The sequence below is a fragment of the Mesoplodon bidens genome (assembly GCF_964165515.1).
Source record: "Mesoplodon bidens genome assembly, chromosome: 12".
NCBI lineage: Eukaryota > Metazoa > Chordata > Mammalia > Artiodactyla > Ziphiidae > Mesoplodon > Mesoplodon bidens.
Window position 1 is genome coordinate 55,145,922 of NC_138168.1, and position 144,179 is coordinate 55,290,100.

The following is a 144,179-nucleotide window of genomic DNA, read 5'->3' on the forward strand; positions in this document are numbered from 1 at the left end:
AACGGGAGAGGCCACAACAGTGAGAGGCCCGCATACTGCAAAAAAAAAAAAAAAAAAAAAAAAAGCAGACAAAATACATGGAACAAGGTTTTTCAGATATTGAACATCAGGCACCACAGGATAGTGATCCCTGAGAAAGAGGAAACAAATAAGGTAGGCACTATGATTCCCTGAAGAGAGATTCCAGGTGATAGTGCAGGGAGGGGGAACTCATGCTGAGTCTCGTTATCTCTTAGAGTTGAAGAAACAGAACTGACCATCTCGGGAGCCAGAGCACCTAAAGTTGCAAGGCAGAGTTCCTGTGCATAGACATCTTCACAGAGAAAACTCCTGAAATCTCCAGAAGATCCCCTCATGTCTTCAGCTGGGTACAAATCAGTTTACTCATGTAAGGAAACAAGAACCACCTGCAGGAGTAGAATGACCAATCACCAAAGGTCACACCGAGCTGAGAGTAGTTCATGTTCCTAAGCATGGGATTTTAGTCATAATTCAAGAGACATTCAATAGACCCCAAAAGTTATTACTTCAGCAGTAGAGCACAGTAAGCCCTAGACTAATGGCTTCTCTTTAATCCTAACTTATAAAACTTAATGGAAAGCCTCAAAAGGATAAACTCTTTCCAAGTAACTTAACTATGGCCAAGAACAAAGTTCAAGAATACTAATAGGAATACAAAAATATCCATCACCCATCCTACAAGGCAAAATCATAATGTCTGACATCCAATTAAAAATTACCAGGCATGTACAGAAGCACGGAAATATAGTGAAGAGAAAACACAATCAATAGAAACAATCCAAAATTAACACAGGCAATGGAATTAGTATGTGATGACATTATAAAACTCATTGTAGTTATATCCCATATGCTTATGAAAGTAGAGGAAAGATTGAGCATATTAATGTGGAAGACATGAAAAAGACTGAGATCATACTTATTGAGATGAAAAATCTAATATCTTGAGATGAAACACTGATTAGAATTAACAAATTAAACACTACAGAGCAAAACAAATAAGTGAGCTTGAAGGCATAGCAACAGAACTATTAAAACAAACAAACAAACAAACAAACAGAGACATAAAGACCAAAAACAAACGAACATCAATGATATGTGGGACAACTTCAAGCAGCTTAAGCATATGAGTTAATTGGAATCCTCAAGAAGGCGTGAGCAGAAAAATTATTTGAAGAAATAAATGAAATGTTTCTAGCCCAAGAAGTGCAATGGACCTGAAGTGCACAAAACATGAGAGAAACTATACCAAAAACATCATAATAAAATTACTTAAAATCACTGGTAAAGGGCTTCCCTGGTGGCGCAGTGGTTAAGAAGTCGCCTGCCAATGCAGGGGACACGGGTTCGAGCCCTGGTCCGGGAAGATCCCACATGCTGCGGAGCAACTAGGCCTGTGCGCCACAACTACTGAAGCCCACGCGCCTAGAGCCCGTGCTCCGCAACAAGAGAAGCCACTGCAATGAGAAGCGGGCGCACCGCAACGAAGAGTAGCCCACATTCGCCGCAACTAGAGAAAGCCGCATGCAGCAACGAAGACCCAATGCAGCCAATAATAAAATAAATTTTAAAAAATCACTGGTAAAGAGAAACTCTTAAAAACAGAAAATAAAAGACATATTTTATACATAGGATGAAACACAGCAAGTCCTTTAAACTATGGGGAAAAAAAATTCTGTCAACCCAGAATTCTATATCAAAGTCTTCCTTTTTACTTAAGGAAAGGAATCTTCATTAAATAGATTGAAATCAGGAAAGCATGGGTCTTGTCTGGTAAATCTTTAACATGACTGATTGCAGTCACTCCTTCTTTCCAGAAGTTAAGGAGAGGGTCAGTGTGTTTAGAAAATCTACTCACTCCTCACAGGAGAACCTCAAATGGTTGGAAAAGAAGAAAAAGATGCAGAAAGGGGATAGGCTTTATTTATTTTAAAATTTTATCTGGCACTGCATCTAATAAGGAGAATCATGGCTAAGATGCACTAATCCAAGATACCCAGTGAAATGTTAATGCTAAAGATTATATTTCAACTCTTAAAATACTTTAAATTAAGGAATACATTTTTTTGTTGTGATCTGCCTTAGATTTATGGGCTAATGCTAATTTTTATAGCTTTTCTAACTCCTGTACAGTGTAAGGAAAATTACCAAAAAAAGTGTCCCAGTTGGGTTAAGTTTAAATTCTCAGTTCTCAAGGAAATTTTTAAGAGGCTAGCCTTCAAATCCAAATACCCCAGGAACATCTCAGAAGCTTCCGTTTTTAGAAGATTCCACCCACCCTAAATTCTTTCAGTGATGTTAAATTAGAGTTTTCCCCATATCAAAAAAGACCCAACTTGTAAGACAGCTTAGCATTCATTATATTTATCCATAGTTATTGAATAATTCAGGACCATAATAAATATCTACTATGAATAATATAATAGATATTATGAAAATTTTACTGGAGTTCTGATAAAATGTATATTTTCTAATATACTAAGAGACAAATTTAGAGACACCAAGATCCCCTATGTTAGAAGTTATGAGTTAATTTTTTAATTTTTATGATCATCTAATCTTAAATCGTGCATCTCTGATTTTATGAATCTGTGCATGGAAGCAACTCATATAAAAATATATTAAAATGTTTTCAGCTATTTCTTATATATGTTGTTAAAAATAAAGCTTATTTGGGCAAATAAATTACCACATACTGGTGAATCACAAAGGTATCTTTGTTAACTTTTAGACTTCTTTAACTTTTTATTCTTTTGCCAAGTGTTAAATTCATTATATTGAACAAAGGAGGGAGAACGGTTGGTGGTTTTGTGTGTAATTATATAACTATGAGCAGAAAGGTGAGAATTTACTTATATATTCATGCAAAAATAGTTACTGAATGCTTACCCTGGACCAACCACCTGTCGATGCTGTACCATTGCTCAATAGCTAGCAATTTTTAAAACTAATCTTAAAGCATTCAGGATTGTCTCAATTATTGGAAGAAATTAGAAAGTACTATTATGGAATATAAGAGCTTCATGCTAAGAAACATACAGTATGACTAGGAGGAATTAATACACATGAAAAGGTTTTAAGGATGTGGCAAAAACTAAAGAGAATAATATATTATTTTAATTTAAAATTGCTGTACTCCTCAAACACATGGAAGAAAGGCTATAACATTTAGATAGTAACTTGGCACATGTTTGAATGAATTGATCAGGGGTGGAAAAAAATTTCATCAGTAGCTCTCCATCAGTAGGTTATTTGTGAAGAGGAGTTTGAAGAAATTAAGTGACACTGCTGAAGAGTGGAAGATAGTAAAAAACACATCCTCCTGCACCAGTTATGAATGTTGGAATGAGAAAGTCACAAGGAGTGGCAAGTTGATTAGCTTATCTGGAAAACAGGATTTGTACTGGAAAATGATAAGAACAGAAATGAGATAGAGATGGGTGGGTAAAGTGTTCTAAATGTTGGGCTGAGGAGTTTGAATTTAATAAGGAAGCAAATTCAGAGACTTAAGAGAATTTTAGAGCAGGGCAATCCTTTAGTCCTAACCTTCCCTTCAGAGAAAACTGCCTTTACCGAAATTTCACACCATCAGTGGCATTGCCACTTGGGATTAGAACCCAAGATTCTCAGTGGTCTTTTCATATACCGTGACACTCTGCAAAGCGATGCCCCATTGACCAGGAACAGGAGAGATGTGTGGGTACGATAATTTGGAATACTTTCCTAGGAAATTTCTACTTTAAATACTAAAAGGAAAGCAGTCTCTTCCTCTTCCTCTGCCTCTCAAGCTACAGCCTCTGATCTCCTGAAAGCCAATGGTGTCCCATTCTTTTCAATGCCCAACCTCTCCCTTGGTGGATGTGGGTCTGTGGCATCATTTCTGTCACACAACAGGAGCAGGGTCAACAGCGGGCAGCTCAGGCTCCACTCCCTTCTGCCATCTGCCAGTATATTACCCAAGCTTGATCTCAGGGCAACTTCCTTAGTTGGGATGGGATGTTGCTCTTATGGGCTCCAAACTTCAATGTAGCTGTGCTGCTGCTCCACTGCCACAGTCTAGGATCTTCTCACTGTCAACACTTAGAAAATAATGGATGGAACTTATGGTTCCTCTTCTGTCATGAGCAGAAGGGAGCAAGGCCCAATGAGTGTGATGCTTTTTAAGGAGAGCTCCATTTGGCTCCAGCTATTCAACTAACTCTCAGAGTGCCTGCCAGCTGGAGGAGAATAAACTTAACAGCACAGTTAGCACAGTAACACAGTTTCAACATTTCTTCCTCTCCCCACCCCCACCCCCAGGGTTAAGATTGTCCTCCACAAGGCATGGCTTGGGAAGCTAGCTGGGTCTCTGCCACAGAGGCACAAGGTCACTCCTCCTGTTCTTCTAAAGCTCATATTTATGGAGAGGGATGAAATGTGGTCATCCGGTAAGCTATCCTTTTGTATCAGGGAAGTACATGTGTCCTCTGGAATGGAGAGTGGCTGAAGAGGAGGAGTGGAGAATCTCATTTCCTCAATTCCCTATAACCAGACTTGGCACGATCCAAGGTACACGACTTCTCTCCTCAGTCTCATTTTGTCCCCAAGGACAGATAGCTGCCTCTAGGGATATGAAGTCTCTCTGGGCAGTGTTAATCTTCTAGATTTTGTATGTATTAAATTTCACAGCTGGAAAGCTTTAGAAACACTGGTAAGCTTCATATTATTATAAATATCTTGGTTTGCCAAACAGACCTGAAAAGTTATCAGCTGCCAGTGTCATCCAGCCTGGCTCTTCCTGTGGCCTCAGCCAACCTTGCTGTAGTGGACTGAATGCTGGTCTCAGACCAGCATTCAAAAGGTATGTCCAAGTCCTAACCCCAGTACCTGTGAATGTAGCCTTACTTGGAAAAGGGTCTCTGAAGATGGTATTAAGGTAAGGAGCTCCAGATGAGATCATCCTGGATTAACCTGGGTGGACCCTGATCCTAAAGTGTCCTTGTAAGGAGAGGAGAATACAGACAGTAGGGAAGAAACACAGAGGATCTGTGAAGATGAAGGCAAAGATTGGAGTTATGCAGTCACAAACCAAGGAATACCAAAGATTACCTACAGCCACCAAAAGCTAAAGAGGCAAAATAGGATTATCCCCTAAGGCCTTCAGAGGGGGCACTGCTCTGCCAGCACCTTGATTCTGAACTCCTGGTTTCCAGAACGGTGAGAGAATAAAATTATGCTGGCTCAAATCACAAAATCTGTGGTAATTTGTTACAGCAAACCGTAGCAAACGAATACACTACACAGACCTGGAAGAGGCTGATGGGGACTGCTGACTGCCTCTCCCACCCAGGTCTCAGCTAGCCTGCCCTAAAGAGAGGGAACCTAGATGTTATTGGAACCTTGCAGCCACACCCCTTCTCCCACCATTCTTGGTCTCTCCTCAAAACACAACCTCCTGCATTTAATCTCTCCCATAATTTCTTCCTCAGAAGGTTGGTGCTACTTCTTGCTTCACCTACGCTCCCATTTCTCCACTTCTTCTAAACAGGACTGGCTACATAATTTGTGGGGACCAATGCAAAATGCACATGTGGGGTCACTTGTTTAAAACTTATTAAGAATTTCAAGGCAGGGACAGCAGAACACTAAGACAAGCACAGGGCTTTCTTAGAAGTAGAGCCATGTCCTACTGCACAGATTCTAGTGCCATGAAGCTGGCCCTACCTCCTGAAATCCATCCTTTGTGACCTTGTGGAATCCTTGTTCAATATTGAGAAAATCCCTTCACCTTCATAACTTAGTCACACAATGCTTCCTCCATTGTCTTGCTTTAGGTAAAAATCAGCTTTCTTCTGAGAATAGTTTCCTCTGGATCTCCCTCCAATGTAGACTGCTCATTATCTCACACCCTAGGACCATGAGAGCCAGCGCTGGCATCCTTGTAGCTCCCCAGTATTGCTTTTGAACCGTGCACCCCCTCTTACACCGGCCCTTGATCCATTTAGGCTCTTGTTCCCTGGATATGTACCTTCTATCCCAATCCTGTACAGTCATCCACTCAGTTCCTGATCATTCCACCACAGTCATGAAAGCCTTTGGTGTCTGACTCATTCCTTCTCCACCCCATGGCATCACCATTGGTGGCTTCAATGTCCATGTGGATAGCCTCTCCAATACCTTAGTCTCCAATTGCTTGATCTTCATTCTAAGGAGAGCAGCTAACCCCAGCCACAGCTCTTCCACAACCCTGCCATTATTCTGCTACTAAATCCTTCAAAAAAACCATCCCCCCTCCTGACTACAACTTCTTATTTTTCCATCTCTCTTATTTGATTGAGATTTGTACTTCTTTGCCTGCTTTTTCTCTCCCCTTTTATGTCTTCACTTATTTTCCCATGTAGTATCAAGTGAACCTCACAGCTCTGTCCTTCAACCATTCACTTAAAAATAGCATCCAAGCTTTCTCCTTGCCTTTCCATCAAATCACTTGGCAAAATCCCCAAGTGGGATTAGTGAAACTTTCTGCATTTACAGTCATATATTTTACACAAATTCACAGTTGTGTGGAACTACTGCTATCACCAATTCCTGACTCAAAAGATTTTTTTTTTTGTACTTATAGTCAGGTTTTTGCTACCATTCCCAACAGCAGCTACTACAAACCTTCAGGCTCTTTACCCGATTCCTTCATCTTCCTTACTTTCGTAGTAGAAATGAGAAGCTATCAAAAATCTTCAATCTACTATAAATAGACAAAAGCAAACTAAAAGTAGTGTTTTCTTAAGTCATTATTTTGTCTTAACTGAAGAAAATGAGGTTCTATTTATTCATTTAAAAACTGCTTATTAAGCAGCTATTTTGTACAGGTACTATTCTAGCTACCGAAGATATAGCTTTCATGGAGTGTACATTCAAGTGGCTCAGATGATTTCAAATACGTAACTTTAAAGTGCATCAGCGAGGGCTAACAGTTTTATCAAACCTGCCCCAAAATACAGGTTTTACAAGAAAAATTTTGTGAGTATAAGGAGTACAGTTTCAGAATTATAAAAATCCAATCATTGCACTGTAACTCTTAAATCCAAACATTTTAGCATCTCTAACACAGGCTCTCTAAAATAAATAGGCTTTAGAATAATTTGCCTTAAATAATAATATATTTTATTATACACTTGAAATTAAGCTAAAGATATAAATAACTCTCAATCTCTTTAATTACTATTTGTATGACCATACAAATAACCACGTTTTTATAAAACAAAGTGTACCAGTGTTGGCATTTAGAAAAATCATAAGTTTTACTAACAAGGTATAATTTAAAGAATGTCAACCTTAAAGGCACGAAGACTTGAGCTCAGAAACTGACTTGAAGATTTCCTAGCGATTTCACTTTATTCAAATTATTTAACCTTGCTGAGCCTCACTTTATTTATCTGAAAACAGAGGTGTTATTACCACATTGTGGGGGTAGGAATATTAAATAAGTTAAAGAGCCTAAGGGTAGCACCACTGGCAGATACATTAAATAAAACATTTTTCCATATCACATAGCCTATGAAAATATTGGAAGTAGTCAGTAGGGAAATGGCCGGTGTCATAGACTTGGGTAGGAAGCCAGAGCACAGTATCTGTGAACATACTGGTGTTAAGCAGATTTTGTACACTAATAATGTCTTTCAGGAAACCAGAGGGGATCTCAGGACTTCAGTGAGGAGAAACCACCTTCTCAGGAAGCAGAGAAGAGCATCTTAATTTTAAGAGCAGTATCATCATCTCTCTATTATGCTTTCTAAAAGACACAATGAGACCTTAATAGTAAGGACTTCATTTTTCTTAGTGAGAACCTTTTAGTGAAACTCGATAGACGTTGATTTCTGCTTTTCTTTGTCCAAAAGTTGTCTACATTGCACATGGCTTCTCAATCTGTTAAAATGATGCGTTAAGAAAACACGAATACCCACATTCCGGGTGCAGATAGGAAAACCATGCACATTCCTACCTTCTCCAATGAGCCACGAGTAAAGTGCAACCGTAGGACACTTGGAGCACAAACGCTCAGGGGCGCGCACAAATGGGTCAGAGGAAGCCTCCGGGAGCAGGGAGGGACGCGAAATTCCATCAGTCACATCAGGTAAATTCTTAGTAGAACCTTAACCCTGCCCCAGGGGAACTGAGAGTGGTAGGCGAGGAGGGCACGGGTTCTGTGATGATCTCTGATGATTAATTGTTAACGCGCACGCAGGAAAAAGAACGCTGCCCAGGGAGCCAAAGGACTAGAACCACCGTCGCGCCGGCCCAGAGAGCCCCTTGGCGGCAGTGGCTGCACAGAGAGCAAGACCCGGGTTGGGGGAGAGGGGAGGGACACTTCAAGCTCGGGGGCGGGTCCCGGCAGCCGCTCTCTCCGCCCCCGGAGTCGCTGCCACTTCCTGGCTGCGCCCCAGCCCAGCAGCTCAGACGCGGTCGCACCCTCGTGGACGGTAGAGGCGGCAGCGAGCTAGAGCCCGCGTCGCAGTTCGCGGCCACGTAGAGGCCGGGCGAGCCCGGGCACCGGGACCTGGCCCAGGCTCGGCGAGCAGCTCTGCGCGCGGCTGGTACGTACGTAGTGGAGGGGAGTCGGGAGTGGTGGGGGTCTCTGGAGCGAAGGTGGAGGGAAAGGACTTGGGCAGTCAGGGGAGACTGAGAGAGCGAAGATGTGGTTATAGCAACTTTCCTATTTTCCGGCCAGTCCGCACGAGCATGGGGGGAATTCAAAGTGGAAGCCTCTTTGGCCAGAGCGACCACATCATTTAACATGCAGAGGTACTTGCAGAGTGGAAGGGGACGCTCAGGCCAACAGGCGTAACCAGGGAGGTCTGGTCACCTCTTTTTGCCCACTCTGCCCTGAAGCTGGACATTGGTGATCTCCTCTCATAAGTTGCTGAGCCTTCGCCTCTCGCACGGGCAATGCCACGTCGTTTCCCATGGGCTGCGCGTTCCCAGCCCCTGGCAGCCGCTCGCGGCCGCCGGGTCAGCAGAGACCAGTGTTCTAGCCGGCTCTGCCCGCGTCGAGCTGTGTGGCTTTAGCCCAGTCACCTCATCTCACCAGTCTCCATCCATTATTTGATAAAACATGGGAATGATTAGATCGGGTCAAATCAAGAGTTCTCTGCAACTACTGGGTTTTCACTGAGCCTAGGACACCGGCCGGCAGCCAGGGAGGGACGGGAGTGCAGTGTGGTCGCAGGAGCTCAGGAGATGGAGGGCATGGGTCCTGACTGCTGATGCCGTAGCAACTCGTTGCCTTCAGGGGGAGATGACCCCGATTTACCAGCTGTCCTGACCGGCAGCCCCTGACGAGTGAGGCTGAGATGAACGGGCCAGTTTCATCTTCGTCGAGCTCATCCCAGGGAACACATCCGAACACGGTTCCTTTGGAAGAGCGCTTGGTACAAGTGGGGCACACAGGAAACACTAAGAAAACAAAAACCAAAAAAAAAAAAAAAAAAACGGCAGGTGAAATTATTAGAGTCTGTGCAGGACTGTAAGATGGAGATTCGATGCCGATGACCACTTAAACATTCAACTAGAAAAACTAAATACTAAAACACTCATATTAATGGTTTGGATACTGAAAAAGTATGGATTAGAACTACTGTTGAGTATTGCATTTCTCTTGGTGTACATGTAGATTCAAAATCCATCTGTCCACTTTATCTCTTCACAAGATGCCTTTCTTATTGCCAATGCTACACATAAAAAAATTCCTTCTGGGATTTAATATTCAGAAAGCTCAGAATTTGGATTGTTAAAATGAGATCTGATGGCCATAAATCTCACAGGAAGTGCTGTAATGGCGTAGGTTCTGGATCAAGGTTAGTTAGACCAGCAATTTGAAAACCTTGTTTTCCTGTTAGTATGTCAGGTGCTGGTCAATATCCCTCTGCTGACACTATGTTAAGGGATTTCATTTTCTAAAACAGTGTTTTGGAAGATCAAATGATTTAATTTTGAAGCAAAGTATATATTGGAAAAGAGTTTTCAAAAAGTTTTTAGTAATTGACTTTTTAGTTTTATCTTTACCACAACTTTCTTCAACAAAATATCAAAGACTAATGGAATACCTTATGCAGGATATTTTAAATTGTGTCAAATTTCATTCTTTGTTAAAGATTTTTCTCTCCTCTTTAGTTAATTTTAAACTAGAAGTTTAAATTTTTAGAAATTTACCCCTTTCAATGATTTTTAAAGAAATTTTGCCAAGTTGTAAAACCATCACCATAATTCAGTTTTAGAACATTTTCATCACCCCAATAAGATCCCTCATGCCCATTTATAATTAATCTCTGCTCAGCTTCAGGCAACCACTAATCTAATTTCAGTATCTATAGATTTGCCTTCTCTGGACATTTTATATAAATGGAATCATAAAGTATGTGATCTTTTGTTTATGGCGTTTTTCACTTAACATAATGTTTTTGAGATTCATCTATATTGTAGCGTGTATCAGTATTTCATTCCTCTTTATTGTTGAAGTTTTCCATTGTATGGATATACCACATTTTGTCTATCCATTCGCCAGTGGATGGACATTTGGGTTGTTTTCAGCTTGAGGCTATTGTGAATCATGATGCTAAGAACATTCACATGCAAGTCTTTGTGAGTACATGTTTTCATTTCTCTTGGATAGATATTTAGCAGTGCAATTGCTGGGTTGTATGATAAAGGTATGTCTAACTTTTTAAGAGCATTACAGAGTGAATTTTATGTAGAAGTTATGTATTTACAAAATGTAGAAAATTCTGGACAAATAAATATTTCTTACTAGATCATATATGATTTGATATATACATAGAGAGAAGGTTGGACAGGAAACACTGCTTCCTTTCAAATTTAGAGCTCAGATATAGCAAACAAATTTGCAAAAAAGTGGAACATTTCTCAAAAATAAAATATTTCTAAAGACAGTTTTTTTTGGAGCAGTTTTAGATTCACAGCAAAATTGAAAGGAAGGTACAGATTTCCCAAATACCCCCTACCCCTACACACGCATAGCCTCCCTCACTCACCAGACTGGTATGTTTGCTACAATAGATGAACCTACATTGACATATCATAGTCACCCAAAGTCCGTAGTTTATCTTAGGGTTCACTCTTGTTGTTGTACATTATATGGCTTTGGACAAACACATAATGACATGTATTCATCTATCATAGGGAGTATTTTCACTGCCCTAAAAATCCTCTGTTCTCTGCCTATTCATCCCTTCCCCCAGTATCTTTTTTTTTTAATGCGAAATGAGAGTAAATCAGGCTTAATTAAGACTAAATTTCCAGCAGTCTCCATTGAGAATGGGAAATAAAGCAATTTGAAAAACGTATTTTAGGACGTTGATGAGACTCAGACCTGAATGGCTTGATAGTAAATTCAGTGGTTTTCCATTCCTTAAACACAAGATTTTAATTGAGTTAGAAAAAAAAAATTCCGTTCTGAATATCAGAAAAACCCTATAAATCCTATGATGAAATAAGCATCCGTAATTATGATGCCACATAATTCTTCTAAGTACTAATTAAACATATTTTATTACATATAGAGATCTAAGGCCCAAGTTTAAGTGATTGACATGTGCAAAAATCATGTATTAGGGATAAATCCAGGGCTCCTATCTTACTGTTTTAAAACTTCTGTGGTTAGTACATGCTCTCTGAAACCTGTTGGTCTCAGTAATTTTTATATTAATAGGCTCAATGTACTTTTTATAAGTCATTATCAGTTAGTGACATTACATAAAGAGAATACTTGAACATACCCAGAAAACCAAAGTGGTTATTATTATTTTTCTTTTTATTGGAAGTACAAATGACTTTGAGAAATCAAATAGGTAGTCTACTTTATACTCAAGTGGGATATATTTTTCATTCATGCTCTCAAAGGCAAATAGCAGTTTTATGCATCTGTCCAGGTATAAAGCATGCTACGGACTTTATAAATCAGAGTAGATTTGTGTTCTCCAATAACTCCTATTCTTAAAAAGTGATGGTGTCCAAGAGTTGGGTGCTTGGTTGGAAAAAAAGTTCAGAACTGTCTATATAAGAATAAAGCAATTCACATTTGTACATGTTCCTGAATAGGAGGAAGTAATCTCACCTAGGATCCTGGATCAGTTAGAATAGGATTTCTGAGACTGGAAAGTGGGCCAAGGGAATAGAAATACTTTAAGACTGTGTAGTCTGGAGCCAACACAGCCTGAACACTTGTTTGGGGGAGCAACAGCAGAAGCGTTTATAGACAATATAAATGGAGCTAAATGCCTTCCTTTGTCTCCTGGATTCCGCCTCCTTATAGCCCCTATTTCCTGCTAAGCCCTAAAATCTACTGTGCTGATGAAAAAGAATCCCCTTTAGGAGTGTGGAAATTAGCATGGTTAACTGTAAGTTTTCACTTTTTGGGTGAAGGAAAGGAAGAAACTGAGGTTCAGTGTGATAGCTTCAGGAATAAATTTGTGGAAGACAGGAAGGAGTTAAGCTGTCTTCCCAAACATGCTTATATCAAATGACTATGAAGTGATTTATTTCTGCATTAATCTTTATGGGCTGGGTTAATATGTCTCAGAAGAAAACACTGTTCTTAAAATCAGTTGTGTACGTGTGTGTGTGTGTGTGTGTGTGTGTGTGTGTAAACAAGGATGGCTTATAACTCATGCAATTACATTCGATTATTATTTTTGTTTATTTAAAAAATGAGAATAAGTACTATTATCATGGGGCTTCTGGAGCCAGGTATAATATTAAATCTCAAAACACTGAAATAAGCCCCTCTTGTCTGTCTTTCCCAAATCTAATAAAATCTATAAAAAGCTAGATTATAGATATAATGGATTTTGTTGCGTTCTGAAGGTTTGTAAAGAATCTGTCAAGTCAGGAGAAGATGTTACAAAGAACAGGGCTTGCACACAAACCACTCTGCCTCTCGGTTTCGGTATCCCTGAAGAAGGATGTCTATCATAATTATGCTCATTGCAGTAAAGAAGCAGAAGTTTTCACGGTAGTGAAAAATTAGAAAAACAAACCAAAAAAAGCAACTGTACATCTTTCTAACATGCCATGAAGCTGTATGTATATATCTATATATACTCTTGTAGCTTGGAGAAGATTGGGTTTGAGGAGTATTGGACAGACTGTTGTTGCCCAAGCAAGAGGTGCTAGAGAGTGATTCAGGGATTAGGGATAAACAGGAGTATCAGAGTCTAGAAATATTAGGAGTGGAAAATGATCAGGCTTGATGATAACTGGGATATGAATTTAAAGGGAGGTGGGAATGAAGGGTGGGTCTCAGCTTCTTGGCTTGAGGTTGAGGACTAGCACTATATACAGAGATGTCAATAGAAGAATGAAGGCAGGTTTGGTGGGTTTACTGGGTCGGATAATGTCTCCCTAAAATTCATGTACTTCCTGGAACCTCAGAATGAGACCTTATTTAGAAATAGGGTCATTGCAGTTGTAATTGGTTAATATGAGGTCATACGGGAGTAGGGTGGGCCCTTAACCCAGTATGACTGGTGTCCTTATAAGAAGAAGAGAAGAGACACAGAGACAGAGACTCATAGAGGGAAGGCAAGCTTGTGACAGTGGAAGTGGAGATTGGAGTTATGCAGATGTAAGGGATTCCAAGACTTGCCAGCCACCACCAGAAGCTAGGAGAGAGGCATGGAACAGATTCTCCTGAGTTCCCAAGAAGAAACCAACCTTGCTGATACCTGGATTTTGGATTGCTAGCCACTTGAAACGTGTCCATCTTCAGTATCAGTTGTAAAGATGGTTACAAAATAAGCAGTGTGATAACTTGGGCAGTGCATCCATGGTCCCTCTGCCACCAACCCAGCCATAGATATAAATGAGGTCATTTCAGGTTTTCCATTCATTCTGCACCATATGGGTTTGACAGCATGGGTATGGGACCAGTTTGCAACATGGGGGACATAGTTTGTATTTGTTTGCCTCAGGGAGGAGTGGGAGAACGTTTTCAGGGGAAGTGGGGAATACTTTCTTCACAGGGTAGACCTGGGTCAGCTCCCTGAGATGTTTGTGGATTTTTGCCAAAGGATATTAAGCTTCAAGTAAAACCCGGCATAGGTTGTTCCAACTCTGAGAAGTCCATGTTTGGGTTCTAGGTTTGAATGCTTGAAAGGAAATATAAACTTTTCGGGTGTAACTGCAAAATGGGAGGAAACAAAGCATTTTTTTTTTTTACTCATAGATGCTTATTTTTACCAACTCTTTCAAAAAGTACCTTAATTTACCTAATTTGTTGAAAACTTTTCATATTACCTGTCAATAATTATTATTGGTCCTAATAGCAAATTGGTTCAGTTCTTCACTTTGTGGGTTTTGTCTCAATGTAATCCACTTAAAATATGGATTAATGAAATATGATTCTGACTAAGGACAGCAGTTTCAGTTATATCTAAGGACATCTCAAATTATCTTATAAAAGCATTGTTAAAAGTTTACTTTATTAGTTAGCTTCTTTCTTTCAGATATTTTTTATCATAAAACCATCACACTATTAAGAACACTGAAAGATTTTAAAATTCCAATTCTAATATTCAAACATAATTGCTTCAGTATTGAGTATCTTCCAGTCTTTGTCCATTTGTAAGAATGTTTTTATATTAATGTAATAATGGTATACAGTTTGTAAATTATTTTTTTCTTCTTAAAATTATTATTACCAGAATACAAATGAATAGGAAGAGCAAATTTTAAAAAAATAACGTTTTTCAGGCTTCCCTGGTGGCACAGTGGTTGAGAGTCCGCCTGCCGATGCAGGGGACACGGGTTCGTGCCCCGGTCCGGGAGGATCCAACATGCCGCGGAGCGGCTGTGCCCGTGAGCCATGGCCGCTGAGCCTGCGCGTTCGGAGCCTGTGCTCCGCAACGGGAGAGGCCACAACAGTGAGAGGCCCGCATATCGCAAAAAAAAAAAAAAAAAATTAAAAAAATAACGTTTTTCTTATTATTCAAAGTGACCCATGAAATAGTTTTTGGCTAGATAAAATTTAAGCTCTTAAGGGTATGAAACAGAATTTTCCAGTTAGGCCACATTTTAAGTTTGCTGCACCCTGTGGTAATCATCAGTTTAACACAGAAATAAGAAAAGGAAAACAAATCATTAAAATGCATTGCTTTAAATATTGGCAATGTTCAAATGTAGAATTCAGTTTTTCCAAGGACAATATATGCTTGCTATTATAAATTATTCACCAAGAATCACAGATGTGAAAATATAATCAGGTGATTTTTTTCTTTCAGTCTCATCCTTTTGTCAACTCCCTATTATTACCTTATAACGGGTTATTCCACATGTAACTTTTCTGAGCAAGTTATGTTTGCCACTTAAAATACCACTAAGTTTTAAACTTTAAAATTTTGAAATAGTGTTTCTGAGACCATACACATTGCAGTGAAAATCAGAAATATTCAGAATTGTATTAAGAGGAAAATAATGTCCACCTAAATTTCACCATTAGTTATAAAATTCTTTGCATATATGTAGATTTTAAAAAGAAAAGTGATATATCATATTCCCTTAATATTTCAGCTTACTATATCTTGTCAAGGTGCTAAATCATATTTTTAATGGCTACATAGTGTTCTATTAAAATTTTAACTAACCCCTATTGGTAAATATGCAGAATGTTCCCAAATTTGGTTTTATAAGCAATACCATAGTAGATAACTCTGTTTGTGATCTTTATACACTGTACATGGCTGTTTTATTAATCTCTTTGAATAAACTTCTGGACATGGACTTGCTAGGTCATTGGATATTCACTTGTTAACCATTTTTGACACATTTTGCAAAATTTCTTTCCAGGAAGCCTGCAGCAATTTATACTCAAAATTTTTACCAACATACTAATACTGTTTAAAAATTTTAAATTTAGAAATCAGTAGGAAAAGATACCTCATATTTGTATTTCTTTGATTGCTAATGAGGCTGAATATTTTTAGTTAGTATATTTATTGGATGTTTTGGGTTTATTTTTACGAATTGCTTTTTAGTATTCTTTGCCTGTTTTTAATCCTTTTTTGTTTGTCTCAAGAGCTTTTTATTCATTAGGATATTAACTCTTTGTATGTCTGTTATGTTGCAATTTTTTAATCAGTTTCGTTTGTTTGCCATTAACTATTTTAGGGAGCATTGCTTTGTAAAATCCTTAAATTTTGTAGATGTGAAAGCTGTCAATTTCTTCTCGCATGGTTTCTGAGAAGGACTTTCCCCTTTAAACATATTCATCTACGTTTTTAATAGTACTGTTGATGTCTTTTTTAATTTAAAGTTTTAATCCTTAAGAAGTTACTTTAGTAGGGGATGAAGTAGGTAATCTAATTTTATTATTAACATTTTTTAATCACTAGTCTTGTCTCAAATTCGTTTGTTCTGTCATTGATTCCTTCACCACTGATTTGAAATAGCATCCCATGCCCCTGCACCTCCTTGGAGCCCACCTCGTTATAACTGGCCCTATCATCCTGAAGTCCCACAGAATTCCCTCTCACATGCCTTGCTGGCCACCATTCCTACACATGACTGCAGGCTCTTTGATTGCCTCCCTAAACTGCCTTGACCCACGTTTGTCATTCACCACCTCATCCCAGGAGGAAAAGGAATTCCACATCCCACATCATAGCTGCTAGCTCTTCCTAAATTCCCACGTTACCAGTTTTGGAACATGTAATTGTGTTAGCCTTGCAAAACAGTTAATTTTCTAATGCTTCAAATCTCTGTTTTTATCGTTTGTCTACTCCTTTCTCCTCTCTGCCTTGAAACTTTATTATGCTTTGGCTGCCTCTCCCTGACCTAATCTCTGCTTTTTATTCTTCCTTCAAAACCATTTTGTCATGCCCTCTGGAATACCTGCTCAGTCCCAGTAAACTCCTCTTAACCTCCACTTCTTTCTCTAGCCCTGAATCTTGACTCTCCCATGGGTATCCCACTTCCCCGTGAGTCCTTCCTGTTGGAGACTGCTGATTACTCCATAGTTCATGAATCTCAGGGTAGGGAGGTGGGACACATGCCCTCCATACACCCTCCCACCTGTAGACCATTGTTTCTCTACACCCTTATACTCATTCCTGTTCCTCTGAGCCAGCTGGCTATGCTATCAACTACCATTGCTCATTCCTGTGATCTACTCACCACCTGAACAAACCCCTCCTTCACTGAACACTCCAGCAACAGGTGTACAGTCATCTTCTCCCACCTGTCTCCTGTCCTCAATCTGGATGACTTCATGTCTACACCCAACACCACAGCCTCTCAGTGTGTGACCCCTACAGTTTCAAGCAGTAGTCTTCTCTTTTACTTCTTTTCACCCAGCCCCTTCCGTAGTCACAACCTGGACTTATCATATGAAATTGTTCCTTCCTAAAATCTCAAATTCTGAAACTCTCTGGACATAGCATCCTATATTCGTTTTGTTTTTTTTTACACCAATCCAAAGGTTCACACCTACACTTGTCCTTTGGCTTCATTGGGATGGCCGCTTCTTTGATCCATCTATTTTTTACTCTCCATGCTCTGATTGCTTGGAGTAAGATGTTTCTCAGTGGATTGCACATTTCCAATTAGTACAAGTCAATGGAGAACCTAAGAATTCTGTGTGCTTACCACACTCTCCCCTACAAGTACAGCAACCTCAGAGCCTCACCACCACCTGCCTTGAGTCCTCTGTGACCTAATGACCCCTTATCTTCTTGTTTATGCAAATCACTGCAAGAATCTCTGTGCTCCCAAATAGCATGGCAACTATCCTGGTTTTTCTGGGACTGAGAGGTTTCCCAGGATGCTATGTGGAGTAAGTCCTTGACTAAAAGACTCCACATTTTTGAAATTCCTTATTTTCTATTTTTACATATTACCTGTCTTCATCATCACTTTCAAACCGTAAGCTGCTACTTCATCTGCTGTATGTAATAGCTCTTACTGTTCACTCTCTTTATGACCTTTTGAATCTGTTGTGGGTTGAGAAAGTCAGATACCTGAGTGCATTAGTTAGGAATGTTACAGTTGCTCACGATAGCAAATCCACTTCAAACTGGCTTAAGGAGAATGGGAGAATTTATCAGATTAATGTAACCCAGCTTTCAGTCACAGCTTGATCTAGAGCTCACATTATTTTGTAAGGACCCTATTCCCTTCTACTTCTTGGCTCTACTCTCTTTCAACTTGGCTTCATTCTCAGGCTCTGCTTGGTGACAAAATTGCTATCAACAGCTCCAGGCCTAACTCCTCAAGTTTAAATTCAAAGAGAAAAAAGTGTCTTCACTTAGTAGCTTTGGCACCAGTCCTAAGGTGGACTAACTTGCACCACAAACCCAGTCTTTCAGCATTTGCTGGGTTGGAAAAACGTAATAATAAGCCTGTTGAGGCAGGTTTGTGTCACGTATCACTTCTGAGCCAGTCACTGTGGCTCAGGGCACTTGGAGCTTGGATATGTCAGGTCGGAGTCTCAACTTCATTCTCGGAAACAACGAATCACATGCAGTGACTATAGGAGGAAAGGCTCCTCAAGGGGAAACGGATGTTGGGCAGGCAGAATTTTTACTATCCTCTAAACTGGTGACAAGAGGTTAAAAACAAACCAGAGGCATAAACAGACTCTGATTAAATCTGTAGGACTGGCTTATAAGTAAAGACCGTGAATATTATTAGCGTATAGGTTTTACGACATAGGTTTTATGACATTTATTTTGACTGAACAACATTTGTTAATATCCTGACTCTTGACTGTTGTCTTTGTAGTTAAGTTGCAAAATAAGTAAGATTTTTATAAATAAACTTTGTGTATTATAATCCTCTTTAATCATCATTAATGAATTTTATTTTAAATTCTACCTGTACAAATAATAATTTGAAGATTATTAATATATAAGAAAGAAGAGTATACTTCCCTCGTACATAAATATTTTTACAGCTATTATTTATGAAAACGTATCGACACATGATTTGGATGATAATAGTAGAGAAAAATAACTAAGCTAGAAATTAGAAAGCTTTGTTGTAAGGCCAACTCAGCTTTTAATTAGTCATGTGACCCTGAAGAAGTCTCTTAATCTCTTGAGATTTCAGTTTTTGTCAACATGATTACACCAATATGAATGATGCGATTTCAGTTCATCATGAGATCAGTACAGTGAAAAAAGTACCTGTATTATTCTAAACAGAGCCTATAATTCCATATTTTAGTGCTATATGTACCCATTGATATTCAGGTTCTTTTCTGTGGTTGGTTATAGATATTCTTTATTTAAATTTTTAATGAATTTTGGAACTCAGTACATGCATCTCTGAGATGAATAGTTAACTAAATTCAAATAAACATCTATTAAAAAGCACCCTCCTGGATTCAGCTACTGTGTTTAGTGATATATTGCAAAGTGGAATGAGACTCCATCTTTTTTAAAGAAATTTAGGATTCTATCTGTTTGGGGGAGGTAAGGGAAAATAATATACATACCTTTCCTGTGAGGCAGACTGTAATAAGTACTACGAAAGAACTAAAAAAAAGCTGTGGGGTTTCAAAGAAGAAGATAAACTTTGAAATTAATCAGAAAGAGTTTAAAGGCAATGTAGTAGTTGGGATGGTCCTTGAAGGACTGATAAAATTTCAATGAGTGGGCAAAGCATTCTTGATTGCGAGGACAGCATGAATAAAGGTACAAATACAGAAAAGAGTGAGACAGAGCTGTGTAGAATTTTAGGGGCTGGGTGGAGATTTTAGGGGCTGGGTGGAAAGATACATTGAGGCTGTAGTGAAGAATCTTAAGTGTTGGGATGAAAACTTTGGACTTAAATTTGTAGCTAATTTTTTTTTTTTTTTTTTTTTTTTTTTTGCGGTACACGGGCCTCTCACTGTTGTGGTCTCTCCCGTTGAGGAGCACAGGCTCCGGACGCGCAGGCTCAGTGGCCATGGCTCACGGGCCCAGCCGCTCCGCGGCATGTGGGATCTTCCCGGACCGGGGCACGAACCCGTGTCCCCTGCATCGGCAGGCGGACTCTCAACCACTGCGCCACCAGGGAAGCCCCTGTAGCTAATTTTTATCCTTGAAAGTAGTAGAGAGTCATATAATCTATGACTCTATGAATAAAAATTTATTTTGACAGGTTGTTTATATGTAGGTAAATACAAGAGTTGTATACATTTTAAAAAAGAAACCAGTTAGAGAAGAAATGGTTATTAGCAGAATCTGTTAAAACAATACTAAAGAATTTTGGTTTATGGCCAGTTCAATATAATGTCAAGTGGTTGTCCAACATAGGTAGCATATTTTTAAGTTGTATCAATAGCAGTATCTTATCCAGAGCAAAGGAAGTGACGGCCCCACTCTGTTCTTCCACGGCCAAATTGTTCTGGATATTTTACTCCTACCAATAAATACACACACATGTACATTGATCAGGGTGGTCTGTTATTGCAGAAGTGATGGAAGGAATAGTTGTAAAATGGAGATATTTCGCTAGGAGAAATGAACACCTGGCAAAGTGGGCATGGAAATGTAGTATAACATGATGTATAAAGAAAGAGAAAAACAAGCACAAGCTTTGGAGTTAGCTCAGCTCTGCTCCTAATGAGCTGTGCTATTTTGGGAAAGTTGCTTTTCCTTTTGTAAGCTGTTTCCTTTCCCACTCTCCTTCCCCTTACCCCCTCCCCCTTTCTCCTCCTCTTCATCTACTTCTTTTTTTGTAGAATAAAGATGATACTATTTACCTGCAGTTTTATTTTTGGATTAATGATTGGCAAGTACCCAGCACATTTCCTGGCATCCAGTACGCCTCCATTACTTGTGACTATTATGTTTATTTGAAGGACGGTCTTACATATATAGGAGTTTAGACTGGTCCTGTGAGGTACCTGCAGAAAGATTTAGGACTGTTGGAGAGAGAAATGTTTTTGCTTCAAAATAAAAAAGATGTCATAAAGGTTAAGTTCCAATAAAAAAAAGTAATGGTATGTCTAAGTATGGTAGCACTTTTTGAGTTCAGTGGTCATGGTATGCTAGAGCCAAGGTGATATGTATTTTTTACATGAAAGTAATGTTTTCCTCAACATCTAGGAGGGAATCCCCTAGAGTAGGGCTTCTCATGCTTTTCCACCAAAGAACTCCCAGAAATCTAGAGGCATAACTCAAAGTGCTCCATAGAAAAGTACAAAGTTTCTTTGACATTTCATATTCATCTTACATATTTGTATACATTATGCACTCTATAATGTGTTCATTTTGTTTTAGTATAAAAACATGCTTTAAATATATACTGTCAAGTAAGACTCCTTTGATAAACAAAATTTATCATGTGGTTGTGAGTACATTCTGGGATTTCCAAGGGTGCAGGTTTCCTAGTTTTGAGGAAGCACAGACTTGGGGGTATTTATAACCACAAGCTTGTAATAGACTAAGAATTCCCTCTCAGCTTAACACAGATAAGCTAAAAATTTAGATGTCCGTTGATTAGAATTTGGATTGCATGGATTATTTTAGACAATCACATTACTGCTAATATCAAAAATTTGGCAGTATCTTAGATAAACACATATGTGAACCTAAGAAGCTGTAGAAAAAGCATAAAAGCATTGTTATATTTGAAAATGGAGGCCTATATCTTTAGCTACTGAAGTGCTGAAGTAAGAGGTTGAATGGCTTCATGCTGTTACTCTTGGCTGCTGCATTTGTGGGCTTTTGTGTGTTGTTTGCTCATGTTCCTTTTTTTTTTTTTTTAAATTAGTGCTTTGCAGGAGACAGATGTTGAGTAAATACTGTTTTGTGAAATATTTTTTAGGAGGTTTTTAAAATTAGAAGAGCTTTTTCTTGCTTTCTATTTAGCTCTAATTTTTTTGGTTTCTTTTCTACTCTCTTCCCTACTTTACTTGCACCAAGTTTCCTGCAAAAACTGCTTTAAGAGTTGCTAATCTGAATGGGAAATTATCTTCCCTGAGACCAGCTCCAGACCACCTTTTAGTGATTTGGTTACCTGAACATGTAGCTCCCTTGAATTTCATGTTATTATGATTATAATAAAGGGGACACAGGAAATCTGATTATTTTAGCCATATTACTGGATGGATTGGATCACTGCAGAGGTACCTACTTATTTGCCCTCAATGATTCATCATAATTTAGGAAGAGGACCAGCCCAGAAGTCAGGAGATTAAGTTTTTGTTTTGATTTGAATTGCTTTATTACCCATCCCTGATTAATTAAGAGGTTAAAAATGCCCACTCCTCATCTATTTTACAATTTTGCCTAGGAGTTTTGTTCTCTAATCATTAATAAAGGCATAGTGTAAACAACTTCTTAATGCAAAGGAATATGCCAGGCACCAAGGAGACCAAGTTGAACAGAACAAGGTCCTGGCCCTTGAAGGACATGGGATTAATGTTGAGTAAGTAAATTACTGTGAAACAGTGTGACTAATGCCGCTATAGCAGTGTGAATCAGGTAGAAGATGCTCAGAGATGGTTATAAGAAATTCTAAAACCAGGGACAGTGTCTCAGAGGAGGTGATGTTATTGCTAGGTCTTGAAAGATAACCACTAGTTTGCCAGGCAGAGAGGAATATGTCCTAGGAAGAGGAAAGGGGCTTAAAATGTGTCATGTATTTAGGGAACTATAATTAAATCAGTATATTGGACAGCTGCGGATATGGGTGGAAGTTCAAAGGGAAGTAGATTCAGAAGTGCCTTGCATTTCACGATAAATTGCTTGGACTTGACTGAAGGTTTTGACTAAGTGGAGCAGTAGAATTGTATTTGTACTGTGGTAGACTGGCTGTGAGTCCATATTTCTTGGAGCACACATCTCTTTTTCCACAACAAAGAGGTAAGTGACAGTAGAGGAGATGGGAGCAAGACTGGACTCATGTTTCCATGTGTGGGTAAGTTTTTAGGTTGGTTGACTGGGTTGTTGCCCTTGTCCTAAAAGGTAGGTCAGCTAACGGATGGAAAAATATGCCTAATTTCTATTTGTTAAAAGTCTAGAACTAAGAAGACATAAATGTGGGTTAAACTATAGATAAGAATTGAAGATCTTTCCTAGAAATTGCTATACTTAGAGTTATGTGTTAAGCTATTTAAGGAACAGTCTTACCACAAAAGTAAGTGGTTTAATATGTTTTCCCCATTTTGGGGGGTCTGTTAACAGAAAGTATGTAAATAGTAAAATTCTTTGAAATTAAGAAAGGTTTGAAAGTCATATTTTAAATGTGATTAAAAAAAGAATGGCCTCCTTGATGTATGTGAGTGGTTTTTTTTTAATAGACTGTTTTTGGCCACAGATTTTGACTCTGATGCATTAGTTTTCTGTCAGCTTCTCTAAAGATTTAAGGGTAGAGTTTAAATTAAGGATACGGTCAAGGGTACCCTTCAGGATAGGAACTAACTCTGCTCTGATTTTTTAGTTGGAGAGCATCCTGAGAAATGTGTTAGATTATGTAACTAGTCACTTAGGGCCCTTGGCCTCCTGTTAACCTGGCCCTCTTGAGAGGCAGTGCCTGGGAGCAGCTGGGTCAGGCTCAGTGCTGTTGCCTAGTAGTCCAAGAGGAGCAGTCATAAGGGGTTGTTGCTGAGCAACCAGGGGGCTGCTGGTGTCGCATTGTCCCCCATGGAGTTGTATAGTCGTGGTGGGCCCATCCCCATGGGAGAAGCAGTACAGTCTGGCAGAGGACCAAGCCTCCCTCAGAGGCACAAGGGTTGTTAGCAGTAAGTATCTGACCTTAGAATCAAAGATGATAACTTAAGTTCTATGAACATGCAAGCAATTTATGGAATTACTGATGTAAATTTAATTAAACATGAACTTAGAGCAAGGTAGGTAGCTGTGGCAGCCAGAGTTCTCTTTTCAAATACTCTCATTCCAGTTCCTTTCTCCTTCAGGCATAGTTGCAAGGTAAGTTTCCTGGGTCAATGGAAAGTAATTTTTCCTTATGCCTCATGGAATATGTAACTTTCCCTATTAACAAAGCAAATATTTATATTTGAGAAAAACTAGCAAGCTAACTCCAACCTGGTCAAGTGGGCCTGCATGGCAGAGTATTTGACTCAATATCAATGCAAGAACTTGCTACTAATATTTGAGATACTGCTTTGAGTTTTCTCTGTGTTGTAGAAGATTCACCAGGACCACATCTTACTTTATTTTTTAGTATTTAACACAGCCCATAAATGACTCTTCAGGAGAGTGGATAAAATGTCAAAACTAATCAGCTCTTGTAAGAAGGGTAAGTTCTCCTTTTAGGATTTAAAGTTGCCCATATTAAGTAAACCTTTTCCTGGAGATCCAGAAACATATTTTAACAGCCAAAACTGAGCTCTTTCAATATTTTGGAATAACACACAGCTGCATGAAAGGCTAAAGTGTGAAGAAGAGGAATGAACATCCATCACAGAGAAATAATTAACACTGGCCAGCTAGAGAGAAGTGACGTAAACTTTTCTTATCTCCCTCTCTCCCTATTTTTTCATTCAGTATTTCTGGCCTTGTGCTGTAACTGTTTGCCTGTTAAGGTTTCAGGAAGCAGGGCTTTGGGCACAAAGTGAGAGGTTTCTCTGTTGGCATTGGGGTCTGCGCTCTTTGAGGGACCTATATTCTTTTTGAAAAAAATACTTAAAAACTTAAAAATTCCTCATAAGAATTGCACACAGATTTTTGTTTTACACATGTACATGCACACACACTAATATGTCTAAGCCATTCAATAAGAATACAACTGAGGTAGTATATCAACAGTAAGAAAATTTAAGTGTTTTTTAAGATGCCTTATTTTTTTATTTTATTATTTTTTTTTTTGCGGTACGCGGGCCTCTCACTGTTGTGGCCTCTCGCGTTGCAGAGCACAGGCTCCGGACGCGCAGGCTCAGTGGCCATGGCTCAGGGGCCTAGCTGCTCCGCGTCATGTGGGATCTTCCCAGACCGGGGCACGAACCCGTGTCCCCTGCATCGGCAGGCGGACTCTCAACCACTGCGCCACCAGGGAAGCCCAAGATGCCTTATTTTTAAAGCTACTTAATTAACATTTAAATATGAACTTTTTATTGTTTTTATCATATGTATCATTCATATCATAAGCATTCTATTTATCTTTGTTATATAAGAGTATTAATAAATCTAAAGCATATTAAGCACAGTATGTGCCAGGTACTGTTCTGTACAAATTAAATTTAGTATGTCATTTAACTCCTCAACAACTGTATATGAGAGGTACTATTATTATGGATATTTTACATGTGGAGAAGTCTAGGCCTGCCCAGAAAGGTCAAGTAACCAGGCCAAATGTATACACTAAAGATTTATAATCAGAAAGTCTGTCTTCAGAATCTCTGCTTCTCAATCATTATGCTATACTTTGAGCACCATATTATTTCATGAGGGCAACATGAAATGGTATTCACAACAAACGTGTTTTTAGGTTATAATGATATAATGAGAGAATGCAAGAGAGTGAAAACTATGAAATCTTTTACTAAACAAAGTCTGTTTAATTTATTCTTTGGGTCTGTAGTCCACAGCCAGAAGCCTTTTAAATCAAAGTTTTTTATATCCATCCAAATTCTATGAATTTGCAAAATAAATTCAGTAGGCATTTAGCACTGAAGTAGTTTCTCTTCAGGATGAGATGTGAGGTATATTTTCTTTGGTATATGAGATGTGAAGGAAGAGGAAATGGTTAAAAGAAAAAATAGAGGAAATGAATAAGTGAATTTTGATCAATTCTCCAAAAAAGTCATGTTTCTTAGAGCTCTGAGATACAAGGCATCAAGGAATTGCCATTTAGTCATGAGAAAAATAATACAGGTGAAAAGTTGTATGTAAAACTAGGTCAACAGTCCAGGAATATTGTGAAGCAATGATGCATAGTGGATCACGCAGGCTTTCCAGTCAGACAGAGCTGAATTTGAACCCTGCCTCTGTGACTTATTAGCTGTGTGACTTTAGGGAGGTAACTTACCATCTTTAAGCTTTGAAAAAAGTCCATTTTTCTTTTTTAAAAAAAAAGAATGATTAATTGTGATTAAGTGGAATAAAATGCAAAGTGTCTAGCAAGGCTCATGATACAGAACAGGTGTTCATTAAATGCTAAAATCTTTTTTTCTCCTCTCCCAGCAGCAGCAAAAATAAAGTAAAAAGAGGGTTATCCTAGGGACCTAAAGGGTCAAGGGAGTTTCATAGTGGGATTGTGGGGTCAAAGCTGATCAACGTTTTAAAGACTCTTGGTCAACTTTGCCAAGTTGTTATGTAAAAGCAATATTAAAATTCAGGCATTACATTTTTTTTTTTGACATAGAACAAGAACTTTTATATTATGCCCACAAATTCTGTGACTAGAAATCAGAAAGGGCTGAACGGGGATGGCCTCTCTCTCCTCCATGGATCAACATTGGGCATTAACAACTTTGAGTCAAAAGTGTTTCAAAAACTCAGGCTGTGAATGTAAAAATTTTTAGAAATACTTTAACCCATTTAGTTTGTTTTCTTTTGTATGCACAAAAGAAGAGTGATATATGCTAAAAGTCATTTGTAATAAGTCTAAAATAGATCTTTCAATATGTATAATGAAAATACAAAAATGGTCAAATGCACTGTGTTGGTGATTTTCGAAGTTCTTGTTGTTTGAGTGATATTTTAAATAATGGAATATCTTAAATAAATGATATTTGGAATTGATGAAATCTGGTATACTTCTCCCTAGAGCCTATTAGGTTTTCCTTGCTTCACATCCTTCATGATACTTGCTATTGTCATATTTTTATATATTTTTCTATTGATTCAACGTCTGTTTTGGTCTTAATTTGCATTCCCCTCATTACTGATGGGATTGGTCTTCTATTCAACAGATTTCAGGTAATTCATTTTCCCTCCTTTGTGAAATGCCTGTATCCATTCTCCAATTCAGTTGTTTTTCTTTCATATTGATTCCTTAGAATTCCTTGTATATTTAGGATATTAATCTTTTGTCAGTTGTTGCAAAGATCTTCTTCAGTGTGTGGCTCTTTTTTCACTCTATTTAATGCCTTTTAATAAAACAGAAGTTCTTAATTTTTTTATTGAAGTATAGTTGATTTACAGTGTTGTGTCAGTTTCAGGTGTACAGCAGAGTGATTCAGGAATACATATATTTACATATATGTATTTACATATATGTATTCCTGAATATGTATATATATATATATATATATATATATATATATATATATATATATATATATGTTCTTGTATTCTATGTATATATATGTATTCTTTTACAAGTTCTTAATTTTAATGACAAATGTTGAATTTGTCACTTTTAAGTGAAACTGTTAAGATTTGCACTCTTTGTATCTTATTTAAGAAATCCTTCCCTGTTAAGCTGAAACAGATTTTATATTAAAAGTTTTAAAGATTTAAAAGATTTAAAGATTTTATCTTAAAAGTTTTTTTTTTTAATTTTTTGCTTTATAACAAATTTAATCAGTTATACATATACATATGTTTCCATATCCCCTCCCTTTTGCGTCTCCCTCCCACCCTCCCTATCCCACCCCTCCAGGCGGTCGGTCACAAAGCACCGAGCTGATCTCCCTGTGCTATGCGGCTGCTTCCCACTAGCTATTTACCTTACATTTGGTAGTGTATATATGTCCATGCCGCTCTTTCACTTTGTCACAGCTTACCCTTTCCCCTCCCCGTATCCTCAAGTCCATTCTCTAGTAGGTCTGTGTCTTTATTCCTGTCTTGCCCCTAGGTTCTTTATGACCATTTTCTTTCTTTTTTTTTTAGATTCCATATACATGTGTTAGCATACGGTATTTGTTTTTCTCTTTCTGACTTACTTCACTCTGTATGACAGACTCTAAGTCCATCCACCTCACTACATATAACTGAACTTCATTTCTTTTTATGGCTGAGTAATATTCCATTGTATATATGTGTCACATCTTCTTATCCATTCATCTGTTGATGGACACTTAGGTTGCTTCCATGTCCTGGCTATTGTAAATAGAGCTGCAATGAACATTTTGGTACATGACTCTTTTTGAATTATGGTTTTCTCAGGGTATATGCCCAATAGTGGGATTGCTGGGTCGTGTGGTAGTTCTATTTTTTAGTTTTTTAAGGAAACTCCATACTATTCTCCATAGTGGCTGTATCAATTTACATTCCCACCAACAGTGCAAGAGGGTTCCCTTTTCTCCACACCCTCTCCAGTATTTATTGTTTGTAGATTTTTTGATGATGGCCATTCTGACTGGTGTGAGATGATATCTCATTGTAGTTTTGATTTACATTTCTTGAATGATTAATGGTGTTGAGCATTCTTTCATGTGTTTGTTGCCAATCTGTATATCTTCTTTGGAGAAATGTCTGTTTAGGTCTTCTGTCCATTTTTGGAAGAGGGAATTTTCCTCAACATAATAAAGGCCATATATGACAAACCCACAGCCAACATCATCCTCAATGGTGAAAAACTGAAACCATTTCCACTAAGATCAGGAACAAGACAAGGTTGCCCACTCTTGCCACTGTTATTCAACATAGTTTTAGAAGTTTTAACCACAGCAATCAGAGAAGAAAAAGAAATAAAAGGAATCCAAATGGGAAAAGATGAAGTAAAGCTGTCACTGTTTGCAGATGACATGATACTATACATAGAGAATCCTAAAGATGCTACCAGAAAACTACTAGAGCTAATCAATGAATTTGGTAAAGTTGCAGGATACAAAATTAATACACAGAAATCTCTTGCATTCCTATGCACTAATGATAAAAAAATCTGAAAGTGAAATTAAGAAAACACTCCCATTTACCATTGCAACAAAAAGAATAAAATATCTAGGAACAAACCTACCTAAGGAGACAAAAGACCTGTATGCAGAAAATTATAAGACACTGATGAAAGAAATTAAAGATGATACAAATAGATGGAGAGATATACCATGTTCTTGGATTGGAAGAATCAACATTGTGAAAATGACTCTACTACCCAAAGCAATCTGCAGATTCAGTGCAATCCCTATCAAATGACCACTGGCATTTTTCACAGAACTAGAACAAAAAGTTTCACAATTTGTATGGAAACACAAAAGACCCCGAATAGCCAAAGCAATCTTGACAAAGAAAAACGGAGCTGGTGGAATCAGGCTCCCTGACTTCAGACTATACTACAAAGCTACAGTAACCAAGACGGTATGGTACTGGCACAAAAACAGAAATATATGTCATTGGAACAGGATAGAAAGCCCAGAGATAAACCCACACACATATGGTCACCTTATCTTTGATAAAGGAGGCAAGAATATACAGTGGGGAAAAGACAGCCTCTTCAATAAGTGGTGCTGGGAAAGCTGGACGGCTACATGTAAATGAATGAAATTAGAACACTCCCTAACACCATACACAAAAATAAACTCAAAATGGATTAAAGACCTAAATGTAAGGCCAGACACTATAAAACTCTTAGAGGAAAACAGGCAGAACACTCTATGACATAATCACAGCAAGATCCTTTTTGACCCACCTCCTAGAGAAATGGAAATAAAAAGAAAAATAAACAAATGGGACCTATTGAAACTTAAAAGCTTTTGCACATCAAAGGAAACCATAAACAAGATGAAAAGGCAACCATCAGAATGGGAGAAAATATTTGCCAATGAAGCAACTGACAAAGGATTAATCTCCAAAATTTGCAAGCAGCTCACGCAGCTCAATATCAAAAAACAAGAAAACCTGATTTTACTTTGCCTGTGGTTATGGTATTGACTTGAATCTTAGGAGACAGACAGGATGTTTAACTATTAGTATTAAATGAATATGAAGCATGATTGTATTTCTGATTCTTAGTCATTTTCATCAGTTCCTCTCAATTCATCTTCAGCTACTGAGGCTTCATTCAAAAAAATTTTTTAATTAATAATTTTAGATAAATTAGAGATATGGCACTTAGATTTCTGATTTTGGTCATTTGTGTATATTTCTTATCACCTGCTTTAGCTGTAACTCTCTGTCCCCTGAAAGAGGGTCTTTGTTTTCTCTGTGGCATCTACCACATGGTAGGTAATAATATTTGCTGAATGGTGGAATGGATAAAACAGGTTATTTGCAATTTTATGTACACAATAGCTATTAAAGCTTTTGAAAATGTAGCAGTTGCCAAGGATCTGGTTAGTAGGTTAGTTTTAAAACTATCACAATTGTAGAAATCAAGCATATACAAATCAATCAATATTTGTATAGGAAAAAATAGAGGATACTAATCTAAGGTCAGAAGAGGGAAACTTAAGAATAAGTAAATAAAGGAATTTGAAGAGAATAATGCTAATTTGGTTGTGACGACTTTTATAAATACATGAATTTTCCATATTTTCACAAAGGTATAAGTTCATGGTATAAATTCATCTTTTTAGAGCTACATGTAGCAAGAATAAGTGTAAAATATTTGCAACTCTTCATTTTAAAGTTATGCTATACCTTTTGCTCATGCAAGTAAAGATGTATGAATTTTCCATTCAATAATCACTAACTAAGTACCTACAATATATTGTGCCAAGTGCTGTAGATGGATGAATAAAAAATTGCCATTCAAGATGTTCACAGCCTTCTAGGGGAGACTGACACACACAGAGCTGTCATGTGAAGTCAACCGTGATAAGTGCATCAGAGAGTTATGAACAAAGTGATTTAGGGGCAGGGGTTATGACTCATAACATACTTGTGCAGTTCCAAAGAGCTTTACAAAAGCAGCAACCTTTGAGTTGGGCTTTTAAGGATGGCCCAGAGCCTACTTGTGAGGGCACAGGGGGATGATATGTATTCTGGTTGGAAGAAACAGGAAGTTTTTAATATGGCCTATTTGTGCAATTCTTTTGGTATTTGTTGCTAGCGCCATGTGGCCAAGGGGTTCAAACCAGCACATTTTATCACATCTTGTACAAAGTCTAATCAGTACGTATTATTTTTTGAATATCTGGATGAATGCATGAACAAACTTACCTTCTTAATATGGGACAATAATTTCAAATAAAAAGTTCATACTTCAGTGAGGGTTGTGTTTCTTTACTTGATTATACCTATGCAGTTCAAAGGAAAATTTAAACTTTGTGAACTTTGATTAACATTCCTCTCACCGGATTTTAAGAAAACACAGCTGTGGACTTTATTCCTACCATTCTCTGCTTCCCCTTCTGCACTTAATTTCTACACTTTCATTGGTCTGTTTAGATGCATGAGTTCAAATATATGCCTTTGGTGTTTTTTTTAGTCTAAAATAAAACCTACTTAAACGGAGGCTACAGTCCTGCTTATATGTGAAGTGATATTCAGGTTGATATTTTTTATTTCCTCTTCAGAAGCAAAATGAACTCATCCTATTGTACACATTATACATTCTCCAATTAAAAACCTACAATACAGTGATAGGGAATGGGCATGTATTTCCTATTGCAAAGTGTCCAGTGATATCTGGAGGATTCAGCTGGGTTTTAAAGAGATTGTATTAACATTTGTGCCATAAGTGACAGTTGAGTTATTTTAATTAAATGGCAGTTTCAGCCAATTAAGATTTGTCATTGTTTTGAGTCCCTTTTGTTTTCTTCCTCTTTTCAATTTCAATATGTCTTGGGAATTCAAATATGTTAGAGTATGATTCCTTTGGTATTTTATTTTTCCTTTGGAAGCCAAAACAAAACTCATTAGACCATCACAATCCCAAAAGGAAGCTGTAAGTCTTGGGAGTGTGATCACAGCTACCTTTCTAGGACCCCCAAACTGAATCTAGTGTTAAACACAAGAAACACATTTTTTGCTTTTGTAGTACTTCAGGAAGAGTAATAAAATAACATTGCATATGTGTATTTTATTGTATGTGATCTTTCTTGATTCCCAAAACAACTTGGAGACATAAGCAGGGTAAATATTTCCATCCCATTTGATAAGCAAGGCTCTGTCATTTACCCACAAAAAAGATGATTCCTCAAAGTCAACAGCTGATACAGGGATGAGCTGGAACTAGAACTGAGTTCAGTGCTTCTCCCTATGTGTTACAAGCCCTGAGGACTTTCTTTTACTGGCTTACTTGTAAGCTATAAGAAAATGTGGGAAACAGAAGAAAGAAGAGTAATGAAATTATTTACAGATGAACTTGAAAGATGGCTAACAGGATGCTGTTGGCATTTGGAGAAAAAGACTTTGAGAATCATGGTGAAATACTTCTACCACGTATAATTCCTGGGTTTTATACCAATCACAAGTTCAGTTATTATCCCAATGTGAGTGGTGGGCTGTGGAATATGGACTGGAAGGGGCGTTTCTCAAACCAGGGAGACTAGTGAGAGATGTCATAATCTCTGTAAGAATTGATGGGATGGGCGACTTCCGGGTAAGATGGCGGAAGAGTAAGACGCGGAGATCATCTTCCTCCTTACGGATACACCAGAAATACAGCTACACGTGGAACAACTCCTACAGAACACCTACTGAATGCTGGCAGAAGACCCCAGACCTCCCAAAAGGCAAGAAACTCCCCACATACCTGGGTAGGGCAAAGCAGAGAGATTCCTGCACAGAGGATCGGTGCCGAGCGGCACTCACCAGCCCGAGAGGCTTGTCTGCTCGCCCACCAGGGCGGGCGGTGCTGGAAGCTGAGGCTCGGGCTATGGTCAGAGCGCAGGGAGAGGACTGGGGCTGGCGGCGAGAACTCAGCCTGAAGGGGGCTAATGTGCCACAGCTAGCCGGCAGGGAGTCCAGGAAAACTCTGGAGCTGCCGAAGAGGCAAGAGACTTTTTCTTCCCTCTTGGTCTCCTGGTGCGCGAGGAGAGGGGATTAAGAGCGCTGCTTAAAGGGGCTCCACAGACGGGCGCGAGTCACGACTGAAAGCGTGGAGCCCAGTGACGGGCGTGGGACACTGGGGCTGCTGCTGCCGCCGCCAAGAAGCCTGTGTGCGAGCGCAGGTCACTGTCCACACAGCCCTTCCGGGAGCCTGTGCAGCCCACCACTGCCGGGGTCCCGGGATCCAGGGGCGGCTTCCCTGGGAGAACGCACGGCGCGCCTCGGGCTGGTGCAACGTCACGCCGACCTCTGCCGCTGCAGGCTCGCCCCGCACTCCGTGCCCCTCCCTCCCGCCCGGCCTGAGTGAGCCAGAGTCCGCGAAGCGGCTGCTCCTTTAACCCTGTCTTGTCTGAGCGAAGAACAGACGCCCTCCGGCGACCTACACGCAGAGGCGGGGCCAAATCCAAAGCTGAGACCCAGGAGCTGTGAGAACAAAGAAGAGAAAGGGAAACCTCTCCCAGCAGCCTCAGAAGCAGCGGATTAAAGCTCCACAATCAACTTGATGTACCCTGCATCTGTGGAATACATGAATAGACAACAAATCATCCCAAATTGAGGAGCCAGGAGTCAGTGCTGTGCCTCTGAGGTGGGAGAGCCAACTTCAGGACACTGGTCCACAAGAGACCTCCCAGCTCCACATAATATCAAATGGCGAAAATCTTCCAGAGATCTCCATCTCAACACCAGCACCCAGCTTCACTCAACGACCAGCAAGCTACAGTGCTGGACACCCTATGCCAAACAACTAGCAAGACAGGAAAACAACGCCACCCATTAGCAGAGAAGCGGCCTAAAATCATAAAAAGTCCGCAGACACCCCAAAACACACCACCAGACGTGGACCTGCCCACCAGAAAGACAAGATCCAGCCTCACCCACCAGAACACAGGCACTAGTCCCCTCCACCAGGAAGCCGACACAACCCACTAAACCAACCTTAGCCACTGGGGACAGACACCAAAAACAACGGGAACTACGAACCTGCAGCCTGCAAAAAGGAGACCCCAAACACAGTAACATAAGCAAAATGAGAAGACAGAAAAACACATAGCAGGAGAAGGAGCAAGATAAAAACCCACCAGACCTAACAAATGAAGAGGTAATAGGCAGTCTACCTGAAAAAGAATTCAGAATAATGATGGTAAAGATGATCCAAGATTCTATTTCCCAGATCCAAAATCTTGGAAATAGAATAGACAAAATGCAAGAAACAGTTAACAAGGATCTAGAAGAACTAAAGATGAATCAAGCATCGATTAAAAACACAATACATGAAATAAAAAATACTCTAGATGGGATCAATAGCAGAATAACTGAGGCAGAAGAACGGATAAGTGAGGTGGAAGATAAAATAGTGGAAATAACTGCTGCAGAGGAAAATAAAGAAAAAAGAATGAAAAGAACAGAGGACAGTCTCAGAGACCTCTGGGACAACATTAAACGCACCAACATTCGAATTATAGGGGTTCCAGAAGAAGAAGAGAAAAAGAAAGGGACTGAGAAAATATTTGAAGAGATTATAGTTGAAAACTTCCCTAATATGGGAAGGAAATAGTTAATCAAGTCCAGGAGGCACAGAGAGTCCCATACAGAATAAATCCAAGGAGAAATACGCCAAGACACATATTAATCAAACTGTCAAAAATTAAACACAAAGAAATCATATTAAAAGCAGCAAGGCAAAAACAACAAATAACACACAAGGGAATCCCCATCAGGATAACAGCTGATCTCTCAGCAGAAACTCTACAAGCCAGAAGGGAGTGGCAGGACATAATTAAAGTGATGAAAGAGAAAAACCTGCAACCAAGATTACTCTACCCAGCAAGGATCTCATTCAGTTTTGATGGAGAAATTAAAACGTTTACAGACAAGCAAAAGCTGAGAGAGTTCAGCACCACCAAACCAGCTTTACAACAAATGCTAAAGGAACTTCTCTAGGCAAGAAACACAACGAAGGTAAAGACCTACAATAACGAACCCAAAACAATTAAGAAAATGGGAATAGGAACATACATATCGATAATTACCTTAAATGTAAATGGACTAAATGCTCCCACCAAAAGACACAGATTGGCTGAATGGATACAAAAACAAGACCCATATATATGCTGTCTACAAGAGACCCACTTCAGACCTAGAGACACATACAGACTGAAAGTAAGGGGATGGAAAAAGATATTCCATGCAAATGGAAACCAAAAGAAAGCTGGAGTAGCAATTCTCATATCAGACAAAATAGACCTTAAAATAAAGACTACTAGAAGAGACAAAGAAGGACACTACATAATGACCAAGGGATCGATCCAAGAAGAAGATATAACAATTGTAAATATTTACGCACCAAACATAGGAGCACCTCAATACATAAGGCAAATACTAACAGCCATAAAAGGAGAAATCGACAGTAACACAATCATAGTAGGGGACTTTAACACCCCACTTTCACCAATGGACAGATCTTCCAAAATGAAAATAAATAAAGAAACACAAGCTTTAAATGATACATTAAACAAGATGGACTTAGTTGATATTTATAGGACATTCCATCCAAAAACAAGAGAATACACATTTTTCTCAAGTGCTCATGGAACATTCTCCAGGATAGATCATATCTTGGGTCACAAATCAAGCCTTGGTAAATTTAAGAAAATTGAAATTGTATCAAGTATCTTTTCTGACCACAATGCTATGAGACTAGATATCAATTACAGGAAAAGAGCTGTAAAAAATACAAACACATGGAGGCTAAACAATACACTACTTAATAACGAAGTGATCACTGAAGAAATCAAAGAGGAAATTAAAAAATACCTAGAAACAAATGACAATGGAGACACGACGACCCAAAACCTATGGGATGCAGCAAAAGCAGTTTTAAGAGGGAGGTTTATAGCAATACAATCCCACCTTAAGAAACAGGAAACATCTCGAATAAACAACCTAACCTTGCACCTAAAGCAATTAGAGAAAGAAGAACAAAAACATCCCAAAGTTAGCAGAAGGAAAGAAATCATAAAAATCAGATCAGAAATAAATGAAAAAGAAATGAAGGAAACGATAGCAAAGATCAATATAACTAAAAGCTGGTTCTTTAAGAAGATAAACAAAATTGATAAACCATTAGCCAGACTCATCAAGAAAAGAAGGGAGAAGACTCAAATCAATAGAATTAGAAATGAAAAAGGAGAAGTAACAACTGACACTGCAGAAATACAAAAGATCATGAGAGATTACTATAAGCAACTCTATGCCCATAAAATGGACAACCTGGAAGAGATGGACAAATTCTTAGAAATGCACAACCTGCCAAGACTGACTCAGGAAGAAATAGAAAATATGAATAGACCTATCACAAGCACTGAAATTGAAACTGTGATTAAAAATCTTCCATCAAACAAAAGCCCAGGACCAGATGGCTTCACAGGCGAATTCTATCAAACATTTAGAGAAGAGCTAACACCCATCCTTCTCAAACTCATCCAAACAATATCAGAGGAAGGAACACTCCCAAACTCATTCTACGAGGCCACCATCACCTTGATACCAAAACCAGGCAAGGATGACACAAAGAAAGAAAACTACAGGCCAATATCACTGATGAACATAGATGCAAAAATCCTCAACAAAATACTAGCAAACAGAATCCAACAGCACATTAAAAGGATCATACACCATGATCAAGTGGGGTTTATTCCAGGGAATGCAAGGATTCTTCAATATACGCAAATCAATCAATGTGATACACCATATTAACAAGTTGAAGGAGAAAAACCATATGATCATCTCAATAGATGCAGAGAAAGCTTTCGACAAAATTCAACACCCATTTATGATAAAAACCCTGCAGAAAGTAGGCATAGAGGGAACTTTCCTCAACATAATAAAGGCCATATATGACAAACCCACAGCCAACACTGTCCTCAATGGTGAACAACTGAAACCATTTCCACTAAGATCAGGAACAAGACAAGGCTGCCCACTCTCACCACTCTTATTCAACATAGTTTTGGAAGTTTTAGCCACAGCAATCAGAGAAGAAAAGGAAATAAAGGGAATCCAAATTGGAAAAGAAGAAGTAAAGCTGTCACTGTTTGCAGATGACATGATACTATACATAGAGAATCCTAAAGATGCTACCAAAAAACTACTAGAGCTAATCAATGAATTTGGTAAAGTAGCAGGATACAAAATTAATGTACAGAAATCTCTGGCATTCCTGTACACTAATGATGAAAAATCTGAAAATGAAATCAAGAAAACACTCCCATTTACCACTGCAACAAAAAGAATAAAGTATCTAGGAATAAACCTACCTAAGGAGACAAAAGACCTGTATGCAGAAAATTATAAGACACTGATGAAAGAAATTAAAGATGATACAAATAGATGGAGAGAGATACCATGCTCCTGGATTGGAAGAATCAATATTGTGAAAATGACTCTACTACCCAAAGCAATCTACAGATTCAATGCAATCCCTATCAAACTACCACTGGCATTTTTCACAGAACTAGAACAAAAAATTTCAAAATTTGTTTGGAAAAACAAAAGACCCCGAATAGCCAAAGCAATCTTGAGAACGAAAAATGGAGCTGGAGGAATCAGGCTCCCTGACTTCAGACTATACTACAAAGCTACAGTAATCAAGACAGTGTGGTACTGGCATAAAAACAGAAAGATAGATCAGTGGATCAGGATAGAAAGCCCAGAGATAAACCCACGCACATATGGCCAACTTATCTTTGATAAAGGAGGCAGGAATGTACAGTGGAGAAAGGACAGCCTCTTCAATAAGTGGTGCTGGGAAAACTGGACAGGGACATGTAAAAGTTTGAGATTAGATCATTCCCTAACACCATACACAAAAATAAGCTCAAAATGGATTAAAGACTTAAATGTAAGGCCAGAAACTATCAAACTCTTAGAGGAAAACATAGGTAGAACACTCTATGACATAAATCACAGCAAGATCCTTTTGGACCCACCTCCTAGAGAAATGGAAATAAAAAGAAAGATAAACACATGGGACCTAATGAAACTTCAAAGCTTTTGCACAGCAAAGGAAACCATAAAGAAGACCAAAAGACAACCCTCAGAATGGGAGAAAATATTTGCAAATGAAGCAACTGACAAAGGATTAATCTCCAAAATTTATAAGCAGCTCATGCAGCTCAATAGCAAAAAAACAAACAACCCAATCCAAAAATGGGCAGAAGACTTAAATAGGCATTTCTCCAAAGAAGATATACAGACTGCCAACAAACACATGAAAGAATGCTCAACATCATTAATCATTAGAGAAATGCAAATCAAAACTACAATGAGATATCATCTCACACCAGTCAGAATGGCCATCATCAAGAAATCTAGAAACAATAAATGCTGGAGAGGGTGTGGAGAAAAGGGAACACTCTTGCACTGCTGGTGGGAATGTGAATTGGTACAGCCACTATGGAGAACAGTATGGAGGTTCCTTAAAAAACTAAAAATAGAACTACCATATGACCCAGCAATCCCACTACTAGGCATATACCCTGAGAAAACCATAATTCCAAAAGAGACATGTACCAAAATGTTCATCACAGCTCTATTCACAATAGCCCGGAGCTGGAAACAACCTAAGTGTCCATCATCGGATGAATGGATAAAGAAGATGTGGCACATATATACAATGGAATATTACTCAGCCATAAAAAGAAACGAAACTGAGCTATTCGTAATGAGATGGATAGACCTAGAGTCTGTCATACAGAGTGAAGTAAGTCAGAAAGAGAAAGACAAATACCGTATGCTAACACATATATACGGAATTTAAAAAAAAAATGTCATGAAGAACCTAGGGGTAAAACGGGAATAAAGACACAGACCTACTTGAGAATGGACTTGTGGATATGGGGAGGGGGAAGCGTAAGCTGTGACAAAGCGAAAGAGAGGCATGGACATATGTACACTACCAAACGTAAGGTAGATAGATAGTGGGAAGCAGCCGCAGAGCACAGGGAGATCAGCTCGGTGCTTTGTGACCGCCTGGAGGGGTGGGATGGGGAGGGTGGGAGGGAGGGAGATGCATTAGGGAAGGGATGTGGGAACAGATGTATATGTATGACTGATTCACTTTGTTATAAAGCAGAAACTAATAAAAAAAAAAAAAGAATTGATGGGATGGAGGCAGGTGTGGATGAGGAGGGTGGAATTAGATGGTGCCTGTGGGAATGGAATTGGAAGGAAGAGTGAGTTCAAAGACAATTTGGAGCCTGGAATAGACAGAGTTTGGTGGTTTATTAGAAAGGAGAGAAGAAAACAGCAAACAGCACTAGACTCTCTCCTGCTCTGAATAACCCTAGTAAAGTTAGCATATACAAGCATAGGAATATTGACATTCCTGGCTTCACGCTTTATAGAAAAAGGAACAGATGATTTCCATAACAGGGAAGAAACATGGCTCTCTCATCTAGGACAACTAAGCATTTGTTATGTGTCTGCTCAAATATGTAGACTGCCTGAGTTAAAGGGAGCCTGGTTTACCCAGCGATTGGTTGTAGCCACCTCTTCAGGAGTATATATGGGAATGAAAATGACTCAGTTGGTTTCTGTGTTACTAGTTTTAAAATGGGGGCTTTTGATATAGAAATATCTAAAAGAATAGGAACAGGAAAACTATGCAAGTGCATCAGATGCCTATTCATAGCAAAATTTCAAGTTACCTTTTGATGCTGAGGCATTATGTGTGGGCCAGGTTTTATTGGGTGGATTTTCTCTTCCAGAGTTCCAATCTCCATATTATATAATTGAGGAAAACAATGTCCTTGCTCCTTGGCATTGAAATTCAAAAGCAGGGGTTTATGGCTTTTAAAGTCACACATCTGAGAAAGGCTGTCACTCAGCTAGTGAAACTATTTTCAATGGAAAGTTGAAAAGCTGAAGAAAAATATTTTGCTATACTATTGATTTTACTATTTAGTAGGTATGTCTCTGACTGCCTATGTTACATAGTCTTGGGGGCAAAACACAAGAAAGATTGATCAGAATACAATTGGTGGGTTTGAAAAGGGAACAAAATAATAAGAAACACACTCATTTATGAGACTGCTGAGCTGCTTACTCAAGGAAATTTATCGTGCTCCTGTTATAAATCAGAGACGTATGAAAGAAATCAGGATGAGGAATGAAAAAATAACAATGAACGTTGTTTTAAAATTGTGTGTCATTTTGTCACTAAATTGGATGTTGCTGCTCAAGGAACCATTTGTTCTTTCCCGAAAGAGACAAGGAATGAGGATGTTTATCTTAATACATCTTTTTTTCCCTTTGTTTCCTTCAGGGGTCATGGTATACTGAAAAAGCACTCAAGAGAAATCTGGGGGGAGCTGGAAACTATCAAGTTATTGAGGCCACACAGGGGGCAGAAAAGATAGAGGTGGGTACACTTTTGATCCATCAGTCCTGCTATTGAGGATGTCCCTGAAAATATCTTTGTTGTTATAAAGCCAGAGGACAGCAAGGAAAAGGTATAACGTGGGAGATCTTTATTTTAGAAAACAGATCAATATGGTTAAATGGAAGCTTGATAGAGTCTATTGTTAATGTCAAATTAATAGCATGCATGCCGAGAACTTGAGCTACACACTTCCATTCTGTGTCTGCCAGGGGCCAGTGAGTAGTACAGAGACTGAGCTTGGTTTGATATTTACATTCTTAGCTGAGCTTATTTAAATTGTTCTCAACAGAGGCAGCTAGCCCACCAAAATAATGTTTTAAATTTATATCCTTTAAAACAGAAGAAAAGCTTATAGTATTACCGATCAGATCCTATAAACTTACTACTCTCCTAATACTGATCTCCTTAGAGACCATAGTGACAGCTTTATTATCAATACATACAAGTAAATAGTCTTGATGACACTGACTGGTGGACATAAATCTCCAATGCTTTTTGAGAAGCAGTTTTCTGTGTGCTGCTGATGTATTTGAGGCCCCTCCAATCCCTCAGGGCTGTGTTTTCCCACTCGGAGTGAGAGATTTGCTCCCCTGTTGCAGTGAAGGTGGCAGGTCAGAGACCGTGGAGTAAACCTCAGCCTGCGGAAGCTTCCTCCCACTCTTGAATTCCCATGAGAACAAAGCTCCAAGGGAACAGGAAAGAGTGGAAGACTGTTACATTTGGTTTAGGCTCATTGCCTGGTTTTCTGAAAACCAGTACAGTTTTACTATTAACCCATTGCGATTTCATTTAGACAGTGGCAGTGGGTTCATTTTCTTGTGTTATCTGAGCATTTTACTACTTTCTTGTCAACTTTTTAAGTTTGCGTCAGTGGAGAATAACATGTTTTAATTGAAATCTACCTTTTATTATGAACTAATGTCATGAAAAAATTGTATCAAAAAGCATTTATATTTCTATATAAACAATTGAAATCTCCATACTAAGAAAAAACAGCAAGTACATTTGTAAACATTAATTTTGTATTTAAAGAAAATTAAGACTAACATAAAATAGAGTCTTTATTGTGAGTGGGGTGGATAGTGCAATCGCATGTAATCCTCACGATAACTGTGTGGGAAAACTAAGCAAGGCATAGTTATTCCCTGTGACAAAAGTGTACCTTGCCAAGTGCACACATTTAGCTAGTGGGTGGTGAAATTAGGATTTGAGCCAGATTTTGTCTGATGCTTAAGCCTATGTCCTTGACCAGCTTGGATAGGGAGATTGGGCAGGAGCTAAAATACTCTGTTTAGATGAGCAAAGTATCTTGTTTGCATCAGGTATTTATAATCGATGGTTGAAAATACACATTTTTGAGGAACATATTATCCCATACTCTGTGAACTTTACAAAAGAGGTGAAACATTTTTCTGATTCATTTAATGAAAAGCACTTAACTAAAAAAACAGTTAACTAAACAAAAAAATTAAAAACACTAAAAAAAGTAGCACAAAAAAGAAAACCACAAAAATTCACTGAAATACTAAATACAGGAATGTAGAAATCAACAAAATAGAATAATACAAGAAAATCGTGTTTATTCTAGAAATGTACATGTAGTTCAATATTGAGAAATTTATTATAATTTCATAGTCATAGACTAAAGGATAAAACTGCTATTTTTACCTCCTAATAGATTTCAAATGACATTTGATAAAATGTAACTATATTTCTTTTAAGAACATGCATATATACAACATAGTAATTTAGGTATAGAGAGAGATTTTTAAATTGTGAAAAAGCAGAAAAAACAGAAAAACCGTAGACACTTAGTACATGCCCTATTTCATAACTTATAGTTAACATCATTCTATAAATTCTAGCCAATGCAATAAAATTTTTTAAATGACTAACATTTTAAAAGTTCTTAATATATATACTAGAAACTGTTCTAAATACTTTACAAATATTAATTCATTTAATCTTCATAACAATCCTAGGGAATATTGACTACTATAATTCTCATTTTACAAATGAGGAAGTTGAGGCCCAGAGAAGCTAAGTAACTTGGCCAAGGTCACACAGCTAATAAGTGGTAGAGATGAATAAGCACTCAAGTGGCTTAACTCATGAATCTTTAATTTTATATCCTATCATATGCTGTCTCTCAAAGTTTACAATTATTAGAAAAGAGATGACATCTTTTTTCCTTAAAAAAGTATATATATATATACACACACATATATGTGTGTGTGTGTATATGAATTTACTACAAATCCCAAGAAAATCAACTGGAGAACTATTAGAATAAGAGATTTCAGTTAAGTGGTCATACAAAAGATAAATGTGTATAAATCAATCGACTTTTCTATAAGAGCTACAAATAGAAAACATGATGAAAAAAATCCCATTTATAATAATGAAATATCATATATCTATGAGTAAGCTATAATAGAAATGTACAAGACTTAAATGAAGAAAATAACATTTTGTTTAGAAACACAAAATAAGATTAGCAGTAATGGAGATTGATACTGTATTCCTGGATGAGAATAATAAATATTGTAATGATGTTAGCTTCCCCAAATTAATTTATAAAGTTAATGCATTTTCATATAGAACCACAAAGAGATTTTTAGGGAGAGGTTCGCAAAATGATTATTAAAATTCATCTGGAGGAATGAACAGACTGGGAAAAGCAAATTTTTGAAAAAGAAGAATAATGAAGAAAGAACTTCTAATTCCAACTATTAAAACATATTATAAAATTACTATTACCTAGGCAGGATGTTACTTTTTACTAAAATAGAGACTTAGGAGAGGCTAAATCATCTTGAAAATTCCCCAAATAGACTTAAGCATATAAGGGTAACATAATAAACACAGAATTTCATGTTGGTGGAGAAGGTATTGATTATTACAAGAACACAATTCAAATAATTAGTTATTGTTAGGAAAAATTGTAAAGTTGAATCTTTTATTTATACAAAATACAGATAAATATCTGATTAATTGAAAAAGAATAATGAGATATAACTGAAAATAGGTGAATAATTTATAATCTTGTCTAATATGACATCAAAGGCAAAAACCATAATTAAAGATTGATAGACTTGACTATGAGACATATTAAAACTTTTTTACATACAAATAGAAAGGAGACTCAAGCAGCATGCCTAGCACTGTGTTTGAAAATTCTTTTCTTGATTTTTTGGGGGTTAGAATTAATAAATCAGCAAGTTCTGACTAATATTCCAAATACACTACTGTTTGAAGGCTTAAAAAAGGGAAGCCCATTCTGGGATATTGTGCTATAGACACAGAGCAAATTTCAAAGATGGAATTCTAGAGAAGACCAAATAATGACATGGAAGTCAGGATTGTTCCATCTAAAAAGGTCGGCTGAATTTGAATTATAGCATCCAAGAGAGTAAAGGATTTCAACTAGATAGTTTTATAATTCATACAAGTATATATAAAGAAATATAAACATATATATAAAGAAAGGAGGTGGTCATTGACAGTTTAGCACTAATTGTTAGTGATCGAAATAGCTGCCATTTAATGTTCATAGTGTTTGCAAAACTCATTTTCTCATTCCTTCATTCAGTATTTATTGAGCACTTGCCCCATTTACTCTGTGCCAGTTGTGAGCACTGAGGATGCAGAGCTGAGGATACTTTGCGATTCCCCGGGGTTGGTAAACTGCAGGATCTAGAGATACAGAGAAAAATTGACTACAGGACCATGAGGAGACCCAGAGAGGGTCACATCAAGAGTGGCTGACGTTTAATGCTTTGGGAAGGTCCTCAGGGATGACATGCTAACTTTCTTCAATTATATGAGGAATATCATCTGTATGATTGAAAAGGCAAAACTAGATTGAGTGGATGGGAATCAGAGAAAGACATATTTTTATTTAATTAAAGGAACGGCTGTCTGAAATTATAACAGGCTACCTCTGGTACCTGAGATGGTTCCAGAAGCTTGGTACCACTAGGAAGGAAAGTAGCACAAGGAATTCATACATGAAATGGTGAGGGGCTGCGGATGGAGAGTTGGTGATTAACTCATCTCTGAAGACAAAATGTTCTTGGATCTGTTATTGAGATCGTTGATGTGGGAAGGGCTCCCTTGAAGACAATACAATGAGGGGCTCTAGGGAGTCAGGCCCACCAGCTTTACACTTAACTCTTAGACTCAAAGTTTTAGTAATCCATGTTCTATGTTTTATTAGTATAATTTATATATTGAGGCATTTAAACAATGCTAAGAAGAACAAAGAATAAAATCAACTCCCACCTCTCAGAATTAACACATTTCATTTTATAATATTTGCTTAGTCTTCTGTTTTAAAGAAATAAAATGGCACAGCGAGTTAAGTCTCCTTTCAGAAGCATCTGTGAATTAATGTGTATTGTTCCCGTCCATTTTATGCTTTTACCCACATATTTAGGCAACCATTCCAATATTTAGTCCTGGTTTGTGTTTTTAAAATTTACAAAAATAATATCACTGCTTTTCACAACACGGTGTTTTTGAGATCTATATAGTTATATATATATATAGTTCTAGCTCTGTTCTCCTAGGTGAAATTTGTGGGGTTTTTTGTTTTTTTGTTTTTGTTGCAGTACGCGGGCCTCTCACTGTTGTGGCCTCTCCCGTTGCGGAGCACAGGCTCCGGACGTGCAGGCTCAGTGGCCATGGCTCACGGGCCTAGCCGTTCCGTGGCATGTGGGATCTTCCCGGACCGGGGCACGAACCCGTGTCCCCTGCATCGGCAGGCGGACTCTCAATCACTGCGCCACCAGGGAAGCCCTGTGGGGTTTTTTTGATAAGACATTTACTATTCACGTTTAGTGGCCTTCCTCACTCCGAAATTTGGCCTGTGGATGACAGGATGTTATTGCTGGAAGATTTAGGAGAAAACGTTATTTTCATTTATGTCTTTATATATTGTCAACACCGAGACTTTTTGAAAATGACAAAAGCTAAGCCAGAGGGGAAGTCAGGACAATGTAAATAAACTAGGCAAACCAGAATGGAGGATTAGCCTGCATATGAAGAAAACAAGGCTGCAGGAGGAGAAATGACTTCCTGGGCTACACAGCTTGTTAGTGACAGTCCTCTAAATACCAGCCCAAATCTCAGAATCAAGCAGTTGCATGGGATAAGATATATGTAGAATGCTTTCCAGTTCATTGTTCTTTTCATCATGGCATTTCTTATGTTTAATAAAGATGTAGAGAAGTAAGATAATGGATTCCTAGGGCCAAATTGCCTGATATCCTGCCTTCAGAATGGCTGGTTACAGTCTAGATTTAATCCATCAAATTTTTTTCTTATGATTGCTCTCTCCTTGCCCAGGTAAATATAATTATCACCTCTTTCCACTGGATAAAGTATCCTGTCCCATTTGTCCCACTAAGTAGCAGAATGTGGCCAGGTAAATCAGTTTTCACTGGTGATTAGAAGTCAGCCCTTCCATTTGCTTGTCAGCTAACCTTTGCCCTATACTTGTCCTGTTAACAGCTGGCTAGTTAGTGAATGTGACATGGCTGTTTCTGCAAGGTTTGGATGTGCCAAGATTGTACAGAAGACAGAGAACTGACTCACTAATTAAGCAGGGGTTTTTAGTGCCAGCTTAGGTCTGCAGTTTCCTTAACCAGACCCAGTCTCAGGTGTTCTTCATAGTGAGGTGGTCTTGAAATTATATCATTTATACTACATGCAGTTAGGACAAATAATTCATCATTTCATTATTTACTTTAAACTTTTAAACTAATACAACTCCTAGGATTGAAAGGCTTGCAAATATTTTTAAAGTTTTACTCATATTAAATTTGTTTTTGTTTTTCCAATATATTTTTTGTTTGTTTGTTTTTGGCTTTTGTCGTTTTTTTTTTTTTTTTTTTTTTTTTACGGTACGCGGGCCTCTCACTGTTGTGGCCTCTCCCGTTGCGGAGCACAGGCTCCGGACGTGCAGGCTCAGCGGCCATGGCTCACAGGCCCAGCCACTCCGCGGCATGTGGGATCCTCCCGGACTGGGGCACGAACCTGTGTCCCCTGCATCGGCAGGCAGACTCTCAACCACTGTGCCACCAGGGAAGCCCTTTCCAATATATTTTATACATTTATAAGGTACATAAAACCAGTCTTCTTGACTATCTGCTGGCAATAATATTTGATTGCTAAAGTAGTCTATAGAAGTTAAGTGATATAGGGTTGGCCAAAAAGTTCACTCGTGTTTTTTCCATAATATCTTACAGGAAAACCCAAACTTTTTGGCCAACCCAATACATTGAAAGAGAAGATTTATCATGTGAAAAGTATCAAGTTTCATCTGATTATGTTCTTAAAAAATTATGGTAATTTGATCATCTTACAAATAAGTTCAGTCTGTAAAATCCTAATTTACAAATGCTTGAGAAAACAAAATACTTTTGATTAATTTAATGTCAACCTATTATCCTACCATGTAAATATCATAGACATTGTAACTATAGTCACAAAAAATAAGAATCCATTGGAAAGGAAGTGTAGTGCTTTTGGCTGTTTCTAAACACAGCCGTAAAAGGTCAAGGATATCATTACTGAGAAAATGAACTCATTGTCCAAAAGTTGCACATGAGCTGATTTTTTTACTTGTCTCAAGTGGTGTATCTTCAGATTGCTGGAAGACATCATGAATATTTTAGCTGCAATTATTATTAAAGTGTTCAGTGTGTAACGGTTCCATGTGTGGGTATGGTTGCTGCAAGGTGGCTAAAAGGACAATGTCCCTCAAGGTCATATCCACATCGCCTATCTGTGATGGCTCCTCTTTGGTTTAGTTTGGTTGGTGGTTTTATGCTATTTTTATGGCATGTGGAACATGGCTCAACTTTGTGAGCTGACTGCTAGGGGGCCACTTAATCCACTTTTCTTAAAATTATGCCATATGTTAGTCTCTAAAGTTTGCTTTTAGTATTTAAATGCATATCATAGCTTAATCACATCACATCAAGTTGTAATTTCAACAGTACTTTATAATTTTTCTTTGGCTGTTTTGCTTGTGGCTATTTATTAGTCCATCGCATGACGTTTCATAGTTTTTCTGACACTAGCTGAATATTTAAAAGACATGGAAGAATTGGTGGAAAGAGCACTGAATGTTGGAAGTCACATCTCTATTCTGGACCTCATTTTGCCCCCATCCAGCTGCATGAGTCTTAGCAAGTCATTCTGAGATATGGCACAGTGCAGTGGATCAAATCATTGACTACCAAATTTGAGTCCAACTTGTGCCATTTATTAGTTGGTAAATTTCTTAACCTCTGTGTCAAGTTTAGGTTCTCATCTGTAAAATGGAACTGACAATAGTTCCTGTCTTATAAAATTATTAAGAAGATTACATCAATGGATATTTATAAAGCACTTAGAATAGTGCCTATATGACTGATTGTTTAATAAAACTTTACTGTGATTGGACTTCATTGGGTTTGATTTCTATATGAGTATTTCCAGTTTGAAGATTACATTAAGTGTCTGTTTCTTGCCTTTGTTTTCAATGTACCTTTAGCTTACTAAGCTGATGCTGGTGAAAATATTGTTTCTATGCAAAGTATTAGTGGCTATATGGTCTAACAGCAATGATTTGTTGTTGTTTGTTTTAAATTAAGGCACATGTGCAAAACTAAAGAATTTTTAAAAATATAGCCCAAATAGCTATATACCTCATAGTTGTATTGACTGAGACAGTCTCCATAACTGGGCTTGGAACTTGTGTTTGTATTGTGTAGACATTTTGTTTACCTTCTGAAGGGTTAATTTATTTCATTTTTCAATTTCTGTCTTTATACATGTGCTATTGGATGAAAGGCTATTTGGAAAACTGAATTTGATTATTACTTTTCACCTCTGTAGTGTCACTGAAAAAATTCCACTGTTTATCAGGTTTCCTTGGTACAGGCTGGTACATGACTTCTATCTTTTTAAGCTTATCACACACCCATAACTATGAGCTTGAAGCCTGTTAAAATTGAAATATTTTGTAGTGCATAGAGCAGTCTAAAGTCAAAATAAGAGCTTGGTGGTAGAAAGACAGATTAGTTCGTTTCTTAAAAACAGGACATACCCACCGGGGTGAAAGAGGCCACTGAAATTGGAACTCGTTTTAGCCCATGGGAGAAAGTCCAGCTAAGCTAGTGGCCTTATCATCTAGAGAGAATGATGACAGCAAAAGGAGGCTGTTCTTTTTATTTATTTATTTATTTATTTATTTATTTATTTATTTATTTATTAGTTTCTGCTTTATAACAAAGTGAATCAGTCATACATATACATCTGTTCCCACATCCCTTCCCTCATGCATCTCCCTCCATCCCACCCTCCCAGCCGCAGAGCACAGGGAGATCAGCTCGGTGCTTTGTGACCTCCAGGAGGCTGTTCTGATAGGCAGGGGGTCGGAGTCCGAGTTGACCAGCAAGGTGCAGCAGATGGTGTCCCAGCAGGTGGGTGGACGATGGTGACGCAGAATCTGGGAACAGGTGATATCCAGGCAGATAAACAGGGAGGTCTGTTCACAGATAGTATGGCCCCAGGGTTGGGGCTGGGGTTTCGGAATGAAATTCAGGCCCTGGGAAAACTGGATAGACTAGTGCAGAGGCCTGTTTTGGAGGGACTAGGGTACTATCAAGGGCATTGGAGCACAGAGTTTGTTACGTGGGACCACAGGTTAAAGGGGACTTGCGGCACCCTCATTTTGGGGGGTTGTGTGGCCTGGAAGGATGCTGGAGTAGGGAATCAGGCCAGTCTTTTTTTTTTTTTTTCTTTTTTTGCAGTACGCGGGCCTCTCACTGTTGTGGCCTCTCCCGTTGCGGAGCACAGGCTCCGGACGCGCAGGCTCAGCGGCCATGGCTCACGGGCCCAGCTGCTCCGTGGCATGTGGGATCCTTCTGGACCGGGGCACGAACCCGTGTCCCCTGCATCGGCAGGCGGACTCTCAACCACTGCACCACTAGGGAAGCCCCAGGCCAGTCTTTACAGATGCTGACTTTGATAGTCCTTGGTATAGATTCATGTGTCTGTCTTTTGAAAATTGAAACACTCAGATGTGTTGATTACTCAACTGTGCTTGACTTTATTGCTAACAAATTAGATTAGAAGGCAACTCTGAGGTAATCAGGCTTGCCTCTCTTTTCTTTCTTTCTTTCTTTTATAAAGCTTGCTGTACCTTTCAGATCGGAATGAATTCCATGCAGTTGAAACTGCTCACATGGGGCTTAGGTTAAGTGAAGCATATAATATGGAGGTGGTGTTATTTCCTACTCTTCTTGGATTTATCCGGAGGAAGAAGTCATGTATCAGAGAAGAGAGTATAAAATGAGAGGATTAGCAAGTAAGTGGCTGTTTCTGGCTGAGCTTTGCTTGAAATGGAGGAGAAAATGGCATGGAAGTTGCTAAAATTAATTTCCTTATAATGACATGGAGTGTTAAATGGCCCTTTCCCTAGAAGTCGTTTCAGGCCTAGTTATGTTACTTGGGAGTGCTCTTTCTCAAATCAGGACCTCCACCTCCAAGGAATAAGAGAGAAAATTGAATTTTGACTCTTTTGCTCGTGTCTTAGCTTTTAACAGCTTTCTGCTTTTGATCTAGATTTTATGCCTACTGCCATCTTTGTGATTAAAGGAAAAAACCCTCAAATAAAATAAAATTGAAGCATTCCTGTTCCTTATATTTTGAAATAAATCTTAGGCTGATGTCCCCTGTAAAAAAATTTTTACTTGGTTATTATGAAATTCCAAAGCTTCATCACTGTTTCTCCAAATACTATTTTCAACAGAAGAAAATCCATGGTTCTTTCTAATAGACTTTCTTTATAATGGTGAATATTGTGTAGAGAAACTAAGCATTCATTTATCAAATGAAAGTTCATTTATGTAACTAAGGTCAAGATAAACTTGGCTGTCATGAAATCTAGCTTAAAATTCTGACTTTCTGTGTGACTTTGGGGCAAGTTATTTACTCTACTGGATTTTAGTTTCATATCTCAGTTTCTACCATGTTCATAGAAACGCTTTATTTCTGGTACACCCTTGGGAATCACAATGGATAACAAAGTTTTCCTTTTTTTTAATGGAATTTTTTTTTTGGTGAAAATCATTTTAATATGCCCTCATCATTTGAACATAATTATATTAGAGTTCCACCAGATAAACGGAACCAGCAGGAAAAATATATCAAAAGGCTTATTGAAAGGGATTGGCTTACGTATTTGTGGAGGCTGCCTAGCAGAGTCTGAAATCTTCAGGCAGGAAGTGCAGACTGGAAACTCTGGGGCAGGAGCTGATGCCACAGGTGGTATTTCCTCTTCCTCAAGGAAACCAGTTCTGCTCTTAACACCTTTCAAATGATGGGACCAGGCCCACCCAGATCATTGAGAATACTCTCCTTTACTTCAATCAGTTTATTGTAGATGCTAACCACATCTACAAAATTCCTTCACAGCAATACCTAATTCACTGTTTGATTGAATAACTGGGGATCACAGCTTAAACTGACCCTCACAGTCCACTCCTTGTCAACGTGGCATCCATACACATTTCCTTAAATCATACCTAATCTCAAAATAATGACAACAACAAAATCATACTTCCACCTGACATGATTAAAGCTATCCTGTATGTAACTAAAATCATGCTAACCCTTTCCCCAGAAGAGGTGCAGGGTCATTGGGGGTTTACTCTTCTGATATCCCATAACTTAAAATACCGTGATATAAAGTTCACTATTATTAATATATCTTATGTTAGAAGACAGGCACTTGAGAGGGAAGAAAGAGACACATATTTGAGACACACACACAAACATTTATAACAGAAAAAGGAAGGGTACGAATAACTTAATAGTCCTCATTTCTGGAACTGGTCACATGGTCATAGCTGGTATTTATAACTTCTTTCTTCTACTACCCAAGCCATACATTCCATATTCCCTTTGCTCTCAAGCAGGTACCTCAGCTTATTATGGTTCTTTGCCTGGCAGGGTGACCCAAACCTTTCTTCCTAAAGGGTCTTGGCCATTAGCTGTTGTTTTATGGTTTTCACTGACTTGTGAATTGAATTGTGGTTTTCATTGATCTTAGTCACAGAACCTGGTAGTAACAAGAGATGCCCTAGGGATCTCCTGTATTACAGACATACTCTTCCTTACTCCATTGTGTAGTACAGCCCAGTTGTCCCTTGATAATCTGGATCAATCACCCCAGCCAATATAGAAACTCCTTTTTATTTTTTATTTTTTGCGGTACGCAGGCCGCTCACTGTTGTGGCCTCTCCCGTTGTGGAGCACAGGCTCCGGACTCACAGGCTCAGTGGCCATGGCTCACGGGCCCAGCCACTCCGCGGCATGTGGGATCTTCCCGGACCGGGGCACGAACCCGTGTCCCCTGCATCGACAAGCGGACTCTCAACCACTGCGCCACCAGGGAAGCCCTAGAAACTCCATTTTTGCCTATTTATTCAGAGGCCTGAGAAGCCCACAGTGACTGGTGGCAGTCTTTACTCTCAGTTCAATGGAATTGTTGTTGTGTCTCCTGGTAGAAGCATTCTTCTCTTTGAAACTAAGACCTCTCGACCAGCAAAACAAAAGATCACAGGGACGGGAAGCAAAATTTTGCTAGCGGATTGCTAGGGATAATACTGAGTGGTGTCACTCCCATTTCCACCCCTTGATTCCTGGACCCATGAATCCTGGCTATGGGAGACAGAGTATCACATATTGGATGCTGATTTATAGTATTTATAGCCTCTTTCCAGAGCCGGGGCACATACTGCCACCTCGCTAGCACTGTAACTGAGTCTTCAAAGGCCATTCCACTCTTCTATCATGCTTTCTGCTTCAGGATGATGGAGAAAATTGTAATACCAGTGAATGAGCATTGTCGGACTTCATTTGCTGTGAAGTGAACTCCTTGATCAGAAACAATGCTGTGTGGAATACCATGACGGTGGATGAGGCATTCTGTAAATCCACGGATGGTAGTATTGGCAGAAATACTGCTTGCAGGGAAAGCAGCTCTATATCCAGGGTGTCTGTTATATTAGGAACAAAGCACCACCCTATCCATGATGGAAGCAGTCCAGTAAAATAAACCTGCCACCAGATAGCTGGCTGATCATCCCATGGAATGATGCCATATTGGGAAGTCAGTGTTGTATTTGCCACTGAAAGGTTGGGCACTTAGCAGTGGCTGTAGCCAGGCTAGCCTTGGTGAGTGCAATTCCATGTTGCTGAGTCCGTGTATAATTTTTACCTCTGCCATAAAGGTCACTGTTCATGAGCCCATTGGGCAATGACAGTAGTGGCTGGGAAAAGAGGCACAGATCCACAAAATAGGTCATCCTGTCCATTTGATTATTAAAATCCTCATCTGCTGAGGTCACCCTTTGGTGGACATTCATATGGGACATAAATATCTTCAGATTATTTGCCCATTCAGAGGGCATATACTTCTTCCCCAAATTTCTTTGTATCAATTTTCTGATCATTTTCTTTCCAAATTGCTGACCATCCACTCAAACCATTGGCCACAGCCTATGAGTTAGTACAGCTTTATACCTCTGGCCATTTCTCCTTCCAAGCAATAGGAACACCTAGCAGTTCTGTTCCCTGGGAGGATTTCCCTTCACCATCGTCCTTCAGAGATGTATTAGAAAGGGGCTGTCGTGTAATAGCTGTTCACTTTCTGTTGGTGCCCGCATATCATACACACCATTTGTAAACCAGGCCCACATTTTCTATTCCTCAGTGAACAGGTTTTAGGGAACTCCCCATGAGGCAAAAGTATGGATTGGTAGAGGATAGGTAATGTAGCAGGAGTAGGGCCCATGGGCATTTGGACAACTTCCTCATGTGATTTACTTATGCCTTCAGGGCCTGCTTGAGCTCAATCTCATATGTACCTCTTCCAGTTGATATTGGCATGCTGCTGTGCACTCCCAGCTTTATAGCTTGGTGGATCAGACAGCAGCCAGTTCATGATGGGCAGCTCAGGTGTCATGGTAATTTGGTGGCCCATGATTAGACATTCATTTTCTACTCAGGCCCAGGAGCAAGCCAAAATCTCAGAAAGAGAGTAGATACCTGCAGAGGAAGATAGGGCTCTGTTACAAAAGCCTCGGAGTTTGCATTTTGATTCACCAATAGGGGCCTGCCAGATCTCCAAACAGCATCTCTAGCTGCCACTGGCGCTCATAGGGAAAAGGCTAGGAGAAAGATCAACAATATGATTGTTTGGCAGTACGGCAGGTTCTCAAGGGCAGTTAGCCTCCCCTTCATTCAAGGGGTTCTTGGTCTGTAAACCAGGTCAAGACTAGGAATTGATGGAGACGTTTCCACTGTTTTTTGTTTGTTTGTTTGTTTGCTTTTTTTTTCGGTATGCGGGCCTCTCGCCGTTGTGACCTCTCCCGTTGGGGAGCACAGGCTCCGGACGCGCAGGCTCACGGGCCTAGCCGCTCCGCGGCATGTGGGATCTTTCCCGGACCGGGGCACGAACCCGTGTCCCCTGCATCGGCAGGCGGACTCCCAACCACTGCGCCACCAGGGAAGCCCCGTTTCCACTGTTTTGATGATTCAAGATAGACCTCTGTTCGGTAGTCCTAGAAATCTTACGCTTATACAGATCAAGTAGCATTGATTAGCTTGCCCATCTATTTATTTTGTAGGGACACCGTGATCAAACCATAGGTCTCTCTCTGCAAGACAGACTGTTCTGGTTACTGCTTTGGCTCTGCTGTCCATTATAGTAACCACATCTGTCTTTGGTGATTAAGTGCTGCCACTTGACCCTGCCACCTTGGCACCCAACTTTCCCCACTGTATTTAGGGATCCCAGTTCAGTGGCAGCGATTCCCACTATAATTTCTGACCTATAGAAAAGAGTGACCCCAGAGTTTTTCAGGGATGCTGGGGCTCTTCTCACAAATGTATTTCTTACAGTCATAGTTAAAAGTGTGTCCTTTGGATCCTCCTGGGGTAGGTAAGCAGGTTTTACATGATAAAGCTGTTTTAACATTCTACAGTATACCAAGGCAGTCAGTTCTGGCATTTTGATTTCATTTAATGTTGGCCCATGTCTCAACCAACCAAACAAAATGCTAGACCCCTTTCTAGCCCCTTGAGCTAAAACATTGAATCCAGAATCTGTTTAGTGAGCCCATCTCAATAAATTCATTCTGATTTAACTTTATGTTCCTTCCACAATTATCCAACACACTTCATATCCATTCATTCATGCACATATTCCCCAGATTTCTATCTGGGGAGTAAATTGGAAAAATCATGCATTTCTTTTGGTGCGTAGCACACTTCCACATGGGTCACACTGTGTAACTCACCCTTTGAAGCCTGCTGGAACATGAGTCTACTTATAAATCTAGAAGCAAAGAGGGGTGGCAGGGATAAATCCTGAGGAGAATCAGTGGTGTCTTGCAAGGCAGATGCCTCAGGAGAGACTATTACAGGTTCATCAGACAAAGCAGGGGTTAACTGCTTCACGCAGAGGTGGAGGGTGGCTTTTGTTGGCAAATGACTCAGAAGAATTTAGGGATTTGAAATCCTCAGTTTCCCTGGGATTTTCCAGATGTATCTATTTCAATTTTCAGGATTCTATTCCTTCTCAGTCAGTGCCCTCACTTTAATAATGATGTTCTGCAAGGTTGGGAATTCAATTTATATTGTAATTCAGCAATTTACAGCTTGAAATTCTGGGTTTGAAATCTCAACCCTACAGCTACAGGAGATAAGGGTTTTTCCTTCTGGGCAGACATAGATACTTTCGGGTCCTTTATACAGAGCTTGAACTAGGAATTTCAAGGCTTGAGTGTGTCCTTTTCTTTCCCTTTTCTACAGCACGGTTTGGAGCAACCAACCAAGAAAGAGATTATATGATTATGGTTTATGTGATTATGGAGGCTGGTTAGGCAAGTCCAAAAGTCAGGTTGGCAGGCTGGGAACTCTCTGGCAGGAACTGAAGCCGTAACCTACAGGTAGAATTTCTTCTTCCTCGGAAAAACCTCTGTTTTGGCCTTTCCATTGATTGGATCAGGCCCAACCAGATTAACTGAGGATCATCTCCTTAATTTATCTTATTTATTTATTTATTTATTTTGTGGTACGCGGGCCTCTCCCATTGCACAGCACAGGCTGCGGAAGCGCAGGCTCAGCAGCCATGGCTCATGGTCCCAGCCGCTCCGCCGTATGTGGGATCTTCCCGGACCGGGGCACGAACCCATGTCCCCTGCATCAGCAGGTGGACTCTCAGCCACCAGGGAAGCCCATCCTTAATTTAAATCAGTTGATTATAGATGTTTCTCCTAGATTAGTGTTTGCTTGAATAACTGGGGACTATAGTCAAGTTGGCCCATAAAATTGACCGTTCCAGTAGTCCAATTTTATTCTTGATGACTCATAGTCATCACACGTATAGGCAGATGTAAAGGATGTATACGCAAAGATTATGGCTAATTACCCAAGCTCTAAAACTTGGTTTCTTGAAAAACTTCTAGATAATAGTTTGTTCTTTAGTCATTTATTTTTCCTTAAAAATAGAATGAAGTGTTGCAGCTACAATATGCTCTTTGGTGGCACGATGTGATTCATTTTTTTTTGCAAAAAGAGCTGTAGTGGCTTTTTCTCAACAGATTTTCTCACCCTCCCAAAAATCATCTTATTTGTGGTCTGTGGCTATTATTATCTTTGAATTAGTGCACTGTTAAAACATCCATAATAGAGTGGGTCAGCCTTGATCTTTGGGACTGGACCAGTAAGTTTTTCTATTGTGTTCATTCATTGTTGCCTATTGAGGGACTGATTCGGAATTTAGTTTTGTTCAACTAAGAATTCTAGAATTTGAAAATTCAGAAAGCTGTTCCCTGGATAGCTGAGCATTCTCAGTATGTTGTTTTAAAATGTACTTAAAAAAAAAAGTTAGGTCGGCATGTAACTAAAATATCTCTGCTGAGGGAAAGGGGCACATTCCTGAGTGAACATTTGGTTGCTAATCACATGACAAGGTGACAGGGCTTCCTGGATTGATTGCTCCAGGTGACTACAACCTTCAGCCAAGCTCGTGTGACTTGTTTATTTAGAATAATGGTGTGTGTTGGGCCATCTTCTCATGTATGCTCCAGTGACCAAGAGGCAAGATATTAATTGCTTTGACAAGATTTCAGGTGCAATCTATGGCTGTGACAGAGATTTTTGTGAGAAACCTCTGGGGCAGTTTACCTGGTGCTTTATAATTCAGACCAGTGGTGGTGGGGAGAGTGGAGGAGGGGGAATCTGATTCCAGAACATGTACTTCTCTCCTCTATATTAACACCTCACATTCTATTTAGTACAATTAAATGAAACTCAATGAAAGGATTGTTTGAAGAAAAAAAAGAATTGGGGGGGTGACTTCCTGGAAGTGATCAGCCACCCCCTCCCTCTTCCCTGTCTCCATAGGTCATAAGCAGAACATCACCTCTGATTTTATTTTATTTCTTTTATTTAACATCTTTATTGGAGTATAATTGCTCTACAATGTTGTGTTAGTTTCTGCTGTATAACAAAGTGAATCAGTTATACATATACATATATCCCCATATCTCTTCCCTCTTGCGTCTCCCTCCCTCCCACCCTCCCTATCCCACCCCTCTAAGTGTTCACAAAGCACCGTGCTGATCTCCCTGTGCTATGTGGCTGCTTCCCACTAGCTATCTATTTTACGTTTGGTAGTGTATATATGTCCATGCCACTCTCTCACTTCGTCCCAGCTTACCCTTCCCCCTCCCCGTGTCCTCAAGTCCATTCTCTACGTCTGCGTCTTTATTCCTGTCCTGCCCCTAGGTTTGTCAGAACCTTTTATTTTTTTTTAGATTCCATATATATGTGTTAGCATACGGTATTTGTTTTTCTCTTTCTGACTTACTTCACTCTGTATGACAGACTCTAGGTCCATCCACCTCATTACAAATAACTCAATTTCATTTCTTTTTATGGCTGAGTTATATTCCATTGTATATATGTGCCACCTCTTCTTTATCCATTCATCTGTCGATGGACACTTAGGTTGCTTCCATGTCCTGGTTATTGTAAATAGAGCTGCAGTGAACATTGTGGTACATGACTCTTTTTGAATTATGGTTTTCTCATCACCTCTGATTTTAGACCAGATAATCTTAGGGCTTGAGGCCAAGCTAATTCCATCTGTTTCCTCTCCAGTCTTTCTCAAGCTCTCGTTGGATATTCTGCTCCGGCAGTGTGATGTAGTATAAAGAAGTTGAGGTTTGGAGTCAGTTAGACCAGGGTTTGGGTTCTTACTACCTTAAGAGGTTAGTAACATTTTCTAAACCTTGGTTTCCTCATAAAGAAAGTGCAGATAATTCAGAGCATTATGTTGGAATAAGACCATGTGTAGGAAAACTGCGTGGTACAGTGTAGGCACTTAAAATGTATTTTCCTTGCTGTTCCCCACCCCCGACTTCCTGAACATAGAATTATGTACAAAAATAGCACTTAGGGTGGAGATGAGAGTTCTCATTCCTGCCATTTCCTCCAGTACTTCAACTGTGGCTCCATAATTTACATTCTAAGGGCAAACCCATGCTAGTTACCATTTACCTCTAGTATATTGTGTGTATTAATAGGCTTTTCTTGAAAGTCTACTATGTTCAGGGTTTTGAACCAAGGCTAAGGAGAAGCATAAATACCAATTGGCATTATTGTGCGATTGTAGATTTCAAGAATGTAACCGACATTTTGGTAGTCGGCTAGACTACCAAACTATCAAACTCTAAAGTCAGATGTAAGCCTTGTTCCCAGTCCTTCCTTGTTACATTTTTCTGTATTGATTTACTTATAACCTGTTGGAATATATTACATTATCTTTTTATTTCTTTTTAATTCTCATACCCTCTTAGTTTTGGGAAGGGAAATTTTGATATCTTCTAAACACTTTGGATTTATTGGTATCATGTACAAGAAAAATATGGCTCGGCTCAGTTCACCTTTTTGATTATACTGCTAATATAGTTAAAAATTTAAATTATTTTTGGCCTTCATGTTTTCCTTCCTGCATTTCAGCTTCTATCCCAAGATTTTTAATTCTTATACTTAAGTACCTTATATATAGTCTGTTTATTGTCATGAGTATTCATTCATTCAGTAAAAATATATTGAGGGCCTAGTAGGGCCTGAGGATATGAAACAAAAATAGAAATGGTATCTGCCTTCATGGAGGTAACAGTCTAGTAGAGAAGACAGACATAAATAAACATACAAACATATAGCTACTAATTGTGATGAACATTATGGGAAGAAATGTAGATGGCTAGAGAGACTACACTTAATAGTACTAACAAAAGTAACGTAATTTAAAAAAAGCAACTTAGCCTATATAAAGAAGTTCAGGGCTTCCCTGGTGGTGCAGTGGTTGAGAGTCCGCCTGCCGATGCAGGGGACACGGGTTCATGCCCCGGTCCGGGAGGATCCCGCATGCCGTGGAGCGGCTGGGCTTGTGGGCCATGGCCGCTGGGCCTGCGCGTCCGGAGCCTGTGCTCCGCAATGGGAGAGGCCACAACAGTGAGAGGCCTGCATACCACAAAAAAAAAAGAAGTTCATAGGAAAACAGTCATTTTACATTTTATTCTTCTATCTTTAAAACACTGAAAAAGAAAGAATTATTTATGTTCTGTCCAGCTGTAGGGCTTTGAAATTTACTTAAGAAGGTGCTTAAAATTGCAAAATTTGAGCCCAATGACAATAGTATTATTATAATATAGCATTTTTTCTACCTTGTTAGTAATTCATTTTCATGTTATTATGAGTTTTGTTTGCCTGGATGTACAATATTCTTAGGAGAGATTTTTTTTCTTTCTAACTAGGAATATTCTGGTTTAGCCTATGCAAATGCTTATAACGAAAAACAGTTGGTCATTGAGCTACTACGTATGCCAGCAGAGTCTGACTAGGGTAATGTTTATCTCCATTAAATAACAGATCTGGTAAATCTTTTACATAAAAGAATATTGTGTTGTAGACATGATATCGTCAAACTTTAAATACTCTTTTAAAGAATAGTAACAACAGCATAAATCTCATTTTTGTTTTAGGTAAGCTGAACACTAAGACTTTAAGCATAAATAATCAGAAAGAATCAGTTCATAGGGAATTAAATAAAAATTTTGTTTACTTAAATAGATTTTAAATATAATACTTGAATTTGAGAAAAGTAAATTTTGCCTAACAATTGTGGTAAGGACTAGCTCCTATAACATCAGGGAAAGCTTTTTAGTCAAACTGATTTATCTGTGCTGAGATTTGTCTCTGTGTGTGTCACCTGGCTGGTTCTCACGCCTCTGACTCTGACATCATAGTGCAGCAGCAGGACCACGGAGTTACAGCTTTACACAGGCAGTCAGCCAGCGTGAAGCCTAGCTAGGGGAGCTGAAGGGGCAAAGAGGTTGAAGGAGGAGTTGGGACTCCTGGGAGTAGAAGAGATGGGAGACAAGGCCATTCCTGAATTGTAGGTGTGGTTCTGAGGGTGTAGAGGCAGGACTGGCAGGTAGGTGAAAGTCAATCACTGTATCCATGGAGACAAGGTCACCAGTGATCCTTATATTTGCTCCACAGCTCACTTGGTATATTTGCCACGTACAGCTCCATCTGGTTCATCTCCTCAGAGAGGCTATCTCTCTGTCTAATTAAGATTGTCCTGAATTCTAATTATTCTCTAACAACCTATTTTCCCCCTTCATAACCTTCATCAAAACTGTAAATTATGGGTTTGATTATTTACATGTTCTGTAATCTCCTTTGTTTTTAGCGTCTTGTCTTTCTTGTTTAGGTTACCCCCTACTAGCTTCTAGTTGCTCAATACATAACTGTTAAATGAATTACGATCAAAACTTTCAATTGCTTGCTCTTGGCTTTAACCTTTATTCAGTAGAACTTGAGTCAGAAAGAGAAAGACAAATACCATATGTTATCACTTATATGTGGAATCTAAACTATGACACAAATGAACTTATCTACAAAACAGAAACATACTCACAGATGTAGAGAACAGACTGTGGTTGCCAAGGGGGAGGGGGAAGAGATGCATTGGGAGTTTGAGTTTAGCAGATGCAAACTATTAAAAATAAAATAAAATAAATTGCTGTTCTTACCATTTATTTGGATCTCTCATGAACATAACCAAAATGCTCAGAAATGTCCATGTTTTTTTCAGAGTGGTTATTCAGTTGGCTTGCAATAGATGTTGGTGATTGCTTACAACAAAAATGCAGCTATTCATCCTAGTTTAGTATCATGATTTATGTTAGTTTTATTAATTGCTTTTTATTGATACCAACGACTGATTTAAAATGATATTTTGGGGTTAATTTAGCTTTAGTCTTGAGAGTAATATGTAGACTTGGTAATGAGGAGAATTTATGAGTGAATGATTATAGAGCAGTTTGGCTTGTCTCTGGTTTTGGAGGTATCTGCACGCTGCTTCCTTTTTCATCGTTGTTAATGAAGACCTGCTTGGGATCTTCCTTATATTGATGTTTCCAGTGAACTCTGTTGATATTTACTGAGCTCTTTTTCAGCTGTGTGTTTCTTAGCTTTGAAAGATTAAGGAGTAATTCAACTTAAACATTGGCTTTCAGCCACATCTCAATGTACTCATAGAGTCAGTAAAAGTTCTCTCAGCCCCACTTCACTACGAACAATGCAGCTCTTGCTAGAGAAATTAAGGAACATAACTAAAGATAAGGGCTTTGTCAAATACCGAATATGTGTGGTGTGTATGCTAACCTTAAAGAAATACTCGTGAATTCTAAATCTCTGCTATTGTCCTGAATCTCTGAATTAAGTTCTTTACATCATGTTGACTAAGATATACATTAGAATTATATTTACTAATCTTTCATGCAAATTTTAAAGAAAAACCTGCCTGGAACCTTGGTTTGTTAATTAGGAATAATTAGGAATATTATGTACTTTTAATCTTTTGCAGGTCTAAATGTTTTTGGAATAGGTTGGTTTTGTCCTAGTTCTGGAATAATTAGTAGGAAATACTAAATATAACTTATATTTGCAGAAGTGGTTTGGGTGAAGTCATTTATATTATGCCTTGACAGCACCTGCACATATGGGCACTGCATTAGTTACTATATAATTATGATAATTGAATGGTCCTTACTAAATTATGTCAGATTCGAATTAACATTCAGAAAAGTAATGATATATAGAAGTTTTAGTTACATATTACTCTGAAATAGAGTAGGAAATGTATTGGCTTAGGTTGCCTAGTGATTTAAGATTATGACTTAAATACTATCCCTTCAAGTGCAATAAAACCGGTTGTCTGACTTTGAACTTCTCACTAATTGCCTTCATTCATTTATACACTAATTTTTCCTTTTTTTCAAGCTAGCAATTATTGCTCTCATTATGATGTAATTTGCACATCACTGTAGAAGTTTAACAAGGTTGGAATTCAAACTTGACTTTTCCTTAGTTCTACTAAGGACCCTTTCTGTGCAGAACTCTTCCTAAATTAAGGCCAGGGGAGAGTTTCGTGTTCTTGGCAAGAGCATATCTGACTCTGGACCAGCACTGGCTGCTACATCTTCTTACCTTAAATCTGAACCAGGGTTCGCTGAAGGCAAAGCGTGGAGGAAATATGGTCTTTTCAATAGGGAATTTCAGCATTTGTTTTAATTGTGCCTTTGCCTCTGTACTGCATCACAAAGCAGACAAAGACTGTATTGTTATCTCAGAGAAGTTGTAAGAAATAGTGAGATATTCCTAGGAATGGATTTGTTCGACTTTGGATGTGATAAAACGTGAAAAATGTAAAGCTATAAGGCATTAACATTACTAAAGGCAAATGGAAGAGTTTATATTCCTTGAGAAGGAGGAGTGAAAACAAATTAGGTAACCATTAATGGTTTTGTTATCCAGGAAGTATTCTGGGTTCTCTATTGAAAAGAATCCCAGTGATATGTGCCCCTTCTGTCTTTATTGCTTTGATGTGTCATTGAAGTCACAGTGGTAAGGCTTGTAGAGAAGAGGCTGCTTTTTGGGAGAGTTCAAGAATGGGTTAGTTCTCGTTGTCAAAGCTCTAGGAAAATCTTTATCCCCAGAAAATGAGAAGTACCAGTAATAATTGGATAGTGTGTTTGGATTGGACTCAAACCTGAGTTTGAATCTTGACCCTGGCACTAACCAAGCCCGTGGCTTGGGTAGTCTCTCCCAGCCTGTTTCCTCATCAAAGAAATGAGGATAATCATACCTATCTTGAGAATCTCAGGAGGACTCTGATAATAATACATGTTATTTGCCTAGCATATTTCAGTTTCTCAGTAGAAGATATTTTTATTATATGTTTATGCCTTGTCCAGGGTCCCACCAGAAGCAGGACTTAAGACAAAGTTTTTGGGGAAGACCATAACTATGCCTTTCTTCTTTGGCTTATTACTCAAAAAAGGCCATAATAAGAACAAGCCTAATAATTGGAAATAATTGAGGGGAAACCAGAAAAACATATTCTGTGTGCTCACCTGTAAATTGGGGATAGTTGTATCTGATTTCTAAGATTGTTGTGAGGATTAGATGAGTTAACATATGTGAAGGCTTAAAATCATGGTACACGGGCTTCCCTGGTGGCGCAGTGGTTGAGAGTCTGCCTGCCGATGCAGGGGACACGGGTTCATGCCCCGGTCTGGCAGGATCCCGCATGCCATGGAGAGGCTGGGCCCATGAGCCATGGCCGCTGAGCCTGCGCGTCCGGAGCCTGTGCTCCGCAATGGGAGAGGCCACAACAGTGAGAGGCCCACGTACCGCAAAAAAAAAAAAAAAAAAAAAAAAAAATCATGGTACACAGGAATGGCTCAACGGTATTATTATTATTATTATCTCATTGCTAGTATTGTTGTTGTTACTATAGAATAGAGATTAAGCTCAGGCTCTATAGTTAGGGAGAACTGTGTTTAAATCCCTAAACTTTCTAAATGGGCAACCTTAACCTTGGTTATTAGCTTAGCCTCTCTGAACTTAGTCTCATCTATAAAATGGAGATGATAGTGGTTCTTCTCCAGTAGGGCTGTTTGAGAATGAAAAGCAAGAAAATAGAAAGTTTAGCATAGTTCCTGGCACATTTGAAGCACTTGGTAATGTTAGATTTTGTATTAACAGTGACAGCTATTCATTTATTAAGCATTAATTTGACAAATTCTTATTAAACACCTACTTACTATTTGCCAGGCATTCTTCTAGACACTGGGGATATAGTGTGAAATACAACAGAATCATAGCCTAATAGAACTAACATTTTATAATATTAAACAGTAGGCTTGAATTATTTAATATTTTTAATCAAAGCAATTTTTTTCACAAGGAACAAAAACTAGACTTTACCAAATAGAAATCATATGGACTTTTTAAGTGAATAAAGATGTTTTTATTTTCATATCATTTACACGAAAATGGATGCTTCTAAATACTTTAAAATAATTTGTTTTCTTGAAAAGTTTGAATATCTCTACTTCTCATTAGAATTTTATTTACTCTATTAATTTACATAATAAAATTAATAAGTCTTTATATACATACATAAAATATACTTGAATGTATTTAAATTTTTCTAGATATAGAGTTAGTACATAGTTTCAAAATTGTTGGCCTCGGGTATATTCAGCTCTTACCATGCTTTTTCCCTCAGAGATGATGCAAAATTTAATTATGCTTTCAAAAAACATTGTGAATGATGAATCTATTGATAAGTCAAACTAAGTGTAAAATCATTATGCAAGACCATTTTGCTGTTATGTGATTTATTTATAGATACTTGATTTATTTTTTCCACACAATCACTGAGTAAGTTTTAACTTAGTAAAGGAGAATACTATTCTGTCACCCTTAAGGCTCATGGCAAGGATTTCACTGTTTGAAAGGAGATATATTCTTAACTAGCATTTAAAATTGTAATTTGGTAAAGTTTCAGTTTCAGACTTTTTTGGGGTTATGTTGTCTATGTGAATAGCATTGACTTAATGAAGTAGCAAGAGGGGAATTTGTAAATGCAGAAATGAAGTAATTTGAAAATCTATTAGCTGAGAGAATTGTGCTCATGCTATCTTTAGAGGACACAAAGGAAAAAAGTAAAAAAACAAGAACCAAGAACCTTTTATAAAAAGAGACATAGAGAATGACAGTCAACAATAGAAAGACCTGCACAAAAGAAAATAAAAAGTGAAAACATTTATCCTGAGCTGCATGATATTAAAATATCCTGAAAGAGCATGAAAATTAATTATCTACTTTAGTTTGCCTTTACAAATGTCAAACACGTTTCTGTATGAATGAGAAGGCTAAGCACGGAATCATTTGTGGTTGTTTTCTGAACACAGCAGAACCTAGAGGATTCTGGCATGCATAAGAAAGCCCCTTAAAACACGGTGGGTTTATCATACTTGTGTGCATTTTCATTGTTGTTGACAACATAGTCAAGAGCAAAGAAACCCATGTTGCGTTATGCATTGAAAGACAAGATGATGGGGCTTCCCTGGTGGCGCAGTGGTTGAGAGTCCGCCTGCCGATGCAGGGGACGCGGGTTCGTGCCCCGGTCCGGGAGGATCCCACATGCCGTGGAGCGGCCGGGCCCATGAGCCGTGGCCGCTGAGCCTGTGCATCCGGAGCCTGTGCTCCGCAACGGGAGAGGCCACAACAGTGAGAAGCCCACATACCGCAAAAAAAAAAAAAAAAAAAAAAAAAAAGAAAGACAAGATGATGTAAAAAAAAAACACTGGGGAGGATTCAGAAGACCTGGGTTCTAATTCTTGCTCTATTCTTCATCTTGGCAACTTATTCAGGACCTCAGTATATAGGGCCTCAGTTCTGAAATTAGAGGACTGAGATTAAAGAGTTAAATATATTCTTCTCTAAGGCTCCTGCCAACTCTAGCATTCTGTAGCTCTGTATTCTGCTGTTCTCTTACAAACTAAACTGTAGACGCAGTAGCATCCTCCTTGCTTAGACTTCATGGCCAAAAGAGCTTACTTTATGTTTAGAATGCTAATCACTGGAAAGCATAAAAGGCATGAATATCTTGGAATTAAATAAGCACATGGTTACTTACACTAGAAAGTTCCTGTTCCACTAAGCAGATATTCTTGATCAGAATAAGGGGAGGCAACACCCTCCCCATGCTGTTTTATAGTCTAAAGGATGATTGTGTATGTTAGTTATTAAGTGACCAAAGAGAGCATGCTTTCATATGGAAACTTGTGCCTTCTTCAGGAAAGCAGATTTGGAACTGAATTATAAATAAAAGAGAAAATCTCAGTGATTGACATATTCCCGCATTCAATATTATTACCATTCATCTAAAAAAAACCATTTACTAAACCTTTCTATATACAAAACATTTATATTTGCAGATTGAATATTCATACTTAGGCATTTCTCACTATTTTAGAAGAATAATCAAAAGATAGAACATATACAAGATAAGTAAAATGTAACAAACTGGCATCCTAATCCTACAGTCTGTGTTTAGAAAAAAGAAAACAAGCTCAAGTTGGGGTCTATATTCAATGTGTTTTTCAAAATGCTTTTAGGAATAAATGGCTCTATGGATAAACATGATTGGCATACTGTACATTAATCCCCTTTCAGATATTCACACTGAACATTAACATCCACTGAGAATGTTTTGCAGTAAATTTACTTTAAACAAATCTTTATTGACGTATAATTCACATACCATAAAAGTCTTCCATTTAAAGTATACAATTCAATGATTTCTAGTATGTTCATTCATCGTCACCACAGTCACCTTTAGATCATTTTCTTAACTACAAGAGAAACCTGAAAACCATTAGTTGTGACTCCTCAATTCACTGAAAACCACTCCCCCTCCAGCTCTAGGAAACCACAAATCTACTTAGTCTCTATAAACTTGTATGTATTGGACATCCTATGTAAATAGAACCATACATGTGTTTTCTTTCATATAGTGTAATGTTACCAAGGATCATCAATGATTTAGTACTTCATTCCTTTATTGCCAAATAATACTATGTTATAAGGATAAACTACACTTTGTTTATATACTCATCAATTGATGATCATTTGGGTTGTTTCCTCTTTTTGGCTATTTTGAAGGACATTGCTATGAAGCAATATTACAATGTTATCCCCATGAAAGTTTTTATGTGGATATATGCTTTCATTAGTCATTGTTATAAACCTAGGAGTAAAATAGCTGGGTCATATAGTAACTCTGTTTAACAATTTGAAGAATTGGCAAGCTATTTTCCAATGAAACTGCACCATTTTATATTCTAACCAGCATTGAAGGAGGCTTTCAGTTTCTCCACGTCCTTGTCAACACTTGTCATTTTCCATCTTTTTTATTATAGCCATTCTGGTGGGTGTGAAGTGGTATTTCATTGTGGTTTTAATTTGCATCTTCTAATGGCTAATGATGTTGCACATCTTTTCATGTTCTTATTGGCCATTTGAATAGCTTCTTTGGAGAAATGTCTCCTAATATCCATTGCCCATTTTCTAAATTAGGTCATCTTTTATTAATTTAGTTGTAATAATTCTTATTTATATACTCTAGATACAAGTCACTTATCAGATAAGTGATTGGCAAATAGTTTCTCCACTTCTGTGGGTAACTTTTCACTTTTTGATGGTGTCTTTTAATGCACAAAAGTTTTTAATTTTGGTGAAGTTTAATTTATATATATTTTTTGTCATTTGTGTGTTTGGTGTCATATCTAAGAAACTGTTGCCTAAACCAAGGTTACGAAGCTTTACTGTTATTTTTCTTTTAAAAGTTTTATAGTTTTAGCTCTTACATTTAGATTTGTGGTCCGTTTTCAGTTAATTCTTGTGTGTGGTATGAGGTATGGGTCCAAATTCTTTCTTTTGCATCTGATATCCAGTTGTCCTGGCACCATTTGTTGAAAAGACTATTCTTTCCCCCATTGAATTATTTTGGCACCTTTGCTGAAAATCAATTGACCATAATCTATGCTCTTTTCCCTAGAGTCTCAATTCTATTGCCTTAATCTACTTGTCTGTCTTTATGTCAGTATCATATTATCTTGATTACAATAGCTTTGTAGTGAGTTTTAAAACAAGATGTGTGACTCCTCCAACTTTGTTCTTTTTCAAGATTGTTTGGCCATTTTATGTTTTTTACATTCCAGTTGGATTTTGGAATCAATTTTCAAATTCTGAAAAAAAGCAAGCTGGGATTTTGATGGAGCTTGTGCTTGAATCTGTAGATCCATTTGGGGAGTATTGCCATCTTAACCATATTAAATCTTCAGATCCAAAATCTATCTATAAACTCTATCTTCCTTTCTTGAATGGACCCATTTCAAGGTGAAGGAAAATCTCTAGTGACATTCTCCATAGCTCTGTTCTTGGCAGAACTCTGCTTAATATTAGAAGACATTTTTTCACCTTTCTTGATTACGCAAGACTGGGGAGGGCAGCATTTAGTAGAATTGATATTTACCTCAGACCAGACTGGTGAACTATAATCAACAATGTGTGAAATTTGTAAGCCTTAAAAGTAAATATATTTAGGTTCAAAAATTTAACTTCTCAACAACAGTTTGGAAGAGGTTTTGAAAATATCAAATTATGTATTGCTTATACTTATTTTAGTTTGAGAAGAAAAGACTTAGGGCATGATGGCTGGCCTTTTAGGTATCTGAACTTCCACATATGGAAGGTGAAACAAAATGAAGCAAAAGAATAGGATGATGTCATAAGGGAATTGATTCAGTACTATGAGCATGCTTTGTACATTGTAAGAGGCTATTTTGATACATTTATTAAAGTATTATTTTTAAAATATCCTAATAATATTTGCTACTCTGAATAATGACCATCAAAAACTGCAGGAGGCTGAAAGATTAAAAAAGATACTGTCATGTCCAGTATCTTCTATTTACCAAACAGGAGAAATGGATTAGAACATTTTAGAACGATTCTTATCAACAAAATTTGTAAAGGTTTTGCTCTTTCTGTCCAATTGCATATAGTCCAAGAGAGACTATGGCACTATGGGTACTTTTTGGAGTCGACCCATTTGGTAGCTGGCTTTATTTCTTTCTGGTTTAGAAACAGAAAGCAGAGGCCTGGAGGAATATCTCTTCCATGAGTGAAATGGCAATTTTAGCTAACATTGAGATTAGTAATAAGAAGAGTTGCTGATAATTACCAAATGATTTCTTTATAAAGTTGGTAGCATTATTAGTCTCATTTATTAATGATTGAATTGAAGTTTAGAGATGGTATATAACTTGCCTACAGACATAAAGCTAATTAATCGTGGAGCTAGCATGACTCAAGGGTGTCTGAGTCTAGCTGTTATGTTTTACCACCTTCCAAGATAAAAGCTTAAGCAAGATTATGAAGGTTTAGTTTAATGGCTTAATCTCTTAAGCATATTTCTTATTTCCCTTATTCTGATTGTACCATTTCTGTTGCACTTCCTTGGCTTTGAAAAACTTTATGGAAATAGGTAATGTAGTGATTCTAATACACCTGTTTGTTCTTTTGAGTGTGTTGGAACTTCTAGGCATGAGTAAATATGGTGACAGCTTGATATCTGTTAATACCAGCAGGTCATGAGATATCAGGAAGCACTAGACATGCAAGTTATTAAGGGATATCTGGTTCATCTCAAGCCAGTTTTATGTATTTGTTAATCTAAGACCTGTTAGTCTGATCCTGATTTTGTTTATCCTCAGTTATCTACGCCCTTGGGGGTGCTTTGATTTGAGAAAAGTCTGAGTAAATGTGGCTTGAAAGAAGAGTTTATTAAGTCACTATGGTTCCCTAAGTCAACACACTTTATACCCATGCCCTCTAGGAGCTGCTGATATTCTTTCACCATCCCCAGATGGATGCCCCAAAAGGGATGCTGTAACAAGGTACCACAAACTGGTACTTAAAACAACAGAAATGTATTATTTCACAGTGTTGACAGGAATACACACTCTCCAAAGCCTCTAGGGGAGGATCCTTCATGGTCCCTTCTGGCAGCCACAGGTATTCCTTGGCTTGTAGATGTATCACTCCAGTCTCTGCCTCTATCTTCACATGATGTTCTTCCTGTGTCTCTATGTCTTCACATTTTCCCCCCCTCTTTTAAAAAAAATTGTTGAAGTATCATTGATTTATTTACAATATTGAATAAGTTTCAGGTGTATAGCACAACGATTCAGATATATATATATATATATATATATATATATATATATATATATATATATATATTCTTTTTCAGATTTTTTTCCCATATAGATTATTACAGAGTAATGAGTAGAGTTCTCTGCACTATACAGTAGGTCCTTGTTGGTTATCTATTTTATATGTAGTAGTGTGTACATGTTAATCCCAGCCTCCCAATTTATCCCTCCCCCCACCTCCCTTTCCCTTTTCCCCCTCTTTTTATAAGGACACCAGTTATATTGGATTAAAGGCCTACCCTGCAATAGTATGACCTCATTTTAACTTGGTTACATCTACAAGTAAGATCACAGTCATAGGTACTGGGGTTTGGACTTCAGCATTTCTTTTTGAGGGTCAAAATTCAACCCATAACACCAAATCTGGTACTTATAATACTGCTGGAGTGTGACTGACTGAGGTCAGTCCCTCAGAGCAATGAGAGGTGGATAGGATCACACTACTGAAAATAAGCTAGTCTCTTAGCATTTAGAATGATTGCTCTTTTCATCAGCCCCTTCACAAAATGGTTGTATTTTCATGATTATGTGGATTTTCTCATTTTTGAGGGTCCACAAGATGATGTTATTTCAACTAGTGCAGCATGATATGACAACAGTAATACTGCAATGCGATGCAGATATCAACAACCACACAATCAGTAGACTAAGCAGATGATGTGCCTGAACTAGTTGTGACAATCAGCAAATGATTGATGTGTGAAGCACAGCTTTTAGCAGCAGCTGCTTCACTGAGAATTAGTTTTCGTGAATCACCACTGCAGCTGCCATTTTTCTCTGAGCCAGATAAATCCTGACATGAACGAGGTGCTGGTAGAGGAGGTGTAAATTCAGCTAGTAATAAATGTCTCTGACCTCAGTATGAGACATGTAGTCATTCTCAAATTCAAGGAACGGAAGGAAGTAGGTAATTTTGACATTAAATATATCTTTGTTGAGTTTTGTCTCTATTTTTGTCCTGTCCATAATCTTCTTGCCTTGAATTTAATGTCTTAAAGTGAAGCATATTTAAATAAGTTAATTCACCTTCTAAAAAACAAATTTAATGTAAAGAATTTAGTGTGTCAGCAACACTCTAGGGAAAAATACATCTTTGTAGAAAAGCATATTCAGACTTTCCTTTATTCTAATTTTGTACTTTAATGATGCCAGCAGTTTTAAAATTCAGCTGAGTGTTGGGCTCCAGTCATGAAGTGCATTCTATACAGTCTAATGTATTAGTCTGCTATAAATGTATCTCCAGTTCTAGATAGATCATGAATTAGGAAAGTGAAGGTTTTTTTTAGTTGACCCATATACCTGGATTTTAAAAAAAAATCCTCACATTGGTGCCGTCGACAACAATGACAAAGAGAAACAAGGCTGGGCTGCATCCCTTAGTAAAGGTAAATAGGAAAACCAAAAATGAGCATTTCAGCCTAAGCCTACTTATTGATAAACTAAGTTTGAAATCTTGGTGGGTTTGCTCTTCAGAGATAGTTCTTATAGATAGTGCCCAAGAGTCACTCTTCAAAAGACCCTTTAAGAATGAATTTATCTCAAAATGCTATTTCAGATTTTTTTAATGCTATTCTAAAATATCGAACTAACAAGCTATTTTTTAGTTAGGTAGAAGCATCTAAATCTGCAGGATGTTAAATAGTTAGCAAAGATATATGCCTCAGAATAAGACTTCTCTAATACATTTTTTTCTACATGTGTTTTTCCTAGACTGTAGGAGAAAGAAATAGCCATGACTGAGAATATTAGGACAAAGTAGATTAAAAAGGGAGCCCTTCGGCCCAAGAAATAACAGGATCAAGACCACATAGGAATTCATACAGAGTTAGTTTTGAAAGGAAATGGAGGTCAGGAAGAGGAAAAAAAGTTGGCTATAAACCAATTTTATTAATGAAAAAAATATCTAAATTTGATATCTTCACAGACCTTTTCTGGTCCTTTGTTGGTTTTTGGTTATTTAGAGGCAATTTGGTTTTAGATGAAGCTGAGTTTATACTCCTTTGCCCCCAGTAAAGTAATGGCCTGTGATCTTGTGCTACTCATTAACCTTCTACAGTGCAGTTTCTCCTTTGGTACAAAGAACATCCTAATAATAATGACTATCATTTATTAGGGCATTTATTCTAAGTACTTTTCAGACATTTTCTCATTGTCTCATTTAATCTTTGTGACACTGCCTCTCAACCGGACTCGAAGGTTAACATTGCAAAAACCCATAAAGCTCCCACAGGTTATCTGTGCAGCTATGGAAACTGAAGTCCAAAGGCTTTACTATTTTGTAAGAGATCATTATGTCCATTTCCTAAGGGCATCTTGCCTTACCCCAGAGGGCACCAAATCTATTTCAAAAACAATTTTTAAAAATTGGGGATCTATTATGTTTTGTTTTGTACTCCTCCCCCATCTCCCACCTGTGTTACTCTAGGAGTCTGTCAAATCACTTTCTGGTGGTTTTACCAGGTGACAGCACATTTAATGCTAGTCCTGAACTGCCTTCAAGGACATTGCTGTGCTTTTTTAAAAAAACAGATTGGGTTCCTTTGAACAGGTTACTGATCTTATCAAGGTAAGGATGGAGCATCTGGTGTTAAAATATAATGCTAATAGGATGACTCATCAAAACCACTTTGAAAAAAAATAGGTGGCCTATCCAAAGTGACCTCTAAAGTAGAGTTCATCAGCTCTGCTCTCCCATGTGTTTACTCTGTGCTGCTCCTGTGGGTTGACTTAGTCAAGCACCACTATCACTACTGAGTTAATCTGACTTTGTGGGTTCCAATCCTGACACTGCTTGGCACTGGCTTTGTTATGATCTTGGAATTCCTCAGGTATCCAATGGTATTAATGTTTACCTCTGAGGGCTTTCTTAAGGATTCAGTGAGAGAATGTTTAAGATGTAGTTGGAAAATCACGGGCACTCAGCAGTTGTTTGCTCCCTTCCCTCCCAATGAGTTGGTATATTCACTTTCATATATGAGTTTTCATCGGCTTTCTTTTGTGAGCATAAATATTTGAATACCAGATCTAAATCTGCTGGTGTGACTATCACAACATTGGATTTAGTACTTAAAATTTTAACTGTTTTATTATTAACATAAAAATTACGTATTAACTGTGTTGCCTAACAGTTTTCTCTTTAGACCCAGGCATACCTATTAAAATACCGTAAGTCATATGGAACACATGTGAGGCTTATGATTTCCTGCTGTTTACAGATTATAATACAGGCAAGAAAGTAATATAGGCTAAGAAGTTTAATGTTGTTGGAGAAATTTAAAAGGTACTTCCTTTATTAAAGCTTTATAAAGAAACATTATGAAACAGTGGGTAGTTTAGAATAAATATGTGTCTGGTGCTTTTATGGTGTGGTTTTTATACGACACATGGTAAGACGGTGGAGAAAGGGGCTTTACTGAATGCTCAGTGGCTTTCAGATTTTGTGTTAAATGCCAGGAATTACAGAACCACGTAAGCCACACCTGAGGGGTTAGGCAGAACAGATGGGTGTGAGGCTAGGCAGTTGTCCACATTGAATGCTAAGCCCCAAGAAGGGCAATCCCCCCTCCTGCCCCCACCCGTGGAACACACACATACACTCTTCCCTGATACCAACTTCAAGGTAAGAAAAAAACTATTTTTTCCGCAAGCTAATTTGATGATGTATAGCAACCTTTGTTTAGGTATTTTGCAACCATTTATAAGGGAGAGGTCATTTGGAGGCAGGCCCTCCCACTCTGATTTACGTGGAGGAATGAATAGTAATGTCTGGTCATTATGTAAAAAAAAAAAAGAAAAAAAAAGAGGGGCTGTGGAATCCCAAAGTTCAAGCCAGTATTAAGAACTTGAGAAGACTGATTATGAAACTCAAGTATAATGCTAGAAACAACAAGGACAAAACTATCCCCCAAACATTTTAAAGACATGGATAATACCATCACTATGTGCAGAGGAAAAGATTGCTAACAGATATCTCCTCAAAGGAGAGGAGGGGACTATCAGTTTCTCATACAAAGCGAATTAGTATGATTGGTTGCAATGAAAATGTAGTGGTAAAGAATCCTGGCGTTTTCCTGGATGTCTTTTGGGTAGCTGAAATGTACATTCTTCAGGCTAAAGTAGAGAGAAAATAATCTTAAGAAAAAGCTACGATGGTGAGCTTCATCAATGTGAAGTGGACAGTGGAATGAAAAAAAACAGAAATCTTTGGTTTGACTCCTTCCTAAAAAATACCCTTCTGGTTGGATGGCCGAGGCCAGGTGGGGAAGAAGGACTGTTCGAGGGCGTGGTACCACAACATTGCCTGAATATTTTGGAATACCGGTGACCTTTCAGCAATTGGAATGCATCTGGTAAGTGATACAGGTTGCATTCCCAAGCTTTTGCTTCATATAAGTAGCAGTTGACTTCCATGTTGCCAAACTTAGATGAACTTTAAGGTTTAAATGTGCAATTTAGATCCACTACATCTTTGAAGGTAAATTAATAAGAGTTGGGGAGGAGGCTTCGGTTTCGTTTTGTCATTTCTACACTTGTAAACATCAGCCTCCTAGAAAGGATAAGGGCAGTCGCAAAACACTTCTGTGTCCATTTTCCTTTTTTCCCTTCACCTCATTGCTTCCTCTCTTGTGAGAATGATACAAGGAGACAATAAGTATCTGTCGTTTGTTCTTTGCCCTCTCGAAACTCTGGAGGTTTAAGTTGAAACTAAAGCATGATTGAGACCTGACCTGTTCAGAACTCTGATGAATGCTTTTCTATTTCAAGAAATGATTAATTTTTCATGATACCTTTAAACAGATTTAAGAAGTTTTGAACACATCAGATTCCTTTTAAATTTGCTTGCCATCTAGGATCAAGGTTAATTCTATTATTCCATGTTTTCAGTCATTACCCTTCTCTTTATTAAGATAATAATGTTATTTTTTTCCTTTTCTGATTACTGCTTCTTCTGTTGTCTCCTGTGAGAACACGCTATTATTCATTGACACACTCTGATCTCTTTCAGTCTGAGATTCTATCAATGCTCATCTTGTCAACTCTATATACTATACAAAATTGCTGAAATTTCCAGTTTTAATTTTCTTCTCTTGTCTGAGTTCCAGGCCCGTAGTTCCAGTTACTTACTCTGCTGTCCCCTTGGCAAGGTTGCCAACATCTAAACTTACTAGCTCTTCTTCTCATCTGTTATTTTGTTAGTGATTCTGTGATCCAGTTCCCTAAACATAAAACCTTGCAGTTGTTTCAGCTCATTGCCCTCCTTCATTCACCTTAGCCTATTACCACATTCCATGGATTTTTCCATTTTGAAATGTTTTTTTTATTCATCTGAATTAGTTAAGATATCGGTTTGGCAGTTATAATAAAGTCCCAAAATAATAGTGGATTAAACACAATGGAGGTTTAGTTCTGTCTTATTACAGCCCAGGTAGATGGTACAGAGGTGGTATAATGGCTCAATCATGTTAGGGATACAGGCTCCTTCCATCTTGTTGCTTCGTCATCCCCAAAGTGGTGTCCTTGTTCACGTGGTGAATATCACCACACAGATACAGTCCAGTTTTCAGAAAGGGGAAAAGAAGAGGGAGGGGCCACACTCCCCTCTCTTTTAGAGTATAACCTAGAACTGCATACATCACTTCTGCTCATAGCTCATGTTTAAATGAGAAAATCCATTTGCATGGCCATATCTAGCAGCACGGGAAGCTTGGCAATGTGGTCCTTAGCTATGTACCCATCTAAACTTTCTATTTCTTAGAGAGGAAGGCGAGAAGAGCTATTGGGAGCCCAACTAGCAGTCTCTGCCACACCTTCCTTAATCCAATTTTACTGTCTTCCCCTTTGGTGGGCCTTTATTGCCACTGCCAAGATTACTTCTAGAGACTTGCAGCTGGATTTACTGTTTGCTTATTATCAACTCACCCATTCTTTATTTTAAAGAGCCACTTTTTTTTTTTTCTTGTTAAACCTCAGCTTAGAAGCCTACAGCATAACGTCTCTGTTTCAAAGTTCTTTATAATCTGGTCCTATTTTACCTGCTTCTGATCTTTCTTCAACTTTCATTCATTCCTTCATTCTTCGTTTATCCAGTAAATATGTGTTGAGTGCCTACCCTGTGTCAGGCATAGAGTCATTTGTTTTCCTAAGCTAGTTCATTTGAGTTCTATGGATAGAAAACATCCTCATGAATGTCTGTGCTCTCTCATGTCACAGTGATTCATCTTTTGATGGTTGTTTTCATCTTTATAATGCTTGAGCGATTAAATGCATCTTAAGGAGACAGCCTTTTAAAACTGGGTCTTGCAGTTGAAGTGGTCGATTTGCTTTTAGGAATCAGATGAAGTTCAACTGACATTTTGAATGTTCAGGTCTTTACACATTTTAGAACTATGACTTGCCTTTAAAAACAGAAGTGGAAAATAATGCCCCTTGAAGCAGCTATAACTATATTTAGTAACTCATTGAAATCGTAAAATAGCTCAGTGCAACCATGGACTGAGTATTACCTCATGTGTTGTAGTTCTCTAGATGCTTATTTGTTCTCAAACAACTTAACTTTATCTTCAGTCCTACAGACTGAGGTGTAAGGTCTATATTGCAGAGCACACCTTGACTGGGCTTTTCCTCCAAACAACATTTCCTTCTCCTACAATCCTAGGTATTATAGAGGCAGACATTTACTTAATACAACTAACCAGACATCATTTTTATGTTTGTACTTCATTTTTTCAAAGAAGTTCCCAGACCAGGTCCAGGGCTAGGGTGAGGTACGTGAGGCCAAGTTGTGTAAGTGCAGAGTAAGATCTTTATTTTAAAATTTGATGTTTTTCATCATAGGTCTTTTGCACTAATTTTGATTTTTTAAAAACTATTGCTTTAAATATTATTTATCTTGATTTTTGAGGTTGCAGGACCCCCTGAAATCTTGCGTATGAAAGTGCACTGGATCCTTCTTCTTTATGCAGATTTTTGCATATTGACATGGCTGACTGCTTGAGTCATGAAAACTTTCAAGTTAGAAAATATATATATTTCAAAGAAAAAAATAAGTATTCATTATTTTACCAAACTCTAGAAGCAAAAATACCTTAAATCTTACCAGATCATACTTTAAAAATTTATATTTGCAAATGAGATCAGATGGGGAATGTGCAGGGAAGCCAGTTCATGAAGGCAAGGCAGGGGCATCTAAAGGGAATATAGCCAAGTGTCCAGGCTTAATAATTTCAGCTACTTTATCTATTACATTGTCTTAAAATGGCCTCTCTTGTTCCATGTTCAGCTTGGTAGCCTTATCTCTAAAATGACAATATTGTCAAGCAATTTTCAAACTGCACTCCTGGAGAGAGAGGAGAGGAGGAAGGAGAGAGAGTGGGCAGAGACTGAAGCTGCTTTAGCCAGAGCCCTTATGCTTATATCTGTCTTATATATTGGCCACCTGCTAAAGAGTTCATTTGGGAAAAAAAAAATTTTTTTAATAGTTTGAAAATCACTGAACTAGCCGATTTTCAAAATCTCTGCTAATTCACAACCCTGTGTGTGCATGTGTTTCTAATATGATGAATTTCTGCTGAACCACTCATATCTTGATCTGCTCCCCTTGCAAAGCCTATAATAACTTTTGCTGAGACCATTGGCCTTTTCCCCTTGGGAATCTCTTAGCCATTATATGTTATATGTATATCGCTATTTAACTGTAGTTCCAAGAGATAATGGAGAGAGAATTAGATCTTGTGTAGTAGCAATGTCTTATAAATTCTGCATGCAGTCTGGAAGTTCAGGAAGAACATAGTAGAACACCTAGTTATATTTACAGCATTCTTATCTTATTTTACATTTCTGTTAATGTATTTAACATACATGATAATGATAATATAACATAAAAATTATACTAGTCATTAGAAGAGTGATACTTATAATTTATAAAAATAAATATTCATAAATAAGAGATGTATGCTCAAAACAACTTGTTGTTCTTGTTGTTAAGGGCATGCCACTGTTCTTAAAACCTTTTCAGGAATTACTTCTCTTTTGTTAGTAAAGTTTTGGATAATTGATAATTTAAAGGATAAGTAGAGACTCAGTCTCTTAATATTTAGCATATTTGTGTTTAGCATATCCTCCATAAATCTGAATTTTGATGTATATGAGGAATCAAAAATTCATGTGGATATTATTTTTAAAGTCCATTGCATGAATATATTTGAATGTAACAAGCTGCAGCTGCAAAGAAGTGGAGAGGGAAAAATAACTATGCCACTCTTCTTTCTTTCTTTGGTTCTAGTACAATGGGCAGAGATAGGTGGAAATTTGTAAAATAAAACCAAATTTAATCCTGGAAAAAGTATAAAATTATAGAGATTTTTTAAAATATGCATTTTAAAGACAAATAACAGTGTTTAGTTTTATCTAACTGACTTTAAACTGGATTCCTGTTTACAGTTTCTACTAGATCATTGCCAAGAGCCATATGCAAATGTTTGAAAAATTAGGACTAGAAAAGTATTTTTCTTAATCTTGCTCTTTTAGGGGTGCATATTTGCATTATATTACATAAATTTTGAAGCTTATAAATTTTAAAACTTTGTTCCTACTTCCCGTAAGATCATTTGTTCATTTATTTTTCAATTCCTCTTCTCAGTTCCTTTATTCAGTCTAAACAAATAGGACTCATTTGGAAGGGAAATGGTCTCAGGTACACAGTAAGAGGAACAGTAAAAACCATATAGGAAGCTGGGTAGAGGAACATGGTTAAAAGATGTCTGCTTTGGTTTTAAAATTCTTCCACAGTGATAAGTATGCATTCAAGCAACTCTGAGTCTGAAAAGCACCTCACAAACCTTGACATTCAACAGATATTTATTGCATCCTTCCTACCATGTGCAAGATGAATGAGTCACAGTCTATACCCTCAAAAGTCTTTAAAAAACTTGTGTGAGGTGGGAGGTGAGAGGCAGGCACTAATCAGAAATTAATAATATAGGTGATAAGTTCAACAATAGAGATAGGCCAGAGTGTTTTCGAGCACAGAGGAGGGAACCTGCCTTGTCCAAGGGGGCATAGAAGCCTTCTGAGAAAGGGGCGTACAAATGAACCCTGAGTAGATGAATATGTGTTAACCAGAGGATGGGGAGGGGATTGAGGGCAAAGAACCTCAGCCAGCAGGGCAGTATAAACAAGGCACAGGGGGTCTTAGGCAAGGTGTGACTGCAGAGCTTTAGGACTAGCCCAGATCAGGCATGGGTGAAAATGAAGGAGAGGTAGATTGGGGCCAAATTCTGGAGGGCATCGTGTACCCTGTGAAGGGGCTTGGACTTGATCCTGTAGGTGATGGGGAGGCTGTGAAGGATTAGTTAATCATAGAATGCTCATGCACAGATTTACTTTGAAATAATTCCACCTGACATCTGTGTAAAGAATGGATTTGCAGGAAGCAAGAATGCATAGAAGAAAGTCATTTGGGATGTTGTTCCAAAGCTCCAGTAAGAGTGAACAGCAGGCCGAGCTAGGGCAGTGAGAGTGTGGTGGAGAGTATTTGCAAAGTGCCCTGTTGCTATCAGTGGCTGATGTAAATACCCATGGTTTATACTCCTGCTATTTTTCACCTTTCTTGGGTCAGATGCTCAGCCCTGAGATACAGGGCCCAATCTGTAAAGAAGAATTATATGTACATAGTTTATCTTCATTTCTGGGAGCAAGATGCTTGGATTTCTTCCACGTGGTCTCCACGTGGGTACTAGGAATACTGGTACAGAACTTCAAGGCACTTGAGAAAGATGTAAAAGATTCTCTACAGTCATATCCCCAAAGTGCAGTATGTTTTGCCAAATAAAGGTGTAGTTACGCCAAATATTTTTTACAGTCATTTTCTGTGACTACAAATGTTTGCTGTAATGGACGGTTATTTTTATGTGATGACTTTCTTAACTTGACATTAATCCCTAATAGCACTGATGCAGTAATTATTCATTGTATTTTGTAGCTGGCAGTCCTAGGTACTAACACTTGTTATTTGAAATGAAGCCTCTTAACTTTTAATTGAAAATTTTATTGTAGAATTGGAGGCTCTGCTTTTCTGAAGAAAGTCAAGCAAGTCATAGTGTTTACCAGTTTTAAGTTTAAAAAAGACACAATGATTAAAATTTGATAATCTAAATCAATTTTCACCTTTTCTGGTTCTTCATAGTTTTTTTTTTAATTTACAGGAAAAAAAGATTTATCAAAATTTCTTGCTAAACCTGTCTTAGAAATAGCAGCATATTTTAATCAGAGATTTGTAAGTATTGTTTTCTTTATTTAGGAAATTAGATATTGATTTTGTGGAAGAAGTGACTTCCACAGTAAAACACTTGACAGGATATAGCAATACAATCTGAGTTGGCATGCAAAATTTGAATGAGAGCAAAACAGACACAAAACTCACCCTTCAAAAAACAAAACAAACCAAATCCTCAGTCAGAAAGCCTTCACCAAATCTATCTACAGCTAGTGAATGTTTAAGTTATTTTCTTGAAATTTCTCTTTCTTGATGTCATTTTCCTTTTTTCCCTTTGTGAGAATATCTGTGTGTTCACATATTTTAGAGAGTCTATAACGTCAGCGGGAAGGAAGAGAAAAAGAGTAGGGTATGAAAACAGGAAAAGGGAAGAATTTGAATTCCGTTAAAAGTTATATGGCTTTGGACAACTTGGTCTTTTCCATTAATGCTTTTAGTGAATTTTTTTTTTAAATCAAAGCTAGATCTCATAATAGCTATGGTCCATTTGGTTTCATCATATTTATGAAATGCTTATTATTGTGCTATACCCAAAACTGGTCAACTCAAGAATGGGGACTCTAAGAGACATTTCCTATTTCAGTTTAGCAAGAGATCAAGACAAGCACATCTTTTCACAAACATATTTTATTAGACGAATTGAGAAGAACCAATGAGGGTGAAAAAAAGCTTTGTCCTAAAAAATCTATCTGTAGAAATAGCATTTTTTATTGTATTCTCTGAAAGATATTTCAAGTCTAATGTAGTCCTATTCTAGCACTGAAGCAAACAGTCGGCATGCTGAGTTGAAGGGCACACAGTCTAGGGCCCGTGGTATAAAGACAGATTAATGAAGCAGAGTCAGGTAACTAAGGTCTGGAGCTGGGTGGGCTCTTCGCCAGCTGGGTGAGACCTTGGACAGCATACTTCTGGGCTTCTCAACAGTAAATATTTGTTTTGAAGGTTGTTGACTAGAAATGGTGACTACCTTGGATCATTTTATGATTCTAGGATGTCCCTTAAATATTGTTGCTTAGTAGTTACTAGTCTATCTTGGCTAATCTATGATTATTATAATGACATTAACATTTGTGATGTAGCTAATAAAACCAACCAATAGGAACTGACACATATTTCTAACTTGCTTCCTCAGATAAGATCTCAGCAAATTGTTTAATTAAAAGGTTGTACTGAACTTTTTTTTTTTTTTTTTTTTTTTTTGCGGTACGCGGGCCTCTCACTGTTGTGGCCTCTCCCGTTGCGGAGCACAGGCTGCGGACACGCAGGCTCAGCGGCCATGGCTCACAGGCCCAGCCGCTCCGCAGCGTGTGGGATCTTCCCGGATCAGGGCACGAACCCGTGTTCCCTGCATCGGCAGGCGGACTCTCAACCACTGCGCCACCAGGGAAGACCCCCAGATATTTTTAATAAGCATCTTAGATACCCTTTGAGAAACACTAATTTTCCTTTATAAATGAGCCCCAAACTAGTTGATCATCAAAATCACCTGAGAGCTTTGTAAAAAACATTCCTAGGGTTCCATCTTGAAGGTTCTGATTTGGCATATCTGGTGCAAGGTGTTGGAACTTGTTTTCCAAAAGTTACCACACTGATTTTGATATTTGCAAACCACTGCTTTACAGCCTTACTGTATCTCTAATTTTTTATTCATAAAGCTTTTGGCTGTGCTTACTGTGTATGAACGAGGAAATACCGCTGTGGATGCGTGCTTCAACTAGTCCACATCAAGTTACAGGAGTGAAGAGGATGAGGTTGCATGTCTGCATTTGCATGCATTACCCAGATCAACAGTCTTCTTACCCTTGGTTGTATAGCTGCATTAACTAAATCCAAGTGCTGAGCCCATACATCAAAGAATCCCTGCATGAGAAAGGACTATAGGAGACCATCTAGTTCAAACCTCTTATATTTCACAGAGGAGGAAAATGAGGCCCAGAGCTTTGCCCAAGGCTATGGACAAGACTAGGACCAACAACACTTGGATTTCTGCCCCCAGCTCAGTTCCATTTCCATCACAGTCCGCTGACTCTGATTCTGCCATTTCAGGAACTTGCAGCACCTATGAAACCAGTTTCTCTAGTGTTGGCTGTAGGCTTCCCAGCAAGCATAGAAAGTGCTCTGTGACTCAGCTTTCTTACTTACCTGGCCAGCTGTCTGAAAGTGAGAGCTTCTTCTTTTCTGACTCCAGTTCTCTGTCCTGAATAAAAAGAAGCAGGAAGGTCTCTGAGGGACTGAAGGTTCTCACTAGGAGAGGCAGCCTGTTCCAGCAGTGGCATCATCTTCTCAATCACCTTCTCAATTCTTCATCTCAGCCAGAGCCATCTGTGCCTTTTCTCAAACTCCATATCTCTATATAGCAGAGCCATCATCACCTTAGTCTGTCTTCTTATTCTTTTTTTTTTTTTAAAGGGCTTCAAATGCTTGGCTTCTATTTATTTATTTATTTACTTTTGGCTGTGTTGGGTCTTCGTTTCTGTGTGAGAGCTTTCTCTAGTTGTGGCAAGCGGGGACCACTTCATTGCGGTGCACGGGCCTCTCACTATCGTGGCCTCTCTTGTTGCGGAGCACAGGCTCCAGACGCGCAGGCTCAGTAGTTGTGGCTCGTGGGCCTAGTTGCTCCGTGGCATGTGGGATCTTCCCAGACCAGGGCTCAAACCCGTGTCCCCTGCATTAGCAGGCAGATTCTCAACCACTGCGCCACCAGGGAAGCCCGTGTCTTCTTATTCTTGCATCATTTTTTCCCCCTGGCATTCCTTACATCACTTTAGTTGCCCTTATTTGGATACTGTTCAGCTCTGAAGAGCCATTACAATCAACAAATATTAAGTACCACTACTCTGTCCCAAGAACAGTCTTCGGTATCAGAGATGTAAAATGAAGCCAGCATGGTCCTAGTTTCGGAAGAATTCACGGTATCACAGGGAGGGAGAGCAGTATAAAAAATGCTACAGGAGTGCTTGAGAGTGTCACACGAGCCACGGCTACCACTTCTTAGGGGAGTCCAGGAAGGCTTTTGGAAGGAGGGGACATTGGTCTGTTTTGAGTGCAAAAACTATAACCCTCAGAATAAATGAGCAATATTTTGCAACCACATGAAGAGAATGTTTCAAAGGCTTAATGAGGAGAGCCAATGCAATTGAGATTAATAAGGCAAAATGTCAGCATGATGGAGAGAAGGGGACACTGCAACATGTGGCCAAAGACCTGGATCTCCTCCTCACGGTAAGCCCTAACCTATGTAACCTTGGCCAATCCAATCAGACTCCTTAGACCTCACTCGACTGCTTATTCAATTCATTCAAATAATGAAATTCATTTTATAGGCTGTCCAACATACTTGGGATACAGTCAAGTGGAGCAAAAGTGCCTCCCAGACACTTTTTTTTTTTTTTCTGAGCTGAGGCTCAGTGTTGAGTAGTTGTTGACCTAGTCAAGAGAAGCTTTGGAGAGAGAGTGCTCCAGCCGGTGGCCTGAATGTGGAGGTGAAGGGAGTATGTCTGGGAATTACACGTCCTGAGTGGGGAGCAGTTTCTTTCACCTGCCAGACCCAAGGTGGGGGGAGGAGTGGCAAGAGGTGAGGATGGGAATTAAGCTGAGTGTAGATCAGGGAGGGTGTTGTTAGCCATGCTAAGGAACTGGATGACGTTTTGTTGGCATAAGGGGAGTAGTCAGAGAACTGAGATAGTGATATTTGCTTGGCTAGTGTAAAGAATGGACTAGGGGACAACAAAATGGAGGCAGGGTAATGAGTGAAGAGGGTCATCTAATCTAGAGAGGCTGGTGCCCTTAACTAGGGTAGTAAAAGAGCAGAGCAGTCGGTCCATTGGTTCAAGAGCTATTTAGAGAATAGACTTTGTATGACTTGATGATCATGGAAGGTGAGGGGAAAGGATGCCTGCTGGGTTTCTGACTTGTGCAACTGGAGGGATTATAGTGCTATTCACTGAGAAAGAAAACACAGGAGGAGGAACAAGTTTCAAAAGGAAGATGAAGATCTGTAACAGGAGGGGATGAGACCCTCTGATGTGTGCTGGGCTCTTCAGTGTTAACTGGCCTTCCATGCTGAGAACATCACACACATTGTCCCACTTAATCTTCTCAACTGTGGGAGGTATTATTATGTGCACTCAGAAGACGTGGGAGCTGAGGCTCAGAGAGCTTAATGCCTCACATGACATCCCTCAGCTAACAAGGAGTGGAGCCAAAAGTTCAGACCAGAATGCTAAGCCAGCTGTAGTTCCTTCTAAACCACACATACCTTCTATTCTATCACTCTGCTTTCCTTTTAGCTCAGACACATTTAATTCTTTGAAAATAGGTCACTTGTAGAACACAAATAACTGTAGACTTTATGGATTGTTAAATCGAAGGCATAAACTCTACCTTCTAATGTATTATGTCTCACTTGTAATACTGCAGCTGCCTCCAAACTCATCTCTTGAATCCACTCTTCTTTCTCAATCTATTCCATTTGCTGTAGCCAAAGTGATCTTTTTAAAATTCAATTTTGATTGTCACACTATTGCTTAAAAGACTTCAGTGGCTTCCCAATACTTTTAGAATAGTAGACCCAATCTTTAACACGCCTCAATGATGTAGCCCCTGTTAAGTGAGCTACTCCATCTTGTGCCATTTCTTACCTTCTTCTCTGCGTTTGGGCCACACTGGCCTTCCTTCAGTTCCTGAAGTGTACTGTGCTCTTCTCTTCTGCTTGAAATACTCTCTTTCTACCTCTACACCAGATGTTCCTTTTCTCCATATCTCAGCTCGTATTATCAATGCGTCAGGTTCTGATACACTCACATAAGTCCTCATAATTTTTCATCTACGACTTACCACAGTTTGTATTCATACACAGATTTGTGTTGATTATTTTTTTCTCACCCATTAGATTCCATGAAAGTAGTTATATAATTCTTGCCAGGCATATCATTGGCACTCAGTAGATATTTTCTAAGTGAATTAATAAATTTATAAATGAATGAACATGATTCTGTATTAACTAAGTTATGTTTGATTATGTATTTGGTATATTACTGTTTTGAATTTAAAAAGAACATTTTTTTTTGATTCCTATGAAATAAACTGAGTTTCAGTCATATACAATATTATTTTTTAATACCTCAATGATACAGTATTTCCCCTGGTATTATATTTTCATCGTTTTTCCCTTTCAGAAGTCGGTTTTCCTTTGCTTGATAAATGAAGGTAATTCCAATAACATAGGGGTAATTATCGTATTGACATTTCTTTGGATAAAACCAATTAAACCAAGGCAATTAAAACTTGGAAATGGCAACTATAAAAGAACAATATGTCATTATTCAGTGTTCCAATGAAGGTTGGAAATGTGTTATAATTTGTTTTTAAATGTCACATCTTTATTGCACTTGCTAATTGAAACTTTCCATCCCAGCCTTGCTGAAAATAATTTAGAGTTTTCAGGAGTGATATCTTATTTTTTTTCCCCTCAAGAATGATTCTCTGTCATGTGACTATCATAGTCTAACAAATGATGCTTGGATAAGGGAAGGATGCCATTAATGTGTAAGCCCACAGCCCGAAACTGGAGGTGGGCTGTCAGTACTCAAAATAGGCTCCCAGGACTCTGGGCTGAACAAATGATGGGGCTGTGGGATGGAATCTAGCATGAGAGAATTTTGCATTCTATGCTACCCATATATTGCTGAGACCCTCTGGAACTGTCTACTGAACATTGACAATCATGGTTATCTAGCCTTTTGATCTCTAAGAGCTATCTGAGGGCCTTAGATTACCCAACTGTTAAACATTTTTTTTTAAACTTGAAGAGCCTATAATTGCACATGGAAGAAGGGTGGAATTAAAGGTAGGTAGAAGAAGGCTGACAAGTTAGTGATTAAAATTATGGCTGTTACAGGAGACAGGTGCTGGCCACTAGGGCCAGGATTTATGATACAATCCAGTGTTTGCCAACAATGAATATCCTGATCCCCTAGAATTCCATAGAATTAGTCGAGGGGGTCCACAAAGCCATGCATCTGTGTCTGAATAAATACTGTCACATATCATATATACTAACATTTTTCAAATGTATATAGATTATTGTTATAAAAATAAGGGTTAATTTCTTTAAAATGTTTATTTTATAGTATCTTTTCAACTGTTAAATGTTTTCTCAATCAACAGATCTCTAAAAAGTGTAGGTTCTTCAACTTTGAGGAGTCATCTTGCTATTAAACCTCAATAAACATAGTCGTAGCTTCCACACTCTAGGATGTACAATCTGTTCTGTCTGTTTGTTTTCCCCACACCTACTATTTCTGAGAATCCTCAGAGTCTATGAATCTACCCTGGGTGCTAGCTGTCACGTTTTCTGGTCTGGTGCTCTGGTCTCCCTGCTCACCATTCCCTGCTGTCTCCTAAAGCGTTTTGATGCTGTTGCAACTCTCTCTAGTCTATGTCATCTTAGACTGTCCCCAGGGTACTCCCTTAGTTGCCCAAAGCAGAGATATCACTAAGATGGTTGTAGTGCATAGTAAACTTTACCAAAGACTTGAGGATAATATGAGAGAATTATAGTGCAGAAAAAAGAAACCTAGAATTAGATATTCAACATCATTACTACACAAGTCCATTCATTGTGCCCATTCGCCAGGGCCCGCTACTGGTTGGCTCTCTCCTTAGTATGCAGCCGACCACCTTGTTTCAGGTTTCTGCCCACCTTCCACAGTCAAGGTTACTTCAGTCTTGTTCTGCCTCCCTGGAATCTAGGCTAGAATCCCTCTCCCTACACATAGAGAAATCAGTATATGTTATGATCGTTATATTTTTGGCATTTACGCAATTCATACCCCAATGAATACAACTTTTAAATTACAACAGTAAGTAACTGTTAGGGCCTGAATCTCATCATTCCAAACTGGAATTCTCATGTAACTAAGCCTCTTTCCACCCCAACAGTCTACTCCCAAGCAAGAGGGCTTTCCAGTCAAAGAGGTGAATGCTTTTCTTTTTTTTCATAAAGCCTTAGAAGAACGCAGAAATCACTTCTAAGCAAGGCTCAAGGTCATGATATGAACATGTGCTTCCCTAATAGACTTTACAAGCAGAAACCTTCCCCTAACCACAGGAAGGCCTGACCTTCATCGAGAGTGTGGTAGCAGAAGGGCTGCCTTGCTCTCCTGCACACAACCCAGAGGCTGGGCCTTTTCCCCTTACAAATTACACCCACCATATCCACTAGTGATATGATGTTAAAAAGTACTTTTTATCCTTGAAAAAAAATTAGAAACCGTCATTATTGTGGGATAAGTACTGGCCCAGATGTCCAGTGACATGATGTCTAGACTTGATTCTGAAATTAACCATATCTCCATCATACCTGCAATCTGGTCTCTTCCTTGTCTTTGAATTCAGGGTTGCTTTTTGTTTGTTTGTTTGTCTGTTTGCTTAATTTTTGTTTATTAATTTGCTGATGACCAGAGTTCCTTCTAGCCCCCAAATTCTCAGATATTTCCAAGTTACTTATACATTGTCATTTTTTTGGTTTCTCTTGACAGTCTTTAATGGCATTGATTCGTTTGACTTTGCATCAATTCCATTAATTTGTAAAATAGGAAAAAGAAACTAGATTAGGTATGCTGTGGTTAAGGTCACATTGAGACTCATGAGTCTCTTGTGTAAAATGCTACATTTCAATTTTTTAAATTAGCCTATTGAAATATTTCTATATATTTTTAAGTTTGGAAAGCATACTTATTAATCTTCACCCAGCTACTGAACTTCACAGGTCATTAAAAATGTGTTATGAGAAGTTAGTCACTTGCCCCCAGTTATAGATGGTGATAGAATTAGAAAATGAATCATATGTTTACATATTACCCTTAATTTTAAAAATGGAAGTTACCACTGGAATAAATTAAAGGGAGAGACAGCCAGATTGCAGCTAATATTTTAAAAATGCAGTTTTAAGAAGACTAAAAATTCTATTTACAGTTATAATTACTACTATGGATATGAAAAATAGAGATGAGAATGACTCAACATATGTTTCTCAGATAACCTCTGGAAGCAGGTTATAGAAAGGATTAAAAGAAAGAGAACACTCTTAAGCTTAAAAGAGTTTACGTCATGCATAGAATGCAGCAGCAAAATGGCCATTCTACTTGGCCTCAGTTGAACAAATGCCTGTGGGGAAAAACATAGCGAAAATATTCTGCTTTGACTGGGCTAACTTATCTTAAATTAAAAATACATCAAAGAAACATAGTGTTTCAGACTACAGAAAGCCTCCTGATTTAGAATTTACTGGGAAACAGTTTTCAAATTTTAATCTTGGCAATTAAAATACTTTAAAATATGAAGACTATTCAAGTTAACAGATGATAGGTACTTCTGCTTTCTATCCATGCTTCAGAGAGGTTTTGCTGCGGAAAGTGACATACATGAGTAGGTAAAGAACAAAGAAACAAAAAAAAACCCAAACCTATGAACACTTGTATTGTTTTCATTGTTTCCACACCTGTGATAGGGGCTTCTGAAAATTCCAGAACACTTCACTCTCCATACCCTATGAAGTATGATTACATATCATCACTATCCTGCAGACCCCAGCGTGCAAAGTTTTGAGATTTTCAGAAACCTCAGTGCTCTAGGGTGGAGTATGTAGCTTGGAATTTAAGAGTCAACACCCCTGAGACTGAAAGACTCAGGGACGGTTGCCTGGTGACACATGAGTAACGTGAACCAGAGCACTCGTAGTTCAAATGAAACTAGAGCTGTCATATACATTCTGGATGGATTTTTCTTTAAGCTCACACTTTTCAGTAGAAGTAAAATTTTTTTCGTAAAATTTATCCATCTAGCTCAGAAAATTCCAAGTTTTGGGGGTTATTGCAACAAATACACCTAGTCCAGAGGTCTTAAAAGTGAAACAAATTGGCTTTTAAAATTTTATAAATGAATTAGAATAGCTTTAATCACTGCTTTCCCTTTCCTTTCCTGGCTATTTTTGTTAAATGATTGGGACGTTTATGTGGGTTTAAGTGTGTAAGGTTAGAGGAGTGAAAGAGGTAACAACTGAAAGCTACTTAATTACTAGAAATAAAACTGTAAGAATCTAAGTTCTCCTGCCTACACTGCAAATGAAAACTAAGGGCATACTTTAGTCGTTGAAGAAACATTGCATGACAGGGACTAGGGAAACTAAGCCTCAAAGAGGTTAAAGAATCTGCCCAATGTCATGCAATTTGTGGTACCAAGAGCACAGATTATATTCCAACACCCCCCACCAACCTTACAAACAGGCGGAAGATAAAATGCTGAGAATTCAGGAAAGTCTTTGCTCTGTCTTTCCCAAATACCACTCCTCTTCCATTAGCTAATTTGTGGAAGTGCCACAATTGACAGTTTGCTTCTTTGGTCTGAGACTTTGGAGTTTTCCTTGTAGGGAACCACACATAGATCATATTCCTGTGAACAAATTAAGTAAATATTTTCCAAAAGCTGCTTTGGGTAGGATTAAGGAGAAGAGGACATTGGAAGGTCTATGGCAGGAGCAGGGCCTGGGGAGGAGAACAAGAGGAAATGGATGAAGGAAGACGGTGAAGGTTGCAAAGCATTTGGTCTGGGAGAATCTGCAGTTGACCAGAGGTTAGATATATTGTTGTAATGAAATTGTGCTCCAGGCTGTGTTCATGCTGTGTCTCCCTTACTCTCTGCCTTTATGTACTCATTTTCAGTGTTTGTCCTATTATAAACAGCTGTTTTACATTGACCACATTTGAAAACATTACTTATGATCTTTTTTATTCAGAAGGTGCACATCTGTAAATGATACTCCCCCCAAATATAGTTGACTTAAATGAGATCTTCTTCAATCTTGACTTTTTCTTAGTCCATTTTTTTTACAATCTCTTTGAGAGACTCAGAGAGATATTTTAGTCAATATCATCCAGGATGTTCTGGCCTCTCAAAATGACTCTCCAGCGTCAACAAGCTTTAGTGAGTAGTTCTTTCTGCTATTTTTAATGTGTCCATGTATTTATCCATGCTTCCTTTTAGCTTCACTTTACCCCTGCTAGTGAGGATCTCTGAGAATTTTCTGTAATTATTCTACTCTTCAGATAATTACAAACAGAGTCAGCTTTTTAGTGCTTCCTTCAGTTATTTTAATTACGATGAATTTGGGGGAATTTTTCTATACTAAAATTCATCAATATCCTTAATCAAATGTCAAAGGATAACAATAAAAATCTGATGTGAAATGGATCAAAGTGGCAGGATGACTTGAAAGGTCTTTCTTGGTTCAGGAACACTGCCAGCCTAGGGTTTAAAGCAGCAATGCTTAAAATGCCAACACAGAGCACTTTTATCAAATTCAATAACATAAGCTTCCTATCTGCACAGACAGGATCTGCAGATGATGTGGACTGCACAGTTAGATCGATGTGGAGTTAACCCAAAAAGCACTCATTGAACACCTACTAGCCACTGTCCACACTTAGACCCCATTTGTTCTTGCCACCCTAGAGGTATGATCTTCTGTGGGTAAAACAAATCACCAACATAGAACATTTAGTGAAAACCATATTAAACTAATTTAGTGGTGAACTTCAGGGTTGGTTATCGGAGTAAAAGGTGAAAGAGCCAGCCCAAGGGATGACTGATGTAACCAAGGCCATCAGTATATGTCCTGATAGAGCAAGTCTGGACAAAGTTAGTTTTATAATTTAATTTTTAATTTACTACAAGGTAATTTTAATAAGGTCGAAGATTGGATGTGTAGATCTCCAAGGCTGTGTGCATGTGTTGGTATACTTTGCTAAAACCACCAGTAAACAGTCCATTCTTTTGGGTGATACATACTGTTAGACCCTGAAGCAACATCATTTATAGATCTTTTTTCAGTATATTATTAGAGAAAGATGGAGAAGAATCTGACCTAACCTTTACTCCAGTTCAGTTATTCTCAGACTTGTGTGAGAGTAAGAATCTTCCAGAGTGTTTGCAATACATATGGTGTCAAACACACAGGATTCAAGGTTCTAGGGAAGGCACTGGGAACCTGTATTGTTAACGAACTTCCCATGTGAGTCTTCTGAGCAGGCAGGTTTGGGAAACACTGCTCTAGCTCATCTGGCATAAGATTAATTTTAGGTAAATAGGCTTTTTACCCACCCTCTCTTCCTCTATTTCTCCCGCTTTCCCCCATTAGAATTTTTTTTAAATCTTAAGCGCTAATTTGCTTTAAATTCACTGTGTTAGTCTCCAGGCATAGGCGAGCTAACAGTTTTCCCAGAGACCTCATGTTTTTTGCCTGCTTTTTCCCACAAGTTAATCAAGCGTTAAGGTGAAAAATCTAGTTCTTCTCTGTAGAGTGGCTCATAACAAAGAAGAAGAATTAAGTTACACTGCCTAGTGTCAGAATGTAATATGATTACGTTGGCAAAGCTATAAAAAGAAATATCCAAACCTCATAAAAAAAAAATTCAAAAGAGGTCACTGTTAGAGCAGATGGATGAAGCAGAGTGCTTGATCATTTAGTAGTTACTGAGCTAAAAGTATATTCAGGCCAAGGTGTATACAGCTAGGGCGGCTGGGAGAAGGTCACCAAATCATAATTACAGCTTTCAAGGGTAGAGTTCAGAATTTTATAGTAAAATGCATAGTTATTTGTATAAAATGAAAAATTAAAAATGTATAAAGATGACTAAAAGATCTGGTAAATACAGTGCAGTCAACTGTCAGTTACCCCTATGGAATGTAATAGTGGGTTTCCTTTGCTGCATTCTTTGGGGTCTTCTCTACTTAGTAATCAGAAAATGTCTTTGCATAAAGTGCAAACTTCTTTGCAGTTTTTGGTTAAAATATGAAAAGAAAAAGTACAGCAAAAATTAATAAAGTCTAAAATTAAACCAAAAAAAACTTAGAATCTTTTTTTTTAATCTTTTTTTAACATCTTTATTGGAGTATAATTGCTTTACAGTGGTGTGTTAGTTTCTGCTAACAAAGTGAATCCGCTATACATATACATATACATATATCCCCATATCTTCTCCCTCTTGCATCTCCCTCCCACCCTCCCTATCCCACCCCTCTAGGTGGTCACAAAGCACAGAGCTGATCTCCCTATGCTATGCGGCTGCTTCCCACTAGCTATCTGTTTTACATATGGTAGTATATATAAGTCCATGTCACTCTCTCACTGCATCCCAGCTTACCGTTCCCTCTCCCCTTGTCCTCAAGTACATTCTCTACGTCTGCGTCTTTATTCCTGTCCTGCCCATAGGTTCTTCATGACCTTTTTTTTTTTTTTTAATTTACTTTTTGTTTTTGCGGTACGCGGACCCCTCACTGTTGTGGCCTCTCCCGTTGCGGAGCACAGGCTGCGGATGCACAGGCTCAGCGGCCATGGCTCACGGGCCCAGCCGCTCCGCTGCATGTGGGATCTTCCCGGACTGGGGCACGAACCCGCGTCCCCTGCATCGGCAGGCGGACTCTCAACCACTGCGCCACCAGGGAAGCCCAAGTTCGCTTAACTTTTTGATTAGCTTTTTAAAATGGAAACAAAGAGCACAGTTTTGCAAGTCAAAGTTATCTCTAGAAAATAACTTCACTTTTTGAGAGCAAAAGCTTTTATTGAGCCATCTGAGACTAGAGAACTGAGAACAGACCTTAGAGTGAGAGAGAGTATATAATGACATTAAGAGTTCCTTTTGATATTTCTGGGAGGGAAATGAATCACTAACTAGCTGGTAGGAGAAGAATTCAAGACGTGAGGAGACCGTAGGCAATGTCTGAGTCTTTGGGATGGTGCCCAGGACTCACTGAGTTGAGCCAGAGGAGGATTAAGCAGTAGAAGTTTGAATGGGGTTAGGAAATACAAGTGTAGAAAGGACTAGGTCTTAATTCCCAGGGAAATTGAGCATTTTAAAGAAGCTCCATATCCTGTATAACCTTAGAAAGAGAAGCAATGGTGAACTTCAGCAGATGGGCCTGAGTGCTGCTTCATGGAGTTCCCACGCCCTCAGAGGGGTGCAGGAGAGACTGAAATGACCTCAAGAAGGACACAGAGTGCTTTAAATAGGCCATGGACCCTAAATATCCTGAGGTTGGAGCAAAGAGGATACAGCTGCACTTACCTCTAGTTGAGGTTATGGTTGTACCTGAGATAGCAGCAGTAGATCCCAGTGTACAGTGATGAAACAGGACAAGCTGCAACTCAGTGAGGGTTAGCATGGACACAAAATATATGTGAACCTGATGCCTTGCCCTCCTTATACTTACGGCTCCCTTTCAAGAGGGAAAGGAAAGTGGTATTGGTGGTAGGGTATTTAAATTGACTCCTGTTTACCCCATTGGTGAGAGTGGGATTCCCACCCTGGGCTTATGGGGATGGCTAAATACATGACACCTGGCACTGGACAGGCGAGATCAGATGAAATAGACAGCAGTTTATTCATCATATATACTGACAGCCTGGGGGAAGAGGACACCATGCAGGGCCACACAGGGGATACACTTGGGAACAAAGTGAACAACCAGGGCTGTGAGAGCCAGGCTTTGCAGTAGTAAGGGTGGGGTGCTTCTTGGTTCCTGTGGGAGGATATGATTGGCTTGTTTGAATAATTCTGCTACTCGGAGATGAGCAAGAATTGTGCCTGATGCCTTTAATAAGGAGGGTGTTTGGCTAGGGGATGTTATCCATGGGAACTGAGTGGGGAACGGAACTTGGGTTAGGCCATTCAAGACCTATTTTATCAAAAGTCAAGGCACCACATTATACTAATCCTTAATATTTGGTTTTGTGCCACAAGTGACCCCTTGATCCCTTGACATCAATTTAAACCTTGGTGATGACTGAGACTTTTAGGGAACAAAGTAGGCACCTGACCAGGAACTTTAGAGGTGTCCCCATCTGCAATCAATAAAGGCAACTGAGAGGTCCGTGTGGCATGGGTGTAAGGAGTAGGTATCTCCAGGAGGTGAGCGAGAATTTTCCACTTTGTGACAAATAGGAATTCTTTAAGAAACCCATTCAGCCTCTCAATTTCACCAGCTGCCTGGAGCTGACTGCCTGGGGCCCCAGGGGAGGTGGAAGTTTGACTGAATGTCTTCTTCAAGAGCCCAGCACTGTGTATTCTGGGAGTGAAATGAGTGTCTTGGTCACTCTTGGTAGTATCTATAACTCCAAAGAGGATACAGAGCATCCTGCAGAGGACTTGTATTGTGGCCTTAGTATATGTAGAGTAATCTGTTACCTTGATTTATTCTGAGTAACTGTGGAGCAAGAGATTCCCAGAGTTCTTTACCCCAAAGGGGGCAACTCTTAGGTCATGGCCTAAGAATTTGTAAACATGTATAGATGGCATCAAATGTCGATTGCCTGAAGTGTGCCAGTTGTACTGACTCTTGGGTCCTATCTTTTATCAAGGACATTTTGGTTAAATGATGAGAAGGAGCAGCTCTCCTCTGAACTCCATCATTTATCATGGTGGCAACAGCATTAGTAAAGTGTACAGACTTCCATTGCTGTCCATTCAGTTCATCCCCGAAAGGCTCCCCAGGTATCAAAGGACTCTGGGATAGAGGTGACCTCTTCTAGCATAGTGGTATTAGTGAAGGGACTGAGAACAGAGGAGGCCACCCCCTCCAACAGATGAAATGTGCCAGAAGGCCCAGGTGTGACCCCATCTTGTAGTAAGGAAGGCTCAGGGGCCATGCCTCAAGCTGTTGAAGTGCTGCTTGGATAACTCAAGGCATAGTGGGTAGCTGGGTACAGAGGGTTGCAGGCTCAAGGTTTGTGATAGCCTCTATTTCCAGAAGAGGCCAGTATGTGGCTATCCTAATGGTGTATAGTGCAAGGCTGAGAAAGGCAGTTTCTTGTGTCAGAAGTCCATGGGCAACTTACAACCTTCATAGGTGGTCCAGAGACTCCAGGAGGCAAGAGAGGAGGTTGCTGAAGCTACAGTAAAGAGGGCTCTGAGGGCACAAACTAGAGTGCTTGTTGATTTCAATTTGGACAGATTTCTAGAGCTTTTTTTGGAAGGAGTCCCCTCTGAGGTAAGCTAATTTAGAAGAAACAGCATCAAAGACATTAAGTAAAATTTGTAAATGAGGAATATGCTGCCTCCAGCACCTAAAAGGGGCTAAAAGTTGTTGAATTTGTACTGACCTTGTGGTTGTGAGAGGGTCAATACCTGTTTCATGACAATGTCAGAGTACCTTCAATTTACCAAGTAACTTTCAGAAATTTAATGGAAGTGGCAGGGCCTTGCACTATGTGTGGGACAATGGTCCATCCCCTTTTGGGGAGCTCCTTTGTGAGTATTTGTATGTCTTTGATGAGTATGTCAAACAAATCTCCTTGGAGGAGGATGTCATTGATGTAATGTCATATATGGAGAAAGGTGGATACAGTTAAGATCTTGCCTGTGGAGACTGTGTGCAATGGTAAGGATGCTGAGGTATCCCATGGGTATCCTTGTAAAGGTGGATTGTGTCCCTTCAGTGGTAAAGGCAAACTGTGGCTGAGAGGCTGTTGAACTAGGCATTGTACAGAACATATTAGCCAAATTTATAGCAGCAAAATATAGACCGATTGCTGATTGGATGGAGTCAGCAATTTTAATAATTAAGTTGTTGGGTACAGAGGCCTTAATGGGATGGGGCCATGGCTTTACAGTTGCAGCAATCCACTATGGGGCACCATCCTTTTGTTCCAGGTTTAACAGGCCAAATAGGACTGTTAAATGCAGAAACAGTGGGAATAACAACCCTTCACTCAGTTCCTCTTATAAAACAAGTTTTAATACTGGAAGACCCTGTTTTAAATTACCTTGAGTCATATTAACTATTTTAACTGGGGGAAGGGGTGGGGGTGGTCATGGGTTCTCATTTTGTCAAACCAATTTGTAAGTGTCAAAGACTTAATTTAATTTTCATTTATTTTTCATTGGGTCAGAGTATCCATGCCCATGCCCAAGGGATATTTTAGAGTGACGAGTGCTCTAACCATGGGGAATTTAAGCAAGACAAAGTTCTGATGGTTAAGGTGAAGCATACCTATTTGTCCTCTTTTATATTCAGTAACTCCCATAGGTAAATACCCCATTATGGGGGATACGATGTTTAAATTAATGGAATTTCCAGGTATAATTGTAATTTTAGCCTGAGTATTGGTTAAAGCCATAAATGTTTGCCACTTGTTGAACTTCAGCAGATATTAGAGTCAATTCAGAGCCTATGTGGAGAGGCACAGAAGGCAATCAGTGAACTTCCATCATTTGCTATATAAATTCGTTCAGTAAATTTTGTATTTTCAATTGGGTCAAATTGTGGGCCTTTGTTTTAGGTTGTTTTTTTTCTTAGTGTCCTCCTCCCTGTATCCAGGTTTCTTTCTTTCCTTATTTTGTTTATCTTATTATTGTTTTTGGTCACTGGATATACTTGGGGGTGGGGGGGATCCTCTCTACCCTGATTATATTTATAAGTTGCTTCCTCCAGAGACCCTCAAATTAGTATTGACAGAGTTAGCAATGGTTGATTTATATGATCTAAAGACCCTGGGCCTAGATTGGGTTTGAATCTGGCACCACAAGGGCACCATGAGTATTTCCCTATAATCCCAAGAATTAGAATCTTTGTTGCAACAGACATAAGCAGCAGAGTGGTGCGGGAAGGAGTGCTGGCCTACAACCCAGACTTGATGGATCAAAACCATCCTCTCTGCTACAGTCCCTTTCCTATCATGTGGGCTTCCTGTCTTGTTTTTCTTTTTTTTTCCTCTGTACAAATTTCCTGGGAATATTTTGGGTTTCTAGCCATGTAAAGTTGAAGTTTTCAGCTGTGTCTGCACTATCACCTGTGGTGCAGGCCTTCTGGGTGGTTATGGGGAAGGTTCAGGAGCTTAATGGCCTCCCTCATCAGTGAGCATCTCTTCCTCCAGGGAATGACAGTATCCCTGGGATAAGAGTCCACATCTAGTAGAGTCATTTTGCCTATGACTTGGATGGAGACCATAAGGCCCATGATTTCAAGCTTAGCCCTTTGGTCTTCTGGAAAGCAGGAGTGCTAAGCAAAGCCTAGGTGCATTGGCTATGGGATTTACATTGGGAGAGCAGTTGAGTACCAAATGCTCCTTCCTCCCTGTTCCCTTTTTTTTTTCATCAGCCCCCGGGCCATAGACCACCATGGATGTGCACCTTGATAACCCTGGGGGTCAGGAGAGCACAAGCAACAGCGGCAAGGGAAGCAGCAGCACAGGAGACCAGCAAGGTCACTACCCTTTCGTGAACAAAAACATCAACCAGGATGCCATGCTTAATTCTGTGTGGGGTGGCAGCCTCCTTGTTACAGACCTCACAGAAGTTTGTCTCTGGGCCTGTTCCAGAGGTGCACAGTTACAAACGATGTCTGTGTAGCTTCTCCAAGCAGCCAGTGACAGTCACCAGGCTAGACTCAGTGACCTAGCTTGACCTTGGTAAACAAGAAGCACTGACTAGTTATCGTGCTGCGTTTTCACTGCCTTTACAGGTGGGAGCCTCAGAGACCAGCTGCCAAACACAGGCTAAACCTGACAGCACCATTGTGCTGGGTATAGTCAGTTAACAATTCTATTATACTAGTACACAGCACCCTAAAAGGTACGATAAAATATGTTCAAAACTCTTTTTAAATGAACGTTTGTATTGGCAAATAAGAGAATACTTCATAAACCCAGAACAATGAGAAACCACGTATCTAGAGGCAGGTGAGTACTGTACTCAGAGGCTTCCCTGGGTTCCCTAGTGACTCACAACTTTTGTTTTAAAGAGCTGTGATCTGTGGACAAGGAAAGAAACTTTTAGGACCCACTCAAGTTGGGAAATCAGCATAAGTTTTAGTCTGTTCAGTGGGTAATATGGCAAAACCCCTAACCTTCAAAGGAAGACAGTAAGAATACTTGCCCGTCTTGGCATTGCCTTGGGTGGTAAAGAGGAAAGGGCTGTCCTGATCATTTATTACCAAAAGTGGAACCTCACACAGGTTTGCAGCTCTGTAGCCTGTCTAGTCTGAAAAATTCCATGCTGAGAATTTAAAGCCAACGAATTTGGTAGTTCTCCAGACACCCAGTGGAGGCAAATTCAGAGCCTGTGTAGAGGAAAATACCTTAAGTCAGGTCTCACATAATTTCAAGGAAAAAGTTTTAAAAAACATGAGCTTACAACCCAAAATCATAGAACATGTAGGGAAATAAGCCACCGTGAGAGAGATTCTACATAAACAATAAATAACAGGATCAGACTAGTATAAAGAATTCAGATATTGGAATTACTTATATAACATTTAAAAACATAGGTTTAGTATATTTGAAAAGAATAAATGAGTATATTTAAATTATGTGTAACCAAGGAATAAGATACTATAATACAATGAAGCAGACTTGAAAAAGAGCCAGATTGTCTAAAAATGAAAAATATAATAATTAGAAATTACAACTTGGTGCATAGCTTATACAGCAGATTAGATGCAGATGAAGACTTAATATATATGTCTAGATGTATATTTTTTTATTATAAGAAGTTGGCTCATGCTTTTATGGAGACTGAGAAATCCCAAGCCCTGTAGTCAGCAAGCTGGAGACCCAGGAACTGATGGTATAGTTCTGGTCCAAGTCTGAAGGCCTGAGAAGCAGGAGAACTGATAATGTAAGTTCCAGTCAAGTCTGAGTCTGAAGATAGGGTAACATGTATGGATGTCTTAGAAAACAGTCAGGCAGAAGGCGTATTCTCTCTGACTCAGCCTTTTGTTCCATTAAGGCCTTCAGTGGATTAGATTATATTGGAGCAGGCAATCTGCTTTACTTGGTCTATTGATTCAAATCTTATCCAGAAACACCCTCATAGACACACCCGGGATAATGTTTAAGCAAATATCTCTCTGTACCCTGTTGCCTAGTCAAGTTGACACATAAAATTAACCATGACAATCAGCAAATGTCCTGACGACAAAAAAGGGTTAAAGGAGGATAGTATCATGAAGTGCTTGTAGAATGTAACTTCAACCTAGAGTGGTATACCTTGCAAGAATGAAGATAAAATAGTTTTTTTCAGACTTGCAAAAACCAATGATCACCCCCTGCAAAAATTCCTAAAGGCTGGATTATATCCAGGAAAAAGGGGGAATTATGTCACAATTGCAATGTGCAAAAAAGAACATTGTGGAACTATGTTATTATGGATATATAGAAGAAAGTAATTCTTAAGACGTGCTAAAATATTAGACATGAAAGTGTCGTGTTATCAGCTTGCTTTCAATTGGTTGAACGAGAATTGTGTGTGTGTATGTTTAGAGAGAGAGATTAAATATAGCAAACTGTTAACAATTGTTGAAATCAAGTGGAGGTTATACCTTGTTCTTTCAACTTGTATGAAAATATTTAAATACAAGATTCACAGGAATACACTATAACTTGAAGCCATTTATTTACTAATCCTAGAATTTTATTGTATTCATATGTAGTCATATATTAAGAACCATTTTTTCCATGATTGACAATCTTCCCATCAATATCTAGTTTCCTGTCTGTGAATCTTCGAAGTCCACCAACAATAGTTAAACCCTTACCATAGTTACAAGAGACCACATTAGTAGTTGCTCCCTTTGTCACAAATCAAGGAACCATATGTATATGTGTCTATTTCTGGAATCTCTATTTTATTCTATTTTTCTATTTGTCTATCCTTGAAGAATATCACACTATCTTAATAACTCACATACTGTAATGAATTTTCATGTCTGAAAGTATAAATTCTGAAACTTTGTAATGAATCTTCAGAACTGATGGTGCCCTATCTTTTTTCTTCTTTTTTAAAAAAGAAGCTATTTTTGGTCTGTGAATTTACAGATACTTTTTGTAAAGAGCTTATCCCTCCTATTCTGGTGGGGTTGCTTACAGATGTCCCTTTTTAATAGCCTTCTAATCTCCTTCACTTCAGTTTCAGTTTTTAAACAACACATCTAGTACACATCCTTATTATGTGACTTAGAAAGTTTCATGGTTCCCCAGGGCTCACAGGAATAAATACAGTATCCTTTTTTTTTTTTTTTTGCGGTACGTGGGCCTCTCACTGTCGTGGCCTCTCCCGTTGCGGAGCACAGGCTCCGGATGCGCAGGCTCAGCGGCCATGGCTCACGGGCCCAGCCGCTCTGCGGCATGTGGGATCCTCCCAGACCGGGGCATGAACCCGTGTCCCCTGCATCCACAGGCGGACTCCCAACCACTGCACCACCAGGGAAGCCCTACAGTATCCTTTATAATAGAATTCATTTCATTGCAACTTGGGTTCTAGTTATGACCATGGTCCAACTTATTTTTCCAGCTCTATATGGCATAATACTCTATTATAGCCCATGTTTCCTTTTCCTTTATTTGTAATTTGCCTTCTACGCTCCCATCTTCATGATTTAGCTAAAGATTTCTTTGGCTTGGTAAAGCCTTTTTATTTTCTTTCTACCCTCTCAAATATTAAGTGTTCCACAGCTTCTGTGAAGTCTCTTCTTAATAGCCCCCAAATTCAATAACATTTCTACATTTTATAGTATTTTCATTTATACCACTTATTTAAATATATCATATATTGACTTCTATTTTTACATTTCTTTTAATGGTGTGTATTTTATTTGTATATTAGGTCACAGGCTTTTCCAGAGTGAGGAACTTGTATTACGCTTGTTTTGTGTATCCCCACTGTGTCTATCACAGTCTTTAGTCTTATTTGGCACTATTTACCCAGAATTCTGCACCGAGTTAAGGATATATTAGATGCTTCGTAACAGTTGGTTGAATGAAGACTGAGTCTTTCTTCAACAAATATTTGGTGAGGTGTAATAGAAGGAGCAAGGAATGAGGTGTCAGATATTGGATTGACCATAAGTTCTGTTACAGAAAAACCCAAATGAACTTTTTGGCTAACCCAATAAAATGGGTTCTGGTTGTGCTCTGTCACTTGCTAGCTGGGTTGCTTGTAGCCAAATCATTTTACTTCTATGATCCTCAATTTCCTCACCTTTAAAATAAAGACAATAATGACTTCCCTACAGCACAGAATCTCATAAGCTTATTCTCATTAAAAGGCTTTAAAACAGTACTCAACACATGTTTGTGCCATTTTTAATATTATAAAAATCTTCATTATAGAAAATTTGGAAAACACAATCAAGTTCAAAGAAAAAGATAGAAAACATTTATAGTAATACTACCAAGAAAGGACTACTGCTAAAATTTTGGTGTATTTCCCTTGCCATGTTTTTCTGTGCATATATTTTTAAAATTAATATTATGTGTATATATATACATTTATGTATAGGTTTTTGAACATTTTTATTTGTTATGTCAGTTGAATATATTTTAGATACAATTTTTTCATGAGGACTTTTTTCTTTTGAGCTTATATAATAAATAAATATAATAACAGAATCTTTTTATTTTTAAAAAGTTGTCTATAAAAGTTAAATGCATCCATATGAATAATTTTACTTCTATTAACTTAATTGTAGGTTAATACCAATATACATAATTTGATGAACAAAAATATTTCAGTGGTATGATTTTTCTTTCTGAAGTATTTGCTATTTGGGAATTTGTTTTGCCCGTATGACCCAGAAAATCCTCAAAATAACGTTAAAATTTTTGCCACTGTGATTTTGATTGAATATTGGGCTTAATAAAACTCTACAGTGATTTCTTCTCCTGTGAAGAAAAATAAATTACTGAAGAGAACTTAGAGAACAAATCATAGCTTGAAAAGGCTCAATTATTTTCCCCCTTTTCTCAGTTGGAAGAAAAAGAAAAGATGAAAATTAAATTCGTTCAAAAAGGCACTAAGAGACATCCCAAAGAATTTTTCTTTAAATTGAGGAAATAGAAGAAAAAGACACTACTGGAACTTTTAAAGTTGTGTACACTTACAAAAGCCTTTTACCTATATATTAACTTTATTCAGTTTACTTAAGGAAAGGTTTGTGAATGATTTCAGTCCTTAGCCATGTCCCTTACTTTTGCTATTGCATTTGGCTTTTGGCTATGCATATTTTATAGTCGGTATACATCCTGAAATTTTAGCTTTCTAGAAATTTTTCTTTTTTCAAAACTTTTACTAAAAATTTAGAATTATCTTGGCCTGGAAAAGATTGTAGTTTTAAGATATAATAGCAACATGATATAAAATAAATAGAATCTAACTTCAAAATACATACTTATAAGATATGTATGTGATACGCTTGTGTATGTGAACACTGAAAACCTTCTGGAAGGATATGCACCAAAATTATAACAGTGCTGTCACTGGATAATGGGATATAAGGCAATTTGTTTTCTCTCTTTTATGCTTTTCAGAATCGTCATTTTACCCCAATAATGAACATGTATTATTTTCATATGCAAAAAGAAAAGAATTCATTTTGAAAAAGAAAAATGAAAAGATAATTGTTCCATTCAATAAACTAACTTTACACAGTACCTACTAAGTGCCAGGCATAGCTTTAGTGCATAGATCAGTGAAAAGTCTACAGAAAGCCTTTGTAGAGCTTACATCCCAGTGGAGGGAGACAGTAAACAACAAGTACAATCCTAGTAAGTTATAATTATGTGTTGGAAGCTACTAAGAGCTCAGGGAAAGGAGAGAGAGGCAAGGAAGCTCAGGAGCTATGGGTAGGAACACCATTTAATGGGGTGGTCAGGACAAGCCTCACTGCGAAAGCAGAGCTCTCTCACATGATCTTTTGCGACCCTTCTATCCTCACCATATTATGTCATTATGTTGTTACTCAGATGAAGAATTCTTTTTCAGGCATCACGAAGAAATTGAGAATTTCAATCCCATATTACCTATTAAGGAAACACTTAGACAGGGTTTGTGCTGAAAGTATATGGGGAGTTCACCTTCTGGGAGAAACTCTCTAATGAACAGTGTAAGGGAGATGTGGCTTTCTGTGACAGGTGGCTTATCTGGTACAGCTGTTGCACAAAAGTAGCCAACTCTGAGGGGTGTGTGTGTGTGTCTGTGGGGCTGGTTTGGTCAATGGGGAGGTGGAAGGGAGGTTGTAAACAATTTTTTTTTTTAATGTTCTTTCTGTTTTTAAACACCAAGTTTCTGGCAAGGTCTCAGTGTTAATCTCTTTTTGTCTTTGTAACTCACATCATCAGAGGCTGTCTCCAGAGCCACATCAACACCATAGTTTAACAGGGTAATTGATGTTCATAATGATAATCTATTATAGTGCCTACAAATTAATATGACTGATTTCTAAACAAATTTCATTTGTGTAGTTGTTAACCAAGCACATTTATATTCAATAGTTCGGTTCTAAGGTAGAAGAATAGGTAATATTGATCCTACTTCTGATAAATGTGGAAACAATGAACTGAGAAGCCTTGCTGGAAGTTGAAAGTCTATTAGAAGGCAATGCAGGATTCAACATCAGGGATGTACACTTTTAGGTGGACAAACTTTTCATTGCTCCATATGGACTGCTTAACAAACATAAGGACTAATTTAAAGACACTCATCCCAAGGGTGTACTAATGTAGTTCAGTAATGCTGTCACTGCTCAAAACTACTTTGAAATCTTCAGAAAACTTAAAATTCAGTTTTCTTCTGAATGTATGCAAATCTAAATTACTTAAGGAGGCTTTGAAAAGAAACTGAAGTGCAATGAAAGAGATGGGCGAACAACTGGGACACACAGTTGGTAATTAAGAACTATAATTAAAACTGTAAAATATAATGTTGCATTTTAAAAATAATATTTTATCATTATATTATATATGAATATAAAATGAGCTGCACTTATGAAGTCACAAAAATATTTTGAGAGGTGGAATAAATATGTAGCTTCCTAAAATTCCTTTGAAGGATGTGGTACACATTTACATGTATAAATTTTTGTATGTTAATAAAAAGAGTTCTATTATTTTGTATCACACTGCATTTTTCCTTTTGAAGACAGATAAGCATATATGCTATGAAGTTTTCTGAAATAAAAGCATGTAATTCAAAGTGTCCATGCTTAAGATATTGCTTTAAATTACCTTTAAATTGGAAGAGTAATTATGGGACTATATTTTGTCATCAGTGGGTCACTCTCGATAGTAATCGTAGGCAAAGAAAATAAGCCCAGAGGATAAAAGGGCTTTATTTTTCCCCTTGTTGAGCATGAAAATGGTAAAGGAGAATTAAGACGATAGGATCTGGTCTTTTAAAGTATTAGAGGATTGCATATTTGTACAAGGGAAGCCTGATGAATTATATGTAACTGACTTCAGGTTGGCAAGTCTATTCACAGCAGACATTTGGTCCTGTCCAAAGCTCCATGAGACATTTGGTCCATGTCTAAATATCCTTGAGATTTAGTTCTATACAAATCATCCATGAGCATATTTGGTCCATGCCTAAAGGTTTTGGACATGACCAAATATCAAGACCAAATAAATGTCTCCATGGATGTTTTGGAAAGGACTAAATATGAACAAATATCAAGGACCTTTTGGTGTAGAACAAATGTCTTGCGGATGTTTCAGACAGGATTGAGTGGTCCTGCATGCAAGGCTGTTGACAGTTTAATGTATATGGATCTTTTCCAGAGAGGACTGGTGTCTGGAGAATATAACTATCCAGGTGCCCTGGATGAGGGTGGTTCTATAAGAGTTTGTGCTTTAACTACTGTTCTGCATATGACTGTCAGTGTTACTTACACCTGCAAGGCATTGTATTTGCCAAAGTCCACAGCCTGCCTCCAAAGCTATTTTAATGTTAATGTAACAGATTTCATTTTAATATTTAATAATTGAACTTTCAGCTTTTATTAAGAATATTAATAATTAAAAACAGCTTCACAGGCTATGTTTGCCTGCTCATAATTTATAGGTATCAGCTATTAATTAAACTTTTATTGAATTTATTAGACAACTGTGTCCCAGTCCATGTACCAGGCAGAGGGATACAAAGCCATCTCTACTGTGACCACATTGGTCAGAGTTAACTTCCCCTTCTCCCCTTCCTTCTGATGTCATCAAAAGTCACTTGACATTTAAAAACCACTGTCTCATTAAAAGGGGAACCAACTTCTCAGGGTCCTGTGTTCACGGTGAGACAGGAAGGGTGCAGAACAGACTACATGAACCTCAAAATTGTATGATTTTCCTACCAGTGCAAAACTTGGGCTTCTGTGAGCTTGGAGAGTCTTTGTGCCCCTTTCGAAATATAGGAACACTTTGTGTCCAAGAGTGGCTGGAAAGGGCCAAGATAAGAAGTGGATGGCCTGAGAGCAGCCTCTCACTGGCACTTGCTTACTCATTCTCTGGGACCCTACTCAGAGGCTGTTTTCCCATGAAGTCTGGCCCCCTTCTCTCTTGTGGAGTTAACCGCTCCTCCTCTGTGCGTGTGGAGGAGCTGCCTGCCATGCCACCGTCCCAGGTCTTCAGGAGGGGCGGGGGAGTCCTTACTGATTGTGGCAAATCTCATAGTGACTGTGACTCCCACGCTCAAGGAGGTTGCATGGTTTGCTGCAGTTAATCCTTTTCATCTATAGCCACATCAGCCTATATTATTATTCTAAGTGGCCCTGTCTTAGTATAGCAAGTGTCACTGTGCGGGAAAGGTACTCAGATTTGTTTACTGCTTTACTTGGAAGATTATAGGAAAACGAGTTTGAATTTGCATTTTGAATTTTTAGGTTTAAGCTGTCAGAAATTCTCTGTGATAAAAATAGCTTCCATGTACATATCAATATGTGTTGGAAGAATCTGTAATATTAGCAAGCAAGAACCTAAGCACGGAAAAAAAACGTGTGTCAACAGGCAAAAGTTAGGATTCCCTTTGGCTTGTACTTGAGGCACAGAAATTTGGAAGAATTTTTAAGAAGAGAAAGGTCTCTAAGTTAAAAAAAAACAAGTTTTATACATGTATACATTCCATGTAAGCTCTGTATAGCCTAAAATTGTCTTGATACTGAGTTGAATAGGAGCTACATTAAAGGATTCACATTTTAGAGGTGGATACTTTTACTTTACTTCCAAAGAATAAGATTTAAGATCAAGAAAGGTAATTGAAAAGACCAGAATGTGTTTGATTTCACCAGACTATGGGTTCGTCTCTGTAGATTGTGAGCCTAGCACAGGGCCTGGCACGTAATAATTTAGTAGGAGCTTGATAAATGTTGACTGGATGAATAAATAATTATCTGTGTTCGTTGGTCCACATTAAGAAGCAACTGTTATAGTTCTTTTACCTTGTTTGGAAGAGGTTTGCATATTCCGAAACAGAAAATCAAACCAGAGAAATCTAGCATAAGGTATTAAGATTTTGAAAGCTGGGGAGAGACAGATGATATATTTGGTTATCAGCTGAGACCGGTGTGTGTCTCCCTCCCTCTCTTTCTGTCTTTTGGCCGGAAAACCACTGACTTTCCAAAATACATGTTATTCTTTTGTTTGTTTACTTTAAGTGTTTTCTCAGATAGCCTGACTCATACTTCAGAGAACTGATTTAGAGGGTAAAGAGTTTATTCCAAGTCCTACATGCAGAATGAGTAGTGGTTTCACTGAGGAGGATGACGTGACTGACATGGATGCAGAGATTAGAAAAAAAGGTATCCGCCTCCTTGTGGTCTGGGCTTCCATAATGAACTTTGAGAAAAGAATGAGTGTGAGCTAAGAAGATGGACCGTGTCAGTTGAAAGGGAAAGAGGTTGCAAAAATTTCTATTTGTTTATAATTATGCTTATAACATACTAACATACTCCTAGCAGGCAATTTTTAGCCCACTGGAAGCTGACTAGTGCTTTCTTTATATATAAATATATATATTTCTCCAGTGCTCCATTTAGCTTGAATGTCTTTGTCTTCTTCAGCTATGCTGGTGTTGCATTTTCATATTTTGGAGACTGCAAAGATCCTGGCATGTGTGTATATGTGGCTGTGTAATGGTATTTTGTTAAGGCATCCTGAAAATTGTGTATTTTCAGTAGAGAAGAAAGTGTGTCCCAGGCATTTGTAAATCACATTATCTTGCTATGGGCCATGCAAGGACTTCTGTGAAATCTCCCAATGTCCCCATGGTTTCAGCTCCTGTAAGCAGCCACAGGTGACAAAGCAGAACTCATACAAATCCCACTGCTAATTCTGTAGAAGAAAAAGAGGAAGAGTTGCTAGTGAGTCAGCCGCCTTGGTTAACAAACATAGACACAATTAGCTTTAAGCCCAGAAAATTGAAAGAACGTGGAAGTTAATCTCTCTTTTGTTTCTCTTCATAGTGTTTCCTCATCTTTCTATGGGTTATATATTGTTTTAAATGTCACAAAGCATTGAAGAGAGCAATTCTCTCTATATGTATGTATGTATATATATATATAAAATATGTGTGTATATATATTGACTGCATATGCAATCAGTGTTGCATAGGATAATAACAATAGACAAGTAGAATGGCTTGTTGGGGTAGTGAGAGACTTTCACTTGAAGATATACTATTTTGGGTAAAATTATCAAAATGTTACTTTAGAGACATTCAGTGTTCGAATACCTGTGTATTCATAATTTTGCCAGGTGAATGTGTTTCAAGTCCTTTATATATTATTTTAACACATTATTACAAGGTAAAATATGTAAGGAGATACCAACAGTGGTTAGTATTCTCCTTGTTCTCTCTTAAATTCCGAGCTAGAATTTTTATTCTTTTTACAAAGTTGAGATTACATTACATTCATTACTTTTTCTCCTTTCCCCTCATGCTGTAAATATTTCTTTTTAAACTTGCTTTATTTCACAGTGTGTCAAGAACATATCTCAGTAAGTAGATCTGACTGGATCTAACACATTCTTTTTAAGAGCCATATAAAATTCCATAATATATATGGTTTATTCAATCATTCCTTTTCTGATGGACTTCCAGATTATTTCTAGTGCTGCAATAAATTTTCTTACCAAGGGATTAAAAGAGCCCAGTTAAGAATCACCCTATGCATTCAGACTGTCTTCCCAGTGATCTCTAAGTCACCGGCACATTCTGTCAGGAAGATCAGATGACTTCACTACAGAAAGCTCCCTGTCCCTACAGCCCTGTGGGTCTGGGCTGGGCAAACTATCCATCTTGTGGTGGAGCCTGACATCCTGGTCACTCAGCATCAGTGACAGGCTCTGAAAGGAAGATGGTGCCTAATAAGAGTTTGGAAAAGGACCAAGGAAAGCTCTGGAGTAAAGTAACCTGTTGCTTGACCTCCCTGCCTATCCAGTTTTGTTTTGATTTTAAAATGGTAATTAATGAGTATAGTGTTGACAAACTTTTAGATGGCTTGTGATGGTCTTGTTTTCTAACACCAATCAACAAAAAAGGACTCATTTAGAAAGCCTATGCCAGAAATAATAGTATAAAGGCAAAAGCAAAAACTTTCAAGATAGGAGCCAATAGCAAAGAAAAAACTTGGAGCCCAGAATGTCTTCTTCCATGTTGATGGCCCACTCTACAGGCCACCTTTTGGAAGTTTTCTGTCAATATGCAAATTCTAACTCAGTACTCCTTTGACAAATCCCATTTTGCTAAACATAAAATATATAGCATTCAAGGTTTTTTTTTTTTTTTTTTTTTTTTGCGGTACACAGGCCTCTCACTGTTGTGGCCTCTCCCGTTGCGGAGCACAGGCCCCGGACGCGCAGGCTCAGCGGCCATGGCCCATGGGCCTAGCCGCTCTGCGGCATGTGGGATCTTCCCGGACCGGGGCATGAACCCGTTGTCTCCTGCATCGGCAGGTGGACTCTCAACCACTGCGCCACCAGGGAAGCCCACATTCAAGTATTTTAAAGAGTGTATCTTAATATTCTTATATCTATTGTTGTCTTCACTTTTACGATTTTGGACTATCAGGACAGTAATAATCAAGGTATTCATGGAGCTTCTCCTCCAAGCTTAGTATAGTTAGCTTCTTTGCAATTACACAGGAAGATGCTTCACAGAAATAAACACTTCATCATAGCCATGGCTTTTGATATGATGTTAGTTGGCTGGGGACAGAATGGGGGCCTGCACATGGGGTCTGTTTCCAAACTGGTGTCAAGTACTCCTCACGAGCTATAGAGAAGTGATCTCTAATTGAAATTTGTGTGTCATGGGGAGTAGTGCGGGGGGCTCACAGATAACCAAACATTCAAGCCAGAGAGGAATACCTATGAAAAGACAGGGAATCTCTTTCTTTTTCACACACACATATATATACAGTTGACCCTTAAACAACATGGAGGTTGGGGCACCGACTTCCATACAGCCAAAAACCTGTGTATAACTTTACAATCCAACCTCCATATCTGCAGTTCCCCATCTCTGGATTCAACTAACTGTGGACTGTGAAGCACTGTAGTACATGTTAGTTGAAAAAAATCCACATATAAGTGTGCTTGTGCAGTTTAAACTGGTGTCATTCAAGGGTTAACTGTATATAATTTTTTTCTATTTAAAAAGTAATGAAAGGCAGAATCTGAAGTGGCTGTTGTTTGGCTGTCTATATGTATCACCGGGATTTAGAAAGATAGTTTTGTGGTAATCCATGTCATCTTGCTTTCAGAGTGAACTGAAACTGGATTTGCATCCTTGTGTGTTAGGTTAGCAGTTGTTCAGCTTAAAATAAATCATTTAACCTTTCTTAGCCCCAGTTACCACAACCATATAGTGAGGGTTATTTCTCACTACCTCACAAGGATTATTGGGAGGTTTATCTGAGATAATAGATATGGAAGTGTTCATGTAGTATTGAATAAATTCTGGTTTCCCTTTTAAAAAACTCAAGAGGTCTTTCAATAGGAAGATGTTTCTTATTAGGACTAAGGGGGTTACATAGGAGGTGGTGGCGTAAATAAAACTTAGTGAGAAATGAACAGTGATGCTGGTAATCAAACATACGGTTTTATAGTTACAAAGAGTTTCCATGTTCTTTATCTCATTTGTTCTTCACTAGAATTCTGTGACTCAGTCAGGCTAATGTTTATATCCATTATGTAGGGGAGGAACTGTGACTCAGAGAAATTAACCAATATCACCTTGCAAGCCTGTAATGGAGTGTTCTTTTTGACTAACAGTCCAGTGCTCTTTACTTTATGTTGTCAATACCAGACAACTGGCCAATACTCAACAGTTAGAAGTCCAAAATTATGTCTGAAAATCTAGCATTGTTCTCAAATTGTCCATGATTCCTGCAAAGATGAGACCATCTGGGGAAGTAGCCTAGACTCTACTCCTGGACTCCTGAGGCCCACACTAAGCTCGATGTGCATTTCTTGGTTGCTATGGACCAAAGAAATTGTGTTTCTAATATCAAATGCACAATATTTTGTGACTGTTTCACTTCATTTTTAGCATTTCCTGAATTGCAGTTAACTGATTGGAAAGGGCTCCCTTCTGAGGTGAAAAGTTTGGTTTGCTTCGTGTAGGCCAAGGTTCATATATTTCGGCCCTCAAGTATCACCAATGAGTATCTCCATCTCTTGGTTGATACTCAGCACATTCTGTGTATGATGTTATCTATCCTTGTATGTAAACCTTTTTTCTCCCCTTGGAGAGTACAAGTCCCCTAAAAAAGGAGAATAAATCATTCCTCTGTACTCTCAAGACCCCAGCTGAGAGCCTAGCATTTAATGGGTTCTCAAAAAAAAAAAAAAAAAAAAAACAGTTTGCTGCTGCTTTTGAGGTACTCTTCGGTGTTGACTTCTTAGGAAAGATTCATTAGAAAACTTCATATAAAAGAGAGGGCTAGGGCTTCCCTGGTGGCGCAGTGGTTGACAGTCCTCCTGCCGATGCAGGGGACGCAGGTTCGTGCCCCGGTCCGGGAAGATCCCACATGCCACGGAGCGGCTGGGCCCGTGAGCCATTGCCACTGAGCCTGTGCGTCCGGAGCCTGTGCTCCGCAATGGGAGAGGCCACGACAGTGAGAGGCCCGTGTACCACAAAAAAAATAAAAATAAAAGAGAGGGCTAGTTTTAGAATAAGCAATGTCTGCTACCTCCCTCGCTGTATAGTGAATGGTCTCTTGAGAATTCTTTCATAGAGGGAGACAATTGCTAGGAAGATAAAGGATGCTTAGAAAAGCACTAGTTATTACCATGTCCACTTGAAGGCAAGAAGAGGTAACACAGGTTCTACTCTCCCAAACACGGACATGAGTCTATTGAAAATTAGGTCTGAGACCAGAGCAGATAGAGATACACAGCTGCCCCTGGGATAAAAAGCCTTTGAGATAAAGTTGAATTTCTGGGGCTTCCCTGGTGGCACAGTGGTTGAGAATCTGCCTGCCAATGCAGGGGACACGGGTTCGAGCCCTGGTCTGGGAAGATCCCACATGCTGCGGAGCAACTAAGCCCGTGCACCACAGCTGCTGAGCCTGCACGTCTGGAGCCTGTGCTCCGCAACAAGAGAGGCCGCCACAGTGAGAGGCCCGCGCACCGCAATGAAGAGTGGTCCCCGCTTGCCACAACTAGAGAAAGCCCTCGCACAGAAACGAAGCCCCAACACAGCCAAAAATAAATAAATTAATTAAAAAGAAAAATCTTTCCGATGACAGTGAGCTCATTTAAAAAAAAAAAAGTTGAATTTCTTATTTCTAAAGAGTAAGAAAAAAGTGTGTTTTGTTTGGTCCTTACAAATTATTGTGATTTGGTTTCAGCCTAAGCAAGCACTACAAGCAAATACTGGCAGGCAGAGTCTCCACAGGAGTGGCCAAGCAAGTCAGTTTGCATTTCCTTCTAAGCCCTCCTTTGGCTGATCCACCCATAGAAAAGCAGAATAAAAGGCAAGAGATTACTGCACCCTAAAGCATCCAAGTGGCTCCTTTGTCTCTGAGGTTATTTATAGCAATCTGGCTCACACTGAAGCCTTCCTGCTTTATTCAGCGAGTGTACAAAAGTGCAAATAGAAGCTCCAGGACCTTAGCATAGACATAGATGCAGGGTACGATCAATGATTAGATATTCAAAGCTTCAATGTTGTTGATGTAGCCATGCCTTTTAACCCCCACCAGTGTGAACATGGACCTTGGACTAGGCTCATCCTCTTCTTCATGTGCACATTCTATTTGTAGATGTTGCTATGAGGACAGATTCATCAAAAATGACGGATGTGGAGCCTGTGGTCAACAATTTTGCATCATCAGCAAGGGCAGGCCGCCGGAATGCTCTACCAGACATCCAGGGTTCAGCTGCCACGGGCGGAACCTTGGAGTTGCCCCTCAAACCAGAGGTCCTCTCCATGAAGGAAGGTAACACTCAAAATCCTCTTAATCAAAATCCTCTTAGCAACATTTCTCTCTTCTTCATCCTTCCCTCTGGAACAGTCTCCCTTTTAACTAGTTAAGCTTGTTTACTAAAGCTTCTCAGCTTTTGTTTAAAGCTAAGTAAATTTTTTTTCAGCCTTTCTAAAAGTGGACTTTTCCTCTTATTATCTCCTAGATTAAATGTGGAAACTGAACATTTATTTATTCGTTGGCCATGTATAGTTATGCACAGGGCTAATGATTGGGAATACAAAGGTGAACAAATACAATCCATTCCTTCAAACAGCTGACAAAATTTCTTGAGAAGCTCTCAGAAATAAAGTCATTTTTCTTCTGCCATCCATTGGCAAATCACTTTGGAAGCTTCTGCTTCATTGTAGTATTCTACAGGCTCTTCTATTTCTCATAGCTAAGAATAGGTTTATTATCAACTAGAGATGGGAACTTTAAAAGTTGATCATTATTTAATCAGTGGAAAAAGTTGAATTCAGAAAAAACGAGAGCTATCAAACCAATGAAGGAAAATCTTGGGTCTTTTACCCTGTTGCTTACATACAGTTCATAAAGCTTCCAGCATTTAGTCTTGTGAAAATAAATATAATAACACTTACAGTAAAGTGTTAAGAGTCCCTTCACTTAAAAACATTCAAATAGCTTAAAGAGAGTTTTAGTACCAAGCCATTACCAACATACCTGTGCTTTGTACCCCATTTTAGACTTCAAAGTGGACTCCAGTGTGTGTGTAGAAATTTATTACTGGTGGCATTGAGGCAAGAGAGAGCTGGAAGCTTCTGCACCTCCACCCTATTCATATGAGCCCTAGAAGAGGGCTCTTAGTTCTTTGCTTCAGGAGGTGACTTTCTACCTGGTAAAATTACAAATGTTCCTGGTATGATCTTTATGAAATACTTATATCCTTCTTAGGCCAGGGACTGTGGCCAGACCTTGGAGTCCCACGGTTAGCTCACCTTTTTCTAAAAATCATTGTATGTATCATAAAGGGTACTAAAGTAATAGTAAAGAAGTATACACGTACATGTAAACTATCATAAGATAAAAGAAAAGATGGAGGAAATGAAAGAAGAGGAATAAAAAAATATGTGTAATGTTTTTGGCCTTTTAAGTTAAAAAATGTAATCTGATTATCAGGGCATGGTATTGTTGTGGAAGAGCCATCCTCAACTAGCGAGGTAGAGAAGATACGTTACTTGTTCATGTAACAGGCTTAATTAAAGTTGATAGCCCCTAAACACACACACAAAACCTTAATGCTTATTGACATTATTTAGTTAAACAAAAGAGAACAAATACACTGTAAGAAAACTAGTAGTGTCTTCATTTTATTGTGTTCACTGAAGAGACCATTATCTGAAAGAATAGTGTTTCTATTTTTATATTTTTCTTTAAATCATTTTGAAATAAAGTTGAAGGTATTAACTAAGAAACTCAAAATGTTAAAAAGTGAATCAACATAGTAACACCGGACGTTAAAGAATACACAAAAGGAAGTAAGTTTATGTAGGTAGATGGCATAGACAATGTGTCACTAACAAAGCTATACATAAATAGCTTTAAGGTCTATCTTCTTTTTTTATTAGCTAAGCACAGACATTAAGGATTTAAAATGAATAGTTTTCAATTGCTAATAGTAATAAAAATCTAGGGCCTGTCTCAGACATTATGATTTCAATGTTTTAGTCATTTAAAAATAGAAATTCTGGGACAGATCTGCAAGTTTCCCTCAGATCAATCCTCTTTCGTTTTTGTTTTTTGATATTCTTAAGTGGGAAGAAATCTAGGATCTCAGACATCCTGCATCCTGTGTGAAATTAACCTGCCTGAAATCTTCCTAGTTTATAATCCATCTTAGTCTATCCCTTACAAATTGATAACCATGGTAGGGAGGACAATGATGCCCTATAACATATCAGCAAGAGGTGACAGAGGGTAGAAGCTTAGGAAACTGTAAATGTCACAAAGGGCCTTTCTCACCTCCCACCATCACTAACTATTCATTTGATCCACCATTCAACTTAGTGCCAAGTGCTAGGCACCATTCTAAAAGCCGGCCATATAGTAGTGAATAAGACAGACATAAACTCTTACTGTTATGCATCTTATATTCCAATGGGAGAGTTAGAGTGTAAACAAATAAATACGTAAGTCAACAGTGATATGTTCCATCAGAGAATTAAAATAGGATGCTGCGTTAGAGAGTTACTGGGTGGCTACTTTAGACTGAGAAATTCCAGATGTCCTAACTGAAATCTGAATGGCAACAGTAGGTTTTGAATAACAACTGAATGGTCCAGGCACAGGAAAATCAGAGGGAAGAGCATTCTTTGCAGAAGGAGCAGCTTGTAAAAAAACTCTTAGAGTGGAGCAAGGTGGACGTGTCAAGAAGCATAAAATCTGGCCACCATGGCTCGGAGGCAGCGGGTAAGAGGAAGAGTGTTAGAGGTGACACTGCAGAGGAGGCAAGGACTAGATCTCTTAGGGCTTCAGAAACCTGGATGAATAAAGAGGATATTATTCTAAATGTGAGGGTTTTCAGCAGGGGAGTGATGTTCCTGTTTGAATATCCACTTTGTTATGTGGAGAATGGATTGTAGAAGAGAAATAATGGATATAGTTGAGTTAGGAGGTGCAGTCCCCATTAGGAAATGTTTTGGGGCCAAATGAAACATTCAGACTCATAAGACCACATCTGGTGCCAGTCTGCGCAGAAGTATACAGGTTTAGAAACACAGCAGGCCAGAAGGGCTGCATTACACCACCTCCTTCTGTGGAAGTCCTTGCAGCGAACCACGTAAGCAGTCCTGGGGGCCAGTCTCTATGCACCTCCACCCCACCACTCACTGAGAACTCAGGTGCAAGGGGACAAGATCTGCACCAATGGGGGCAACGAGTTAGAAGCCCCATGTCCCATGGGGGCTAATACTTTGTAACAAGTCCTTGGACACTGCTTCCTAACTTCTCTGCAAGGGACATGCTCAGTTATAAGTGTCATGGCATTTACAGAATCCCAGCGCTATGGTTTCCTACCAGGTATTTACAGTTATCATATAGTTTCTCTCAGTACAGTTGTACTTTACCATTTGGGTCATTTTTACCATACACTTAGTAACCAGGCTGACATTCCACCTGAATCCAGTTCCCAGGGTAACAGAGCTAGAAAATTAACCCCAAGTCAAATTTGTCCTTAGAGAAGGATAAAGGGCTTTGTTGACTTTACCTGTGGGGCACTTGCCGTAGTTCAGTGAAAGACGATGGCTCTGAGTAGGCAGTGAAGATGGAGGAAGGTGGGTGGATTTGGGATATATTTTATAGGCAGAATTCATAGGACTTGCTGATGAATTGGAGGTGGTGGAGATGACTACAAGTAATGAAGAAGAGAAATGGAGGATAATTCCTGGAGCAGCAGGGTAGATGGTGATGCCGTATACTGAGAAGGGCCAGCATGGACGAAAAGCAATTTTCAGGGTTAGAGGAGTGATATCTGCTTCCTGCACCTTCCATCTAAGAGGCCTATGAGCCATTCAAGAGCTGTCAGCTCTACTTTCAAAATTGGTTCAGAAATCTGCCATTTTCTCCTTCAAAGATCTAGTCTCTTGGTACCTCTCCAACCACATTTTCCATCCTTTCTTTCTCTGCACAGTCCCAATTGCAGTTCTTCCTGCACGTTGCTGCCTTTGACCTTGACGTTTTCTCTTCTTGGAATGCTCTTCTCCCTGCTACCCAACTAGCAAACTCCCTCACCCCCTCAGGTCTTTACTCATGTGACCCCTTCTCAGTGAGGCATTCCCAGCCAACCCTATCTAAAATTGCAACCTCCAGGCCCCAAGACTTCTTGACAATTCCTGATCTTTAATTTCCTCTGTAGCACTTCTCACTTCCCACATGCCACTCATTTTACTTATTTTAGTTATCGTCCATATTCCTCACAAGAAGTTCCCTGAGAGCTGGAATGTATGTTTGGTTTTTTTTTTTTTTTTTTTTTCACTGCTTGGTACATAGTGCTTGAAAGTTGGAGAACTGAATGGTCTATCAGATTTCTTTTCAAAGATGCCATTGATGATTTTGGCGGGACCCATTTTGCGGAAGTAGTAGAAACAATAGTTTTGTTTTAAAATGATGACAGCAAAAGATATAATATATTTTAAAGGATAAAAGAAAAGCCAGTAAGTGGAGGAATTGCAGTCAAAAGAAGGCTTTTGTTAGTTTGAAGATGGTAGTGACTTGAGGAAATGAAGGAGCCAGGAGAAAGAGCAAAAGTCAGATGAAATGCAGGGATTAGAGATGATCATGAGAGTGCTGTTGAGGCAGAAATGGATAAGATCCTGGATTATGAAGAAATTAGACCTGGACAGTAGGAGCAGCACCAGGGCCAGCCACAAGGGCGTGCTGGGTTGGCAGCTGCACAGGGCCTCGGGCTCATAAGAGGCTCGCCCTTGGTTTTGTTCTACTGTTGCTGCCTTGAAATTTTTCATATTTTTTGAGTAAGGGGTGCTGTGTTTTCACTTTGCATTAGGTTCCAACAACTTATGTAGTCAGTCTGAGGAGCACATCTTCCATTGTAACATGGGCAGAAGGAAAAAGTCGAGACTGCAAGGGATTTTAGAGGTTTGGTAGCAGAAAGTTGAGCTTGTGTGATCTGATTGTTTGACTTTTTTTCCTGGAAGTAGAAAGTGCGATTAAGTCCTAAGAGCAAAGGAGATAAAAAGTGTGAGGAAGCTAGAGAGAGTGTGATCCAGCATCGAGAGATGGGGAAGGGCAGGGTCAGTCAGTCTGCATCCAAATTGTGGCTCTGTCACTAGCTCAGCGACTTTGGGCAAGTCACTTAACCTGTTTATGCCTCAGTAAACTAATCTATAAATGGAGATTGTAATAATACCTTTGAAGACCGCCTGGCACATAATAATTCTGGAGAATAGGAGAGAAAGGTAACTAAGAGACAGACCCATATCTCTTTCCTTTGTGTAGTTTCTACATCTGCACTGATGGCAAAGTATGTCCTAATCAAGTAGAAAATGACTAGGGTGCCTAAAGGAAAAACCAACTGTTTTATTCCAATATAATACAAAGTAGATTTCAGTATATTCTCTATATGATGGAAAACTATTTGTTTTTTTAGATGTGAAAACGAAAGATAAAGAAACAGCACAAGACCAACTGGAAAAGCCCAAAGATGAAGGAAAATGAAGGCTTATTACCTATCAAAAGTGCTGAATTTCTGCACATTGAAAGACTTAGTGGCTCTGCTTTCCTGAGATGTTTGATCTGGTAGTAACTATGGTAACATTGCTGCCCTAAGCAACATGTGTGTACTAGATAATGTTGTTGTGACGCTACTCACTTGGATTGCAACCGTGATGTCCAGTGTAGGTTATTAAAAGGCAGATTACTTCCGAATTGCACCCAAGAGAGAGGTTAAGAATGCATGGTCACTTAAATACATATCATTGTCTATAAACCCAACAAAATCCAACGTTCTCTTTTGGATTTCTTTAGCCAGATATATTTTTAATTCCATTTTTATGGTGATGGGTAAATCATTTCTTGGTAAATATCAGCCAAACACTATTAATTTAAAACTTCATGGGATTTGTAGGAAATTGTGGTTTTGGTGAGAAAGAATGATAGAATAGTAAAAAATGCATCAGTAAAAGTATGTTTGTTTTTATCCAAAAATACACCATTTCTTTCTCAAACCTTACAAAGATTTGGAAAAGTAGTAAAATTTGACAACTCAAACATCTCTAGGAAGTTTTTGTTTGATGTATTTTGCTTCTAGTCTCTGCATACTGATTTTTCATGTGGACTCCTAAAACAGAAAATTTGTGATGAGTAGTTTATATGGAATATGCCTATTAAATGAATCTCGCGATCTTCCTTAACTTCAGTGTGTGTGTGTGTGTGCATATATTTTTCTTTAATGTGAATTACACAAAACACTTTACTAGTTGCTTTATACTGTCCTTTCTTATTGTTAGGGCTTTTGTGTATGTGACTTGTTTCTAAAATAATTTCCTCAGGAATGCAGACATTAATTTTTATATCTTTCCTAAACTAGCTAACATAATAGTAAGCACTTAAGTATTTAGTGAATGGTGTAGGTAGAAATAGCAAAATACTTACTTTTAATATTTATTTAAGTATATATTTTAAAAGGAATGAAACCAAAACCAAAGCTTTAGTAAATTTTGATTTATTAGACATTTTAGGAAAATCATAGAATTCTGAATTTTTAAAGAAAATCTGACTAATGAATTTATTTTTATTTTCAGATATATATGCATGCCATATTTTATTTGATTGTTGATTTAGGCCATGTCTGTATACAGTAATCAAATAAACTCTTTCACTATTAAAGAAACTTCTTACTGACACAAGGCTTCTTCATTTTCTCTCCTATAGAATAACAGGTGAAAAACAGTGACACATTTTAGCAAGGGAAGTTAATAGTCTTTGCGATATAAAACACCTCCTGCTTCTCATTTCATTGACAAAGTTTATCTTTAAATCTGAGAATACACCAAAGGGGTAGATTTCAAAAATTCTTGTTATAAGTTCTTAAACATAAATTTTTCTTTAAAGAATAATCAAAAGTAATATTTTGGGTGTAGTACTAATTTAACATTCAATAAAATGTCTTATAGCCATTAAAATTAGGTTTCTGGAAGTTATTTAATGACAAGATATTATATAATCAGTATAAAGAGGAGTTAGGGTAGAGTTTTCAAGTTTGCGGGGAGTAGCAATTTTGCCTTCTGGAGGACATCTGGTAACATCTGGAGACATTTCTGGCTGCCATTAGTAGGGAGGGGGCCAGGGAGAGAAGGTGCTACTGGCATCTAGTTGGCAGAGCCAGGGATGCTGCTAAGCTGCTAAGCATCCTTCAGTCCTGCAGGGCAGACCCTCACAGCGAAGAACTGTCTAGCCACGTGTCAATAGTGCTGAGGCTGAAAAACCCTGGAATAGAGTGAAACTGTCAAGCATGTGGATTTTGGATTCAGATGACCTGGGTTTGAATTCTAGCTCTGCTACTCATTACCTGTCTGATCTTGGGCAATTTACATCATGTCTCTAAGTTTTATCCTCTTGGAATGGTATTAATAATAGTACATACTTTATAGGGTGAGTGGAAGTAGTAAATGCAATAGAATATGTAAGACACTTGGCTAATGTCTGGCAAAGAATAATTATTCAATCAATATTAGCTATCATCATCATTGTTTTTATTCTAGATGTTTTTGCCATTATTTTCTGGTAGTGGAGGTGGTGGGCAGTTGGATTTGTTAACTTGGCTATCTTCTGCCTTCCTCTGTGATTTCACAAACATCCCCAATCTCAGGGCTGGGAGAAGACACTCTGATGGAAATTGACAATTCATGGTAATTACCACATTAGTGCCTATTCAATCATGCTAATGAGCCACTGACAGGTGATGAGTATTACCTTTTAACAATGAGTCACCTCCCTAGTGTTTTTTGACAGTTACTGACACAGAATTTTGATTCAGTATTTAAATGAGTAGTAGCGTGTTCCACGAAAATGTAGAAGAGAAAAAGTAACAGATCTTGAGTCATAGTATTTATCTCTCACTTGGAAGATATTTATCTCTCATTGAGAAGACCAGAAATGAAGCCATGTCCCTCCTCATCGTTGCTAGTAATGACATATATTCTTAATCATGTATATCCTGAATCACTTTTTCATCACAACACACATAAATGTCTCATTTTATACACGTAATATTTTGTATTACACAAGGTATCAGGCTTGTTGAATATTTGCCAACAAAAGGATTTTTTGGCTGAGAAGGAATCCGGACAAAGAAGAATGAGAGGTCGGTAGTACTTTAAAGACAAAATTGAATTGGCCAAACAACTTTAAAAAAATCAACCTCATTTAGAGAACCTATAGTATTTTGTCATAGCAAGTAGCCACTTTTAACAAAGCCCCTAGTTGGGGCTCATTAAAGAAAGTCTTCATGCTCATTCTTGCTATTGTCTTTTTACAAGTCACTTGCTTTAGTCAATAGCTATAAAGTCTTAATACTGTCAGAGAAATGAGGACAAAAGGGGCAATAGAACTATAAAGGGACTATATGGAAACTTGACTGTATACATAAGAGGAGAAAGAGCAAAAACCATTCTGTGTCATGTGCCCAGAGATTTTGTATGTGTGCGATCTGGACTGGAAAGGCTTGAACCTTCTCAGAATGTGCGTGGCTACAGGGAGAGGCATCCTCTTTGCAAGAGGAAACACTGCATTAGCTTTCAGTTTTGCCAGCTCAGATGGCTTGGGCAGCTTGGGCAGATGATGGTGGAGAGAGAGAGAGAGAAAAAGAACAGAGAGGGAGAACAAGAGGAAGAATTACCGAAGCATACTAGCCTGTTGCCTTATCTGTGGAACCTGACACCTCAAGTTCAAATTACAGCTCTGCCATTTGTGCTCATGACTTCGGTTATTTTACTCTCTGTGTTTCAACTTCTTCACTGTATAAAATGGTGAATTATTACGAGAATTAAATGAGTGAATACCGGTAAATTGCTAAGGAAAGTGCCTGATACATAACAAAAGCTTATTATTAGTTATTATCGTTATTAATTGCATGAGCATAAAGGGTGGTGGAGACTTCAAGGTGAACGCCCTAGGAGGTCTGTTGACTCTATGTTATTAACCCAGGTAGATTTTTCTGCTATTCCTTCACTCTCTTTTCTTTCCATGAGCAGTACCTCCTTAGCTAAAACTAGGACTGATTTATCAGAATGCACTCCAGTTTTTTCCAGAGTTACTCTTGATGACTCTCAGAACATCGAAAATCTTCAGCTATTTAAAAATGGAAGCATTGGATCAAACAAAGGGCTAGAGGATGTATTGCTGCTACCTGTTAAAATCCTAGAACAGATTGCTCATTGAGCACACAGTACTAGGAAAAATTATTATTATTATAGCCATACTTTGAGTGACTGGTGATTACTTAGCACCCTAGTAGATCCTTTTGAAGCTTCATAATAATAATCATACAAAATGGTTGTTAATGTTTCTCATTTTACAGATGAAGAAAATGGATTCAGGGAGTGACTTTGGGAATTCACTCAAGTAAGAAAATGGCAACAGTGGTCTCGGATAGGGCTCTCAGAACCAGGATATGCACTGCCTCTACTGCTCTAAGTGGCCCCTTTGCCTCAGACCATCCCATCCACAACTCTTATTAAATTTGTCTGAATTCCACTTAGGATTCCTAAGAAAATTGAAAAGTTGTACATTGGCAGAAGACATTGATATCTTAGCACGAGCAATTTTATTTATTTGTTTGGCATGTATTCATTCAGTCAGTCCTTCATTAATTCATATTTTACCTTTTTCCAGAAAAGATTTTATAGGGCAAGCGCAATTACCATTTAATTTGCCGTTAACTTGGGAGACCCTTAAGGAAAGGAAAATTGATGAGGAGCCTATGGCGCTGTAGGGTGGGAGGAAGTACCCAAAAATGAGGCAAAGGGGATAAAGCTGAAGTGAAAAGAAGAGAGGCACCATGCTCACACTTGATTCATTTCATGTTTGTGCTGGGGCTGTTCATGATTGTGAAAAGGGCACACTGACATTCTGTAGGAGACACAAAAATAATCTGGCATGAACTAACTATAAGTATCTTAAAAGTAGGGCTACATAGGTGAATGAAATGACTTCCCTTATTCCATGTAGCTGCAGTTCAGAGGCTGAATAATATTTGCCAGTACTGATGGCAGAGAAGCCCCTAAAGTGCTAGATGGGGATGGGGATGGCTACAGAGGTCTTGGGAACCATTCTTCTCAGAGCTAGAAACTAGGAAAAAGCTTTTGCCCCAACTTAGAGTGTATGGAATTGACTTCAGCAGCTCTGTGAAGGCTCTCGTGGTGCTTTAGATATGTTAGACATTCAAAATTCTTTTTTTATAATAAAATTTTCACCTAAATTGGATTTCTGTTAGTGGAAGGGATTTGCTTTTTAAATCTTTCCTTTCTTTGATATTTGAATATTGTGTATAACAATAAGGAAAAAAAGCAGAGAGCTATCAGTCAAGAAATGTGGATTTGGTTCAAGGATTTTTAACTTAAATTTAACCTAAATTGACTGTAGGCCTCTAGGGAAATTATTTTCCTTTTTAATTTTCAGTTTTAGGAATTACTCAAAATCGACACTAGGTGGAGCCAGCATCACATCTCTTACGAATTTCACAAAAGTCAAATTTAATCAGGTTTCCTAAGGTTTTCAATTTGTTTTGTTTCGTTTTACCAATTCTGCGACTTGTATTGCTCAGGATTGTTGCAAAAATAAACCAACAGCAGGAAACAAAACCCACAGTGTTTTAAACACGAGTTTTTTCTAAGAGACAGTTTAGAACGGAAATTATAATAAAAAGTCTGCTAATCCCTGGCTGATTGTTTAGTACACCTTATGCTCTTAGATACCAAAAGAGGGTGCTATAATACATTTTAAAAATGCGCTTCTTAGGAATAAAAAAAGCTACAACTTTTTCTTCTATGCAACAAAACGTTCCTTTTTTCTCTATAACAGGGTTGACTGGATTTCTTTCATTCTTTTTTTTTTTTTTTTTTTGCGGTACGCGGGCCTCTCACTGTTGTGGCCTCTCCGGTTGCGGAGCACAGGCTCCGGACGCGCAGGCTCAGCGGCCATGGCTCACGGATCCAGCCGCTCCGTGGCATGTGGCATCCTCCCGGACCGGGGCACGAACCCGTGTCTCCTGCATCGGCAGGCAGACTCTCAACCACTGCACCACCAGGGAAGCCCTCTTTCTTTTTTTTTTAAATTTAAGATAGCTATGCACAAATGCTTTATTCATTAAAATAAAATAAAAAACAGTTCTCAATTCTCTACAATCTTAGATTAAAAGTTGACCTTTGATTTTTTTTTCCAAGTTAAAAGCACTGTTTTCAGTTGTGACTTTGAGACTTTGAAAAGCCCCTAGCAGTAAATGGTATGTGAATGTGTGGCTATATTTTTGATTTAATTCAAAATATCTTCTATCACTTAACAGTTTCCCCCTCCACTTAGGAGAAAGGTGGGTCTCATGAAAACCAAATGAGGATTATCCTAGTGATTATTCCTGGTCTACCAAGTGCAGGAAGGGAAATAGGGGAAACTTTCCCCACAAATCCCTCTGTCTGTTGTGTGGGAAAGTTGGGTGCACAAAGGAGATGCTGGCCAAATAGTCTTGGCAAGGACCCTGCTGGGGTAAGAGACCCTGAGCACAGCTTCTTGATATCCCTGGAGTGTTTTCACTGGACGCGAAGTTCCCCATGCAGTGATGGGCCACCTGTGGGTGAAGAGGGAGGAGAAGGGACAGATAATGCAGGAACAGCTAACGCTTAATATGCGTTGAAGACTGTGCCCAGTGCTTTATGTGTGTTTGTTGAATTCTAACCGTAGCCCTACATGTGAAAAAACAGGCCTGGACGAGTTGTTGCCTAAGGTCACACTAGCCTGAGGTTTCAGAACAGGCCTCCCCAAGATAAGCCACTTGGGCATGTAAATTATTTTGAGCTAAAGGCCATGGAGACCCTATGGGTTCAAGAGGAATTACGCCCCTCCCTTAACTCCCTAAAAGGATTTAAGTTGGGGATTTTTCTGAGAAAAAGAGTTATTACCACAGATAAGTTTTATCTAAGTGGCCCCATCTGTATGGCGGGGCAAACATCTTATTATCCAACATCTGCTCTTCCTCATATGTCATGTGAAAGACCCTCCTCTCCTTGGAAGCCCCAGGTCCCAATCCCATTCCCTAGCTCAGGATGGCATATAAACCTCATCTTACCTTCCTGTCTCTGACCCTCTCATGTACGTGGAGTTCTGTACTTAATGAAATTTAATTTGATTTTCTCCTGTTAACGTCTCACATCCATTTAATTCTTAGACCAACCAGAAGAATGTAGAAGGGTAGAGGAGGTTTTCTTCCTCTCTGACACTAGTAAATAGCAAAGCCAAGTTTCAAACCAAAACAGGTTGAATCTAGAATCTGTGTTTTTACATATAACCTTATATCATCTCCCCAAATGAGAACGCTTATACAGCGATTACTATATGCCAGACACTGTTACTGTTCTAAATGTCTTACCCATATTAACTCTTTTAATTCTCACAACCCCATGATACAGGTATTATTGTCCCTGTTTTATAGTTGGGGAAACAGGCACAGATTAGTTAAAAGGTTGAAATGATGATTGAAGTTGAGGGTGTGCTCAAAGACAAGACTTTAAGCCAGTCAATCAGCATATTTAGCTGGTGCAGAATTCAGCTCTGAACCTCTTCCCCCTTCTCCTTTTCCTTGGGGTTCTCTTACTTCCATCAATGTTGCCCCCTCCAGGCTGCTCCCCGCCCCCAGCCTGCCACACTGCCTCTTTTTGGTGGCTTTGGTTTAATCATGGGGATGAGCTTCTTCTCTTCGTGCCTCTTGTCACTCCTTAGATTTAAAACAAATATGACACTAAATGTAGAGAACAAGAAACACTAACTTCCTCTTCACTGAGTGTATAGCCCACCTGCTTCCCAGCTCCAGCCTTCCCTACACGGACGCCATCTTCCTACCAGGCTCCCACAGCCAAGATGGCCTTGGGTCTCCTCTAATGTTTATCCTCCCTCCTGGTAATTAAATGAATGGTCCCATTCTTCCAGTGTGAATGCCTGCTTCCCTGCAGCAATGGATGCTTAGGTGTTTGGCCAGGAGATAGTGTGAGGAGGAGGGTGGGGGGGGGCAACTTGCTCCATCAGAGCGCATAGACCCATAGAAAAAGAGGTTCTTTTCCATTCACAGATTTTTTTTTTCAAATACAAGCGTTCTTTATTTCTTGGACTTTAGCTTTCTTATATGTAGCATAAAGTTGTTGAAAAGGCTTTTAAATAATTCTAATTCTGATAGCCTCTGATTTTTGGACTAATTTTAAGAGGTATTTTGAGAGAATAAAACTGTCAGCAGTAGTGGCATATATATTTTAACTTACAAATTCATATTTTGTTTTGTTTGTTTTTAATTTTTTCTGTGCTGCTTATTTCAGTTTTCTGGCTGAGAAGAGACAGACTGGCCATTGTGTGTGCAGTCTTCACAACTGCATACTCAACAAATGATTGATAATATAAATTATCAACAATAAGTGAAGGAATTATCAGAATTTCTATAGCAAGTAATGCCATATAAAACTTTCACTTAATTTAATTCGGTTGAGTGGCTTCCAAAGCTGTCCTCACCCTCCCCTCACTGCTCCTTCGAGATATAGACATAGGCAGCTCCACATCGACACATGTCCTGATACATTACACATCACACTAGATACGGAGCCACCCCATCTGAGTGGCTAGCGACCATAAGGACGTTCCTCTCCCTTTCTTAAGACTTTCACCCTTCTAAATAATCTCCCTGCTCCTCCTCACCCAACCTGATCCCTATTCTTAGATGTCTCTGGACTTAACCACATTTGACGTCTTTTGGCAACAATGGTGAAAAGAGAGAGGATGGAAAACCATCAGTGGCTGCCTTGCTGGTTGCTCTTGTAGAGTATCTACTGCATCCCCGAATGAAGAGTGTGTTTCAGATGTGACCAAAGGCTGAGAGGAGGTGAAGTGCACATGTCCTATTTGGGGAGAAATGGGCCAGCGTGGTTGGCACTGAGGTAAACAGAGAAGTAGTGGGAGATATGGCAAATAAGATTAGAAATGAGATTCAGAGTACATTCTAGAGACTTGGAAAAGGCATCTGGACCGTATCCTATAGGCAACAGGAAAAAAATATATATGTTTTTTGAGTAGTGAACCAATGCAATGAAACTATCAAACTCCTTTATCTTCTTAAGTAATATAAATAAAAATATTTTGCACTTTATGCTCAGTCAATAAATGGGAAATGGGTAGCAACTAACCCAAACGGGCCGACTCTGTCAAAAAAATCTCCATATCAGAGAAAAGGACCTAGATGCTGCAAGAAACTTCAGTTCGTACAATGCCAGCTCAGCCTTCACACATCCCCTCCCAGTACAGGTGATGTATTTCTTGCATATCTAATTTACCTTAGCTAGTAATCTGCTAAAAAAGCAATCTCTCCTCTTTGCCCTTTCTCTTTGTTTTTGGCATTAAGAAATTTCATTTCAAATGCCCTCAGTCTTCAGAGAAAGGCAGATGTAGAAATTAGAGTCTGAACCCCTCTTGTCTCTGTCACTAAGTCTTCTGCATTTTAATAAGCTGGGGACACAACCATGCTCTGGTAGCATAAGAGGGTAGAATTTCCAAATCCATGAAAGGCCTATGTGGATTTTCTAAAAAGGAAAGAAACAGTAACCAGATGGTAGTTAATAGGACAACTTTAAAGGCAAGTATTTGTTTTGAACTCTTTCCTAAAGGCAAGTTAGCTAATTAATGGAAGAAAAGAGAATAAGAGAAAAGCAAGAGGAGAAGAAGAAATACTAAAGATAATGAATAAAGAGAAATGTGAGGAGGAATGGATATTGGAAAATAAGGGGAATAAATTCGGCAGTTCTAGAAAAATAGAGAGAAAAAATATATTACTGCAGGTTTTTCACCAAATGGTTGCCTAGGAAACTTAAGTAGGAATGGTTCTCTCTTTACTGAACAAGTATTGAAGAACACACTGAATTTAGAGTCAGTTGGCTCTACCAGTATCAACTGGAAAACAAACACGTTTCAGGCGTATTAGTTATGAGCTGATATTAGTTATGAGCATATTAGTTATGCTCATTAGTTATGAGCACCATATTTTCTATATTATGCTTTTCTGCGAACAGAAATGGTTGACGTCAACAATTTTGGGAGGTAATAGGAGAGGAACAGTAAAATTGAAACACAGGCATGGTGAGATTTTTTTTATATATAAATGTATTTATTTATTTATTTTTGGCTGCTTTGGGTCTTCGTTGCTGCATGCGGGCTTTCTCTAGTTGCGGTGAGCGGGGGCTACTCTTCGTTGTGTTGCACGAGCTTCTCATTGCGGTGGCTTCTCTTGTGGAGCACGGGCTCTAGGCGCACAGGCCCAGCAGTTGTGGCTCGCAGGCTCTAGAGCGCAGGCTCTGTAGTTGTGGTGGTGCACGGGCTTAGTTGCTCTGCGGCATGTGGGATCTTCCCAGACCAGGGCTTGAACCCATGTTCCCTGCGTTGGCAGGTGGATTCTTAACCACGGCGTCACCAGGAAAGTCCCGTGGTGAGATTTTTGAGAGGCCAGATTAGTCTAGGATGGCACAATAGTATGTGTAACATCGAGTAACAAACTGTGGAAAAAGTAAATTAGGAAGCAGCTGTGAGCCCATTTGGCAATGTGAGGTCATCTTTGCAGTTTGCCAAGTATGCTGTTGAAAAACATTTTTCCACTGTAAAGAGCTTGGTACACTTGAGGTCATGTATTGTAGAGTCAAAAAAATTTTTTTTTCACATTACAAAGCAGTGTTTTACCTTCCATTAAAATGCAGCTCCTATTATCACTGTCACAAAGAACCAAAACATTAAACAATGCTTTACTGCTCCTGTTTGAATTTGTCTTTCCTATAACTTACTCTATTTTCCAGAAAATATTAATATTACATTGGTATATATAAACCCATTTCTACAATATGTCCTCTTGTATTTTGAGGGCTGAATTCTCTGTTTTGTATATGTGTGTGGGGTGTGCACATGTGTGTGGGGTGTGTTTGTGTGTTTGGAGTAGTGTGGAAGGGAGCAGGTGGCAACAGGAGTGAGAGGGATTGTCTTCCATGATGATTCACAACGTCTCTCTTTTTTTTTTTTGCGGTACGCGGGCCTCTCACTGTTGTGGCCTCTCCCGTTGCGGAGCACAGGCTCCGGACGCGCAGGCTCAGCAGCCATGGCTCACGGGCCCAGCCACTCCGCGGCATGTGGGATCTTCCTGGACCGGGGCACGAACCCGTGTCCCCTGTGTCGGCAGGCGGACTCTCAACCACTGCGCCACCAGGGAAGCCCACAACGTCTCTTTTTGATAAACAAAGACAGGACTTAAGAGTGTGAGAATTTTTGCTGTTGTTTGGAAACATACCTTGCTTGTGTCACCCTACTTTTCCTTCACACGAACTGTTATCTATGAGGGAAACTTCCAAAATCATGTTCTATCTTGTGGGATAGAATAAACTCTAAATCATAAGTATTTATGCTTATAGACAACAAATTGGAAAAGCTTAGCATAAAGCAAAAAAATTATCTTTTGCTTTTGGCAAATGTTTGGACTTCCTCCTTGGAATTCATTTTGTCAATTATTTATTCCTCCTTTCTTTCATCTAGCATAGAAAAAAAGTAAATCTAGAAGTTCACAGCAGGACTGGAAGCAAAGTAAATGTAATACTCAGCCTTTGGCCACCTATCTGGATCAAGGTCAAGATTTTCTCCAAAATAGGAATGAGGGAGAGAAAGCCAAGAAAATCATGGTGGCTTTTTGCTTTAATTGTATTTATTTATTCCTGGATCTAGGTAGAAAATAGAAAATGAGAAAAAAAGTCATATATATATTACATATCTCTGCATATTTTATATCACTTAAACATAACTTATGTATGTATGTATACTTTTTTTAGTTCTTTTTATGTTTTAGTTGAGCAAGATAGCCACACATTTTAATTGTAAGTAAATCTTACAAAAGAGTAAAAAAAATGTAATTCAATAATGATCATAATAAAACAGTTTGGAAAGTTCTGGTCAAATTAGGTATTATAATATTAATATAGTATATACTCTGCCTCCCAGATTATACTCAGAGATTAGCAATTAGCTGAGTGTGTGACTTTGATTCTCCTCAAATATTACATGAAGGAATTAGCCTAGATGCTCTTCTAAAAATTCTATTCTGAAAAATGCTGTAGGTTTTATTATTTAAGAATTCATTATATAAAACAAAAGAAAGATAAAAATTAGGGAAATGTTTACAATTACACAATATAAAAGAAACAATAAGAAAAGCATTTTTCAAATTAAAAAATAAATGAGTGATGATATCAGAAAATAGATCACAAAGGAGGAAAAACAAATGTCTGAAAAAAATAAGGGAATGTGAATAAAATACAAATTTTTTTTGACTACTGAATTAGCCCAGTTAAAGCAATATGGTGTGGTGGTTAAACGCATGAGACCTGAGACAGACAAACCCGACTGGAATAGCTGCTGTATCTCTTAAGATGGTAAACCTCAGGCAAGTCTCCGTTTTCCAATTGTAAAATGAAAATAACACTAGCATGTACCTCATAAGGAGATTAACGATGGTTTAAGTGATATTACTGTAATGTGCTTAGCACAGAACCTGGTATATACTGAGTTTAATCTTAATAAATTATTGTTTCATGCTGGTGGAATTGTTAAGACACAGATATTTTAATGAGCAGTTGGATAATGTTGGTAATGTATTGAAGAAATATTATGTAGTCCTTAACATGCTTCAAATAGTTTTTAATAACGCTGGAAAATGGGTCTAGCAATCCCATTTGGGGAACCACAATGAAAAATATTTCTAGATTTTTCCTTTAGCAAAGACTTAACTCTAGACTGTGTTGACTCAATACTTCATTCTATATGAAGAATGTATGTGTATTTATATACATATATGTATACACATACGTATATGCACATACATGTATATACAGTGCATATTTGCTGTAATACATGCCTCAACATATATGTATATATACACGTATGTAATATATATAAACAAAACAAAAATCTAAATAAAAAATTTAATGTTTGTTTTATCACCATTGTATATTAAATTCTGTATCTTATTTTGAAATTTTGAACATGAGAGTCTATTTATGGAAATTAAGAAATTTATTTCAGGTGTATTTTCCCGAGGTATATTATTATTTTTTTCAAATTTTATGGTAATGCCCACAGGTCTCTAAAATTCCTAGCTGTATAGTTTTAAGAACTCAACTACTTGTAAGTTTACCTAAAAGTACTGACTTTTTCACTAGTCAAGTAACTGGATGGTGTAATTACATTGTTTATTTTTCTTTTCTTTTTTTTTTTTTTTGCGGTATGCGGGCCTCTCACTATTGTGGCCTCTCTCATTGCGGAGCACAGGCTCCGGATGCGCAGGCTCAGCGGCCATGGCTCACGGGCTCAGCTGCTCCACGGCATGTGGGATCCTCCTGGACCGGGGCACGAACCCGTGTCCCCTGCATTGGCAGGCGGACTCTCAACCACTGCGCCACCAGGGAAGCCCCATTGTTTATTTTTCATGTAAGATTCTTGAGAGATTCTTTTAGGTTTTTTTTGATATATTTACAATAAATCCATAGCTACTTATAATTAGACTACTTAATTTCCAGCAAATATAGAGGTATTAGGCATAAAACATGTTTTTTTTTAACCAAGAACGTACTTTTTCTATTAGATGAGTTAAGCACATAGAACAAAACTACCATGTAATAATAAATAAATAAATAAATAAATTTATCTTATCTCTAGCTATATATTTCATAGTATCTTACAGAATTTTGAGAATATATTAAAAATAAAAGATATCCAGTAACTAAGATTTACCAAGCCTTAGATCAGTCATAAGTTTTTAATATGTGGTAAGAATGACAGGATACTTTTTTTTTTTTTTATTATTGTGGTACGTGGACCTCTCACCGCTGCGGCCTCTCCTGCCGCGGAGCACAGGCTCTGGACACGCAGGCTCAGCGGCCATGGCTCACGGGCCCAGCCGCTCCATGGCATGCGGGACCCTCCCCGACGGGGGCAAGAACCTGCATCCCCCGCATCGACAGGCAGACTCTCAACCACTGCGCCACCAGGGAAGCCCGACAGCATATTTTTAAAAACTGGCTATCACTGTGCTCTCATATATAACACCTTTTTCCTATGGTCATCCTTATTGCCTTTAAATCAGTGAAAAGATTTAAATCTTGATTTCTAATATACTGTCAAAAAACATTTTAATGTAATCAAATTAGTATTTTTCCGTGTCTCTTCAATAATGAATTAATTCAACTTTATTGTTGGGATTACGTCATCACTTAAGCAATGATTATCAGGATTTTAAAACTTAATGATTTGTTATTCTAAGTTTGCTGTTTGTAGTCAAGCATATTTCACAATAAAGAAAAAAAGCTGTATTTAATCTGTATTTTAATATTTCTTATATAGGTGCTAATGCTCACAGAGATTGGTAAATTAAAATGGTTTTTCCCAAGTATTCCATTTTTCTTTTCTTTTTCATAAATATTACTGCCTCAGTTTTCTCATTGTTATTTTTAAAAACATTTATCTGTCAAAGTAAGATAATTGGAATACTGCAACTTGTCCCACAAGTTCAGGATTTTGAGTTCTCTGGAAGGTGTGAACCAATAAGAAGGTGCTGGCAGCAGAGACGGGGTTCTGAAGTGGTGACTTTTGGGAATTCCCTGGCGGTCCGGTGGTTAAGACTCTGCGCTTCCAATGCAGGGGGCTCGGGTTCAATCCCTGGTTGGAGAACTAAGACGCTACAAGCCTGTGGCAAGGCCAAAAAATAAAAGTGAAATGGTGACTTTCTTCTTCGTGTCATGCGATGTCATTCATACCATGTACCTTTACTATTTTCAGACCTTTAATGAACTCTTAAACATCTGTTATTTGAGGACACTAAACCAATTAACCTTTGCTTCACAGTTCACTTACTACTAACTAGCTGGGAGAGGGTCTGTAATGCACACTCTTTATGACGGTACAGTTTGCACCACCCACATCACCACTGAGGACAGAGCACACACTCCTGCTCCATCGTCCTCCACCTTGGCACACCTAAATAGTATCTAGACCCATCTGTTGTATGAATCAATAGTTAATCATCTTAATTGTGTTATTATAGATTAAAGTATTCATCAGTGCTCTTTGATTGCAAGATGCAGACACTCAATCTGAATTTATGCAAAAATAACTTATTGATTTGTATAACTGTTAAGTCCAGAAGTGTAGCCAACTTGTAAAAAAGGGGGTCCAGAGCCTTCAATAATTCTGTTGGGCTCTAACTACACTTTTTAGCCCTCGTGTGTGTGTTTGGTTTATTCATGGCTGTGGCCAGGAGCTCAAGCAAGTCAACAGGGCTCTGACCCTCTTGTTTGGTTCCGCTTACCTCTGCCTGACTTTGATTTTTCACACTAGGACCAGATGTATGATTGACAAGATGGCCACCAATGACTCCAGATGCGTGACTTCCAGCTTAAACATCCCACAGGGGAAAGAGACTGTTGTTCCCCAACAGTTCCAGCAAATAATTTATGGACTACTTTGGTCAGTCTGACTTGAGACTTGTTCCAGTACTGAACCTTTTAGCTACAGAAAGAAGGTGCTTGGATTGGCCACGACTGACACTTGTTCTCTCCACAGTGGTAAGGAACAGAGCAATCTGTATTACTTTTAGATGTCATGTAAATTGTGAGACCAGTTCAACTAGATGAAAATTGAATGCTAGAATTATGAGTAGTTTAAAACTTATTAACATATATAATGAGATTATGTAAATTTTAAAATTAAATAAAACATTTAGTATTCATTAATTTTAATAAATTTAATATTCATTAATTTAAATTTGTATTTGCTTTATAATTTTAATAGATAAAATTGGATATTTCAGAAGAAAAGTGCTTTAAAAACGTTGAAAATACTTTTAATTTTTTTTTAATTTAATTTTAATTTTTTCATTTTTGACGTTTGTAATCCAGTGGAGTTCTATGAGATTAGGGTGTTAGGATTACTAGAATCTACAGAATACGGTGGTATCTTTTAAAAAATTTTTTTTGAATTTTATTGAAATATAGTTGATTTACAATGTTGTTAATTTCTGCTATACAGCAAAGTGATTCAGTTAGACATATATATTCTTTTTCATATTCTTTTCCATTATGGTTTATCACAGGCTATTGAATATAGTTCCCTGTGCTATACAGTAGGACCTTATTGTTTATCTAATTTTAATTTATTTAAAAAAAACTGTATTCAAACTTTGTATACTTTGAATATAAGTACATACTATCTTTTAATTCTCTGGAATAATTGCTGCCAATAGAACACAAAATAAGCAAAAAATCTTGATTATCACAATATAATTATTTTTCTTAAATGAACATAAGAAAATATATTTTTGAATAATTGTATAATTTATAAATTATGCTTTTCAATATTAGTCATCCATCCATTGATAGTTCATTAGCAGTGCAATCAGACATGTGCAATAATAACAATTCTTTTGTCTTCGACATTTTGCTAATTTTCATCCTTATGAAATCATACAATTTTCATCCTTATGAAATCATACAATTACATATGTCTTTGGATTAGGAATGTGTATTTGTCAAGGCAGGGAATCATTATGAAGGTGTATTTGTCAAGGCAGGGAGACAGGACATATATTTAACAGCATGTGGGCCTCCATTTTTACTCTTACTCTGGGATCCAGCAGTGTTAAAGGCAGGACGAACAGAGAAGACAAGAAATTTGGTCTAAACCTGGATGTCATGGAAGAATTTAAGGTGTTGATAAGAGCAGGACTGGAATGATTTACTTTTGGGGAAGGCCCGTGAAGAGAGATAAATGAAGTCAGGAGGTAACTAATAAATGGGATAATAAGGAAAAGTTAAAAGACTAGGTTTATGCTGTGGAGTTTTCCCTGTTCTTCTGGATTGCTTAAGTTACTCTGAGTTTTTCTGTGTTTTTGTGCTAAATATGCTGTTACTTTGATTCTCAAGTACCTGTTATACATAATACCTCATAATTAAAAATTCACATTAGTCATCTTTTTAGTGAGTTTAAATCTTTGTGTGAAAATCCAGCTATAATAAATTTATACACACATAAATGTACATGAATATATAGGTATACTGAAATTTTTTCTTTGATCACTCTAGTATAGAAGAGATCATGAAACTGATGTCAGTAAGTTCTACTTAATCTAAATTAATTCAGGATTTTTATTCTTAACCTCTGTGTGTCTGTTTCCTCATTTGTAAAATAGGTTTTATAGCAGTACCTACATCATAGGGTTGTTGTGAGAATTAAATGTGTTAATATATGTAAACTGCATAGAATAGTGCTCGGTCTAGAGAAAGCTCTATATGTTTTCTACTATTATTATTACCTCTGCCCTCATCCTTGATGTTGGTCCTAAGAGGTGATGGGTCATAGGGAAGCACGGTAGGTGGGGAAGCATCTCATCCTTGATTTTCATCATCTTTGCCCGCTTGCTAGCATCCTTGCTGAGAAGTCACATTCCTTTAAAGTTTCTACTCAGGTTACTACCACATCCTGTCTACAAGGCCTTTCTGGTTTCACTTCACACTTAGCTATTTTCACACCTCTTTTCAGCACATTTAGCTTGGGAAAATGCTGGGTCAGACATGTTAGATAATACAAAAGGCCACTTTTATTTAATGCTCAGCTGTGCTGCTGGGTAAGAAGGGAACTCAACTCCTTTCACTCCATCTGAGCACCAAGGCACTGACTCTTTGTCTCTCAGATCCATCCAAATGTATAGTAGAGGATTTCTGTCCTGTATTCCACCTTAGAACTCGGCCAGGGAAAGGAAGCCGGTGGAGGACACTGGGCCTTAGCGAGGACTCACTAGCTCCCAAGCTCTCTGGCTTCCTGCTCCTCTTCCTTCTTTCTCTTCTCCCATCCTTTCCCCCCAGCCCAGGTAATCTTTACTTCCTATGGATCTTCTGAGGTCTGAGCTAACGGACTGGCTCTTATTTCCTCAGGCTTTCCTGCAGATCTATTGTTTATATCCCTGGGTGCCCATACCCAAATGTTTTGGCTTCTGTAACTGAGAATCCACTGCCCCTCCCCAGCTTTCCACCCCAACACCCTCTCCCTGCTCTTCTCTGTGGGCACGGCTCCTCCCTGGAGGCTTAGCTGACTAGCAAAATAATTTACTGATCTGATTGCTAGAAGTCTAAGGAACAAAAAGAAAGAATCAATGATTTATATTGCAAAATATTATTTTGTTCTAATAAGTCTTTGTGTTCTGGGAAGAAAACTGACTTCTCCTGGGGGTATGTTTGTCCCTGTCTGCAGTCTCCAAAAGGGTGAAAACCAGTTTTTTATACAGAATCTATTTCATGAGAATAGGTACTTCCTCATGACACAAGGCAGCCTGTGCTTCTCTGGGTGACATTTCCTCCCCTTGCTCCAGGGTTAAGCCTAAGTAGTGGCTTTCATATGCAATGCGCTTCACTAGCATTGACAGTCATTTATAGGGGTTTTTCACCTTCACGTGCTGGCCTAAACTTCTCCCGTCCTTTCTTGCCCATCTCTGGGGACATTGGCCATGATGCAGGTTGAAGCCGTTCTTCAGGAATAAGCTCCAGTGAAAGCTCTTGCATAAGAGGTGAAGAGTTGGCTTTGCTTATACACAGGGTGCTTTGTACCCTTTCTCTAAGCTTCTGACACTTTTGAAAGGGATAATTATGCCAGGGCAATAGGTGTGAATGGAATAGTCTCTTTTCCACCCAACAAACCAAACTTTATGGCACTTAGAGTTCATAGACAACAAACAAGGCTGTATCCACTCCTTCCACGTAGTGATGGCCTAGTCTTTTGCCATCAAGAAAACGCTGGCTGAGGGTTTCCCTGGTGGCACAGGGGTTGAGAGTCCACCTGCCGTTGCAGGGGACACGGGTTCGTGCCCTGGTCCGGGAACATCCCACATGCCGCGGAGTGGCTGGGCCTGTGAGCCATGGTCGCTGAACCTGCACGTCTGGAGCCTGTGCTCTGCAACGGGAGAGGCCACAACAGTGAGAGGCCCACGTACTTCAAAAAAAAAAAAAAAAAGAAAAAAGAAAGAAAAGAAAACGCTGGCTGAGCTTGGGCTGCATAGGGTCAGGGGTCTCTCTCTGGTTTGCTGAGTCTGCCTAAGACTGCGTGGTCTCTGTTGTTTTAGCTATAGTCTCTTTTTAAATCTCAGCCAAGAATAAAATGCTGCTTCCATAAAGGCAAAGAAAGAGAAAATTGCTTATTCCAGACTTAAAGCTTAACAGCTGTCTGAAACAATTTTCTCTTGGGGACTAAGAGGTTCTCTCTGGCTTTACCATGGAGTCTAAACCTCTCTCCCAAAGCGCGATCTATCGCCTGGCACATACCCCAGGCTGCTTGATGACAGCTCTGCAAGGTAACTGGAGCTCTGTCTTGCTGTGCTTTTGTAGACAGCTTTGAAAAGAAATTCAGAGCCTAAGGAATGGGCTCTAAATAAAACTTTCACTCCTTCCTAGGTGTTCTCCAGGGATTCAGAGAATTGAATCTCTGTGGCAATTTATAAGATTGTTGACCCTTGTTTCTTTCCTTATGTAGGTTCCCCTGCATCTACCTAGAAAATGCAAAGCAGTCAGTAGTCTGCTCACTCTCAGTCCAGCAGTTTTTCTGAAATTGGTGTTAACTTTGGAGTCTGCCTCATCCCCACATGCCAATTCTCTCCCATCTATCACCTCAATATGATCTGGTTCTGTAGTGCATGTATTTGTTATAGACAGGTTTCTGCATACAGTGGGTGGTGCTTTAGCCCACAAGACTCAGTTGTATAAGAAATGTAACTTTTTTTTTCTAAATTCAAATTTGGTTTCAAATAGGAGTTCTGCAAAGTGGTTTCTACCTCAACTCTGTCAATTCCAGATAATCTCAATTCATTTAAACGTTGTTTTCAGCTGATGAATGTATTGTATTTCATAGAAGAAAATCAGGCAGGTGCTTTCTCATTTTCTCACATCAAATCCACCAGTTTTCCTGCTTCTGTGCCCATGTGCTTGCCATCCCTCCTGTTTCAATGGAAGAAATATCCCTGCTCCTAAGACAACTCCTTCACTGCCCTGTAGTTCTCAAACCTTTCCACCTTCTCAAGGATTTCTCTCTTGAAATTATACCCTTTTTCTTAATTTGCATGAGAACTTCAAGTAATTTATAAGGTCAGACTTTTTCAACTCCAAAGTGTTAGCTTCCAAAAATTTCTTTTTGCCTTTCTCCTTCCCTGTTCTTCAGTGCTGACAATAGGTGCCTTGAAGTCTGGTTTGAAAGAGTAATGGAACAAAAGAGCATTCCCAGGGTGAAAAACACAATGGTTAAACAGTATAAAGTATATTATCCTATCGCACGTTGGTGTGTAGTGTCACTTTGTACAAAGTTTTACAGTGTCATACTTTGACTTTGCCCATAGCAAGCTCTAAGGCAGACTGTAGAGTGCTCCGGGCCTCTGCTGAGACCACCACTGCTCCCCACCCCTCTCACTTTTTACTACCACAGATAGCCAATGATACCTTCTCTGTGAAGGCTGTAAAGAGGGATGACACTGACTGCCCCTAGGAGGCTATCATTAGGAATAGCCTTACTGTCCCTGTTGTCCAAGCCTCTCGGGTCATCATTCCCAATCCATTGCATGCTTCTCACTGGCATACCAGCATGCTGTAATACTCCCCTTTAAAAACCAAACGAGGGCTTTCCTGATGGCGCAGTGGTTGAGAGTCCGCCTGCCGATGCAGGGGACACGGGTTCCTGCCTCTGTCTGGGAAGATCCCACATGCCGCGGAGTGGCTGGGCCTGTGAGCCATGGCCGCTGAGCCTGCGTATCCGGAGCCTGTGCTCCGCAACGGGACAGGCCACAACAGTGAGAGGCCCGCGTATCGGAAAAAAGAAAAACAAAAAAACAAAAAACCCAAACGAACTGGGAGTTCCCTGGTGGTCCAGTGATTAGGACTCCGCCCTTTCACTGCAGGGGGCACATGTTCCATCCCTGGTTGGGAACTAAGATTCTGCATGACGCTTGGTGCAGCAGGAAAAAAACAAGACAAAACCAGTTTCCATGACTTCACGTAACCTTCAAGCCACTTTCCCAATTTATGTGTTCTTCTCTTTGAAAAACTTTTCAAAAGGCTTGTCTGTACTCACTATGTCCAATTTCTCTCTTAGTTTCTCTGGAACCCACTCTCATCACTACTATCAGAGGCATCAGTGGCCTCCAGATGACCCAATCTGTAGATCAGCTCTGTCTTCATCTCCCAATTTCTCATCCATATTTGACAAAGTTCATCAGTCCCTCCCCTTGAAGTTCTTCTTCCTTTGGCTTCTGGTATATAACACCATCCTTGTTTGCCTCCCACTCCATTGACAACTTTTTTTAGCTTCCTTGTCTGGAACCTCCTACTTTTCCTGATTTATTAATGAAGAGTTCCTAAGGCTCAGTCTTTGAATCGCTTCTCTGTACTGTCCACATTCACTCTTTGGAACTTAAGAGTTTGATGATCTAATCCAGTCCCATGGCTTTAAAGATCAATTATATGATTTGGTGGCTCCAAAATGTATATCCTATCCTTAAATCTCTCCCCTGAGCTCTAAACTGCCATATTCAAAAGGCTACTTGATATCTGCCTTGCATACATAATAGACATCTTAAGCTTATTATTTCCAAATAAAAAATGATTTATCCCTCCAAAACCAGTTTTTGTCTAGGTTTTTTAAATGCTCTGAATGGAATTACAATTCAATAAGTTGCTCCTGCCAAAATCTTGGAATCTTTCTTGACACTGCCCTTTCTCTCACGTGGGACAGGAAACCTCAGCATTGTTTACACTGCAGGGTGAGCGTGGCCAATGTCCAAAGAAGATGACTGAGGACTAGATATTGTGATGCCACCACAACAAGCACTTCCTTCATGGTCCCTGGTCCCTGGCCCCTTGCCCTTTCATTTCATTCCCTGTCTTTAGACCTTAGATGCAACCTCATGGAGAAGGAGGAGGGAATCTTTGAATTGAGTTGGGGAAAACCTAAAATGTCTCAATAATCACAAATATTACTAAATGTGCAAAAAAGTGACTATATAAAGTTTTCTGCTTTTAGGTAAAAATGGGAAGTGAAGTTAGTAATCAAGTTCAGTTACAGAAGAACAAAGATATATGTTATTTTATATAGGTTCTGGGCTGCAAATTCATACCCACTGTCCTTGGGGTTTCTCCCCTCTTTATGTGGCTTGTGGACCTTCTTTCTTGACAGGCTGCTCAAAGAGGCTACATGAATCCCTGTGAGTCAGCAAGATGATCTATTAAGAAACCAGAAGAAAATATTAATGCCCTCATTCATATTTAATTTTATATAAAATTAGATCTAAATCTTTACTAAGATATATATATATATATATATATATATATATATATATATATATATATATATATATATATATATATATATATATATATATTGACATTGGTCCTTTACCTGGGCACACATCAGTCACTTGTCCTGCAGGGTCCTGAGGGAAGTGTGCATGACAGTCAGTGAGTCCCTCATTTTTCATCCTATTTCAACCCTGAGTGTATTTTGGCCTCGAAATAGTAGTTAACAGTAATATGAAGCCATCTACAATTAGCAAAATAATATATAAAAATATTATTGATTTTATCTTCATCTCATTCTCTTCAATTTATATTTTATATGAGTTATAATATGATACTGTGTTCATATGGCATTTATATGTGTATAAGTTATGAATAAATAAATACACAAATATGAGGTGGATAAATATATTTTATTGATGGGGTGCAAAATAAAAAATATTTAGAGATCATTGCTCATTAGGACAACAATTAGCAGGGCTACTTCTAAATCTTAGAGTGGAAATAGTAGAGCTACACAGTACTTTAAAAAGTTTCTTAAAGAAACAAGTTCCTTTAGGACCAGCATCATATTTTGCTCTCTTCTTGGGTTTTTCTTTTGTAAAGTTATAAAGCAGGGCCACTAGTGTCACAAGCTCAGAATGAGTCCCACAACGCCCCATTCATTAATTTATTCAAATATGCTTATTAAGTGTCTCCTATGTGTAAAGTGCGACAGGACAGAGCCCAGAGGTTCCTCCTAAGAGTTTCCAAATCAAATAACAAGAGTTCTTGGCAACAATTCTGAATTGTATTTGGCTGCCGTCTTTCCCCATAGGGTGTGTGCCAGCTATGCAAATCAATTACAGAAAGACCTTTGTCATTGCTCAAGCTGAAAATCTAGACATGCAAGCTAATTCTAGTTAATTGCACATGTATTACTATAACAATTTAAAATGAAAGTTTTTGCCAATGATTAGTATACAGTACCTCATTAAGTAAATAATCAAAATTTTATTAAAAGTCATGTTGAAGAGAATTTTGTGATATTTCCAGGTTAAATTTAGCTTTATTTACTTGGGAAACTCAAACATAGCTATTTAGTTCTTTCTCTTTTCCCCAATTCCATCTTCCTAAAGAGATTACATTTTTTTTTAATCTCAAAATTTTACATCAGTAGAATTGTTTTGTTTGCCTTGAATTAGAATCTTGAGTGCATTTGGGTGATTGCTAAATGCTGAGTGCATCTGGATGCGTGCAGGAAGTATGAAATATGAGGCTTCTACAAGGTGACTGTTAACATAAATAGGTCAAAGTTCTCTTAACTTCTCTGCCAGAGTTTCCATGAAGTTAAATTGGAAAATAGACCAACATAATGTAGAAGTACAAAAGAATCCCGGGACATTAGAGAAAGAAGACTAATTGATGATCCAAAACAACATCATCATTTCCAGACAATGATACAAATGCTAAAGTGTTTAGATAATTTATCTAAGGATAAATATACAGATAGATAGTGGAAGAAACCCTGTGTTTTGAACCTAGACAGTAGTCAAAACAAGAAAATCTTCTCTTAATAGGCTTTTCATATAGGGCAGCCAAGGATTATTATATTAATTTATCTAAATGCTGGATTTGCACAGATTTAAGATTAAAAGTGATAATCCCTGGAATATGCAGTTTTGCTTCATTTTGTTTTTAATTATTTTTGCAGCCAAAGGCTATCTTGAAGAGAGTAAAAGGATTGGGAACACAAACTTATACATGGAAGATAAACACATTGCTTAAAGAAGTATCACACTTTTGAATAAATGGAGCTAAAACTTTATGGTTTCTAAATGGAAAGACTGCATGTAATAGTGATTCAATCTTTTCTGAAAAATTTATAAATTTTAACTCAATTCTGACCTGTTAAAATTTTGAGAAGATGTTTAAAGAGACAGAATGACTATTCTCTCCTGAAGGATCCCCAAGATCGTGAACTGAAACATTACTTCAATATTTTATGACCCATCTTCTCTTTAATAAAAACTGTATGCTTTCTCTTGATTTTTAAGTCAAAACAATGGCAATTTTGAACATGGTTTCTTAAAGAGAACACATCCTCTCTTTCCACGCTCAGTATCCTCTCCCTCAGGGAAGGGATGTGTGTGTGTGTGTGTGTGTGTGTGTGTGTGTATCTCTCCTATGAGTTGAAAGTCATTGCAGGGATGGTTCAATATCCACAAATCAATCAATGTGATATATCACATTAACAAATTGAAGAATAAAAATTGTATGATTATCTCAATAGATGCAGAAAAAACTTTCAACAAAATCCACAATCCATTTATGATAAAAACCCTCAACAAAGTCAGTACAGAGGGAGCATACCTCAACATAATAAAGGCCATGTATTACAAACCCACAGCCAACAACATACTCAAGGGTGAAAAGCTGAAAGCATTTCCTCTAAGATCAGAAACAGGACAAGGATGCCCACTCTCACCACTTTTATTTAACACAGAATTGAGAGTCCGAGCCACAGAAATCAAACAAGAAAAAAAATTAAAAGGAATACAAATTGGAAAGGAAGAAGTAAAACTGTCATTCTTTGCAGATGACAATTATATATAGAAAATCTGAAAGATGCTACCAAAAACTATTAGGACTAATAAATGATTTCAGTAAATTTCAGGATACAAAATTACCTACAGAAATGTGTTCATTTCTATACACTAGCAATGAACTGTCAGAAAGAGAAATTAAAAAAACAATCCTTTTACAATTGCATCAAAAAGAATAAAATACACAGAAATAAATCTAACCAAAGAGGTAAAATACTTGTACTCTGAAAACTATAAGACATTGATGAAAGAAATTGAAGACAATACCAAAAAATGGAAAAATATACCAACTTCATGGACTGGAAGAATTAACATTGTTAAAATGGCCATACTACCCAAGACAATTGACAGGTTCAGTGAAATCCCTACCAAAATACCAAGGGGATATTTCTCAGAACTAGAACAAACAATTCTAAAATTTGTATGGAAACACACAAAAAACCATATAGCCAAAACAATCTCGAGAAAGAACAAAGCTGGAGGTATCATGCTCACTTATTTTAAACTATACTACAACATTACATTAATCAAAATAATATGGTACTGGCACAAAAACAGACACATCAATGGAACAGAATAGAGAGCCCAGTAATAAACTCACACTTATATGGTCAATTAATCTACAACAAAGAAGGCAAGACTATACAAAGCTGCAGGAAAGACAGCCTCTTCAATAAATGATGTTGGGAAAATTGGATAGATACATGCAAAGGAATCAAACTGGACTACTTTCTCACACCACATACAAAAATAAGCTGAAAATGGATTAAAGACTTAAATGTAAGACCTGAAACCATAAAACTCCTAGAAGAAAACATTGGCAGTATGCTCTTTGACATCAGTCTCAGCAACAGTTTTTTGGATCTGTCTCCTCGGGCAAGAGAAATGAAAGCAAAACTAAACAAATAGGACTATGTCAAATTAAAAAGCTTTTGCACAGCAAAGGAAACTACCAACCAAACAAAAAGGCTGCCTACTGAATGAGAGAAGTTATTTGCAAATGATATGTCTGATAAGTAGTTATCCAAAATATGCAAACAATTCATACAACTCAATTAAAAAATATTTAAAAATGGGCAGAAGACTTAAGCAGACATTTTCCCCAGGAAGACATACAAATAGCCAACAGACACATGAAAAGATGCTCTATATCACTGATTATCAGGGAAATGAAAATCAAAACCACAATAAGCTACCAACTCACACCTGTCATAACCACGATCATCAAAAAAACAACAAATAACAAGTGTTGTCGAGGATGTGGAATAAAGGGAATCCTCTTGCACTGTTGGTGGGATTATAAATTGGTGCAGAAACTAGGGAAAACAGATGAGGTTCCTCAAAAAAACTGAAAATAGAATAGCCATACAATCCAGCAATTTCCCTTCTGGTTATTTACTCGAAAATAAAATAAAAATAGTAATTCAAAAAGATATCTGCACACCAATGTTTATTGCAGCATTATTTACAACAGCCAAGATATGGAAGTAACCTCAGTGTGCAATGATAGATAAATGTATAAAGAAGCTGTGATATATATATATATATATATATATATATATATACACACACACAGACAATGGAATTTTAGTTATAAAAAAATGAAATCTTGGGCCTCCCTGGTGGCGCAGTGGTTGAGAGTCCGCCTGCCGATGCAGGGGATACGGGTTCGTGCCCCGGTCTGGGAGGATCCCATGTGCCGCGGAGCGGCTGGGCCCGTGAGCCATGGCCTCTGGGCCTGCGCGTCCGGAGCCTGTGCTCCGCAGCGGGAGAGGCCACGACAGTGAGAGGCCCGCATACCGCAAAAAGAAAAAAAAAAAAAAAAAAAAATGAAATCTTGCCATTGTGACAACACGGATGGATCTAGAGGACATTATGCTAAATGAAATGTCAGACAGAGAAAGACAAACACTATTTCATCTCACTTATATGTGGTATCTGAAAAACGAAACAAACAGGCAGACAAAATGACATGAAAACAGACTCATAAGGTAGTGGGAGGGGAGAAATAGGTGAAGGGGATTAAGAGGTATGAATCTCCATTCATAAAATAAATATGCTGTGAGGATGTAATATACAGCATAAGGAAAAGGTCAATAATATTGTAGTAACTTTGTATAGGGACGAAAATAAGTTATTGTAGACTTATTGTGGTGATCATTTCATAATTTATGCACGTGCCAAATCACTATGTAATATACCTGAAACTAACATAATATTGCACATCAACTATATTTCAACAACAAAAACAGAAAAGTGTTTGTCATTGTTCAGAAACTGGACTTTGATCCTGAGGATCTGGAAACACAATTTGACAGCAAACCTTGATCTTGTCTCAGGGACCAACACAAGTCAACTAGGCTGC

The 144,179-nt window shown here is 38.5% G+C and overlaps 1 protein-coding gene across 2 annotated transcripts; it reads left to right on the top strand.

The window, feature by feature from the left end:
* The first annotated feature begins 8,462 nt into the window (after window positions 1-8,462).
* On the top strand, window positions 8,463-117,505 carry PKIB (cAMP-dependent protein kinase inhibitor beta). 2 transcript variants are annotated; one of them, XM_081251161.1, is made up of 4 exons: window positions 8,463-8,588; window positions 40,156-40,251; window positions 111,907-112,083; window positions 117,233-117,505. In XM_081251161.1, the coding sequence occupies exons 3-4, from the start codon at window positions 111,915-111,917 to the stop codon at window positions 117,298-117,300; spliced, it is 237 nt and encodes a 78-aa protein (XP_081107287.1). In that variant the 5' UTR covers window positions 8,463-8,588; window positions 40,156-40,251; window positions 111,907-111,914; the 3' UTR covers window positions 117,301-117,505. The 2 variants fall into 2 exon arrangements, with proteins under 2 accessions (XP_081107287.1, XP_081107288.1); XM_081251162.1 differs by lacking the exon at window positions 40,156-40,251.
* The last annotated feature ends 26,674 nt before the right edge of the window (window positions 117,506-144,179 follow it).

Bases quoted from the DNA above. Each gene is read 5' to 3' on its own strand.
- PKIB (XM_081251161.1), top strand. From the start codon at position 111,915: ATGAGGACAGATTCATCAAAAATGACGGATGTGGAGCCTGTGGTCAAC. The intron at 112,084-117,232 runs GTAACACTCAAA...TTGTTTTTTTAG, and splicing joins GGTCCTCTCCATGAAGGAAG to ATGTGAAAACGAAAGATAAA.